Raw genomic sequence first — 144179 nt, forward strand, 5'->3', positions numbered from 1 at the left:
TGAATCGTTGGCATTGTATCAATGTGAACTCTCATCCATCAAAAACTCAAACTCAAATGAGCTCTGAGACAAGAGACAACTTCCAAAGTTGGCAACTTGCAGTGACAACTACACTGCAGGGCACTGGAAAACAAACATATACATGTGTAGTTTGTGCCTGATTTATTTGGGACGAGAATAGATACTATACAGACTTCAAAACTTATAAGCATCAAGCAAAAGGGGGGTTGTTGTAGGGAAAAAATGTAAAGGAGACTGATCACCTCCAAATATGGTCAAATGTAGTAAAACTCTAATAAAATGGGTAAAGATAATTAAGGGACATCTGCATGGAGGCTGTGGGCAATAGATTATGATGTAAAACATTGTAAAAAAGGGCCTTTTCAGGGTGAAAAAAACTGATGACCTAATTAGAGAATTTTCCATTAAGTGTGATAAATGTAATGAAAAAGAAAAGAGAGAGATGTGGAAGGTTTGATAGCCTGTATGATGTAGACAGTAACTAAACTGAATGAAAGATATGCTAACACTAAAAAGCAGAACTCTGAACAAACTAACCAGAACCAAACCCTTCAGACAAAGACAGAAAGTTTGAAGAATGAATTGGGAACTATATTGGAAGAACAGAAATTAGCAGCTTGTCAACAATTAGATATCTGCCAGGAAATACTCACTTGTGCACCCATGTAGCTATTGGGAATTATGAAACTTCGTGATTACCACCAGTTAAATAAGCCACTCAATTAATCACCAGTCGTCCTGATATGATATCCAAGTTACAGGGCACAGCTACCATCTATTCAACCTTGGACAGCTCAAATGGATTCTGAAGCAATCCAGTGCTTCCAGACAGCACAAATTTGTAGTTACCTTTAGGGAACAACAGGTTACTGGCGTAGTGCTACCCCAGAGATTTCACAACTCACTTACTTTGCTCATCAGTGTTTGTCATTGCGGTTATGTTCATGACCTGATGGTGTGAGTCAGTACATTACTGACATATCACTGCAGTCAGAGTCAATGGAGGAACATTACTTCCTTCTAGAGGAAATTCTAAGCTGCTTAGAAGGGGCTGTGTTTAAGATCAATGCAAAATTCTAACATTTTGGGGAGTCAACAGGGAGGAAAAGCCTTGGATCCAGCCACATTATTGGCAGAACTCCCAAGGTCTCATACGGTTATGGTTTTTCTCTGTATTGTGGGATTTTGCGGAAAATTTGAGGATTTCAGTGAAATAGCAGCCCCTTTGTATCAGGACAACCTGGTAAATACAATGCTCTTGAGAAATGGGACTCTGAATTCCTTTGAGTATTTGAAAGTCTTTTAAAAAAACACTCATACAGGTTCCAGCCTTGAAGCCAGGTCGCTCAAACCCTTTCATTATGAAACTGGCAGTGTCAGAACATTCTATATCTACTGCAGTCATGCAAGAAGTAAAGGTATTCCTCAGATACTCCTCGCGCACACCCGACCTGCTGTGCACGTGCTTGTGCACTGGAGTCATCGGCCACGTGGTCAGCAGATGGCTCTTGGTCACCCGGTAACCAACTATTAGTTTGCCATGGTGATTCAAATGCAACAAGCACTGCGGACTGCCACAGAATGAAGGCATCATGACTGCTGGGTATCTTGGCAGCAGTGATCTGCATGACTCCTCGCCTATGGTCACATAGCAGCTGGACATTGAGGGAGTGGAATCCCTCTCAGTTGCAATATGGGGTAGGGTTGGCATGCAGCCCTCAGAAAACGATATGTGTGCAATCAATGGCAACCTACAGCTTGGGGAAGCCTGCAATCCTAACAAAGCCAGGTTTTTATTCCATCTGCTTCTCTCTGGCAAGCTCTGTGAATGCAACAGTAGACAGCAAACTGCAAGGTGTTGCAAGAAAATATCTCTAGCTCTAGTCTGGAAGGAAGCAGACACACTGGTCCTTGTTCTGTTCTGAGGTCGCCGTTGTGGCTGAAGCAGGTGGAAGATTTCAGTGAGGACATCCTTACTGAAGTGCAGACATTTCACACATTGCTCCTCACTGTGGTTCAGGTAAGGAGAATTGTTCCCTGAACATCTTGGGCAGATATGGCCTTCTGCTGAGAACCCTGCTTCCTCCTTCCTCTTCCAGCAGTTTGTCCTGCTCTGCTTGACCTCTCTTATGTTCCCCATGCTGTTTTGCAAAGGGAATGGTTATCAGCATACCCATGTCTGGGAGGAACTGGTTTGTGCAGAAGCCTTGAAGTCAGAAAACTCTCCCTGAGCACCATTTCCTGTATATATTTAAACAAGAATAGAAAGCACCAAACTCCAAAACCAAAGAATGGAAGTAAAAGCCAGGAAAAATAAACCAGAAACTAACCTTTAAATAATTGATAACCTTCTAAACACCATTGATCCTTCCTGCTGCAGACTGTGCATCATGATCTGCCTGCTCTACATACTTCTGATAGTTGTTCACTGCGCTCTGCCCCATATGGTATCCTGCATGATTCACCCCAAAAGTGGGCGCATGCATTTTGGGTATCAAACATCACCTGTAGCTCAAGCGCTACTGACCACGATTTCACACCAACCAAGTTCAATTCCTGGTTCACGCTGAACAAGTTGATCTTAGCAAGTACAGCAGTTGGGGTCCTACAATTGCATCAACGTCCTGGGTTAGGGAGAGGAATAATCATTCAGTGACAGCTATTAGAAAGTGCGTATAGGTGACATGGGTTGAAAATATGCCAAGGCCCAGATGTCTTGCACTCCATAGTCAAATAGTTTGCCACCACTCACTGTTAAAGCTCATAGATGAAGAGTATCTGCTGCAGTGAGATACCAGAGGGACCAATGGAACAGCCAATTGAGCAACTTCAGGGAAAAAGATGAGAGCTGGAAAAGTTGTTACCTTTTCGATGCACCAAGATTTTTTACAAATGTCCTTAGCTAAAAATTGTTACGACTCTTATCAAGAAGCCCTTCAATAAAGTCACAGAGATGATTCATTTGAAAAGACTAGGAAACTCAATTATACAGACAAGCAGTAGATTCCAATTCCACCAAGCCAGTTCTTACCACAGACCCAGAGAGATGACAGAATATCAGTAAGTTTAATACACTGTAACAAACTATCTCATATTTCAGCTCTTTCCTGTGAAATTGAACTCATGAATAATTCATTCCTTGTGTATCGAAATTGTACAAAGTAGGGAGCTGTCATATAGATTTTTGGTTTTGGCGGCATTTGAAAGTTATCTGTTGCCATGTATTACATTGCATTGAAAACCAATAATAGAGGAAGTTAGAATAATATTTTCAAGGTTTACATTTGATGAGTGAGTGCTAAGAGTTTCGATAAGTAAAACAAAAGTCACTGGGATATTAAGTGACCAAAATGTAACTTAAAATGATCATACTTTCAAATCTTTCAAATACCTCTTTTCCTGAAAAACAATAAGTTGATACATTGAATAACAATAACTGCCATAAAGAACTCAGTACTCAAAGTTAACACTCAGAATGAGGCACAAATGCTTTTCATTTCACCTTGATTTTATATCAAATCTGGATTTTTGCTATATTTTCACCTACAATGCTATGCATTTTACTATGGTAATCTTGATGCCCTAGTCAGAATGTCGAGTTCAAATGAACACACATCTACGTCTTAATAAAAACCTATGGCCACATACACTACCTACCCACAAAACCTTATATCTGTTGTCTGTTTTTTTGCCGCACTTTAATGTAGAATTTTTCCGTGGTAAATTTCTGCATCAACAATTATAATGGGAATCGCCTATGTAAACTCGTCAGCCTTTGAGTGTGCAATCAGCAGCAGAATTGTACTCAATCTGTAACCTCATGGGCCTGCATATCTCCCACCCTATTACCACCAAACCAGGGGATCAACCCTGGTTCAATGGAGAGTGCAGGAGGGCATGCCAGATGCAGCACCAGGCAAACCTAAAAATGAGGTGTCAACCTGGTGAAGCTACAACACAGGACAACTTGCATGCCAAACAGCATAAGCAGCAAGTGATAGACAGACTTAAGTGATTCCACAACCAACAGATCAGATCTAAACTCTGCAGTCCTGCCACATCCAGTCGTGAATGGTGGTGGACAATTAAACAACTCACTGGTGGAGGAGGCTCCACAGATATCCTCATCCTCAATTATGGGGGAGCTCAGCACATCAGTGCAAAAGATAAGGCTGAGGCATTTGCAACAATCTTCAGCCAAAAGTGCCAAGTGGATGATCCACTTTGGCCTCCTCTAGAGATCCCCAGCACCACAGATGCCAGTCTTCAGCCAATTTGATTCACTCCACATGATATCAAGAAACAGTCGAAGGCACTGGATACTGCATTATGGCTATAGTACTGAAGACTTGTGCTCCAGAACTTTCCGCGCCCCTAGCCAAGCTGTTCCAGAACAGCTACATTTACTGGCCTCTAGCCAGCAATGTGGAAATTTGCCCAGGTATGTCCTGTACACAAAAAGCAGGACAAATCCAACTCGGCCAATTACTGCCCCATCAGTCTACTCTCCATCACTAGTAAAGCGATGGAAGGGGTCATCAACAGGGCTATCAAGCGGCACTTGCTTAGCAATAACCTGCTCACTGACAATCTGCCAGGGCTACTCAGCGCCTGACCTCATTACAGTCTTGTTTCAAAATGGACAAAAGAGCTGAATTCCAGAGATGAGATGAGAGTGACTGCCCTAGATATCAAGGCAGCATTTGACCGAGTGTGACATCAAGGCACCCTAGCAAAACTGGAGTCAATGGGAATCAGGGAGAAAACTCTTCCGCTGGTTGGAATCATACCTAGCACAAAGGAAGATGGTTGTGGTTGTTGGAGGTCAATCATCTCAGCTCCAGGACATCACTGCAGGAATTCCTCAGGGTAGTGTCCTCGGCCCAACAATCTTCAGCTGCTTCATCAATAGCCTTCCTTCCATCATAAGGTCAGAAGTGGATATTTTCGTGAATGATTGCACAATGTTTGGCACTATTCACAACTCCTTAGACACAAATGCAGCAAGACCTGGACAATATCTAGGTTTGGGCTGACAAGTGGCAAGTAACATTCATGTCACACAAGTGCCAAACAATGACCATCTCCAACAAGAGGGAATCTAACCATCACCCCTTGATATTCAATGACATTGCCATCGCTGAATCCCCCACTATCAACATCCTGGAGGTTACCATTGACCAGAAATTGAACTGGACCAGCCATATAAATACTGTGGCTACAAGAACAGGTCAGAGGCTAGGAATCCTGTGGCGAGTAACTCACCTCCTGACTCCCCAAAGCCTGTCCACCATCTACAAGGCAGAAGTCAGAACTGTGATGGAATACTCTCCACTTGCCTGGATGAGTGCAGCTCCAACAACACTCAAGAAGCTTGACACCATCCAGGACAAAGCAGGCGGCTTGATTGGTACCACATCCACAAACATTCACTCTCTCCACCACCGACGCACAGTGGCAGCAGTGTGTACTATCTACAAGATGCACAGCAGGAACTCACTAAGCCTCCTTAGACAGCACATTCCAAACCCACAACTACTACCATGTAGAAGGAGAAGGGCAGCAGACAGACGGGAACACCACCACCTGGAAGTACCCTTCCAAGCTACTCACCATCCTGACTTGGAAATATATCACCGTTCCTTCACTGTCACTGGGTCAAAACCCTGGAAACCCTTCCCTAAGTGCACTGTAGGCATACCTACACCACATGGACCACAGCCGTTCAAGAAGGCAGCTCACCACCACCTTCTCAAGGACAATTAGGGATGGGCAATAAATGTTTGCCTCGCTAACGATGCCCACGTCCCACGAATGAATTAAAAAATTACTCACTAGGCAACAGTGTGTTACCTTTACTCCATAACTTGCTCAAGATCCTTCATTAAAATTTTTGATTTTTTTCTCACTGACTAAAATTTCTAATGTCCATTCTAATGAGTTTAACTAACTCAGCTGTTCTGACAACATATCTAATAGCTCAGTTGTTTTTGGCTTAATTGAACAACAACCACAGGGGGAAAAAAAATCGATAACTTGTTGAAGTAAAAGTTACAACGTCTTTTATATCAATAAGAGAGACTTGAGGGCTGATTTTAACATTCAGCAGTGGCTGTAATGGAGTAACTGTCCATCAGACACACTGCCTGACTTTTGTTTCCATTATATTCAATTAAGTTTAATCGCTCCACTGCATTTGCTTTCATCTGGAGTTCCGGTGTCATCATAGACTGTAGATTACTGGAAGGATTCCTAAGTAGAGAAGTGGCTTCTCTCAAAATTTTTATACAAAAAACATACCTCGTATAACTGGTCTAACACATAATGAATATCTAGAAATCATCCAAATGCTCTACTTCAGACTTCAGGAATTTTTTAATGACCTTTCTAGCACCTCAATTTTGGATGTTACAATAGTACATATCAGGGATTCTGGCAAAGTCTCATTGGTTCAAGGCCCCACTCTACCTTCTAAGATTTAGCTCCCTATATCTCTCGGAGAATTTGTACTTTCGCAGATATCTAGGTCAATTTCTAGTGTGTCCTTGGAGTGAATAAAGAACTGTCTTTGCTCATTTCAGTTATTGGTTTATCACATGGTTTAGCAGCAACAACATCCTACATTTTTATAGAGCCTTTAATGTATTCAAAGGTCCTAGGGAGATTTTCAGTCGGGTGAACAAACATTTAGTCATAGAGTTAGGTTTTAAGGAGCTCCTTAAAGGAGAGAGTGGCACCGAGGAGGAGAAGTTTAAGGAGGGAATCCCAGTGCTGAGAGCCCAGGCAGCTGAACATCTAGTTGCCAAAAGTGGACTGATGAAAATCGGGAATGCAAGAGGCCAAAATTGGAGGGGTGAAAAGAGCTTGGTGGGTTGTAGGGCTGGGGAGCTTAGGGAGGGGTGAAAAAAATTGGAGGGATTTGAAAACAAGGTTGAAGGTTTTAAAATCCAATCAATAATAGCACTAAACAACTTTGTTTTCCAGTGATTGTTAAGTTTCACAGTTATTATGCTGAATAATGATGCTGTGAATCTTTTCCTTTTCTCACCATATAAACAATCCGGACTGACTATCTCTTATCAAAGGTTTCAAACTGATTCTCCAATTTGGGAAATACAAGATAAAATAAACCTTCCGAAAATGACAGATTAAAAGTACACTTAAGTAACTGTCTGTTCATTTAAAAATTGCTGTCAATCAAACAGATATCTGAACAAATTGCAAAATTGCTTGAATTTGACTTGAATGGCTTGGGTTCTTCAGACCTTTCTCAAACAAATCGACCAATTGTTATGAATAATTGTATTGAGTTAAGCTGGGTTAGATTTTCTCTGAAGCTTATTTTTAACCCCTTATGTATCATGATGGAATTAACAAAGCCAGTACCAAGCTCAAATCTTAGACAAAAATGCTAAGCATTAAACATTTTATTAGATTAAATCTTAGTCACAACCGATGATTAAAATTTACAACAAAAAGCATTATTAAACATTTTTTCTAAAAGTGGAAGATATAGCCTGTCCATATATGTATTAAATCAATATTTGTCAACTTCAGTGATGTTTCATTTTCCACTTAATTGTAAATATTTAGATCCTTTAGTTTTTGAACACATTGTTCCATGTGTAGGAGCGTCCAGCGCAACATTGGGCTGAAAGTGTGAGGCTGTACTGCTGCTTATAACAATATAACCTTCATTCCTTGAACCAACCTCATAGTTAGCAAAGTTCCATGCTAGCACTAAAGCCTCTCAATTTCAGCATTTTGTATACATAATCCAGTATACAGATAACAGGAAGTAAAGTAATTTAGCTTTGAATGATCTCAGGATGGTATTCTGTCAGTATTTCTTTCATATAGTGGACTGGTTACAGCTACTTGAAGGGAAATCAGTGGCAGAGCAATGGGAGGCATTCAAAAGCGAGAATCTAAATGTACAATGTAGACATGTCCCCACAAAGAAAAAGAGTGGTACTGCTAAATCAAGCGCCCCCTGGTTATCTAGAAGCATACAAGGTAAGATAAAGTGAAAAGAAAGCTAATGAGAGTCACAAGATAAAATAGGTTAGAAAGCTTAGTGGAGTATAGAAAATACAGGGGTGAAGTAAAAAATGAAATCAGGAAAGCAAAGAGAGGGTAAGAAAATATATTGGGAGGTAAAATCAATGAAAACCCAAAGATGTTTTATCAGTACATTAAGAGCAAGAGGATATGTAAGGAAAGGGTATGGCAAGTCAGGGATGTACCAGGTAACTTATGTGTTGATGCAGAAGATGTGGGCAGGGCTCTTAATGAGTACTTTGTCTCTGTCTTCACTAAGGAGAGGGATGATGCAGACATTCTAGTTAATGAGGAGGAGTGTGAAGTATTAGATACAATAAGCATAGTAAGTGAGGAAGTACTGGAGGGACTGATGTTCTTGAAGGTGAAAAAGTCACCAGGACTGGATGGTTTGTATCCCAGGATGTTGAAGGAAGCCAGGGAGGAAGTAACGGATGCCCTGAGGATCAATTTTCAGTCCTCATCAGATACAGGCGAGAGGTCTGCAAGTGTTGTACCATTGTTTAAAAAGGGTGCAACGGATAAGCCAAATAATTATGGGCCGGTCAGTCTGACTTCAGTGATGGGAAAATTATTAGAATCAATTCTGAGAGCCAGGATAAACTGTCACTTATTCCGGGATAGTCAACATGGTTTTGTTAAGTTAGCAAAACACGACTTTCTCTTAATGGAATTTTTTGAGGAAGTACCAAGGAGGATTGATGAGGATAGTGCAGTGGATGTTGTCTACATGGATTTTAGTAAGGCATTGGACAAGATCCCACATGGCAGACTGGCCAGAAAAGTAAAAGCCCATGGGATACAGGGACATGTGACGAGTTGGATCCAAAATCGGCTCAGTGACAAGAAACAAAGTGTAATGGTCGATGGATGTTTTAGCGAATGGAAGTGGTTTCCAGTGGCAGTTCACAGGGTCCCTTGCTGTTTGTTGTATATATTAATGATTTGGACTTAAATGTAGGAAGCATGATTGGGAAATTTGCAGATGATACAAAAATCAGCCATGTAGTTGATGGTGAAGAGGATAACTGTGGACTCCAGAATGATATCAATGGTTTGGTTAAGAAGGCAGAAAAGTGGCAAATGGAACTCAAACCGGAGAAGTGTGAGGTTATGCATTTTTGGAGGGCGAACAAAGCAAGGGAATACTCAATAAATAGGAGGATATTTGAGAGAGGTAGAGGAAGTGAGGGATCTTGAAGTGCATGTCCACAGATCCCTGAAGGCGGTAGGACAGGTAGATAAGGTGGTCAATATAATCATTATGGTCAATAAGGGTCTATACTCGATGGAGTTTAGAAGGATGAGGGGGGGATCTGATTGAAACTTACAGAATACTGAAAGGCCTAGATAGAGTGGACGTGGGGAAGATGTTTCCATTAGTAGGAGAGACTAGGACCTGAGGGCACAGCCTCAGAGTAAAGGGAAGACCTTTTAGAACAGAGATGAGGAGAAACTTCTTTAGCTAAAGAGTGATGAATCTATGGAATTCATTGCCACAGAGGGCTGTCATTGAGTGTATTTAAGACCGAGATAGATAGGTTCTTGATTGGTAAGGGGATCAAAGGTTACGGGGAGAAGGCGGGAGAATGGGGTTGAGAAACTTATCAGCCATGATTGAATGGCGGAGCAGACTCCATGGGCCAAATAGCCTAATTTCTGCTCTTATGTCTTATGGTCTTATGGTCAAGAAGGCACATGGAATGCTTTCCTTTATTGCATGAGGTATAGCAGCAGGGATGTAATGCTGGAACTGTATAAAATGCTGATTAGGCCACAGGTGGAATTTTGTGTACAGTTCTAGTCACCACATTACAGGAAGGACATAATTGCCCTGGAGAGAGTACAGAAAAGATTTACAAGAGGATTGCCAGGGCAGGAAAATTGCAGCTATGAGGAAAGATTAGGTAGGCCAGGGTTGTTTTCCTTAGAACAGAGGAGGTTGAGAAGTAACTTGATTGAGGTGTACAAAATTATGAAGGCCCTAGATAGAGTAGGTGGGGAAGGTTAGTTTCCCCTAGCAGGGAGGCCAGTTACCAGGGGGCACAGATTTAAGGTGATTGGTAGAAGGATTAGAGGGAATATGAGGAAAAACCTTTTCACCCAGAGGGTGGAAGGTGTCTGGAATTCGTTGCCTGAATTGGTGGTTAAGGCAGAAACCCTCAGCTCTTGTAAAAGGTACCTGGATTTGAACCTGAAGTGCTGTAACCTGCAAGGCTGGACCTGGTGCTGGAAGGTGGGATTAGAATGGGCAGCTATTTTTTTCAGCCAGTGCAGTAATAATGGGCTGAATGGCTCTTTTTGTGTCGTACCTTTCCTAAGAATCTATATAGAATAATGATTTTGCTATATTGCCACAGAGTGATGATTTTTTCAGTTCTATGGTACCTGGGGTACGTATTTAATAATAAAGTATTGAAGGTTTTTCTATCATGAAGAGTTAGTTAAAAACAAGAAAACACTGAATCCTACATTTCAGGAGGAGGAATAAGGAAGTCAAATATTCCTCGGAAAATAAGAATCTAAATGGGGTAGAGGGATCCAGGGATACAGATACACAAGCCATAATAAGTGGCAACACAGGTTAACACGGCCATTGAAAATGCAAAAAAAAAACCACTGGGCTTCATTTCGAAAAGCAAAGTTGTGCTAAAGTTGTGTAAAACTTTGGTTAAGTTACACTTGGAATACTGTGCACAGGTCTGGTTTCCAAATTACAAATAGGATATGGACGTACAAGAGGAGGTGCAAAAATGGTTTAAAAGGGTGATACCAGACTTGAGAGGTTATATCCATCAAGAGAGGTTGAACTGACTTGGGTGATTTTTTTTTTTAAAACCAGGGCTGAGAGATGACCTAATAGAGCTCTTTAAAGTTATGAAAGGACTTGATAGGGTAGATATCGGGAGGATGCTTCCACTTGTTGGGAGATGCCCAAAATTAGAGATCGCAAATGTAAGATGGCCACTAATAAGAAAATCAGGAGAAACCACTTTACCCAAACAGTAGTTGCAATGTAGAACTTGCAGCCATGTAGAGTGGTTGAAATGAATAGCATAGATGCTTTGAAGAGGAAGTGAGATAAGTACATGACGGAGAAAGGAATAGCAGAATATGCTGAACAGGTTAAATGAAGGCTTGAAGGAGATTCATGTGGAGCAAAAACATCAGAATAGGCCTGCTGTGCTGAATGACTTGTTTCTGTGCTGCAAGTTTTATGAAATTCTAAGTAAAATGGAAAAGATTATGAAAGATTATGTCTCAGATGGAACCCTCATCAATTGTGAAGAAAGTCCAACTCCAAAGCATTAACAGCTCTATTTTAAATTAAGGTTTTCAGTTTTGGTGATTTCTCTTTTATTCTCATGAATGGAAAGTAATCAGATATAAAATGCTGAACAATTCCAAACAACATGTTAACAACCAAAACATGAATACAGGAGATTTGACTTTTGTGGCATTGATTATTCAAAGTGCAAGGAAAATAGCTATTTCTGGTGAAGAATGATTTACATCAGAAGGAACAGTGGGAGGTGCTGCAGTACGGGTAATTCATTCCATCTGCGTTGTAATAGAATGAAAGGAGACCAGACACAAATCACCCTCAGGTTCTGTAACACTTCAGTTATCGCAAACAAAACAGTCAGACACAATCATTACATTTTAGAGAATGTGCGGAACATGTTGCCTTAATGTATCGCTTTTGAAAGTGCCCCAGAGCTCAGATTGATTTGAGATGGGATTTGGGACTCCTTTAACAACATTATGGGTGTGATATTAGTGTGAAGCCTATCTATTGTTGTTTGGGCTTTCTGTTCCCCTTGATCATGGGTTTACTCATGAAGACAGAGTTATTCCTCTTTATACTTTTAAAAATACATCACCCTCCATTAGAGAACGTAATAGCCCCTCTGTAACTTAAGAATTTGAGTGTATGTAACCCCCTTTTAATTTGAGTGGTTCAATTTAAAAATAACCCAGCAGAGAAGCTTTAGCCTTAGCCAAGATAAAGGTTAGTTTATTACAAAACTATTGCTGAAAGTTACTTAAGCAAAAATGATGAGTTAATGAGTTAAAATATAGATACAAAAATTAAAATGCGGATAAAGGAAAAAGATGCTTAAAGGTGAGATTTAAAATCATTCACTTTCAGATATCATTGTGGGCCTGTTGCTCGAATTCCTTCTTTCCGAAGTGATGGAGGTAAAACTCGAGGTTTGGTTTAGAAGCCGCAATGGCTTCTGCAGCCAAATGATTGGTGTTTATCTTCTTCAGGTGGAATCAGAAGGTTAAGCAGGTTTTGGGGGAGAGAGAGAGAGAGATGGGGGGTTTCTTTTTCCTCACTAGTTCTGCAGTTACGTCACTTGCATTTTGCCTGGGCTCTTTTGGCAGAACAGCAGTTGATTTCCTAATACTTTCCTCTTTACTCCCGGTGGCAGAAAGAATACCCCTCTGATGATGTCTCTCAGAGTTCTTCCTGAGGTTCTGCACAGAAAGTGTCTGTTCTCAGCCAGACTTTATATAGTTCAAAACTTAAAATGGCTGCTATGTTAATGTTCAGGGAGTCATTGTTTCACCAAGCAAAGAATCACAGAATCACAGTGCATCGGCCCATCGAGTCTGCACCGACATGTGAGAAACACCTGACCTACCTACCTAATCCCATTTACCAGCACTTGGCCCCATAGCCTTGAATGTTATGACGTGCCAAATGCTCATCCAGGTACTTTTTAAAGGATGTGTAGCAAACCGCCTCCACCACCCTCCCAGGCAGCGCATTCCAGACTGTCACCACCCTCTGGGTAAAAAAGTTTTTCCTTACATCCCCCCCTAAACCTCCTGCCCCTCACCTTGAACTTGTGTCCCCTCATGACTGACCCATCAACTAAGGGGAGCAGCTGCTCCCTATCCACCCTGTCCATGCCCCTCATAATCTTGTACACCTCGATCAGGTCGCCCCTCAGTCTTCTCTGCTCCAACAAAAACAACCCAAGTCCATCCAACCTCTCTTCATAACTTAAATGTTTCATCCCAGGCAACATCCTGGTGAATCTCCTCTGCACCCCCTCCAGTGCAATCACATCCTTCCTATAATGTGGTGACCAGAACTGGGCACAGTACTCCAGCTGTGGCTTCACCAAAGTCCTATACAACTCAACATGACCTCCCTACTTTTGTAATCTATGCCTCGATTGATAAAGGCAAGTGTCCCATATGCCTTTTTCACCACCCCACTAACATGCCCCTCCACCTTCAGAGATCTATGGACACACACGCCAAGGTCCCTTTGTTCCTCAGAACTTCCTAGTGTCATGCCGTTCATTGAATACTTCCTTGTCAAATTACTCCTTCCAAAGTGTACACCTCTCACTTTTCAGGGTTAAATTCCATCTGCCACTTATCTGCCCATTTGACCATTCCATCTATATCTTCCTGTAGCCCAAGACACTCAACCTCACTGTTAACCACCTGGCCAATCTTTGCATCAGCTGCAAACTTACTAATCCTACCCGTCACATAGTCATTCATGTTGTTTATATAAATGATGAATAATAGGGAACCCAGCTCAGATCCCTGTGGTACGCCATTGGACACAATCTTCCAGTCACTAAAGCATCCTTCTGTCATCACCCTCTGTCTCCTACAACTAAGCCAATTTTGAATCCACCTTATCAAATTACCCTGTATCCCATGTGCATTTGCATTCTTTATAAGTCTCCCATATGGGACCTTGTCAAAGGCTTTGCTAAAATCCATATAAACTACATCAATTACACTACCCTCATCTACACATCTGGTCACCTCCTCAAAAAATTCAATCAAATTTGTTAGGCATGACCTCCCTCTGACAAAGTCATGTTGACTATCCCTGATCAAACCTTGCCTCTCCAAGTGGAGATAGATACTCTCCTGCAGAATTTTCTCCAATAGTTTCCCTACCATCGATGTGAGACTCACTGGTCTGTAGTTCCCTTGCTTATCTCTACAACCCTTCTTAAATAGCAGAACCACATTAGCTGTTCTCCTGTCCTCTGGCACCTCCGCCGGAGCCGAGACCAGAGAGGAATTAAAAATTTGGGTCAGAGCCCCTGCGATCTCCTCCCTTGCCTCCCTCAGCAGTCTGGGACACAACTCATCCGGACCTGGAGATTTGTCCACTTTTAAACCTGCCAACACCTCCAATAACTTGTCACTCCCTTTATCAATTTGCTAAAGAACCTCGCAGTCTCTCTCCCCGAGTTCCATATCTTCATCCTCATTCTCTTGGGTGAAGACGGATGTGAAGTATTTATTCAACACTCTACCGATGTCCTCTGGCTCCACCCATAGATTGCTCCCTTGGTCCCTAATGGGCCCTACTCTTTCCCTGCTTATCCTCTTCCCATTGATATACTTAGAGAATATCTTGGGATTTTCCCTACTTTTACCAGCCAGAGCTTTCTCATATCCCCTCTTTGCTCTCCAAATTGCTTTCTTAAGCTCCACTCTGCACTTTCTGTACTCTACCAATGCCTCTGCTGATTTGCTCCCTTTGTACCTGCTAGAAGCCTCCCTTTTTCTTCTCATCGTACCCTGAATATCTCTGGTCATCCATGGTTCTCTGGGCGTGTTACTCCTTCCTATCACCCTAGAGGGAACATGTTGAGCCTGTACCCTCCCCATTTCCCTTTTGAACGCCCCCCGCTGTTCCTCTGCAGATTTCTCCACAAGTAGCTGTTCCCAGTCTACCTTGGCCAGATCCTGCCTTATTTTACTAAAATCCACTCTCCCCCAATCCAAAACATTTTTGTCTATTTCTTTGCCCATAACAAGCTTAAATTGTACCATGTTGTGGTCACTATCACTAAAATTAATCCAAATTAATTACACTGTGATCATTTGAAGTCCCTTCCTGTCTCCTGTTCCCTCAGAAGTAAAAGGATTTTTCACACATTTTAGAAGATTCAATGGACATCCCTGGATGAGTCTTTGCATTTTTAATGATTCTTCATAACCAGCTCTAGAGATTTGAGTCTGGCAAGGTTTGAATAAACACAGAAATGTGCCATGTTGTCTGTTCATAGTTCCATTTTGAAAAATGCTTTAAATTCTATGTAAAGGTTTGAACACAGAACTATGTCTTTAAAACAGTTGTCCTTAAAACCTGTAATATCATAATTATACATTTGTGATGTTTGACAATATGTCTCTCTTTTCAGCAATAAGATAATGCATAAACCTATGATAATAACAAATCTTGTGACAGAAATGTATAACATTCTGAGGTGGGAGCTCATTGATGCATTTTTTTCCCCATTAAATGGAGTCAACTTTTAGAGGTAAGATATCACATTTACTATCTGTATATGCTTGTGTGCTTCCTACATGACAGCAGTGACTGTATTTCAAAAGTACTTCATTAAATAGCTGTAAAGCACTTTGGGACGTACTGAGGTCATGAAAAGCACGATATAAATGCAAGTCTGTTTGTTTCTTTCCTTCCCTCCTTCCTGTCTGCTATCTTTCTTTTTATAAACAAGGGCTGCTATGTTGTGCAATGCACAATGTTATCAGGGCCACTGCTTTGCAGTGACCAAATGGTGAAATTCTGGGAAGAATTTTCCCCCCGTCAGGGGGGGAGTGCAGGAGCGGGCGCGGACAGGTGCACCTCCAATCGGCGCCCCCAATTGGGGGCATGCCGTCATTTTATGTGGGCGGGCTAATTAAGGCCCGCCCAGCGTGACGTCCGTCAGGAAGCGCTTTGCACTCCCTGTGCGGGGGATGGGGGGGAATCCCTCAGCCAAGAGTGCGCTCTTTCGCGCATGCGCACAAAAGAGCACACAGATCTCCCTGAGGCTAAGTGCTGCCTCAGGGAGATCGACTCCAAATTTTAAAATAGTAAAAGTACAAAAACAAGATTTCACTGACATGTCCCCACTCATGTGACACTGTCACATGAGTTGGGACATGTCCATCACTTTAAATCAAAGATTTATTACATTTTTTAAAATCCTCATGAAACCTCATCCTGCCTGTGGATGAGATTTCATGCTTTATCTGAAGCCCACCAGGGCTCCCGGCCTGCCTGCCAACTCTAAGGCTGGACGGGCAGGTCCATTATTGAGGCTAATGACTTTGTCAATGGCCTCAATAGGCCGTTGACAGGCCGGCGAGTGCACAGCTGATTCGTCGACCTGAAAATTGAAATGATGTGGGGTGACATCGGGAGTTCCGCCTGACATCATCGCCCATCATTTTACGGATCGGCCAGTGGGCCCTGCCCCCGCTCGCCGACCTAAAGATCCTGCCCTCTGTTTTATTACATGGTATTCTGACATCTTTATTTCTGCTTTGAGGATTAAATTCCTCCACAGTTCATATTTCAGGGAAGACCTGGACCCCTGAATGCCGCACCCCAGCAAATTATAGGCCAATATACGATGCTTAATATACAATTGCTTAAAAGAAAATATCTAAGGGTGTAATCAGAGTTCAGAATATACTTATAAATTGCCATTATTCTTACATCTTCCCAATTAGATTTGCTGCTTCATAACAATCTCAGGTATTCATCAATCTTAAAGTAATTCAGGACAATGACAAGTTGAGGTTCAAATGCAGACATCAAGGATATCTATGCAGAATCCAAATATGATTATATAGAAAGACTTCGGCCTACAAAATTTTCGCTCATTCACTATTGCACATTATTTTTGTTACATACCCTAAACACTGGAATTGAATTTATTTTTGAGATAGCCTTTCCTGCTGCACTGTGTGCAATTGAAGAGGTATTGAAGGAGTCCAGCTCCAACATGCATGCCGGGATGTCTCAAGCCTTTGAACTGATGTCCACTGAGGTCCATGGAAAGAGTGGCCACCTGCATGGAACCATAATATAGAATCTCTAGGTAAACTCTGTATTATCTAGGAAACCCAATGAAAAAGTAGACACATCCTAATATATGAATTTATTTGAAGGCCATTCATTTCACATTTAACTTTTATTCTTCAGTATAAAATGTCCAGGTTTAATATATCTTTTTGTACTTTAGTATTCTCTCATCTTTTACCTGTGAGGCTCTGTTGAAACTTATTGTATTAATTGCGTTTCAAATACACTGGAATGAATTGGTGTCTGAAAATAATGTCCCCTATAAATACATGCACATATGAAGCACATTTCCATTAATCTAAAAGCAATTGTTCTTTTTAACTTTTATTTCTCAAATATGCAATTACATTCAAAGTTAATGCATCACACAAATGTTTCCAGCAATAATACTATAGGTTATGACTTTCACAGTAATATGATCTTTTGGGGGGGATTTTAACATAATGGCACCCTGGAACTGGAGGTGGGGGTGGGCGGAGACGAGCAGGCTTCAGTAGTGCGCAGGATTCCGGAGGTTATCGTTGGCTTTTTAATCCAGCCACTGTACATGCATATATGACTTCTGAGTTTCCCTACCAATTACAGTGAGGGATGTGATGACAATCTGTATGAGTTAATTTCAGCTGTACTATTTAAACAGACACTGCAAAGATGACAATTGAGGGATTGTGGAGGTGGGTGGGGACAAAAGAAATAAGTGTAATAATGGAGTCCTAATGTGCCAAGTCTGCACCTCATTTCACTGATGTCTTGCTGGATTTAATGCTGCAGTCTGTAAGGGTCCCCAGTAAGATACTCGTCCCCACTGGCAGATGGAAGAAGACGGTCCCCAGTAAGATACTCGTCCCCACTGGCAGATGGAAGAAGACTGCCACTGAAAGTAAGTAGGTCTGGAGGGAGATTGCTCAGGAGGTCAGTAGCAGGAGTGTATTGCCACAATCGTGGGCTGCAGGCAATGTGGTGGCGTAGTGGTATTGTCATTGGACTGGTAATCCAGGGTCTCAAGGTAATACTCTGGGAATCCAGCTTCGAATCCCACCACAGCAGATGGTGAAATTTGAATTCAATAAAAATCTGGCATTAATGTCTAAGCCGTTGCCCTTGAGGGACATCACAACAATTGACTCTTAAATGGCCTCAGAAATGGATACACTTAGTTGTATCAAACTGCTAGAAAGCCTAAAAGGAATGGGGACGGATTAGGGCACCAGCCCTGTCGACCCTGCAAAGTCCACCTCCCTAACATCTGGGACTAGAGCTAAAATTAGGAGAGCTGTCTCACAGACTAGTCAAGAACAGCCTGACACAGGCATACTCAGAATCATGCCTGACAATGTACCAGACACCAACATCACCATTTCTGGGTATGCCCAGTCCCAACGGCAGGACAGACCCAGCAGAGGTGATAAACAGAGCTAAGTGATTCCACAACCAACAGATCAGACCTAAGCTCTGCACATCCAGCCATGAATGGTGGTGGATAATTAAACAACTCACTGGAGGAGGAGGCTCCACAAATATCCCCATCCTCAATGATGGAGGAGCCCAGCACATCAGTGTAAAAGATAAGGCTGAAGCATTCGCAACAATTTTCAGCCAGAAGTGCTGAGTGGATGATCCATTTCGGCCACCTCCTAAGGTCCCTAGCGTCACAGATGCCAGTCTTCTATGGGCCCTGACAATATTCCGCAATAGTACTGAAGACTTCTGCTGCAGAGCTTGCTGCACCCCTAGCCAAGCTTTTCCAGTACAGCTACAACACTGGCATCTACTCGGCAATGTGGGAAATTGCCCAGATATGTCCTATAAACAAAAAGCAGGACATATCCAACCTGGCCAACTACCACCCCATTAGTCTACTCTCCATCATCAGTAAAGTGATGGAAGGGGTCATCAACAGGGCTATCAAGTGGCACTTGCTTACCAATAAGCTGCTTACTGACACTCAGTTTGGGTTCCACCAAGGCCACTCCTGAACTCATTACAGCTTTGGTTCAAACGTGGACAAAAGAGCTGAACTCCCAAGGTGAGTTGAGAGTGACTGCCCTTGACATCAAGGCTGCATTTGACCGAGTGTGGCATCAAGGAGCTCGAGCAGAACTGGAATCAATGGGAATCGGGGGAAAACTCTCCACTGGTTGGATTCATACCTAGCACAAAAGAAGATGATTGTAGTTGTTGGAGGTCAGTCATATCAGCTCCAGGACATCACTGCAGGAGTTCCTTAGGGTAGTGTCCTAGGTCCAACCATCTTCAGCTGCTTCATCAATGACCTTCCTTCCATCATAAGGTCAGAAGTGGGGATGTTCACTGATGGTTGCATAATGTTTAGCACCATTCGCGACTCCTCAGATACTGAAGCAGCCCATGTCCAAATGCAGCAATATCCAGGCTTGGGCAAGTAACATTTGTGCCACACAAGTGCCAGGCAATGACCGTCTCCAACAAGAGAGAATCTAGCCATGTCCTTTGACATTCAATGGAATTACCATCGCTGAATCCCCCACTATCAACATCTTGGGGTTTTCCATTGACCAGAAACTGAACTGGACTAACCATATAAATACTGTGTCTACAAGAGCGGGTGAGAGACTAGGAATCCTGTGGCGAATAACTCACCTCCTAACTCGCCAAAGTGTGTCCACCATCTACAGGGCACAAATCAGGAGTGTGATGGAATACTCTCCACTTGCCTTGATGAGTGCAGTTCCAACAACACTCAAGAAGCTTGACACATCCAGGACAAAGCAGTCTGCTTGATTGGCACCATATCCACAAACATTCACTCCATCCACCACTGATGCACAGTAGCAGCAGTGTATACCATCTACAAGATGCACTGCCGGAACTCACCAAGACTCCTTAGACAGCAGCTTCCCAACCACAGCCGCTGCCATCTAAAAGGACAAGGGCAGCAGACACATGGGGACACCACCACCTGGAAAATCCCCTCCAAGCCACTCACCATTCTGACTTGGAAATATATGCCGCTCCTTCAATGTCGCTGGGTCAAAATCCTGGAACTCCCTTCCTAACAGTACCTACACCACATGGACTGTAGCAGTTCAGGAAGCTAGCTCACCATCAACTTCTCAAGGGCAATTATGGATGGGTAATAAATGCTGGCCTAGCCAGTGACGCCCATATCTACGAATGAATAAAAAAGTGCCGGAAGTGGTTTAATGACCTAAGCAGGACAGGACTGGTAAGTATACTGTCACATTCAACTACATCCTGTGTTTCTGTGTTTAACACCCCAATCCCATTTTTCTGCCTTCTCAAATCTACTGCAGCACATCACTCCTCATACCAACTTACCCTACTGATGCAGCAATTCCTCTCTGTCCACGTACTTACTCACATCACCATCAGACTATTCACCACTGACACTCAGCCTCATCTTTATGCAATGTCACACCTATCCCTCACAGCGACACTCAACAAATGCTCTCCATTCATCCGTTCAATACATACCACTACTCTCACTCATAGGTTTCTTCCTTCCCTCTTTGCAGGAGAAAAGACAACAGAACATCAGGGAGAGGCAGTGACCCAAGGGTGGTCCTCCAACAATCTTGCCACTAGCATTTGCCGAGAAGGAGCCATTGAACATCAGTTGAATCTCAGCGTGCCTGACCATCAGAGATGGGAGCCTTCCGCCTACCTGGTAACAGAATTAAGTATCAGACAGCCAAATGGCGTACAACACTCACTCATGCTGACTTGATGTCATCAGTGAGTGAAATATGATTAGGTGCATAACAGTCACTTCAAACACTCTTACCTTGACAGTTCTAATTCATGCCTTTAATCCACTGCAGGTACTCAAGTGTCCCAGGAGCTAGTGCAGGAGGGCGATGATGATTCCTTAGACCAGGTCACTCATTCTGAGGGTGCACCGTCACAGACTCATGCAGACCATATGCACCAACTCAGATACTCACACTTCAGTAGAACCAGTAAGGCTGATAGTTGTCTTTCCACTGGTGTCTCACACGAGTGAACAAGAGCTGATAGGGGCAGGCACAGCAGTGGAGTGTGTGCATCAGGGGCTCTGCTTTGCTCAGCCAGTCATGGATTCTGAACCTCAGCGACTGTTGATGAAGGGGTCACTTCTGGAGCAGCTGCAAAGAATAAGCGATGAAACCCTGGCCTTGGCCATTCTTCACCCAACTGCTCTGGAACAAAGTGCTCTCCAATGCATTACTAGCAAGGAGTGTGCATGAGAGGTAAGATGGTGAAAGGAGGATGAAAGCGGAGACTCTGCTCACAGTGCTTCCACTTCTCACCCGTTGCCCATCCATCAGCCAGTACGCTGCATGATACCTTGAGTCTTGGTCGTCGAGTCGGCCCTTGTAAAGATGCATGTGGAGCAGTCACAGTCCCTCAGAGACCCCAAAACCCAAGAGCACCTCAGCAGTCAGAGGAGGGATTTGAACAACCTACCTCTAGCTCTCCTGAAGCCACTGGCATCATGTCAATGTGCTCTAAGAGGAAGAAAAAAATTAGTAATTGCTCAAGGGTATGCACATGGATGTGTTAAATAATGTCACACTCTTAAGTTTCTGTTTTATTTTTGAGTCACATAAATATTATTTGTTTGCATCACTTTCCTGCCTTGCCCATTTTTGCCTGCTACCTGGCAAGTGATCTTTTCACTTGAAATGAATGGTAAGATCAAAATTGATGCTGAGCAATGGGGGCTGTGAAAGGGTTACTTGGTTGATTGCAAAACTGCTTTGTGTTGGGGGAAGAGACAGGCAGGGCAAGAAGTGGGTTTAGCCTGTGGCATCCAGATGGGTCGACTGGCATAACCTCACTGAGCCTTGGCAATGTGAGGGCATCATGGGCAGCAATGTGCACCACTGGTGGTGCACTGGCTGCAAAATGCTTCTCCTCCTCATAAGAACATAAGAAATAAGAGCAGGAGTAGTCCATTCAGCCCCTCAAGCCTGCCCCGCCATTCAATAAGATCATGGCTGATCTGCCCCAGGCCTCAACTCCTCTTCTGTGCCAGCTCCTCATAGCCCTCATCTCCCCAATATTTCAAAAATCTATCTACCTCCTCTTTAAATACTTTCAGTAATCTAGCCTCTCTGGGGTAGAGAATTCTAGACATCCACTACCCTCTGAGAGAAGAAATTCCTTCGCATCTCAGTTTTAAATGTGTTCCCTATTCTGTAACAATGTCCCCTACTTTGAGATTCCCCCACTAGTGGAAACATCTTCTCCTCTCAAGCCTCCTCAGAATCTTGTACATTTCAATAAGATCACCCCTCATTCTTCTAAACTCTAATGATTAAAGGCCTAACCTGTTTAGCCGTTCTTGATAAGTTAACCCTTTCATCCCTAGAATCAGCCCAGTGAATCTCTTCTGCCTCCAGTGCCAATGTATCCTTTCTTAAATACGGGGACCAAAAGTGTACACAGTGCTCCAGGCACTCCACCAATACTCTGTACAGTTGTAACAAGACTTCCCTATTTTTAAACTCCATTAGTCCCATTAGCTTTTGCCACTTTGTATGCCTTAGTTTTTGATTGGATGCTCTCCTTGATTACCTTTGTTAACCACGAGTGGTTCATCCTTCTCACAAAGTCCTTTTTTTGACCGGGATAAATTTTTGCTGAGCTTTATGAAATATCTGCTTAAATGTCTGCTACTGCTCATCCACTGACCTTCCCCTTACTCTATTTTCCCAGCCCACTTTACACAACTCTTTCTTCATACCTCTGTAATTGCCCTTATTTAAGTTGAGGACACTGGTTTGAGATCCCAGTTGTTCATCCTCAAACTGAATTTGAAATTCTACCATGTTGTGATCGCTATCCCCTAGAGGATCCTTAACTACGAGTTCTCTTATTAATTCTACCTTATTACACATAACTAGATCTAAAATAGCCTGTTCCCAAGTAGGTTCTGCAATGTACTGCTCTAAGAAACAATCCCTGATGCACTCTACAAATTCGTCTTCCATGTTACCCCTGCCAATCTGATTTGTCCAGTCAATATGAAGATTAAAATCACCAATGACAATTGTAGCGCCCTTCTTACGTGCCTCCATTATTTCCCAATTTATATTTTATCCTACAGTGAGGCAACTCTTTGGGGTCTCTAGATGACACCCACCCTTGACTTCTTTCCCTTGCTAATCCTTATTTCCACCCAAACTGATCTACTGCATCTGTCACTGCTCACCATCGCACCAATACCTTCCTTTACGAACAAAGCTGCTCCACCTCCTTTTCCTTTTTTGCCAACACTTGCTGCAGATGTAGTCACCGTGGATCGCACTGGGGTCTGCCTGCCCAGCCATCTCTATTCTATTTAATTAGCTAGTATGGATTAAAGCAGAGACACAGGATAAAAGAGCTCTCCTCGTGCTCTTTTATCCTGATTTCTCATCTTCATCCCCCCATCTCCTCTGCATCTGTCTCTGCCTGAAGGTCCAAACCTTACTGCTGTACAATGTTGTGCAGGTTGCAGCATACCGTGATCACTGAAGAGACCCCTGGCTAGTGAATATTGAAAGCAGCTTCCAGGTCAGTCAAAGCACCTGCAGTACATCTTCAGCATGCTGACTGCTTGCTGAATGATGCATTGGATTGTCATATGGCTTTCATTTAGCACTCCCAGGCCTGATTGGTTAGATTCATCACAGTTGTCATCAGTCATGTTTTAAGAGTTCCCCTTGAATCCACGCAGCCAGCCAGTAAGTCTGCTTTGAGATTGGAGTAGGCCATGGAGGCTAGACAGCCATAGGATGAATGAATTATGGCAGCTGCCTGAGAATCTTACACATTCCTTTTTATAGTTGTATACCAGCTGTACATTGCCTGAATAGAAGCTCCTGCGGTTCGTGAAAATTCCTGAGTGATCTGGGGTGCCTTGATTTGTCAATGATGACTACTCTTTGTTTCTAATAATACACTACAGAAGGAGGCCATTCAGTCCATCATGGCTCTGTTGGTTCTGTCAAAAAGCAATCTAGTTAGTGTCACTCACCAGCTCTCTGTACTATTTGCCTCAAACGCTCTCTAATAGCGAATTCCATATTCTCATCGCTCTCCCGGGTGAAGAAGTTTCTTCTGAATTTCCTGTTTGATTTCTTGGTGACTATCTTATATTGATGGCCTCTAGTTTTGCTCTTCCCCACATCCTCTCTGTGTTTACTTATCAAAACTTTTCATTATTTTTAAGACATTTATTAGGTCACCCTCACCCCCACCCCCTAAAACCCACCCCAACGCTTTCTGTTAATCAATATTTATTGCGGTTCCTAAAAAAAACCCGGAGCAGTTGAGTGCGATAGAATTCACATTATCAGTCTGAGTCATGTTACTAAAATCCTTCTTCGAGTACTAATGAATACGGCCAGGAGCAAGATAAAGCCAGAAATTTCAGCTCTTCAATGTGGTTTGTAGAAGATAGAGGAACAAGAAATGCTATGTCTATGGTACGTATGTTATCAGAAAGAGCCATAGAGATGAAAAAAGATATATTCATGTGTTTTATTGATTATAGTAAGGCATCTGATAAGGTTAAACACAAAGAACTAATGAGTATATTAGAGTCTCTTGACCTTGATGGCAAGATCTTGGAACAATAAGAAACCTTTATTGGGAACAAACTGCAGCCGTAGAAGTTGAGAATGACCTAAGCAGTTTTGTGAAGATTAAAAAAGGGGGTTAGACAGGGGCATGTTTTCTCCCAAGATTTACTTAATTTGTATAGTGAAACTATTCTTAGAGAGATTGAAGACCTTCCTGAATTATTAGTTAGAGGTTAGAACTTTAACAATATGAGATATGCCAATGCTATCCTTCTTATTGCTGACTCTGAGGAGAAACTGCAAAATATTTGGATAGAGTAGTGAGTAAAGGTGAGAATAAAGGACTGAGCATAGATTGTGAGAAAACAAAATGTCTAGTAGTGCCCAAAAAGAAAATCTTAGTGGAATGTAAGAGCATAGTGAAGAATGAAAATATCACACAAGTAGATACATTTTGTTACGTAGGAAGTTAGCATCGGATAGAAAGTGCAGCCAAAAAATAAGAAAAAGAATTGGAATGGCCAAAGATGTATTTGAAAAAATTAAAAAGATTATGATTAACTCAAAATTAGCCATGAAAACAAGGCTGAGAATCCTGGAATGATACGTCATACCAATTTTGACACACGGAAGAGAGTGTTGGATGATCAGTGAAGCACTGCAGGGAAGAATTGAGGCTGCAGCGTTGTGGTTTTTGAGGTGAATAATGAAGATATCTTGGACAAAGCACACCACCAATGAAGAGGTGTGAGTAAAATCTGAGACCAAAAGAACTCTGCTGGCCAAGATCAGGAAGAGACAGTTGGAATTTCTTGGGCATATAATAACAAATCATGATTTAGAAAATCTGATGCTGATGGGAAAGATCAATGGTAAAAGAGATCAGGGTAGACAAAGAACAATCTTTCTAAAAAGCCTCGCAAACTGGATGAATGTACCACCAACGAAGATGATCCACGTCTCCAGAGCAACATTAACATGGAGGACCATGGTCACCGATGCCCTCTTAGGGCATGGTACCAAAAGAGAGAAAATACCCTGTATGACAACTAGACCCTCACAAAGGTGCAAGAGATTGGAGAAGTCCGTCTCGAACATGACTGGTGTGATGTCACAGACATTTAAGGTCTTGTCTTTGTCCATGAATAGAGTGGCCACTTTCACTATTATATTTTCAGTTTCTAGGTGTTTTTCGATGTTCTCCTTGAGTAGGATTCTATTATTTTTTCTACCGCTGATGTTAACCTGACTGGTCTAAAGTTTCCTAGATATGTTTTATCTATCTATCTTAAATATATATAAAATATTAGCTATCTGCCAGTTCTTCGGCACTACACTTTTTTCTGATGAATTATTAACCATGTGTAATAGTGTTTCTGTTACCCGTTTCCTTAGATTCTTTTAAAATATGTAGATGCAATCTGTCTGGACAAGGGGTTTAACCCTTTGAGTTTGATTGGTTTATTTAATATTTCTCCTCTTTAAATGCAGTTTTACAATTTCTAATCTCATCTTTCGATGTCTTGTCCACCCCATCCATCTTCCTGGTAAAACCGAAAGCAAAGTAATTATTTAATGTTTCTGCATTTAACTCTAACTATCTGTGATTTTATCCTGTCTATCCCTTAGAGGCCCTATTCCCATCCTGACTCTCCTTTTTTTATTTATGTGCTTGTAGAAATATTTTACTTTTTTTAATTTTCTGTCCCTTGATGATTTAATCTAAACTCTGCAATCTATTAAATCTCCTGTTATCTTTCTCTGCTCTAAGAAGAAGACCGCAGCTTTTCCAACCTATACATGTAACTGTAATCTCTCTACACTCCAAGCATTCTAGTAAACCTCTTTTGTACACTCTCTTCACTCCCTGCCAAAAATAGGAGCATGGATACATAATTGACTAAGTTGCACAGAATTGGACATAGCAGTTCAGCTGCAGCCAAACTAGTGCTTTATGTAGGTTTAGCATAATTTCTTGTCTATTGTACTCTATGTCCCTATTGGTAAAACCCAGGTTCCCATATGCTTCATTAACTGCTTTGTAAACCTGACGTGCCACCTTCAAAGATTTGTGCACAAACACCCTCAGGTTCTTACACGCCATTTAAAATTGTACCAATTAGCTTGTATTGTCTCTCTTCATTCTTCCTGCCAAAATGTATCAGCTCACACTATTCTGCATTGAATTTCTTCTGCCATGTGTCCACCTATAGCCAGCCTATGGTCAGGATTTTCCGGTTCCGCCCATGGCAGGAACAGCAAGGATGGGAATGAAAAATTTGGAAAGGCAGCCAAAAGTCCATTGACTTTAGGCGGGACCAGAAAATCCTGCTGTACGTCTTTTTGAACTCTAATACTATCTTCCTCACTGCTTGCTACACTTCTAAGTTTTGTGTCATCTGTAAATTTCAAAATTACCTCTCGTATCCCCATGTCCAAGTCAATGATGCATATCAAAAGCAGCAATGGTCGTTGTACTGAAGCCTAGGGAATGCCACTCTATATCTCATTCCAGTCCACAAAGCAGCCATTCAGCCCAACTCTCTTCTTTCTATCCCTTAGCCAATTTTATATCCACGCTGCTACAGTCCCTTTTATCCCATTGGCTTCAAGCCTATCACATGGTACTTTATCAAATGCCTTTTGAAACACCATCAACTTCACCTACACAACATCAACTTCACTGCCCTAATCCATCCTCTTTGCTGCCTCATCAAAAACCTCAATCCAGTTAGTCAATCATGATTTGCCCTTAACAAACCTATGCTGACTCTCCTTTAATTGTCCATACTTGTCCAAGTGGTTGTTAATTTTCTCACAGATTATTGTTTTTATAAGCTTCCCCGCCTCTGAAATTAAACTGACTAGCCTGCAACTGCCAAGTTTATCCTTCTTTTTTTGAACAATAGCATAATACTTGCAAACCTCCAGCCCTCTGGCACCACCCATGTGCCTAAGGAGGATTGGAAGAGTGCAGCCAGCACCCCCGCAATTTCTGCCTTTACTTCTCTCAACAATATTGATGCATTCCATCCAGACCAGGCAATGTATCCACTTTAAGTACTGCCAGCCTTTCTAGTACCTCCTTTTTATCTATTTTTATTTAATCCAGTATTCTGACAACCTCATTTACCTAAACTTTGGCCAAGTCCTCTTCCTTGGGAAACCAGTGATGCAAAATACCCATTTAGTACCTCAGTCGTGCTGCCTTCCACCAACAAAATCTCCGTAGTGGTCCCTAGTCAGTCCCTCCACTCCTCTTGCAACTATTTTACTGTTAATATGTAAAACAGAAGAACGTTGGATTATCTTTTATATTAGCTGCCAACCTATTCTTGTACTGTATCTTTGGCTCTTTGATTTCCTTTTTCACTTTTGCTCTGCACTTCTTATATTCAATCCTGATTCTCCATTGTTTTATCTAGCTGAGATCTGTCATACACCACCTTTTCCTGCTTCACCTTCTCTAACTCCTTCGCCATCCTGGGAGCTTGACTTTGGTTGACTTCCCCTGTGGGAATGTACCAAGATTGTCCCTGAACCATCTCCTCTTTTAAAGGCTGCCCATTGCTCCTTTACATTTCTGCCTGTCTGTCTTTGATTTCAATTTACCCAAGTTAGATCCCTCCTCAATTCGCTGAAATTAGCCCTCCTTTGGTTGATTGTTGTTATTCTAGATTGCTCTTTGTTCTTTCCAAACCTTCTAATTCTATGCTACCCCACTGTGACATTCTCCACTTGACTCATTTCATATGCCAGGACTACATCCAGCAATGCCTCCTTCCTCAATGGGCAGAAAACATTGACCAAGGAAATTGTCCTGAACACACTTCAGAAAATCTTCCCCCTCTCTGCCATTAACACCATCGCTGCTCCATTCAATAGTGGTTCCATTAAAGTCTCCCATTATCACTACTCTATAGTTCATACATTAGATTAGTTTGTTGTGATTTAAATGCACCATAATTGACATACATATTAGTTTATTCATGAGTTTAACAATTTGTTCTGAGGGTGAGATGTCCTGATTCCATAGACACAACCCATGTTGGATACATTTGCAGTGTACCCCAAATCAACATCTATTATTCATAAATGCATTATTCATCCTGTGATAAATAATGGAATAGTGAAATAATATGACCTATTTGTTGGGCTGCAGTGAAAACCTACCATATGCTTCTGACGTTGCAGCCTAAAAACATTAAGGGCAGAATTTTCCGTTGAGCGGGCAGGTGTGCGCCCAACACGCTCGAACATAAAATGACGCGCAATGACGTCGGGCAAACGTCCTGACATCATCGCGCACTCGCGCGGTATTTCGCTCAGCAGACGCGAGCGGGAGTCGGAGCCGTGCCCGCCATTAATTAACAGGCCAGTTAAGTCCCTTGACAACCCAACTGATGGTGATTTAACATTGCCCGTGTGATTTTTCGCTCATTGCACGGGCAATGTGGGCAAGCAGGCAGGCCACAATTTGCAAAACCTCATCCACGGGCAGGATAAGAGGGGTCAGCAACATTGCCAGTGTGAGTAGTGAGGAGTTTTAGAGGTAACTTGCTGCTAGTGGCTTATTGGTGCTTGTCAGCTTAATCTCTGTTCGGGTCTTCATTCTTAGCATTTCCAGGCTTCATTTCTGGACGTATTGGTGTCTTCCAGGCCCCCTGAGGATTCAGACCATGTGGACCCTTCCGGGTATCAGACAGCCTTCCCTTACCCTGGTAATGGGGATTGTGGTCTCCGCTGGAGGCACCTCCTCTGAGGAGAAAGAGAGGGGCAGAAGGGGGAGGAGGCTAGGTGTCCCAATGCAGCTCCCAGGGGAGGGACCTGTGGGAGGGGAGGCGCAGGCACAAGGGGCGCAGGGCCAGCAGGTAGTCCAAGATGGAAGGGGCTGCAGAAGATGCCAATATCCTGCTGCCAGGGTTTACAGATGGCGATGCAGTTACCTCAACATGCCCGAGGTGCAATGCCGAAGGATGCTCCATCTCTCAAGACTGCTGTGGCCAGTGAAGCCTGTGCTGGCCCCGCCTGGGAGGGAGCGACCAGTGGCACGGCTCCCCAGTCGCTGCAACCTCATCGGTTGCCACGGCCACTGGCAGAGGGGCGGAGGATCTGCTGCCGGCATCCAGTGCACCCTGAGGGAAGCCAGCAGAAACATCAAGAGGGTCATACACCAAGGTGAGGTCGCTCTGGACCTCCCTGTTCACCATTGATGGACAGGTACCTAGTTGGGATACCGGGTGCCCCATCCATCTCACACATGGACACTGACCATCTGAGGGCTTGCAGGTCCGAGCGCAACCCCAGGAACCCCTGATTCTGTCCCTGGAGCTGCCTGTCCATGAGAGTCGCCGCTTTCTCCATGGAGGAGGCAGTGCGCTCGGCCATGAGGGTCAACACAGTGCTCACGCTCCGCAGGGACTCCTCCACAATGGAGAACATGGCACACATACCCTTGTGGATCTCCGCCAGATCCTCCCACACATCCCGCTGGGCATCCAGCATCTGCTGCCGAATGGACGACTGCAGAGGTCCATCATCAGCCTTTGACTGAGCATCGTCCTGGTCTCCAGCAGTCCTCTGACTGCCAGCGCCCTGGGCACTCTCTGCCTCCACCTGCACCTCAAGCGAGTGTGAAGTGCCTTCAATGTGCACCAAGATACTAGCCGCTAAACTAATGCCCTCCAAGGTGCTGGCATCTACTCTGGTACCTGCTTCAGAGAGTGGGAGTGACGCAGGTTCTTGGGGAGCATGGTGGTCCTCCGATGTCAGTGGTGGCCCTTCAGGGTCTGGAGAGTAAATGCCTGGTGAACCTAAAAGGGAGAAGAAGGACATGTCATTAAGTTAAAGTTATCATACTGTCACCATGCATGCCAGGCACCCTGGTGAGACAACGGAGACCTGCATCATGGTGCCCTCATCTTTCAATGATCAATTGGGACTCCGGGTTCGAGGCTCCCATCATACACTAGAATAGTTGTAATAGCCAACCTCAGTGCACTGCACTCTTACCTTCATCTGACCTCACCGCGGCTGCTTAACCGAGGCCCAAGGCCTCCTGCTCATAGTGTGAGAGGATGAGGAGGTGTGGCGGTCCTCTATCAGTCCTCGACCTCTCAATATTGTTCTGGAATGCTTTGTCCTGAAAGGACAGAGGAGCATTGATTAGTCCACTTTGTACCTGCAGCGCCATTGCAGCCTGGCCAACCCCACCTGGGGAGCACCTTGCAGAGCAGATCTGAGTCATGGCCCTCGAGCCACAAGGCACTCAGTCAAAGCAGCCGGGGCTCAGCCCCTTGGCCAGTGCTGGCGTAATTAACAGTTGGCACTCAGACTCTTACACCCCTGAGCTCCATAGGGGGATGACCAGCCCAAAACAATTGAACACATTGACCCATGCCAACATAGTACTCAACCTTCCTGAGTGCAGCAGGTCATTGTAGTGCTTCTGGCACTGCACCCAGGTGTGCCGCACCACATCATGGCTGCTCACCTGGGCTGCCCCTCCTCCCATGCCCTCTTTGGGAGGTGCAGTCGCCTCCTCCTCCCATCTCTGGGAACAAGGATGTCCCTTCTGGCAGCCACCCCCTCCAGGAGGGCAGCGATGCACTCGTCGGAAAAATGGGGGCTGAGTGCTCCCCCCCCTCCATCGGCCTGCCCTCCTGCCTGGCATTTGCTGATACACTGGACTCCATCCTTGCAACAGCGGACAGACGTCCTTCCCTGGAAGCCTTTCTGGGGCTGCCTGGGCTGTTTTTAAACAGGCCCCCACCCCTACTCGGCCCTTCCCGGCCAGTGATGAGCCATGTTTCATGCTGGGCAAGCCTTAATTGGCCCACCAGCGTGAAATTGCAGTCGGGCCCCGATCACGGTCAGAGGTCGGATTTCCAAACACCCTCACCGAGCCCGCCCGATGAGGGCAAAATTCTGCCCTAAGGCAAATGGAGGATAAAGAGTGGCATATATGCCTGAGTCCCTCTCTTACACATTTGGACAGAATCTCTAAAATGTTACCAACACAGCCACATCACAACAGCTGCTTACAATTAGTTTCTTTATACCAAGAAAATCAAAGCAGCTGTAACCCCACTTCAACATTATTTCAATTCAAAACACATTCCCAGAATTTCAGATGGCAAAAACTTTACTTGTCTTTGGAATGGTCAGAATCAACTGGAATTCTGCTTGTTGTATGAATCCAAATATAAATTTATCCATTGCTCACTGCAGCATACAGTCCATGGATTTATACAGTACCAATCCAACATAAACCCTGCCAATTTACTTTGCAATCTCAACAATCCCCAGGGTCAATTTCATGAGATATCTGACCTCACTACAGTTGCTTCAGCTGTTATATGGCCTAATATATAACACAAAAACAAAGCTGAAGACTCTCTACTTTAGGTTATTTTATGTTCATTCATATTATTTGACTCACAATCGTAAACATTTAAACAAAATTGCTCCATTCTGCATAAAACTTGTAAAGGATATAGGAAGAATTGGTCACAAATTTCTAGTTGGATTTTCTGATTTATCCTTTCATCAGAGTAACAACTGTAAAGATAAAGTTAGCAGCTTACCTTTTTCTAGTTTTATTCTTCAAATTGAAGGAACTCACTTAGAATTAAATCACCAGGTCTATAGTTAACAAATTCAATCAGGATGTTTTACAATGAAGAAAGCATCTCTAACGGAAGTTACAATTCTTAAGCAAGAATATACATAAATGCTGCTGCAAGGCTTGATTTCTACTTGGAAACATAGGTCAGCGAGCACTGGAATGATGGACAAATGGGACTTGGTGTGTGTTAGGATCTCAGCAGCAGAGATTAGGATAAGCTGAAGTTTATGGAAGGTGGAAGATGGGAGGACAGCCAGGAGAGCATTGGAATAGTCAAGTCTGGTGGTAAAAATGCGTGGATGAGGGTTTCAGCAGCAAATGACCTGAGACAGAGTCAAGAGTCAGGCAATGATACAAAGGTGGAATTAGGCGATCTTGGTGATGCCGTTGTGGCCGGAGGCACATTTCAGGGTCAAATACAACACCAAGGTTGCGAGTAATCTGGTTTAGCCTCAGAAGGTTGCCACATGGAGTAATGGACTAGGTGGGTAGGGCTCTTTTTGATATATATTAAAGACTTGGACTTGGACATGGGTATACAGGAAATAATTTCAAAGGTTTGCAGATGACACCAAATTCGGAAATGTAGTAAACAAAGAGAAGGATAGTAACAAATTTCACATGTGCAGACTCATGAAATGGGCAAATCCATGGCAGATTACATCTATTTCAGTGAAATATGAAGTCATACATTTTCATAGTAAGAGAAGAGAGTTATAAGCATAAATATAAACTAATGAGTACAATTTTAAAGTGTGTGCAGGAACAGAGAGACCTGGCGGCATATGTATGCAAACCTTTGAATGTGGCAGAACAACTTGAGAAGTTTGTTTAAAAAAGCAAATGAAATCCATTGCTTCATTAATAGAGGCATGGAGTACAAAAGCAAGAAAGTTATGATAAACATTTATGAAACAATGGTTAGGTCTCATCTGGAGTATTGTGTTCAATTCTGGGCAATGCACTTGAGGAAGGATGTCAAGTCTTAGAAAGGGTATGGGAGAAATTTACTAAACTGGAATTAGGGATGAGGAATTTCAGTTATGTGGAGAAAAGGGGAGATTTGATAGAGGTTTTCAAAATCATGAACAATTTTGATAGAATAAATAAGGAGAAACTTTCCAATGACCGATAGGTGGGTAACTGGAGGACACTGAATTAAGGTGCTTGACAAAAGGAATAGAGGCACCTTGGGATTCTTTTTATGCAGAGTTTTTGTGATCTGGAATTCATTACCTGAAAAGGTGGTGAAAGCAGATTCATTGGCAAAAAAGGAATGTAAAAATACTTGCAAGGGAAAAAACACTACAGGCCTATAGGGAAAGAGTAGGGGAGTGTGAATAATTGGGTAGCTCTTTTAAAACAGCAGGCACAAACACAGTGGGCTGAATAGCCTCCTTTTGTACTGGATCATTCTATGGTTCTATGATTTTATGATTCTGCTCCATCGCCATGGCCTTGACATTATTCCTAAGGTAGGACACCCAAAACTGGGCATAATATTCTCACTGTGACTTAACCAATGGTGTGTATATGTTTAGCATCACCACTTTGCTTTTGTGCTTGATGCCCATTTTATTAAACCTATCAGCCCATAGGGTTTTCTTAAATAACTTTACCAATTTGTCCCCTCAATTTGAGAGGCTTTGTATTTGAATCCCTATGTCTCTTTATTCTCTACTCCTTTTATCGTTTTGCCATCCTAATTCTTAAACAAGTGAATATTGTGATACCTGTGACAACCTTGACAGTTATCACTTAAAAATAATTCAATCAAATAATGATAAGAAGCAAACTTTCCTATTAATTTTAATTGTCAAATACTAAAAGTAGTCTGAAAAATGACTCAAAATTTTGTTGAGAATCTACCCACAATCAGTACAATTTGACGATTGAGGTGTAATTTGAAGTTGAGTTGGTAACTAATTTATTTTTCGTGATCATGGCTCAATATCCTATTATTTAATTTTAAATTCCTACTATTGTCTTCATTCTTTTTCAGTCCAGCATCTCTGGGTTAAGTTAACTTCATGCTACCCTGTTTGTAGAGGACATTGTGTTCTTTGATTTATGTTTATTCTTCTTGTGATTTTTTTCCCCTTTCTAATAGAGGTGTTTAAAAATAAAACATACTGGTAACTATGGTCCTTCCACAACACATCAATGCTAAAGAATCGCCAGCATACATTGACAGATCAGCCTCTAAGCTGTTCATTACAACACTTGAGATAACCTAATTTAGTTGTAGAAGTATCGCAGTCCCATTAAATCGTGTGAATCAAGTATTATTATTCCTGCTAAATAGCTGGCTCATATTTTAGAGATGACCATCTAAATAGGCCCTTTTGACTGGTCTGTGTCATCAAGCGTTATATATCTCAGTGCTCATTTTAACTCTTCTTCAAACCTATATCAATTCCTGGTCATTCTGAAGCTTTGGTTTATTTCCTTATTACCGTCTGATTTTCCATAACAGTGACTTCCATTTTAAGAGCAAGTGGGCATTCCCATCCCTAATTAGTATTTAATGCACTAAGAATTAAAGGCGACTTTATCTTTAAACTATTACTTCTTATTTTTAGCAAAATTGAATTGATCCTGGTTGCAATCTCTTCCTAACCTGACCACAAGTAATGCTGAGGGTTCAGATAAAGTTTAAAACTTAGCTGAAAACATTGGGATGCACCACAAGTTTTGAGTAGGATATGAGCTGTTTCCTAGTTGGCTTGCACATTCCAATTCCACTTTGTCTTGATTTGAAAAGTGTGCTTAGTACCATGTGTTACTTCCAAACACCATGCAATTGAAACCGAGTACTATACCAGAGTAGGGATTAGGTGATTTTTCATCGGACGAACCATAATCGCTAACTGAAAACATAAAGGCAGGCCACCTCTAAAAGTGTGCCAAACAACACAGTGATGATGGAATTTGGAGGTGATCATTCAAAGCTCTGAGGACTATTGCAAATCAGAGGTTTTAAAGGATTGTTATGTTTTGGAACTGTGCCTTCAATTTAGGGTAAAACAGAAGTTTCACTATCAGCAGCTCCCCCCCTCTCCACTCTTCATATCAATACCCCAGGTTTTCCAAAACGTGAATGATTAATTTTCAAGCCCAATTTATTTCTTATCAAATTCACAACAATCAGATCTTATGTAGGCACCAATTCACTGGATGCAATTAAATGACGACGGCTGATAAATATAAACCCCTTTCAATGTCCATTTTAGGCACAAATCTTATGCTAGTTCCAGGAAGGCTGGTAAAGGAGCCCAGTCTCTAGAGCGGGGAAAAGACATGTCACAGGAACTACAGCAGGACCATTTGAATGCAAGGGTCATGTGACCTGTTCTGAATTCTGCTGACAGCATGCCTGGGTGGCTTTATTGTTAAAACCCAGCTTGTTTTACCGGGAAAAAGCTGCAACATATGTACACCTATAAACAAGAACCAGGGCAGCTGTGCTGAGGGTAAATAGACAGTTAGTCTCCAAGTCCCAGGGAGGTATTAGGAATGTCTGGTTTTGTAAACAGTTATACTTTAAACTGAGTTTTTTATTACTCAGTTCTGTTGAAGGGTCATGAGGACTCGAAACATCAACTCTTTTCTTCTCCACCGATGCTGCCAGACCTGCTGAGTTTTTCCGGGTAATTCTGTTTTTATTTTGGATTTCCAGCATCCGTAGATTTTTGTTTTTATACTTTAAACAGTCTATTTAATTTCAAGATAGAATGGAGTTGGGGGTTTAAAGGATAGCTAATTAGCATTTCAACCTAGATACAAGGCCCATGTGACTCACATTGCCATGGAGATGGGCTTTGAGAGGGAAGGAGTCCATAAGAAGCCACTGTAGGATTGGGTTACAGGTTTCCTAAAAATATTACTGAACTTCATACACAGGTTCAGCCTACAAGAATCTGAGAGAGTGAGAGAGCAGAGAGATAGAAGCCACAAATCTTTATTGTTTACACAAGAATGTGGGTGAAAACTCATGGTTGGATTAAAGAGACTGAGTTTGTGAGGATTTAAATGAGACTGGAAGATTTACCTAGCCTTGGCTAGAGGGCGGGACCTCCAGGGTGACCCTCATTGTGAAAGCTAGTTTGGGGATTAGAAGTTATCCGGCTGGAAAAGGAAGTAAGCAAGCCGCCAGGAGCTGAGAATCACTTTGGACTGGTTCTGGGAGAATGGAGTGTCTACTTAAGGGACAGGGTAAAGCAGAACTGTGGAGTGAGATTTTTGGTTGTGTTAAAGCATTAATAACAGTTTTCTGTAGTTTAAAGTATAAATTGCCTATGAAATAGTGTTTAGACATGTTGCCTTTAGTTTGTTACAGTAAAAGTCTTAAAACTTGAAATTTTGTGCAACTCGTTTAAATTGGTCACTGGAAATTCAAATTTCTTTTGAAAAGTTATAGGTCTCTAAGGGGGTCATAACAGGAGCGGAGCATTTAAGGATTACAGCAGAGAAAGATTCATGGATCCTCATTTATTGAGTGCAGAGTGTTGTGTTAAATAAAAGTCAATGTTGTGTATGAATTTGAAACGAAAATCATCTGAAAGTATGGGTTTCTTCGGTTTCACTTTGCTGCTGGCTTCTCACATTTACAATCCAACTGGAAGCAACTTCTCCCTTGGTTCCTGACTTGCCACTTCAATATATCTGTGCCCAATTGAATTGGGGAGAATCAATTGTCCCTTCTAGTTTTGCCTGATTGGGGTCCATGAGGTGGGGGTTAAATGTCTGTACCTTTACTTGATGTTATCCTGCCTCCACCTCAGCTGAAATAACATTTCAAATGGTCCTGCTGTAGTTCCTGTGACATGTCTCTTCCCCGCTCTAGAGACTGGGCTCCTTTACCAGCCTTCCTGGAATTAGAATAAGATTTGTGCTAAAACGGACATTGAAAGGGGTTTATATTTATCAGTCGTCATTTAATTGCATCCAGTGAATTGGTGCTTACGTAAGATCCGATTGTTGTGAATTTGATAAGAAATAAATTGGGCTTGAAAATTAATCAGTCACATTTTGGAAAGCCTGGGGTATTGATATGAAGAGGGGAACGGGCGGGGGAGGGGGTGTTGCTGTTGATAATGAAACCTCAGAGTAAGGTTCACAATTCGGGAACCTAACTACAGATCCACTAAGTCTTGACGCTGAAGCAGAGCTGCCCACTGTGACCTGATTGATTTCCAAGCCGCTCTCCCGGTTCCTTTTCAGTGTCAGATAGAATTTGTCTGAGTGAAGCCACGTGTCAGAGACCGGGGTGGGTGGGGGGAGGTGTGGGGGAAAGCCAGACAGGGGGTGCACGGAGCTCGGATCTCCTTTAATCGCAGGGAAATGATTGCAGCGGATTCCTTCGCAGAAATTAATGCCACACCATCATGTCTTTCGCTTGGCTCCCGTGTGCTGATTCACTGGAAGTGACAGAAAGGGAAGGTTCCTTCAAACTCGCCGCATGAAGATAAGGGTGAAGAGTCTTTGTGATCTGGAGATTAAAAATGCCAATGCACCCGGTGACTGCGACTTTAATGTACAGGGGTATTTATACGATCCCTGATATCCTCAGCAATCAAGACCCCATTGACATACCTGAGGATGAACTGGAAGGTTAGTGTTATCCATCTGTCTTATTGCACATCGTGGTCGTGTTACCTACGAGGACTGTGACATGTTTGTTTCATGCTACACCAGCAACCCTCCTTTAACGGCGTTGTCACATCCTTAAAAACTGTTGCTGAGAGGGAGCCCTTATCTCTTCTCTGTAGTTAAGGGAGAGGATTCTGACTGTGGAAATGTTTGAGAGAGAAAGAGAGGGAGGGAGAGATAGAAGCATTTAGAGACAGTTAAGTCATAGAGCGAGTGCATTAGATAGGGAAAGATAAACAGGGGCCTCCCCCCCACCCCCACCCCCACCCCCCTCCCGTAAATATTGCCACAAAAACAGATGGAATGAGTGAAAGGAAAAGCAAAGCTTTTGGGGAAAGGGGGCGAGTGTTTGGTTGGGTTACAGAGCATTGGCATTCAGCGCGCGTCTGCTGGTCTAGTTTTCACTAGCCAATGGTGGGAGAAAGACCAGGACCCATTTTCCCTTGTCCATGTCAATTTAATAGTTTTTATTATTGGGGACAATCTGCTGTTTTACCTTGGGGCTGAGGTAGACAGTTTGCACTAAAGCCAAAGGATCTGTCCAGCCTTAGACATCAATCACTCTCCCAAGTAATCTACAGAGATTGGAGGCAATTCCCTGGGCGCATGAACAGGTCTTGTGCCAACGTGCGAACGTGTTGCTGGGTTTCTGATTCATCCGCTTCCGCACGCTGGGTAACTTTAAACAGCAATGGAAAATTGCCATGGGTTTAAAGAGGTCTAAATGGTGCGGTGCCACACTTCAGCAGCCCCTTTAATAGTCTGCTGCTAACTAATATACACGAATATTTGTAGATATTCACAAGATCGCGTGCTTCTTTGAGAATTTTGTCACGAATTAGTTGCACAGGGAGAGCCACAGATTTGACCACGAATCTTTTAAAAGTGTCCCAAATCAACCTGAGACCATTGAATGACATCCAAAAGGAGGCGCGCTATTTGACTCCTCTCTGTATTTTCCAGTTGTTGCAACTTCCAGAGAACCAGAATGTTATAAATGAATGAGCACGTCTTGCAGATTATTCCATAACCTCCGTGTGAGTGCCATTAAACCTGGCTTCTCCCAACAGAGATCCGCGAGGCTTTTAAAGTCTTTGACCGCGATGGGAATGGGTTTATCTCGAAGCAGGAACTGGGGATGGCAATGCGATCGCTGGGCTACATGCCTAATGAGGTGGAACTGGAGGTGATCATCCAGAGACTGGATATGGACGGTAGGAGGCAGAATACAACTTCTCCCATCAGGTGTCAGAATGATAACAATAGCGGGGCGGCGGTAGCTCAGGACTAAACCTATTTGAATCGGCGCGATGATTTAAACATCAAGAATTCGCGTAGGGCGTTGATCAACAGTTAGCTTCAGCAGAAATAGTTTGCCCTGGATCTGGCTCCAGTTACATTCGGTTCTTGGAAAAACGTTTGCTGAATTGGTCCTTCGTTTATTCTCTCTTAAACGCTGGTTTTCTGCAGCACCAGAAGCCGGTTCCATCTAAATCAGATTCGATAACATGGAGCCAAGTGGGTTATGCAAAGGTTCATGTCCACAGGTGTGTGTATAAAAGGGCTTGGGAAAGCAACAGGTTTCACATCAAAATGATACAGCTCTATCAACTAAATAAAAACGAAATTTGAAGTGCTGCAGCAGACGCTGGTGTTTAGCAAAGTAAATAAACGACACTGTAATTATGGTGGAACATAAGGTACTGTCACTTTAAATCCAAGATGTTATCTGGCAACGGCAGATTCCAATATGATTGGCTGTTTTTTTTAATGGAAGCAGTGGCTGTCGACAATTCCAAATGCCAATGACTAATTCCTGAGCCCACCGTGTTGAGCTGGTGTCAAGGAAATAGTCCCCAGCTCAGCGACCGGACTACTGCAGCAAAGTGCAATCTTGCAGAGGCAAAGTGTGGGCATGTTTGAGGTGTAATAGCCTCGAGCAGTTTGAATTGTCCCGATGCCAATCTCGTCATTGTCCAACCTCGCTGCACATTGAGTTTATTCGGATCCCACCAAAGCTTGACAGGAATTTAATGTCAAGAGGATAACCTTAGTGAGGAAGAGGTGTCTTTGGCTATCGGAAAGTGAGTCAATCTCGGAGCACAGTTATATCCCACTGATCAAGGGAAAGGGAGCCTTAATTTGCGCCATTATTTAATAAACTCTTTTGCTATCCTCACTTCTTCATCAGAAATGGGCAATTCGTCTCTTACACGCGTCACTAAATATTTGTTCAGTCTATTTTTTTTTTCATGTGTTGTCTTTTTCAGGTACTGGTGTATTTATTTATAATGTTATTTTTAAAAGGTTATTATAGCCTGTACACGAGCTGTGGATAATCTGTTATGTCAAACTGATTGTCAGGATAACATCGGACTGCTGTGTATTCCGCAAGGCCCATTACTGCTAACACGGGCCATTGTTAATCTGGGGAGGGGGCACACGGCACTGGAGATATGAGATGAGATTTGTTGAGGGGAAACTCCATTATCGTTCAAAACGAAACTTGAAATCGGGATAACTGGTGGCTGCGGGGTAGGAAAATGTCACTCACAGGTTCCACCGGTTCTTTAAAGTTGAAATTGGGCCAGAATAGGAATGCCCCTCCCAAAAAAAAGGGGACAACTTGAAGTGCACAAGTCACAACAGTGAGGTGGAAATGAAATGCAATATTTGGAGGTAATGGGAACATACAAACTGAAGGGAAAAGGAAATAGAGATGGACTGGGAAGGGCAATGCCAGGACATGGTGGTGCCAAGAGTAGAGGAAGCAACACCAACAAAAATCTAACATGAAGAATTTTCCCAACCACAATGAGGGGGAAAATCCACAGCCTCTTCTCAATTTGGAAGAGATAATTGTAGCTACAAATCAGGTAAGTGTGACCTGGTAGACTCAGCCCATCACCTTGTACACCAGAGATTGACCAAATCTAAGCACCTTCCAAATTTGAATAATATCAATGGTTTCTTCAGAAGATTTGAACTGTTAATGGGATAACTCATCGCAGGCAGATGTATGAAAGAGTGAGCTGTAGCATCAAAGGCCTTTTCACATCCACAGCATGTTCCAAAGTGATGCACAGCCAGTCAATTACTCTTGAAGTATGGTTACTGTTACTTAGGCAAATCTAAAGACCAATTTGTACACCACAAATTCCTACAAATTGAAAGAGATAAATAATTAGTTAACCCACTTTTGCTGGCATTGGCTCAGGGATGAATGCAGGCCTGCATACTGGGAGAGCTCCTTTTCACTCTCAATAATGTCGTCGGATCTTTTACTCCCACCCGAATAGGCAGACAGGGCCCTTGGTTTAACAATATATCCAAAATACATCTTATCTGACAGTGCAGCACTCTCTCAGTGCTACACTAAAGAATGCTCCAGTCCTGGCCTGGGGACTGAACATTTGTAACTCAGATGCAAGGTGCTGGCACCAAGCCAAGCTGATAGTGTCATTGTGAGAATGCATCCACTCTATATTGCCATGTAGAAGCTCGTTCGTGTATCATGATAATTCAGTGAATTGCACAATCCCAAATTATTTTAACCTCATTCTAGGAATTTGATGGCATAAATTTAAAATGCTACTTACATATCATGCAAACTTCCTAGAACATACATTTATCATGAAACAGTTAAATGAAAATAGCTTCAGCTTCAGAAAGCTGTGAGGCTCACATCTCTGAATGACTAAACAATAATCTACTTACTGCAGCAAGCAACCAATGATATTAGGAGCATTTAGTCAGGTGCTAATAACTCCTCCATATTCCCAGCCCCTCTCAACTTTGTAAAGGAAAGGCATGGAAACAGAATAGATTTTGCATCTTCAGGCACTTATGTCTCCTTTTATTATTGGCTCCTATTCCACTGCAGCAAGTGCCCTGGAGAGGTTCGCCAAATTTCTTAACTATGCCACAGTGAAGTTCAGGCGGCAACAGTTTCAGCCCAACCACCTCCAGCAGTGATGCCGCATGATTTATTAAGTGGTTGAAGTTAATTGCATGCACAACACCTGTTCCTAACAATTGGTTGAAAGATGTACTGCTGAGTTAAGCCTTCCTTGAAATTTGTTCAATGATCTTAATGCTGCTCAAAGTAGTCTTAACATCTGGACTGCTATTGGTAAGTCAGTGTAAAAATTACAAAATTTTACCCATAGCACTTTTCTTTTAGGTGGTTCTAGATCTATAATGAAAAGTACAGAGAGCAATCGGTCCCTCTGGAAGATAACTTACCATGAGAAAAGTTACGGTGCAGAAAGAGGCCATTCAGCCCATCATGTCTGCACCGGCCATAAAAGAGGAAAAAAAAAACTAGCCCCTCATTTTAATCCCACTTTCCAGCATCTCATCCATAGCCTTGCAGGTCACAGCACTTCAAGTGCAGATCCAGGTACCTTTTAAAAGAACTGAGCATTTAATTCTCAACCACCAATTCAGGCAGTGAATTCCAGTTACCCACCACCCTCTGGGTGTAAAGGTTTTTCTCATGACCCCTCTAATCCTTCTACCAATCACCTTAAATCTATGCCCCCTGGTAATTGGCTCCTCAGTTAGGGGAAACAAGTCTTTCCTGTCTACCCTATCTAGGCCCCTCATAATTTTGTACACCTCAATCAAGTCACCCCTCAGCCTCCTCTGTTCTAAGGAAAACAACCCTAGCCTATCCTCATAGCTTCAATTTTAAAGCCTTGGCAACATTTTTGTAAATCTGCTCTGTACTGTCTCAGAGCAAATATGTCCTTCCTGTAATGTGGTGACCAGAACTGTACAGAAAGCTCCAGCTGTGGACTAACCGGCGTTTTATATAGTTCCAGTGGTTCCCCCCACTCCCCCCCCCCCACCTGAATCGCTGGATCATCCGTCCATGTCAGCGGGAACACACGCCGACGTGTTTCACAACAGCACAGAAGTGACGTGCATTTGGCAGGCTGCACTTCGCTCTGGACTTCAAGGTTTGTTTGCCTACCTTGCTTTGGGCAGCACTCAGTCATCAGTGCCAGGCTTCACAGGTAGCGCTACATCACTTTTAGGGGGGCTCACGGATAGGTCTCTACTACTAGATCAGCCGTATGTGGGTGGCTTTTCAATGGCTGCAGGGCAAGGTCTTGCTTGGGGAAAGGGGAGAAGTGGCCTCAGGTAAGGGAAGAGGCTGCAGGATGAGGGCTGTACTAGGGAAGGAGGGTATCCCAGGGTGTGTGTGGGGACACATGCTGATCTGTGCAAGTGGCCTCAAGATGGTGAGGGCTGAGGAAGCAGTCTCCAGAGGAGATGAGGCCAGGTGGACATGTGACGGTGTGTGTGAGAGAATGGGTGGTGATGTCCCTTGAGCTGGCAGTGAGTGAAATGCCAGTGAATATGTGATGGGCTTGAGTGTGTGAGTTTAGAGTGGTGAGATGGTTGCCTTACCCTGGCAGCACGTTTGAGATCATTCATCCTTTATCTGCATTGGATGGCCAACCTCTTCTGTGCAGCATTGGCACTGGTCACCACTGCCATCGCCTACCAAGCCGGAGTGGTAATGTTGCTTCCCCTCCTGCGGCTAGAGAGGCGATAGAAGACATCACAGCGGGCCTCCACGGCATTTAAAGGGCGCTCAAGGGCTGCAGTCTTATTGTCTTTTGCTGCTGTCCTGGGCTGGAAGCGCTGAGCGCGGCTGTACTTTAAATGTGGTGCCTGGCGTGATGGAGCAGTGAGGTGACAACGTGGCAGACGAATGAGAGCACGCCCATCATGGAAACAGCGTGTTTTCTGGGAATGCATAAATAATGTTTGGGACGATACAGTGTGAAAACCTGCCATCGCGGCAGACGGGTAAGATGTTGTTTTACCCGCCGACTATCACACTTGCAAATCTGGCATGATTCCACCCAATAGCTGTATCCAATCCACTTTCACCAGTTCACCTCTCAGCTTTGTAAAATTTGTCTTCCCCCCCAGTTTAGAACTCTTACTCCTGTTCTATCTTTCTCCTTTTCCATAATGATGCTAAATCTAACTATATTATGGTCACTAACTCCAAAGTGGTCCCTCACTGCTACTTCATTCACTTACCCAGCTTTGTTTCCTAAGACTAAATCTAGAATTGCACCCCCTCTCATTGGGCTTGTTACATGCTGGCTAAAAAAGTTCTCTTGAATGCAATTCAAGAATTTTGTGCCCTCTGTGTACATATCCCAATTGATATTAGGGTAGTTGAAGTTTCCAACTATTATTACCCTATTATTTTTGCACTCAGAAATTTACTCTCCTAACTCCCTTCCACTCTTTGGGAGTCTATAGTACACTCCTAGCAGTGTGGCTGCCCCTTTTTATTTGAGCTCAACCAATATGGCCTCATTTGATGCTTCATTTAGTATATCATCCCTCCTCACAGCTGTAATTGATTCTCTAACCAATAATGCTACACCCCCAGCCTTTTTTGTCCACCCCTCAATCCTGTCTGAAAACTTTCCAGGGATGTTGACCTGCCATTTTTGCCCCCTTTTAAGCCAAGTTTCCATTATAGTGATGATATGCTGCCATGTATCTATGTGTGCCCTCAGCTCATTGGCTTTATTTGCTATACTCCTTGCATTTACATATACACCTTTTAACACTGCCAAATTCCTGCACTGTGTTCTTTTTAACCTGTGCTTCTTCTGTCTTTCAAAGTCACTAATTTTCTATCTCCCATTCCCTGCTCTGAATTTGGCCTCAGGTTCCCACCCCCCCTGCCAATCTAGTGTAAACCACACCCCCAACAGCACTAGCAAACCTCCCTGCGAGGATATTTGTCCCAGTCCTGTTCAGGTGTAGACTGCCTGGCTTGTATGGATACCACTTTCCCCAGAACTGGTTCCAATGCCTCAGAAACCTGATGCCCTCCCTCCTATACCAGCTTTCCAGCCACGTGTTCAATCGCTCTATTCTCCTATTTCTATACTCACTTGCATGTGGGACTGGGACTAATCCTGAGATTACTGCTTTAGAAGTGCTACTTTTCAATCTCCTCCCTAGCTCCCTTTTAGGACCTCACCCCCTTTCCTATCTAAGTCATTGGTACCAACATGGACCATGACCTCTGGCTGATCACCCTCCCACCAGAAGAATGTGCTGCTGACATCCTGAACCCTGGCAGCAGGGAGATGACATGCTATCCTGGAATCATGTCTATGGCCACAGATACATCTGTCTCTTTCTATAACTAATGAATTCCCTATCATTACAGCTCTTCCTTTTTCCTTCCTCCCCTCCTGTACAGCACTGTACAGTGCCACAAACTTGGCTTTGACAGTACTCCTCCAAGGAACCAACGCCCTCGCCAGTATCCAAACGGAAAACCGATTGACAAGCAGGACCCCAGAGGATTCCTATACTAGTACCCTTGGACTACCTGGTGGTCCCATTCCTTTTCTGCCTCCAGGCTCCAAAGCTGCGCTGTGACCACCTCTCTGAGCGTGCAATCCACAGATGCACCACAGTGACTCCAGCCGCCGCTTGAGCTCTGAAACCCAGAGCTCGAGTTCTGCAGCTGGCTACGCTTCCTGCACATGTGGCCAATTAGGATACCCGTAATGTCCATGACTTCCCACATATTACAGGATATGCATTCCACGACCAAGCTGTCCTGCCATGGCTTCAGTTTACTTCCCTTATGTTAACTTAATTTTGTACTACTTTATTTTATCTGTCCTTGCCTTAACCTTCCTTCCCTATTACTTGTGTTTCTTACTTAAATCTAAGTAGCCATTTCTTTTAAAATAATGCATTTTTCTAATTTTCAGCTACTTAAAGAACCTCCCTAACAGCAGTTTCTCACCAACTAATGACCTTATGTCTCTCCTGTGATATCACTCTTGGATTTTTTTAAACTCGGCCCTCTCGTGCAGCTTTTTAACTCCTGGCCTCCTGGAGGCTGAAAAAGATAGAGCAAGAAAAGAGCACCTCCATCCCTTCCTCAGCAAACTCCCTTACTCACCAAACTCATTGTAATTACACTCAGAACCAGCTGCACTCCCAGCATGAGCAAGATTTGAACATAATGCCAGACATCTATCAACTTTGTGACCTTTTGAAAATCCAGCATTGTTTCGATTTCAATTGATGAAGAAAGTTAGTATTAGGGGGTATTGTTCATCCCTACAAGTAAATGTGCATTGTTCTTTTTGCCCCACTCACATACATGCATTATGAATGAACCTGTGGGCATATCATATAAAATGCAAGTTTTTTTTCTTACAATTCCTCATCTCACTGGTATTGTTTCCTTATTGAAGTTCACGGTGTAGGCAAGTCATTTATGGGATGGCATTCTTGACTTTACTAATTTTAGGAAAATTATGGACATGAATGTAGATAGAAAGTGCTAAGAGGAAATGCTACGGTAAAATAAAAGCAAGGGTCCATATTCTATTTAGTTAAGGTATGTCTGGGGAGCTCAGTGTGGTGATTTGCACATCCTGCGGTATGTGGGAAATCCTAGACACTCCTGGTGGTTTGGATGACCATGTGTGCAGGAGGTGCATCCAACTGGAGCAACTCGAGCTCTGGGTTTTGCAGCTTGAGCAGCAGCTGGGGGCACTATGGTGCATTCACGGGGCTGAGAGGTTCGTGGATAGCATGTTTCAGGACGTGGTCACCCCGCAGCTTAAGGAAGTGCAAGCAGAGAGGGAATGGGTGAAGAGGAGGGGGGTTGCAATATTGATCAAGGAATCAGTTATAGCAGTGAGGAGGGACGATATCTTGGCAGGATCATCAAATGAAGCCAAATGGGTAGAAGTAAAAAACACAAAAGGGGCAAACACTCTGTTGGGTGTGTACTATAGGCCCACAAACAGTCAGGGAGAGATAGAGGATCAAATATAAAATCAAATTTCAGAGAAGTGTAAGAATAATAAGGCAGTAATAGTAGGGGATTTTAACTACACAAATATTAACTAGGATGGTTTTAGTGTGCAAGGTAGGGAGGGAGCAAAATTATTAAGTTGCTTCTAGGAGAACATTTTTAGACAGTACATAGAAAGCCTAACAAGGGAGGGGGCAGTTCTGGACCTAATATTTGGAAATGAGCCCGGGCAGGTGGAAGGCATATCAGTAGGGGAGCGTTTTGGAGATAGTGACCATAACTCAGTTAGATTTAGAATAGTTATGGAAAAGGATAAGGTTGGGCTGGGAATAAAAGTTCTAAACTGGGAAAAGGCTAATTTTACTAAGATGAAATACGATTAGGCTCAAGTGGACTGGGAGCAGCTACTTGCAGATAAAACTGTGTCAGAGCAGTGGGAGGCATTCAAGGAGGAAATAGCGAGAGTACAGGGCAAATATGCTCCCATAAAGACAAAGGGGGGGGACCATGACCGGAGAACCCTGGATGTCAAGGGACATAAAGGTTAGGATTAAGAAAAGAAGAGAAGCTTATGACAGATACCGAGGGCTCAATACAGCAGCGTCCTTAGAGGAATATAAAAAATGCAGAGGGGAACTTAAAAAGGAAATTAAGAAAGCTAAGAGAGTGCATGAAAAAGCATTGGTGGGCAGAGTAAAGGAAAACCCAAAGGGTTTTTTAAAATATATAAAGAGCAAGAGAATAACTAGGGAAAGAGTAGGGCCAATTAGGGACCATAGTGGTAATCTGTGTGTGGACCCGGAAGACATGGGTTCAGTCCTCAATGAATACTTTGCGTTGATCTTCACAATGGAAAAGGTCGATGCAGATATAGACATCAGGGTGGAGGACTGTGAAATATTAGAGAAAATTAACATAGAGAGAGGGGGTACTAGCGGGTTTAGCAGCCTTACATGTGGATAAATCCGGAGGCTCAGATGAGACATAATCCAGGCTGTTGAGGGAGGCAAGGGAAGAGATATCAGGGGCCCTGGCAGTAATTTTCAAATCCTGTCTGGCCACAGGTGAGGTTCCAGAGGACTGGAGGACTGCGAACGTTGTCCTATTATTAAAAAAGAGAGGAAGGGATAGACCAAGAAATTGCAAGTCAGTCATTCTAACCTCAGTGATGGGGAAGTTACTGGAAAGAATTCTGAGGGACAGCATATATCTGCACTTGGAGAGACACAGATTAATCAGGGATAGTCAGCATGGATTTGTTAAGGAAGGTTGTGTTTGACAAACTTGATTGAATTTTTTGAGGAGGTAACCATGAGTGTTGATGAGGGTAATGCATTAGATGCAGTCTACATGACTTTAGCAAGGCTTTTGATAAGAGGCCTCATGGCAGACTGGTCAAGAAAGTAAGAGCCCATGGGATTCAAGGCAAAGTGGCACGTTGGATCAAAAATTGGCTGAGGGGCAGGAAGCGGAGGGTGATGGTGGAGGGATGTTTCTGTGACTGGAAGTCTGTTTCCAATGGAGTTCCACAGGGCTCGGTGCTGGGGCCCTTGCTATTTGTGGTGTACATAAATTATTTGGACTTAAGTGTAGGGAGTATGATCAAGAAGTTTGTGGATGACCCAAAAATCAGTAGGGTGGTAAATAGTGAGGAGGATAGCCATAAACTGCAGGAGAATATCAATGGACTGGTCAGGTGGGCAGAACAGTGGCAAATAGAATTCAACCTGGAAAAGTGTGAAGTAATGCACTTGGGGAGGGCTAACAAGGCAAGGGATTACACTATGAATGGTAGGACCAGAAAGTACTGAAGATCAGAGGGACTTTGGTGTACATATCCACAGATCCCTGAAGGTAGCAGAGCAGATAGATAATGTGGTTAAGAAGGCATATGGGATACTTGCCTTTATTAGTCGAGGCATAGAATACAAGATCAGGGAGGTTATGCTGGATCTGTATAAAACATTGATTAGGCCACAATTGGAGCACTGCATGCAGTTCTGGTCACCACATTATAGGAAGGATGTGAATGCACTGGAGAGGGTGCAGAGGAGATTTACCAGGATGCTGCCTGGGCTGGAGGGTCTGAGCTATGAGGAAAGATTGGATAGGCTGGGGTAGTTTTCCTTGGAGCAACAAAGGTTGAGAGGGGACCTGATAGAGGTGTATAAGATTATGAGGGGCATAGATAGGGTGGACAGGAAGGCACTTTTTCCATTAGTAGAGGGCTCAATAACCAAGGGGCATAGATTTAAGGTAAGAGGTAGAAGGCTAAGAGGGGAGTTGAGGAGAAATTTCTTCATCCAGAGGGTGGTTGGAGTCTGGAACTCACTACCTAAAAGGATGGTTGAGTCAGAAACTCTTGTAACATTTAAGAAATATTCAGATATTCGCTTGCGTTGCCATAGCCTCCAGGGCTGTGGGCCAAGCGCTGGAAAATGGGATTAGTGTAGTCAGATCTTTGTTGACCAGCGCAGACACGATGGGCCAAATGGCCTCCTTCTGTAGTCGACGGCTATGAGTTTAAGAGGACATTTGTCTGTGTTTGCTGCTGCATTGAGGATTCCTGCTTCTCCAAAATTGAATTAACAAACATCAGCCTATTTTTTTAGTTTTGCTTGGTATAGACTTGTCAAAGGTCATTGATGAGGAGCCCATAGAGAATTCTTAGTTGCATAATTAAATCAAATAGAAGACATTTTAATCAGTCAGACCTGGCATTAATAAGCTTAACAATAGGAATATGTTGAAATATCACCAAGTTTATGGCATAAATAATTAGCCCACAAGAGATTTTTATCAGCAAACAGAAGGATTGCAGCTATTGATTGGTGTATTGCAGTGGATGAGACAGTAGCCAAGAAATATCGGGGGCAATTTTAACCTAACCCACCCAGTGGAAAAGAGAAACTTGCATTTATATTGTACTTTTCAGAACCTCAGGATGACCCAAAGCACTTTACACTTTTGAAGTGTAGTCACTGTTGTAATGTAGGAAACACAGCAGCCAATTTACACGCAGCAAGCTCCCACAACAGCAATGTGATAATGACCAGATAGTCTGTTTTATTTTGTGACGTTGATTTAAAGGATAAATATTGGCCAGGACACCATGGATAACTCCCCTGCTCTTCTGCGAAATGCTATGGGATTTTTTACATTCACCTCAGAGGGCAGACTTGGTTTAACATCTCATCCAAAAGACGGCAGCTCCAACAGTATAACACTCCCTCAGTTTCGCACTGGCTGTCAACCTTGATTTCTGTGCTCAAGTTTCTGGAACTGACACGATCAAGTCAGCTGCCTGTGTTACACCTCACCTGATTCATAATAATAGGCTGTGACATCAGGTGGGATTTAAAACAGACATCCTACCCCATCCTGTCAATTTTCCACTCGGCAACTTAGGTTAAAATTGGCCCCAAAGAGAGTCGATAAACGAAGCAATGCTTGCAGCAGATATTAGCTAAGGCAGTTACAGATACCACAGATGAGTAATTTACTGGGACATAGAGGTGCAATGTATCAGGAGTTTCATATTCTTCAGGGAGGCTGGGACTCAGAAATGTACACAATGATCAGGAGAGGTAGTCAGCTATCTGCAATAGATTATCAGTGTCAGTGAAAGGTACTATTGCCCTCAACTGTGATGCTCTGAGTAATTAGGACAACCGATATTTTTGTTTCAGTGCAACACAAAAACTTCAGACTGAATTAGTGTTACTGAGTTGCGCCTTGGTTGTGCTGTATGAGTGCAATGTGTCTTTCTGAAGTATTTACAGAGAATTACATAGACGTGGAAGCAGGCCATTCAACCTGACAGGCCCGTGTTGGTGTTTATCCTTCACATGAACAGTCCTAATCCCATGTGTCCATCTTGTTCCCATATTCCATTATTCCATTTTCTTCAGCCATTTATCTAAACTAATCCCAAATGATCTCAGCTTTAATCATTACCTCCAGCCAAGCATTTAACGGACTCAGAAAACCCTGTGTAAAAAAAAAAATTTTCTCCTGGTCTCAGATTTAATCTTATACCTATGTCCTTCTACTTTAGACCCTGAGATTACTGAAAATAATCTGGATATATTTATTCTTCTTGAGTTCTTTGTTCAAAGGCAGGTCTGACCCAGAGTGTTGCAATCTCCACCACAGGTAGGGCGAGAGTGCAAATCCCAAATGCAACCGAGCTGGAACAGGGATCAAACTCCATGTTGTTGGCATCAATTTGATCCACACTGGTTGTCCAGCCAACTAAGCCAACCAGCCAATCCCCCACAGTTCAAGTTGCTATTGCAGCATACACTTTTACATGTATGTTGTAGCCTGGAGTTTTGGATAGTGATGGTAGAGAATCCAATTTCTTTCCATCACATGGCTGACTAGGAATCTCCCCCACTCTTACTGGCTGTCATTAGCGTATGTTGGAAGGATTTACAAGTTAATACTCAACCTATTTGGCCTCATGACAAAAGCATCTTCCTTGGCCATCTAGTCCTGGAGTGGGACTTGAACCCAGAGCTTCTGGCTCAGAGACAGCAGCATTATGTAGAAAAAAATTATGTAGGGATATATTTATTTTATCCCTACATAATTTAAAACAATTCTATCAAATCACCCCTTCATCTCCTCTGTTCCCACAAAATCCATTCATATTTTTCACACCTGTGTCATGTTCTGCCCCAGCTAGAGTAATGTTTCCAATCCTGGACAGCAATCTTTTAGGAAGGATGTGAATGGTTGCGAGAGGGTACAGAAGAAATTTACTAGAATGGTTCCAGGGACAAGGGATTACAGTTACATGGATAGACTGGAGAAAATGAGTTGTTCTCCTTAGAACAGAAAAAGCTAAGAGGATATTTGATAGAGATAGTTAAAATCATGAAGGGTTTCGAGGGAGTAAATAAAGAGCAATTTTTTTCCAATGGTTGAAGGCTTTATAACCACAGGGCACAGATTAAGGGAATTTGCAAAAGAACCAGCAATGACATGAAAAACATGTATTGCAATGCGTGGTTTAGATTTGGAATGCATTGTCTGTCAGGGTATTGGTTAAATGTTCAATTGTAGCCTTTGAAAGGGAATTGGATAAATACACGAAGGAGAAAAATTGCAGGGATATCGGAAAGAGCTAGAGTGTGGGACTAACTGGATTGTACATCTGTACAAATCTATGATTCTATGGTTTGGATTTTCTCATACCAGACCCACTGTTTAATAAATGAAGGAAAGTGAAAGCAGGGAACTCTGGGCCATTTGGTAACTTAGTCATCAGTAGGGAAAATGCTAGAATCCGTTATTACAGAAGTGGCAACAGGGCACTTGGAAAATCACAATATGATTAGGCAGAATCAATGTGGTTTTATGAAAGGGAAATGTTTGACAAACCTGTTTGAGATTTTGAGGGTATAACTAATAGGGTAAATAAGGGAGAGCCAGTACATGCAGCATATTTAGATTTCCAGAAAGCATTCAATAAGGTGCCATGCTAAAGGATGTTAGACAAGATTAGGGCTCGTGGGATTGAGGGTAATATATTAGTATGTATTGATGATTATTTAATGAACAGAAAACAGAGTAGAAATAAATAGATCATTTTCAAAATGGTAGGGTTTAACCAGTGAAGTGCTACATGGACTAATGCTTGGACCGAAGCTGTTTACAATCTATATCAATGACTTCAATGAAGGAACCAAGTGTAGTATTTCGAAGTTTGCTGATGATGCAGAGCTAGGTGGGAAAGTAAGCTGTGAGGGATATACAAAGAGGCTGCATAGCTATATAGACTGGTTAGGTGATTTGAGCAAGAAGGTGACAGTTGGATTAAAGAGAGATGTGAAATTATCTATTTCAGTAGGAAGAATAGAAAAAAAGAATATTTTTTTAAAAGTGAGAGATTACTAAATGTAGGTATCCAGAGGGAGCTTGGTGTCCTTCTATATGAATCACTGAAAGCTATAGCAACAGCAAGCAATTAGGAAGGCAAATGGAATATAGTCTTTATTGCAAGGGAGACAGAGTATAAGAGTAAGGAAGTCTTGCTGCAACTGCAAAGGGCTTTGGTGAGGCCACATTTGGGATACTGTGCACAAATTTGTCTCCTTGCCTAAGAAAGGATATACTTAACTTAGAGGGTGTGCAACTAAATTAATTCCTGAGATGAGAGGGCTGACCTGTGAGGAGATTTTGTGTAGAATGGGTCTATATTCTCTGGAGTTTAGAAGAATGAGAGATGATCTAATTGAAATGTATAATATTCTTAGAGGGCTTGGCAGGGTAAATGCTACAAAACTATTTCCCCTTGCAGGACAGTCTAGAACATGGGGCTGATTTATGCCAGGCACCGAATTCACCATTGCCTTCCCCAGTAGGGAAAATAAAATCCAGCCCATGGGGTCATTATATCAGGATGGGGGGGTTGACCATTTAGGACCGAGATGAGGAGAAATTTCTTCAATCGGTGCGGTTGTGAATCTTTTGAATTCTCTGTCTCAGAGGGCTGTGAATGCTCTGAATATATTCAAAACATATATTGATAGATTTTGGGAATCAGGGAATATGGGGATATGTTGGGAAAATGATGTTGATGTAAAGTTCAGCAATGATCTTATAGATGGTGGGGCAGGTTCAAGGAGGTCATTGGTGTACTCCTGTTCCTGTTTCTTACATTCTTATGTTCAGACAGCATTCTAGTTAATCTGTGCTCTGTTCTCTTTATGCTGTCGGCATCCTTCCTGTAGTGTGGAGCCCAGTACTGCACATGCTATCGTCTTAAGGTTTTATTTAGACCATTACAACTTGATGATTACATTCCATAGCTCTTGCCATAAAACCCAGTATTCTATTAGCTATTTTACAGCCTTACTGGCTGTACTGGATTACTGGATGTAATTCTTTAGTGTCTAGTGAAGTTTAACCACCAAAGGATGTACTAGCTCTGGAGAGAGTGCAGAGGAGGTTTACAAGAATGTTGCCAGGGTTAGAAAAGTGTAGCTACGAGGAGAGATTGGATAGGTTGGGGTTATTTTCCTTAGAACAAAGAAGGCTGAGAGGTGGCTTGATTGAGGTGTAAAAAATTAAGAGGGGAATAGATAGAGTGGACAGGATAAAATAGATTCCCTTGGTGGAGAATTCTAGAACCAGGGGACATAGATTCAAGATAAGTGGCAGAAGGTGTAGGGGGGACAAGAGGAAGAACTTTTTTACGCAGAGGGTAGTGGGTGTCTGGAATTCGCTGCCCAAGTTGGTGGTAGAGGCAGAAACTCTAAACTCTTTTAAAAAGTACCTGGATCTGCACCTTAAGTGCTGTAAGCTGCAGGTCTATGGGCCGGGTGCAGGAAGGTGGGATTAGAAAGGGCACCTGGGTGTCCTCGGGCTGGCATGGACAAGATAGGCCAAATGGCCTCCTTCTGTGCTGTAACTTTTCTATGGTTCTATGGTTCTAAATCTCTCTGCACTTCCATATCGCCTAGCTTTCCCATATTCAAAGTATAATTATTTTTTTTTTAGCAAAAATATACATTTATTGACATTAAATTCAGTCTGCCATTTTTTGCCCCTTTTCACCAATTTATCAATTACCTTTTCAGCTTTCTTTGGTCCTCAGAATTTATTACTGTGCCTTCAAATTTAGGCACCATTCCCTCTAGCCTGGTATCAAAATTATTGACTACACAGTGCCATCCCAGAGCTAAACCCTGTGAGACAACTGCAACTATTCTGAGAAATGGCCAGTAACTCCTTCTCTGTTTCCTCCTTTCTGACCAGATTTTAATCCAATTTGCTACTCTTTCCCCCATTTGTAACTAACCCGGATGCACCTATATCTGTACTGGGGATTTCCTGTGCTGGAGTTGTGAGTTTGCTGTTTACACCATCTACTATTATCGTTTCAGGCTTACCTGATGGCACAGAACTGTTGCTAACACAAAGCAGAAGTTGGTCTTTGTAACTTTGCATGTGCTATAGCCGGAAAACCTTTCTTCGCTACCTGAGCATTGAACAGCAGGCATCCATGAGAGCTTAGAATCCCTCTTTCATGAGACCCTTTAACCATTTCCCAAGCAAATTGAAGCTGGCCATAACAGTATCATCAGGCATGATTTTGAGCACCCACTGAGACCAAAAATAGTTCCACTGGCCGGTTGTAATTTATAAACAACTGGTTTTGAGCAACAATCTACAATGGCCAGTGTGCCTGTTCGCTGCCTCCATCCCATCCCTGGACCATTTTGCTGAGGCGGGATAAGGGAGGGTGCAGCAGGGCTACCTACAGGGTAGCCTATCCGGTTCGTCAAGGGCCAATTAAAGGAGGCAGACATGGGTTTTCAATTCAGCCTCCAGGTACCACGGGTGGCAGGGCCTGATTAGGTGCCTGGAAGCGGCCTCCCAGTACCGGGGGAGGAGACCAGTGCTCCAGGCAGATCTAGGGGCCCTCCCTACCTGTATGGTGCAGCAACAGCAGCAGACTGCCCGATAGTAGGGCTCCCCCTCAACAGTGGTGGCCAGTGCAAAAGCCATTTTTTTTTAGTTGTTTAAAAAAAGGGTTGGTGAGAGGGCGTCTCCATTTTGAAGCGTCTTCTCCCTCACTTTCCAGTATATCTGCCTGCACCTTTTAAGCTGGAAGTTCTCTGGCCCTCTAGCTTTGAGAGCCTGCCCACCATGCTTAATTGGATGGCGAGTCCACCCTCTGGCTTTAATTAGCTGCCCCCAGGAAAATCACAATGAGTCATTGTTTCTCACCCATTGTGGGCTTCTGACCCACACTTGAACCTGACAGTGATGTTCAGAAGCTCACAGAGCTTGGGAGCATTTATGGAAAACGTTTCTATTATGCCAATGGTTGAGTGTCTTGGGTCTCCACTGCAGATGCAGATAACCATTGCTCCATGATGTTGCTCGTGGGAGCTGGCAGTGCCTATCTGCATGTTTAACTCCATGCTGTCCAGACTACCTTCATGTACAAGGAACAAGTGATTCCTCCATATGCTCTCATGGTCTTGCAACAGCCTTTATTCCCAAGCTATTCACAAAGGTCTATTCATATAACACAGGAGGGACATTAAGCATGCTGGACCTCTGCCCTGCACTAGATGGCTCAGTAACAATCAGCGCCATTCCTCACAACTGCTTGGTGACTCACCCTATGCTTCTTCATAGCTACTTCTGAAGGTTGTGTTGGTAATGGCTTCAAGTTTGGATGGTGGCTGGTATTTTATGGTGAATACTACGATTCAGATTTAGCTGAGCAGTGACTGTAAGTGATGCATTATGAGTTAATAAGCACACTTGTCTCTGATGCTCTATCACATGTTTCAGCATAATTACTTCTTTGGGAAAGGCTGGTGAGATATTACTAATAATTCAGTAGCTGAACAATTATCTACCATGAGTTTTGTGCTGTCTTCCAATATTCACAGACTCTGTTATAAAAACAAAATACTGCGGATGCTGGAAATCTGAAACAAAAGCAGAAAACGCTGGAAAAACTCAGCAGGTCTAACAGCATCTGTGGAGAGAAAAACAGTTAACGTTTCGAGTCCATATGACTCTTTTTTTAACTCTGAAGAAGACTCAAAATGTTAACTGTTTTTCTCTCCGCAGATGTTGTTAGACCTGCTGAGTTTTTCCAGCATTTTCTGCTCACAGAGTCTGTGCCTTCAAGGCTGTCCAGCCAAAGTGATCAACAGTGGCTCACTCAAAAAGCTTCATTGTCCAGGATTCCAACAATCGTTTCATGTTGCGCCCTATGATTGTTTTAATATTTCGCAATGGCACTGCCGCAACTTTTGCATACCTTTAACAACTTCAGCTTTCCACTGTGTGTATAGATGTCCTGTGCTGCTACTCAACCATAATGTTCATGCATTACCTTTTGTGCTGTAATTTAAGACTTGCAACTTCTATCTCATGTTCATGGGTCCTCCTGACAATTGACACAGGCTGCACCATGTCTATTATATGTTCTCGTGCATGTCACCTCATTTTCATACTTGGAAGTCAACCTCCCTCATACCAAAGGTCCATACTAGAATTCTCAGAGCTTAATCTGTAAAATATGATTTTCTCTGCGGCCATGTTCTACTACCGTTGCATTCTCCACAGCTGCATTACTAAACCTTGCACCACTCTTACTGCTAGGCTATTGTTTTCAATTGTACCTGCCCATGCTCACTTGTGCTGAGTAAATCATCCTGTGAAGCTCCCATTAACTCTCAATTTATACCATGTAGGGATGCCAATCCATGCATAGGAGTTCAGGAAGGAACAATCGAGGGAGAGTGCATCTTCAGAAGTGAGATTCCCCTTTCTTCAACTGAGCAGTTGCAGACACCAAATCATCAGAGGACCTAGAAAAAGGATAGAGCAACTACAGTTAGGACATGTTGGCATTGTTGAGCACCAGCAGTTGAGTAGAGCTCAATAAAGCTCAGTGATGCCAAGCTATGTGGGTGCATGTGTATGTGTGTAAAGGAAGGAAAAACAGTCAAATGCACTGCTATGCTGGCCTTTAGCCTTGCCATCTCCCAATCTGTGTGCTCAACCCAGTGGGGTTGATAGTGGTGTCCTCCATTGGAGTTAGAATTTGTAACATGACAGGGACAAAGTTGTTCTTGTTACTCTACTATGCAAGCTAGTCCTGCAGAAACAGTGGGAATGGAATAGTTTATGACTGTGAAAAGGTTGTGAATCTATGTGAGGCAGCTTAGCATAGTGTGTATGCAGAGAGGAAGAAGCAGGAAGTGTATGAAAAATATAATATTGTGTACATTATGAACAGCAACCTGGCATAGATGGTCAATCCATAATTGTGCAATGGTGCAACTCCAGTATACTTTTTATGGAACTCAATATAATCAAAAGTCTCAGAAAATCTTTAAAGTCCCTATTGCTTGATGCCAATGTCTTCTTCGTATTAGAGATCTTTTTATATAGAATTGTTCAGTTAATACAATAATTTATTTTTGAAAAATGGAGCTAAGATATCCAAATCTGTTGTACAAAATTTACTGCTGGTGCCAATGAAGTAACTTGAAAATGTTGTTAGGTTGATCTTTAAAACTATTAATCTGTACCAGTTTGCAAGATGGGTTTGGATGAAAAATCCGTTGAACTCATTTGACCTCATCTTTCCACAATATCAAGCCTATCAGCGATCACATTTACCGATCAGAAGCACAGACAGTGTAAGTCTCAATGCAGGTGGAGTTCTGAAGACTGTGACCTGACTGATTTCCAGATTAGTTTCCCAGACTCTGTTCAAGTGATTTAATTAGTTTGATGTGTACTTTGAGATATAAACCCCTACTTCTAATCCTAACAGTTCATTATATATTTAACATCTTGTCTTGTGCTACAGTGTTTTCAATGTGTACCTTTTTAGGATATGCCAGCCATATCACTTTATTACAGAAAGCCAAATTAATTCTTTACATTAATTTTCACTTATTTAATATTAAAAATAAATTACAAAGTTATAAAGGACTCTCTTGGTCCATCTGTTAATTTTACTGTAAAAAAAACTTCAAAAGTTAACACATTTTTATGCTAGGTTGCAGGGACTTAATACAATGTCAATCAAAGAGTGGATGGCAAAATATTTGACATTTATAGTTTGATGAAAAAATGCTTCAGAGGTTAATGATGAATCATCCATAGTTTGGTAAGATTGTACAGTATTATCCCAACTTAACTAAGCTCACAATTCAATTAATTTAGATCAAATGACCATATTTTCATCCAGTGAGCTAGTTTTTTTTTAAACAGAAAAAATAGATTTGATTAAAAATAAATCCACATGGTGAACAGGGTTAAGCAATAATAACCATTTCTTTTAATTTTACCATTACCCTGAATCTTCCTCTCATGTGAAAATGTGTTCAGAAAATTATTGGTTGGAATGTTTACTTGTTCAGGACTATTAAAGCTTTACAGATGATTTTGATGCATTGAGAAATGTCAGGTCATGATCTTTAGCCATGCTGGAATACTTCATAAACATAAATAACAACGATTTAAATGAGTTCAAATATATCCATTAATACTGTAGTTTGCACTTTATTACCTGTTCATGGTAAATTAGTTTGCAAGGACCTTCTACGTAAATCAGTTGAGGTCTGTCGATTGAAATGATCTGTGTGAATATGAACATACGAACATCAGCAAGCTTTTTGTTTAAAAAACAGCATAGAATATTAATGGAACAAGTATTAGTTTTCTTTCTGTTTTAATTGATTCTTTCCTAACTCCATTTCTGGTTGTGAAAACAATCAATGTTTTACATTATTTTCTCCAATTTTGAACTAATGAACCATAACCCTTCCAGCTCAGTTATTGAATGCTGAAGTCTCATTTCCTAGCATTGTATTTCTGTTGATGCTATTTTTCTTCAAATATATATATATTATGTTTCTGGCATATCCTCAACTGGCCTTTACCCAAAATATGATGTTGTTTGTACTCATGCTGATATTTTCAGTAAAATTATTACCCCTCAATTTCATATTTGTGTATTGTATCCCAAAAAAAATAACACAAGAAATAGGAGCAGGAGTAGATCATATGGCCCATCGAGTCTGCTCCACCATTCAGTACAATCATGGCTGATCTTGGGCTTCAACTCCATTTTCCCACCCGCTCCCCATGCCCCTTAATTCCCTGCGAAACTAAAAATCTGTCCATCCCAGCCTTAAATGTATTCAATGATGGAGCATCCACAACTTTCAGAGTTAGACACTTCCAAAGATTCACAACCCTTTGAGTGAACTCATCTCAGTCCTAAATGATCGGCCCCTTATACTAAGACTGTGCCCACGTGTTTTAGATTCCCCAACCGATGGAAACAATCTCTGAGTGTCTACCTGATCAAACCCCTTCAGAATTTTGTAGGTTTCAATGAGATCGACTCTCATTCTTCTAAACGCCAGAGAATATAAGCTTAATTTACTTAGTCTTTCATCATAGGACAACCCCCTTATCTCAGGGACCAATCTAGTGAACCTTTGCTGTACAGCCTCCAATGCAAATATATATCCTTTCTTAAATTTGGAGACCAAAACTGCATACAATAGTCCAGATGTGGCCTCACCCAAACAGCTAAAGATAAAATTCAAAGAGTGTTGTTTGACTTTAGGGAGTAAACATTTCTATTATCTGGTGGCATGTTTCATTCATTCTCACTTTGGAACAACTGTTTATTACATCTCCTTATTCCTGGAATGCACAAACAGTGCTCCTTAATGTCACAGAACTTCAAGGTGTGAAATTGAAGGGCTTCCTTGATCCCATGGATCAAACATGTTGCGAGGCAGATTTGAGGCAAAAAGGGGACGTGGCAACCAGGAGAGAGGCCTCCAGTTTCCAATGGGAGGGGAGTTAGTCTCAAGGCAAGTGTGTCCCCTTGCTAAAGCCCATCAAAAAGGGTCCAGGTTAAGTTTTTGGTGATGAGTAAACATCGTTCTCTATTGCAATTTGCCATTTTGGACACCCAAGTGTTTGGCTTTTTGTATGTCCTACAAGCACTTTGAAATAAGTGAGGGAACTCTGAGTATTGAGAAAAAAGCTGCTGAAAGTTGTTACCTGGAGACGGGCTATGAGAGCACATTCGCCTGTTCTGCGCTCAGTACATATCGTGATCTCGTTGCAGAGAGTCAGGCAGATGCTCCTGCAGTTCACCACGTAATAGAAGAATTTTCTCATAAGATGTGGCATGTACCCAAACTGTTTTCAGAAGGATGATGGTTATGCATTCATAGATATTATGCTGAATTGTGCTGCTTGCATGCTGTCTGTGAGGAGCTTCTGGTACCTGCTGTCCATCTAGCAAGAGGTAAAATCTGCACTTGTCAGTTGTCTGATGGGAAATAAACACAGTTTCTTTGGAAGCAAAATCAAAATGGCTCCAAGAATACATGCCTACCGATGGAAGCTTATACCCAGTTCATCTTCTTGGGTAAACACAATATTGGGCTGTAACTTCTGAGCTCCCAGGTATCGGATTTGGGGTGGGGGGGCATCCCAAAATGTGCTGGGGAGCTCCTCTTGGAACTTCAAAGGTAAGGATTTACATGCAATTACCCAGAAGTGAGAACTTCCTCTGGGCAGTTGCCCTGCTCTGTGAATCATCCGAAAATGCAATTTAAATTGTAAACTTTGGATGGTTCGGCTGTGTTACACAAATAGTTACCCAGAAAACATTAGAAGAATTAAAATCTCTTCTAACTCCTGTGTCACTGTTGTAAAGGCACAAACTGGTCCCCCACAGGATTCCCCCCAAAGCCCCCAATCCCCCAGGGTCTCCACCACACCCCCACCCCCACCAACTACCCCCCCCAACACGATATTCCTCACTACCCCCCCGATTCCCCATGGAATTCCCCTCCAACCCAACCCGACCTGACTCAACCCTCACCCCCCCGACCCGAACCCCTCCCCTGCAGTACCAATGCCCCGCCCCCGCCGTCCCCACCCGACCGGACACCCACCGCCACCACCCCTCACCATCAGCAAGTCCTACCGCTTCCCAACGTGACCGGATCTCCCCCGCCCCTCCCCCAACCTCCGACACCCCCCGCACCCCACCTCCAATGCCTGACCCCCCCTCCCAATGTCTAACACCCCCTCCACTCCCACCCCTCATATCCTATCCACTTACCTTAGAGACTTACCTTCTCCCTTGCCTGTCAATTTCTATGGGGCCTTTAAAATTACCTGGTTTAGAGCAGTTAGTGCCGTAAAAAAGGGGGCGTGTTCTCCTTCAATATGACTCTGCTGGACTGCGATGCTGGGCTTCAAAGATAACTGCGCTGCCTGGATTTCAGCCAGCCTGAGTCGGAAGGTTGGGCGAGACAGGCACGGAAGAAATTTCCAGCAAGTAATTGGGCACAGGGTGGCAATCCGACACTGATTGCCAATCCAAGGAAGTTATGGCCCAATAATCTAATAATTGTATGGCAATACGCTGCTAGTGATTGATCAGCCTTTCTGGCTCACTAATTGAACCTGGAGAGGTAGGTCTATTGTTGGGGACCTGATTAGGCTCCAGATAATCCTGAAAACTAAGTCCCAAAAGGTAGGATGGCAAAGCCATAAGAAATATAATGCTTTGCACAGGTACACCGTGCAGTTTTAGTTGGCTAAACACTAGCTCCACCATCGCTTACAGTTGGGTTTCTTAAGCTTTGGGTCTGCCAACCTGTACTTAAAATTGTTGGATTTGGTTAAGTAAACTGTGCCTTGGGATGTTTTTACTATGTTTAAGTCCACTATATAATTAAAAGTTGTTATTGGAGGTATTCCTAACAGAAGAAAGTGTGCACCGCAGATTAATGCAAACAGAACTCTGCAAGACGATGTAAAATTCTAAGTAACTTGAATTAGAAAATACTAAATATGAAATCTGACTGGCTAAACTTTTCAAAAAATGTCATTTCCATAGTAGAAAAATGAGCACAGGTAAAAGCTAAGTTCTTAATTTTTATTTTAAAGGTTAACAAATTTAGTACATATTTAATTGTCTACAAAGATAGTACTCCAAATAAAATACTTCTGTACCATATAGTTGTAATGTAATTATTTGTTCAATTGTAAATGTACTATAATTTCTTCTATGGTATATTTGCTAAAGTCTTCTTCAGCCAAGAAATTCAATGACACTGCTCCCATTTTCAGGAAGCTAAACAGGCAGCTAAGCTTCCACCATGGCGAGTAGGAAATGCATGTTCTTTATGAGCTGGCAGGATCCAGCCACCTTCTTGGTTTAGGTAAAACAAAAAGGCATCTGGAGCCAGTGCCTGAAACAGACATTAGGCCATTTGCATATGTGTAAAGGAAATTTCATTTTTTTTCCTAATGTTACTTTGGGATGCTGTGAAACAGGTTTGTGGGGGGTGTGTTTGTGTGTGACTAATTTAATTAAACTGAAGACAGTCAGGCTGCAAGGTTTAAATCATCAAAGGAATTAGGCGTAAAAACAAACATTTTAAGATGGTGATGGGTGAGCTAAGATGAGGTCCCAGTATGTACAGTGTGAATGGGAGTTTGCATTAGGAGATGAGTGAGAAGTGAATTGTTAGCTGTTTGAATTTCAGAGGGACATGACTGGATGTTTTACAACTGGCAAAATCATATGTAAATAAAGCAAAGTTATTACGTTTATTTTTCCCAAAAGCACTGACTATAGAGACAACATGAAAGATTTTTATGTTCTGGGAAAAGTAACTTCCAAAGCAAGGTTGAAACAATGGGATTTAGAGATCAAAGGGGAGAAATTATATAAGGAAAGATTGAAAGCTGTATGTGAGTAGCCATGTGAGATCTTGAAATGTGGACTGTGTGAAGACAGACATGTGAAGAAGCAGCCTCTAGCCACCCCAAAGAAGTATTTGCTAGTTTTAGAAAGCAAGGTTTTGGTAAAAGCCTTGGGTTTCCAGTGTTGAGTGAGAGGGAGAGAGAAACTGTGAAATACCTCCCTTATAACAATAGTGGGTGTCTTGTGGTAATATTACTGGATGTTTTATAGATTAAGAATCTATTTGGACTGTTGCCTAGAAAAGGCTATTTATTTGGGAGTCTAGTTAAGTAGAAATCTGTTGGGAACTGTTGTAAGACTAAATTTGACTGTGAAACTGTAATCTTGTGTGTTTAAGTTTTCTTTTCTCTTGTTAATAAATGTTTTAATTTCATCCTTAAAATCTCCAAAAGATGGTAGTGGATGCTTTACTTCTGATTTTAGTGCACATATCTTCTTTTAATAAAAATACAAACTGCAAATCATTGCGATAGCTTGGCCAAGTTCTCCTTTGGGATTTGATCAGACTGGCAATTTCCAGCTGCCATGTCCTAACATATGCAAATCAATCTTGTTTGAGGCTTACTGTGTAAAATTGGGTTTCATATATAAACATACACACACATAATTGTTGGGTGAGGAGGAATAGGAGTGCTTCTCCTGAACCCACATTGAAGCTGTGGGCTGCTTCTAGCCACCACTTATGCTCCACCTCCCTATTGGATTGAATCCTGCCCCTCCAAATTGCCAATGAACCAATCACAAACCTCTAGGCCTTTAGCCTATAGAATTGAATTTCATAGCTCATTCCCAGTAAGCGGGGATGCTTACAAATTCTTATTCTCATTAAGGGAATATCAACAGGATATAGAGTTTTTAAAAAATGATTTCACAGTCTAAAACCTTGCCCAGTCGCATATGAAAGATTAGCAAGTTTTTCAAACTACACTGTACTGGTGTTAACATGTGCTGGCATTAAATCTGCAACTCCCCATTTATCAATGTGTTCATGATTAACTTCTACCACATTCCATTTTATCCTATGCATAGTCATTTTCAAATTCCATCTCTTTCAACTATTAGATGGTTTGGACTACTTACTACTATATATCTACATTAAGCTGCAAGGAATTCTCCACAAATCAATGCTGCTTCATGATTAGCTGTCAGGAGGCAGTGTTTAAGTAGGGCAGCTGCATGATTTTCTCATTCCCCTCAAGGTGTGAAATTTTATTATCACATTATGTTCTATCTTATAATCTAGCTGGGAATGCACAAAGCTCGCCTGGCTGATATACCTTGTGTGCTGCAGTCAAACAAGTAGATTTTTACCTGAGAATAGTCCAGAATGAAAGATAGAGGGCTGAATTTTACGAGTCGGCGAGCGGGGGCGGGGCCCACTCACCGACATGTAAAATGACGCGAGGTGACATCGGGGGGAACTCCCAACGTCATTGCGTCTGATTTAAATTTTCAGGAAAGCGGGAGCGCAGCAAAATCAGCTGCGCGCCCGCCGACCTGTCAATGGCTCATTGAGGCCATTGACAGGATCAATTAAGCAATTAAAGGACCTGCCTGTCCAACCTTAAGTTTGGTGGGCAGGCCAGGAGCCCCGGTGGGAATTAGAATAAACATGAAACCTCATCCATGGGCGGGATGAGTTTCATGTAGGCTTTAAAAAATTTTAATAAAGATTTTGTAAAAATTATGGACATGTCCCAACTCATGTGACATTGTCACATGAGGGGACATGTAAGGGAAATTTTATTTTTCTACTTTTATCTTTTTTACATGTAGAGCCGATCTCCTTGAGGCTGCACTTAGCCTCAGGGAGATGAGTGCGCTCTTTTGCGCACATGCGCAAAAGAGCACACTCTTAATTTTAGGAATCCCCTTCCGCCCACACAGGGAGCGCATAGCGCTTCCCTGCAGACGTCACACTGGGCGAGCCTTAATTGGCCCACCCACGTAAAATGGCGCCGCGCCTTCAATTGGGGGTGCTGATCTGAAGTACGCCCATACGTGCCCACCCATCAACTTCCCCCCAGGTGGGGGGGTGGGGGGGGAGGAATTCAGCCCAGAGAGATAGAAGAAACAAATCCTGCAAAACTTCATTACAAAGAAATCTTTATATATTGGACCAGAATTTGCTGCCAATTTAACGGCAAGTTTAATATTCGCGCCAATATTATTGAGGAAAAGAGAGCCTGTGAGCTGTGAAGCGTCACAAATTGCCAGGCAATTTGTGCCCCTCCACCTTTAGATTCACAGAAAACAGCAGTTTACCTCAACCTTCCTATGAATTTCGAGAAATTGCTATATTATTTTATTTATTCATGCATGGAATGTGGGTGTCGCTGGCTAGGCCAGTGTTTATTTCCCATCCCTAACTTGCCCTGGGAAGGTGGTGGTGAGCCACCCTCTTGGACCGCTGAACTGCATGTGGTGTAATTACACTTGCAGTGCTGTTAGGAAGGGAGTTCCAGGATTTTGACCCAGTGACAAACTGAGTATCAGTCAGCAGGTTATTGCTGAGTAAGTGCCGCTTGATGGGATTGTCAACCATCCCTTCCATCACTTTGCTGATGATCAAGAGTAGACTGTTGGGGGCGGTAATTGGCCGAGTAGGAGTTGTTTTGCTTTTTGTGGACAAAACATACTAGGGGTTGCACATTAATTGCCAATTAAACTCGACACTAAATATAGGGCTGGTGACTAAAAAATGTAGATACTTTGAATGACGAGATTTATGTTCCTGCAATGTTACTAAATGTAAAGATTCATTCCTGCAGGTAGCAAATAGTTCTCAGATTTTTTTAAATTTAAAATATTTCAATTTTTTCTTTTTCCTTGTCTCCTTTTTTTCTCTCTCTTTTCTTAATCTAATTTTTCTTTCCTTCTCTTTGGCTGTAATTTTCCACCCCCCCCCCCACCCCCCACAAACCCCCCACCTCCCGCCCCACCCCCCGCCCCACCACCTCCCTCCCCCGCCCCAAGCAGGATCCCACACGGCAGGGCCAGCAAGCCATCGGAATCTCCATTCACATCAGCGGGACTGAAAGATCCACCAATGTGAGGGGCTGGAAAATTCCAGTCTTTATTTCTCTAACGGATTTGACTCTAATCCACCTTCCTCCATTTAAATGTCATTGATTAAGGGGATAAACTGTTGATCCTGTTGTTCACTGAGAGTCCAGATGCCCTATTGCTGTCACTGCACCATTACCAGCTCTCAATTCCAGCAATTTGCAACGCAAGCTGAAGGATGAGGGATAAAGTGTAACTAACGGAGTATACCACGCGATGTTCCGCTTCAGCAAATTCTGGGCCATTTTCAGTACATATTAATTCTTTGTGTTCCACTAACGTTTACACTTACTAATTATTCTATACTACAGGGTAAGACTATAGATTGCACAATCATTTTTTTTTCAATTTATTTCACTCTGTGGTTTCAACATTAGAACATGTAAGAGCCCCTGCTAACTGGAAATGAGCTATGATGGTTCAATGCAGTAAGGCAAAAAGTATATCAAATATATTTGTTACAAACCCCATGGAGACCACTAACGTCAAAGGACCAAACTTCTCAAACGACCCCAGTGGAAAAACCCAATGAAGATTTCACTTTTTAAAACTTTCACTGCAACAAACAAACCAAAACCAGCATAAATTAAGCATGAACTAATAGGTAAATTGTATTCAATGGAAACCATAAATTACCTTTGTTCTTTCAGCTATTTAAATTGTAAGTCGCACAGATATACTAGGCAGTCCACTCAGCGTATGTGGCACTATTTTCAGCCAAAAAGCCCTTCAAAGCTCTGAACCTTCTCCAGTAGAATTCCAGCTCCTTTTCTTTGAGGAGTTAGCCTGATCCCCTGCCAACAACACCGCCCAGCCGGCCCCAAATCCATGGGCCCAGTCTCCAACAAAATGGCACACATCTGCAGAACCTCCTCAACTCTGGTCACAATGGTCCTGATGGTGTACATCCACCAATGTTATCTTCAAGTAACAGGAGCAGCTGCAGCAACTGTGGCCAGAATTTTCCAGCACCTGTGCGGCCGGTTCCCCCACAGCGGGGCCAGCGAGCCATTGAAATCTCCATTCACATCAGTGGGACCCCAGAAGATCCCACCAGCGTGAGAGGCTAGAATATGATATTTACATATTCTCAGCTCCTGGGTCCAGCCTCCAACTTCTTCCACCCACCTATACCACCTCGAATAGCCATGTATCTTTTTATTTGGCTTCAACCAGAGTCAGTTTCTGTTTCTGTTTCAGTTTTAACTTTCCCACAAAACTCAAGGTTCAATTTCCCTTTCAGTGAGCTGAAGTTTCCATTTCAGTTCCAACTCTGTCTCAAAACACTATCAATACAGACAACAGCTTGCAAACTATGAATTTTATCACATACTGGAGAAGCAATTAAAGTTTATTTGCAGTTGAACAGATAACTGGATTACATATACATGGTACAAAACCCTTTGAAGTATTTGGTTATATTATAATTAAGTGTTAAGTATTGAGTTGATTTATTTTTAACATAGAACCCAGCAGAAAACTGAGCCCAGAGAAAAGACATGAAATGGACAATAGTTGTCTTACTAACTTAACTGGCAACTGTTGTCATAAGGACATAAGAAGTAGGAACAGGAGTGGACCATTCGGCCCCTCGAGCCTGCCCCATTATTCAATAAGATCATGGCTGATCTTCTTGTGTTTCCATTTCCAGATTCCCATCTAACCCCGATAACCTTTGATTCCCTTGCCTAACAAGAATCTATCTACCTCTGCGCTAAAAATATCCAATGTCCCCACCTCCACCACCTTTTGAGGCAGAGTATTCCAAAGTCGCACAACCATCTGAGAGAAAAAATTCCTCCTCATCTCTATCCAAAGGACGACGCCTAATTTTAAAACAGTGCCCCCTAGTTCTGGACTCACCCACAAGAGGAAACATCCTTTCGACGTCCACCTTGTCAAGGCTGTTCAGGATCTTATATACTTCAATCAAATCACCCTTCACTCTTCTAAACTCCAGAGGAAGCAAGCCCAGTCTGTCCAACCTTTCCTCATGAGACAACACACTCATTCCAGGTATCAATCTAGTAAACCTCCTTTGAACCGCCTCCAATGCATTTACTTCCTTCCTTAAGTAAGGAGACCAAAACTGCACACGATATTGGAGGTGCAGTCTCACCAATGCCCTGTATAACTGAAGCATAACATCCTTACTTTTATGTTCAATCCCTCTCATAATAAAGGATAGCATTCCATTAGCCTTCTTAATTACTTGCTCTACCTGCATACTAACTTTTTGTGACCCATGTACGAGAACACCCAGATTCCTCTGCACCTCAGAATTATGCAGCCGTTCTCCATTTTAGTAATACTTTGCTTTTTTGTTCTTCCTGCCAAAGTGAACAACTTCACATTTTCCCACATTAAACCCCATTTGCCAGACCTTTGCCCACTCACTCAAGCTAACTATATCTGTCTGCAACCTCCTCATGTCCTCTTCACAACATACTTTCCTACCTATCTTTGTGTCATCTGCAAATTTAGCTACGATGTCTTCAGTCCCCTCATTTAAGTCATTGATGTAAATCATAAAAAGTTGAGGCCCCAGCACAGACCCCTGTGGGATGCCACTCGTCACATCCTGCCAATCCGATAAGACCCATTAATGCAATTTCTCTGCTTTCTGCCAGCCAGCCAATCTTCTATCCATACTAATATATTACACACTTCACCATGAGCTTTTATTTTCCATAATAATCTTTGATGTGGCACCTTATCAAATGCCTTCTGGAAATCCAAGTACAGTACACCTACAGGCTCCCCTTTATCCACTGCGCCTGCTACTCCTTCAAAAAACTCCAATACATTGGCTAAACATGATTTTCACAAAACCATGCTGACTCTTCCCAATTGCCTTGAGCTCTTCTAAGTGCCCAGCTATAACCTCCTTAATGATCGATTCTAATAATTTCCCCACAACAAACATCAAGCTAACTGGCCTATAGTTTCCTATTTTCTGCCTCCCTCCCACCTTGAATAGAGGGGTTATATTTGCTACTTTCTAATCTGATGGAACCTTTCCAGAATCTCGCAAAGTTTGGAAAATTAACACCAGCGCATCAACTACCTCATTAGCCACCTCTTTTAAGACCCTAGGATGTAGTCTATCAGGACCAGGACACTTGCCAGCCCGCAGCTCCATCTATTTGCCCAGTACCATTTCCTTAGTGATTTCAATTTCACCAAGTTCCTTTCTCCCATTCACCTCCTGATTTGCAGCTATTACTAGAATGTTTTTTGTATCCTCTATTGTGAACACAGAAGCAAAATATTTGTTCATTTCTTCTGCTATTTCCTTATTATCTACTATTGTCACTCTCTAGAGGTCCAACACTCACTTTATTTACTCCTTTTCCTTTTTAATTACCTGTAAAAACTCTTGCTATCCATTTTTACATTTCTAGCTAGCTTCCTCTCACACTGTAATTTCTTTCTCCTGATTAACCTTTTAGTCATTCTCTGCCATTCTTTATATTCTGTCCAATCATCTGTCCTGCCACTCATCTTTACGGAGTTGTATGCTTTTTCCTTAAGTTTGATGCTTTCCTTAACAGCTCTAGATAGCCACGGATGGTGGGTCCTCCCCTTAGAATTTTTTTTTATAGTAAGGCCAGAAATTCCCATTCATCAGGCGGGCTCAGCGGGGATGGTTGGGAAGCTGACTGCCGCCTGCGATCGGCTCCACCCACCCTGCGTGGATCGCAAGCGGTAGCGCTAAGCACTACCTGTGCGAGTGGGGGGAGAAGGGAGAGTCGGCTCCAGTGTGCAGTTACATGCGCGAAAGAGCACTTCAATCTCCCTGATGCACGGAGCTGCCTCAGGGAGATTGAAGCGCTTTTTAAAAAAATAAATAAGGACATTAAAAATTTAATGAAACATGTCCTCACATGTGACTGTGTCACATGAGATGGGACATGCTTTTATTTTCAAAATAAAGTTTTTATTTCATTAGTATTAGCTTTAGGAAACTTCATCCCGCTCGTGGATGAGGTTTCCTAGAAAACGTAAAGGCCGCTTGGCCTTTTCGCCTGCCCACCCACCATAAGGTTTGATGAGCAGCGTAAGATTCACCTTAATTACCTAGTTAATGGCCTTAAAAGGCCTTTCAATTATCGGCGGGCATGCCGCCAATTCCAGCACGCGCCCACTGATTGAAATATCGCGCGTCATTTTACATTCCGGTGTGTCGGGCGCGCGCCCGCACGCCAAATGCAAAATTCTGCCCTAGGAATGTATTTATAATGAATACTCTGAATACTTGTCATTGGACTTCATTAACCCTTCCAATTCTAATGAGAGCCAATCTAAATTCATGTTTGCTTAATGAGAAAACAGACTTCCTCTTAAAAATCAAAACATCACTATCAATAGGAAAAGTTAATGATGTCAATAAGGCTATCATTGGTCTAACTTAAGAAGATAACCAACAATAACTTAATACATAGTATTGCTGTTTAGCAAGGAAGAGGACTTTGCCAAAGCTATGGTAAACAAAGAGGCTGTCGGGGTGCTGGGTGTGATAAAAATAGATAAATAGTAGGTACTAGAAAGGCTGGCAGTACTTAAAAGTAGATGTCACTCGTTCCAGATGGGATGCATCTTAGATCTTCCAATCCTCCTTAAGTGCAGGGTTGGTACCAGAGTTTGGAGGATTGCAAATGTTGCACACTTTTCAAAAAAGGGAAGGAGGATAAAGCCAGCAACTATGGGCCAGTCAGTTCAACATCAGGCATGGGAAACTTTTAGAATTAATTTTCTGGGAAAAAATTATCAGCCACTTGGATAAGAATGGGCAATTAAAGAAGAGGCAGCACAATTTTTTAAGGGCCAATCCTGTTTGATTAATTTGAGTTTTTTTGGCGAGGTAACAAGCAGGATGAATGGGAGCAGTAAAGTTGATGTTGTGTATATATTCAAAATGCATTTGATGAAGTAACCACATAATAGGCTTGTTAACAAAATTGAAACTGTATGGGATTTAAGAGACAGTAGCAGTGTGGGTATCAAATTGGCTAAGGGATAGGACAAAGTTGGGTGAACAGCTGTTTTTTTTTGTGTGTGTGTATGTGTTCCCCTGGTTTCAGTTCTAGGCCACTGCTATTATTGATCCAAATTGGGCTTGTGAGTACAGGGCACAAATTCAAAATTTGCAGATGATGTACAACTTGGAAGTGTAGAAAGCAGTGGGGACGTTAATAATAGAGTTCAGGCTGGCGGAATGGGCAAACATGTGGCAGATGAAATTCAAAGCAGAAAAGTGTGCGATGATGCAGTTTGGTTGGAAGAATGAGGAAAGACAATACAAGCTGAATGGTTCAATTTTAAAGAGCTGTAAGGTCAGAGACACATGCAGTGCTTGTGCACAAATCTCTGAAGGTAGCAGGCAGGTTAATAAAGCATATGGAATCCTGGGCTTTATAAAGAAGAGCATAGAATACAAAAGTCAGGAAGATATGTTAAACATATATGAAATGCTGGTGAGGACCCAGCTGGAGTGTTGTGTCCAATTTTGGGCAGCACATTTTAGGAAAAATATGAAAACTTTGGAGAGAATACAAAGGGGTTTATTAGAATGGTTCCAGGGATGAGGAATACAGTTATCTGGATAGACAGGAGAAGGTTAAGAGGAGATTTGATTGTGATGTTTAAAATAATGAAAAATTTAGATAGAGTAGGTGGAGAAAAACTGATTCCAACGGCTGACAATTCATTACAGGACACAGATTTAAGGAAAAGCTTTCACAATGCACTGCCAATAGGGTGGTGGAATCAGATTTGAATAGTAGCTTTCAAAAGGCAATTAGATAAATACTTGAAAGAGAAAAAATTGCAATACCAGGGCGAAAAGGCCAGGGAGTGGGACTAATTGGATTGGGCTTTGAAAGAGCCAGAGCAGACTTGATGGTTTGAAAACCTCTTTCAGTGCTTTACTATTCAAGATTCCATATTGCAATGCAATTTTCAAAGCTTACTGTCATTTGTTTCCAGTTTATAGAACAGATTCATGGGGCCTGAATCTTCTGGTCGGCATGTGGGGGTGGGCCCCACACACCGACGGGTAAAATGACACGCGGTGACGTCGGGTGTGCGTCCCGACGTCACCACGCGTCATTCCGATCTTCAGTTCGGCGGGCGTGCACCAGAGTAGGCTGCCCGCCCACCGAAATGTCAAAGGCCTGTTAAGGCCATTGATCACCTAATTAAACTGATTGATTGTCTGGGCTGCCCGCCCAACCTTAAGGTTGGCGGGCAAGCGAAGAGCCCAGGCGGCCTTCGTATTTCTCATGAAACCTCATCTATGGGCGGGATGAGTTTCATGAAGGGTTTATTAATTAAATAAAAGTTTTTATTAAAATACATAAACATGTCCCAGATCATGTGACACTGTCACATGCGGGAACATGTCTGAGTATTTTTTTTCTCTCTTTTTTACAATGTTTGATCCTTAAATTAATCTCCCTGCGGCACGGAGCTGCCTTAGGGAGATTTCTGCGCTCTTTCACGCGCATGCACAAAAGAGCGCAGGCCTGACTCTCCCTCCTCCCACCCCCCCCCCCGCCTGCACAGGTAGCGCTGAGCGCTTCCAGGTGCACGTCACACTGGGCAGGCTGTAATTGGCCTGCCCACGCAAAATGGCAGCGCGCAGCCACAGCGATCGGCTCCGCACCCGCCCTCACCCGCTCCCGAACCGCCCGCCCGACGGGGAGAAAATTCTCCCCATAGTAGTTTATTGCAAAAAAGGCCATTTAGCCCAACATGCCAATCCAACTCTCTTAAAGAGCTATCCACCTATTACTACTTCACTGTGCTTTCCTCATACCCGTTTGAATTTTCCTTTTCCAAATATTTATCAATTTCCCTATTGAAAGCTATCATGGTTTATTGGATATAACAATTATTGCTATTTAAGCAAGATGTTTTGGAGAGAGCAAATCCATTTTTTAAAAACTTTATTCCCAGAAATTCCTCCCCTTTTTAAACTGCTATAGTCTCACAAAGATTAAATGCTTTACTTTGCTCTATTTTATAGATTGCGTTATACCTTCCTCATAAATGTTTCTGCTTTGGGTGCAACTGGTGATCCAGGTGCAAGTTACACCTTAAATTGCACTGGTTTTCAGAAGTTTTTTTTACACCAGTTTCTGCTCAAACCCATTTGCATATCACCAAATGCAAAAGCTGCCATAAACCAGCACAGTGTTTTATAACATAATTAATTTTAAAGAAAATTTTTGCTATAAAAAGTATTCTTTGATATAGTATACACAGTTGTAACTTGGTGCAGTTTTATTAATACCTGTGAATGGGTTTATCACAAAAAATAAGCATTTTTAACCAGTGTCTAGTCCACCACATGTGAATAACCCAATTTTAAATAATTGAATATGTTTTTTTTTAAATCTATACAGAGCAATTGCTAATTATATAGGTGTACAATAGTCAGTTTCTTGGAGAAAAAGTACAGATTCTGAAACTCATCTATTAGCATCCTTTCATCTAAAAGAACCAGCTTCATTTTAAGAGATCCCTCAAAGGTGTGCAAAAGGGCACAGTTGGCGGAAGGTCACAATGCTGATTAATTTACTCATGACATATGACCAGTTTTGTAGGTGGGGTCAGCTTCTAGTGCAATATTTTTTGAACTAGCACAAAAGGTCACAGAAACTCACTCTGTGCTTAATTCTGTGTTCTTTTGCACTGGTTCAGCCAATTTCCAGGAACATGCACTGAAAACTAGCAGAAACTCAAAAGCCCAAATGTTTAAAACAATGGATATTTATAATGGCTTTTAGTTATTGTTTACCATGGTTATGTAAAACAAAGAGCTCCATTTATATGGCATCTTTAATGCATATTTAAAAACAGCACTTGGAGCTTCACAATTGAGATATTTGGGGATTGAAGCACTTTGGGGTGCCCTGTGGTCAAGAAAGATGCTGTATAAATACAAGTCTCTTTTAAAGTGAGCAATCATGGTTATGAATCTGTTTACTTAGCCAGTAATATTTAAAATAAATGAATGGTGACTTTGAATATGGTTATTGGGTAACAAAGGAATAGAAAGATTGGAGTGATCAATCTTGGCCTCTGAAGTTGTATTATATAGTCTGAATCCAGTCTGAGGTAAAGACTGAATGCTGCAACCTTTGCGCCTACTATTCCTTGGTTGTTTAACAGCCAATAATAGCTAATAATCATACATTACTACTAGTATGGTGTTTTACAATGGAATGAAAGTTTTAGCTTTGTTTGCAGTCCAGTGATACTTGTGGAAAACGAACTTTTTCTTCTTTTTCATGTAATATTATTGGTCAGGAGACTGAACAGGAATACTACCATTAAAAATGACTTGTATTTATATAGCAACTTTCATGACCACAGGGCATGCCAAAGTGCTTCATAGCGAATGAAATACTTCGAAGTGTAGTCGCTGTTGTAACATAGGAAATGTGACAGCCTATTTGAGTATAGAAAGCTCCCACAAGGAGCAATGTGATAATGATCAGATAATCTGTTTCTGTGATGTTGATTGAGGAATAAATACTGGTCAGCACACCAGGAATAACTCCCTTGTTATTCTTCAAAATAGTGCCATAGAGTCTTTTACCTTGACCCGAGATGGTAGATGGGGCCTCAGTTTGACATCTCATCTGAAAGATAGCACCTCCAACATTGCAGCACTCCCTCAGTATTGTGCTGGAATGTCAGCTTTGACTTTTGCGCCCAAGCCCTGGAGTAAAATCCATAAACTCCAGCGTTTTTGTATTCATTCACAGGATGTGGGCTTCACTGGCTGGGCCAGCATTCCTGTTCAGTCTCCTGACCAATAATTGCCTGCCCCTAGTTTCCCTTGAGAAGGTGGTGGTGAGCTGCATTGTTGTCCAAAATGTAGCTGCCTGTGTCCTGTCCTGCATTAAATTTGCTTGGCTATGCTCATCATCCTTGCTGATACACAATGACTCCCCAATGCAGTTAAAGTTTTCTGTTTTTGCCTCGACTAACACCTGAAATGGGGGGGTTGTCTTATGAGAAAAGGTTGGGACAGGCTAGGCTTGTGTCTGCTGGAGAACTAGCCTAAAATCCAACCCACTTTCATGTCATGAAAATTTCCACAGTTTGCCACATTTAAGGACCCTGCCTGAGGTGAGTCCAACCATTTGAACCCAGCTTTGGATCAAGTGCCTAGAGCTTGGTTAAAAAAAAAGTATTTGAATTAGTCATCTCACTGGGAGGAATTAGAAGAATAGTTGATGCTGAAAATGCAAACATTTCCAGTGGTACTGTAACCCCTCAAGCTGATGTTAAGACACATTTGGGGGTGGGAGCAAAATCGTAAACCTGTTCTTTAAGAATGCAGAAACGAGTTTACTGGGAGTAAGGACCAGAGGAAATCTCGATGAATATATTTATGTCACTAAACATAGTAACCAGAGCAATTCTTCCCCAATTGTTGACTTAGGTTAGAAGATCTTTACTCTGTTTCTTGTTTCACTATGTCTGAACAGAGACTATTTGTTTTCTGATGCTAACCGCCTAAAGTATAATAAACGTTCCATTTCCAGCACAAAAATCCACCAAACAGGGAATGCATATACGAAATAGAAAAATCTACTGTTAAGGTAGAGTTTTCATTGTTATTTTCTTCTCCCAGCAACAAAAAGACCGCAGTGTCAGTGTGAATTATGGCAAAGAACATTTTTGCTGCTCACATCTGTTCTTGCTTCCCATTAATTGCATTATACATTAGGGATCCAGGTTCAGGTACATTCTGAATCCTTCCCAATGATAATCTGAAGTTTTAATAATGCACTGCAGCTAGTCGACGGAGAAAAGAATACATGAGTGGCACGCGTCTATCACCAGACCGTCAAGGACTTCAACATATAACTACAACATGTATCTTATGCCCAAAGTCAAGTACCTGCCATTTTTGAAGGTGAAACACGCATGAAGGGTCATTTTGTCCTCAGTGCGTTCATTTCACCATCTTTGAAGAGGAGAACAAAATAGGCAAAATTCAGATTATCCAAAGAAGCCAATTTTAGACTATTTTGGATGATCATTTTTGACTCGTGTTCATTCTTAATGCATGCAGTTATGTCACTCCTTCCTAATGATATAAATTATTCAAAGATTGCCAGATATATTTACCAAGAATTCATTAAAATCATCATAATTCAGCTGGTAGAGATTTGATCACCTTCAGGATAACCCCTTCGGCTTGAACCTGTACCTTCTGAGGAGTGAAGGCATGGGCTCTGTTGCTGTTATTTTAATGGGTTACTAATAATTGTGTCCAGTAATTACTTGTGTTGTCACTCACTTCTGCAAATTGCTCATTAGTCAGTTACTGTAGCTCTATACTGATATTTACTGGCTATATGATTACGTTCTACAATTTTCATCGAAAATAAAATGTATAACTTAAACAGGGCAGAAACACAGCAGAACTAAGATCCACCCCAAATCTGTCACCACTTGGGGGCAGAAATTCTGCCCCCCCTCACCCCCCCGCCCCCACCCAACCCCCACCCCAACCCAGGGGTTGTGGTCATTTTTATCTTGTTACAAGGATGTGTTTTTCTAAAAAAAAAGAGATACAATTTCTATTTCTTCTTTTTCTAACTTGATTTTTTTTTAAATCAACTGTAATCCTATTAAGACACTGGAGGACCACCAGCCAGCCACAATATACAAACTTGCATTCCACTAAGTGGAATGAAAAAGGAACAGCCACTCAAATCCCTCCAGAGCGTGAAAGACCCCATCTCCAGTTCGCTTTTAGACTGTCCTGAAACTTTTCAAAAGTTTCTGAGATCAGACATCAAAATGCAATTACCTGTTCTAAAAACAATGCTGGCAGCGGACACGGATTCATCGAATTCCTCTGGAATATACAGACAGCAGGACTTTAAGAACTGTCCACCAAGCCAGAGAGATAAAAGATCAAAATGCTGTACTGAAATACTGCAAAGAATCTTTAATCTAAACTTACAAGATTATGGACAAAAAGCAAGGATGCATTTTTTTTTCTTATTCCCAGACTTTTTTCTCAACATAGAAAATTACAGCATAAGAGGGGATCATTTGGCCTGTTGTATCCATTTTGGCTCCTTGAAGAGCAGTTGTGTTCAGTCCTATATCTTCGCTTTTTTGTGCTTAACCTTGTAAGCTCCTCACCCTCAAGTGTCTGTCTGATTCCCTTATGGAATTGGCTTCCACCAAATTTTAAGGTAGTGTTCCAGATACTGACAGCTGTCTGAGTTTTTTAAAAAGTAAGTCTCCTCTTCCCCCTTCTAAATCTTTTGCCAGCGATTTTGAACATATGGTTATTGGCCCATTTGCCAGAGAGAATAGTTTTTCTCTCTCTACTCTATCAAAATCCCTCATCAACTTGAAATCATCTATGAGATCATCTCTTAACCATCTCTGTTCCTAGGAGAACAGTTCTAACCTTTTCATAAACATTTTCCTAACTTCCTCTTTGTAACTGAAATTCCTCATCCCTGGGAATGTTTTAGACAACTCCTCTGCACCCTTTCTATAGTCTTTATACCTTTCCAGAAGCGTGATACCCAAAATTGCCCACAACAGTCCAGCTGAGGCCTAACTTGTGATTTAAAGTTCTAGAATGACTCCTCTGCTTTTATGCCCTATGCCTCTAATTACAAACTCCAGTAACCTATATGACTTTTTAACCACCTTATTAACTTGCTGTGCTACCATTATATGGACACCAAGGTGTCTCTGCTAATCTACACTTTTCAAAATCATGTTAGTTTATAGTGTACTAGCTGCCTTTCTATTTCAGTTGTCCCAAAATGTATCCCTTCACACTTCTCCACTTTGAATTCCATCTGCCATGCATCTGTCCATTTTAACATCCGGTCGGTCAACCTGAAGCCTATAACTATCCTCATCACTATCTACCACCTTAAGCTTCGTATCATCCGTGAACTTTATAATGCCGCTCCCTACACTCAAGTCTAGGTTGTTAATAAAAATTGAAAAGAGTAATGAACCCAAAGTTGACCTTTGGAGAACGCCACTGGAAACCACCTCTCAATCTGAGTACCCATCCACCACCACTCTTCTGTCACACTCCTGTCACGAAGCAAATCTTTTATCTGTACCATAACTTTTCTCTTAATTCCTTGAGCTTCTGTCTTCTTAATTAACCTCAGGTGTTTATTGAATACCTTCCAAAAGTCCATATATACAATACTTACTTCACTACCTTGATCAACCTTTTTTACCTTATCAAAGAATTGAATCAAGTTTGTCAGGCACAATTTGCTTTTAACAACTCCAAGCTTCTCTCCTTGATTAACCCATGTGTTTCCAAATGAAAGTTCACTTTGTCCCTGGTAATGGTTTCTGCTAAGTTCCCACTACTGTTGTTCAGTTAACTGGTCTGTAGTTTCCTGATTTATCCCTCGTCCCTTTCCTAAATAATCATATAACATTACCAACCCTCTGGTTCTGCAGCACTACTCTGGTATCTAATGAGGGTTGAAAGATTGGAACTATTGCCCCTGCTATTTCTATCTTTGCTTCTTTCAACAACCAAGGGCAAAGTTTAATGCCCTCCCCCATGGCAAGTTTGGTGCCAGAGGCCCAAGGATGGCCTTCCTACCCAGCTGCCAATTGAGGCCTTAAGGGCCTCATTCCCTTAAGGGCCTCATCCCGCCATGTCTCTACTAATCTAATTCTACCATAATTTTGTGTAGCAATTTGTTTCTGCAGCTCACCTTATTACACAACAGATATTGGCACAAGTAAAACTTAAAATCTCCTTTGTCACTTCTGTTATTTTCCTCAATCTGGTCCTTGCAATTTTTGTATATTTCTAATATTACTGTTACTTATATCTCTTGTAGGAGGTCTTGTGGTGCAGTGGTAGCGTCCCTACCTCTGGGCCAGAAGCTCCGGTTTCAAGTCCATCTTGACACGCCGTCAGCAGGATCAAGGTTGTTAGCTGATCTGTGATGCTTTGTAGGGCTCCTTCCTTCTCTGCTGTATCACTTAAGATTCCAGAGTTCAAAAGCTCAAGTACTGAGATGCTCCTTGTATCCTTTATTGAACTTCCCTTAAAGTCAAGCTTGAATGGGCAATGATCAGACTGCACAGATACTGGGCAACAGGTGCATCACCAGCATGAGTGTCGGGTGCAAAGCATTCATCTGCACTGCAGTGTTACACATTGGCCTAGGTGTAGGCATTACAGCTCGAGTGGCCCTGTATTGTCCAGGTAATACTAGTCATCTGCTGTGCCCATTACTTTGGCTGTGTTTGCATTCCAAGTGTCACAGGGTGTGCTTTGTGCGGTAAGCAGAGGAATATGGAAGCCAGGAATGTTGAATATGGTGCCCTTGTCAGTAACTGGATCATTCGCTGGAATGGATGGTGTGCAAGTTCTTTCAAAGAGCTGTTGTTGTAAAGTTATGGGCTCCACATGCACGAGGTGCTTTATCTGCATGTATGCTATAATGTACAATCCTATCTGCATGTGTAGGGTTTGAATTCTGACGCGTGTCACTCTCCACATTGTGGGCATGGTAAGATTATGCACAATATGGCGGCATTGGCCCCTCATTTACTGTCATTGGCGTCCACGTGAGGGGGCCAAGTTGTGAATGACTTACTACCAAGTGTGTTTGCAACAAGATGAGGCCTATGGTTATGATGGTGAGGGTTTCAGCAATACAAATATGAGTGAGTCCAACTCATTAATGGCTATTCTCTCCCTTGGGGATGAGCAGTTTCTTGCATAATTGTGGAGTCAATGTACAAGGTTCTTTAGTTGGAAGTATGTCACCGCGGACTGGTGCTGGCAATTGTGATATCGGAGGCCTTTATGGGAATTGCACACCATCTGGCGATGATCCCCCCCCTGCACAGAGTCAGCCCTGGCTACATGGTCATGCCTCCCAGCTGCTCTGCCATTGGCGGCCTCCTCATCTTCATCCGTTTCAGAATTTCCAAATGGACAGGGGCTTCCTCCTCATCATCCTCCTCCCCAGAGGTTGGAACTCTGCCCATGGCATCATCATCATTGATTTGTAGGCCCTTTTGCAGTAAGAGAAGGGAATTGGGGGTTTCAGTTTATCTCTCCTTCCTGTCCGTAACAATTGTAACTGTGTTTGTTTTACTAGCATACATGGAGGGTACAATTGTCTGCCTGTTCCACACTGGAAGTGTGGCTGCAGTACCATGTTGGATTGGGTGAGTCTAGGTGCACACCAAATGTATTAAAAAACGTCAGTGGAATAAGAGGTCCCTGAGCTTGTTTTATGATCCTTTTAGGAAGATTTCCCCAGAGACGCTAACAGATAGCAAGAGCACTGTAATGGTGTTGTTTAAAGGGGTCATCCACTTGATAGTTAGTTGCTGGTTTGTCCTCTTCTGTTCCAAGTTAACACCTGGGTCTATGTTATAGTGTCCAGGAAGCCATACCTACAATGGGTTCTCTGGCAGCACTTCTCATAAGTAAACTTCATCTACGCGCAATGTGCGAAGTGCATGCATACCACCAAGAATGATCCCACCGAGCTATGTGACCTGTTGCAGCCATATGGAGACTCAAAGCAGGACATGGCCTGTTGCTGCAAGGTCACTATGACTCTCAACTTATGTGCCACAGAGTCATTGCACACTGCAGTAGGTGACATTAGCAGCATCTCCAAGTTTGCTGCACACCATTGCATCAGGGAGGTGGCAAACTTGATTTATATATGACTGCATGTCCGATTTAAAAGGTGTTGCTTACCCTTTAAAGGGTCTTAGAGATGCCCTATTTCCCAACCATTCCCATCGCCAATAAATAGGCACACAGCCAATAAGCAGCATGGGTAATGCTGGCTGCACACCTGACACAATTGCACATTATCCCCATTCCTGTCTAAGCGGAATATGCAGAAAGCATTACCCCCACCTACCGCAACTCACTATGTGCATCCATTTCCAGACATGAACACATCTCTAGGGCAACATATCACCTTGTTCAACAGAGGCAGGTGAGCACAGGTGACAGACAACCCTGGAACTCAAAGCCAAGCCATTGTTATCGGGGTACAGGCACTGTGCTTGTTTGGGTTTTGGAAAATGCAATGCTGTGCTGACTAATTGGCTTGCCGTAGTCATGTGGCTCTGCCATGAGGCACTCTGCCTCTGGGGGCCGACATCTTGAGATCAGTTCAATAAAGACCTCTCACAGACACACGCTGAAGAAGTACAGCTGTCTTTGTACATGAAACATGTTGTACAGAAGCTAAGAGAAAATAGATTTTTGAACCCTGCAAGAGGAGCGGAGAAGACACTGAGAACCCAGGAACACAGGTTTTGAAATCTGCAAAAAAGCTGCTGAAATGAACAAAGGAAAACAGACAAGGGCTACAAGTGAGGCAGCTCAGAAAGGCACACAGAAAAGTACAAATCTGCCAGAAAAGTGACTGCAAAAAAAGGACAAATGAAAAGTACACTCAAGCTGCAAGTGAAATTACTGACTGCAGAGAAAGAGGACAAAAGAAATACACAGAGGCTGCAAGTAAATTACAAAGTGAATAAAAATGGCTGCAGTAAATTCTCCAGTCCAATTGAAAAATGATGTATGGCAAAATTAGCAGTTTTTCCACTTACAATGGCCAAACTACGAGATTGCAACAGACTTAGTTAATAAGCCTGAACCGATAAGCATAGCCACACTTCTAACACTGCTGGGGTGGGACTGCTACAAAGCATATACCGTCCTAAATCTTAACAGACGAGCAAAGAAAAAAGGCGACAGGTTTTAAAAGCCTTGAATGCACATTTTGAATCCTGGGTGAATGTTACATATGAACAATATGTATTCAACACTAGAGTTCAGAGTGAAAACAAGACCATTGAAAGGTACATCACAACAGTAATGCAGCTAGCAGAATCATGTAAATTTGGACAGCAAAAAGATGATCTGATTGAAGATTGGCCTTAGGCGTGAGAGCAAGTCTGCTGAAAGATGAGAAACTGATGCTAAGGAAAGCGATAGACGTGTTGAAATGAGGAAGTTATGAAATGTCAGCTAGAGCATATGCATGGCAGCACAGATCAGGTGATACATTATGCTGAGAGACAGTCCAAGCCAAAAGAGCTGAGCAATCGCAGATGAAGGGCAGGATGCAAATACTGCAGAGGACAGCATTGCACAGGAAAAGAAGGATTGCCCAACATGGGGAAAGCAGTGTTTTAACTGCAAGAAGCGAAGTAATTTCGCACACAAGTGTTTGACCAGAAAAACAAGCCTATACAGATGGCCACTGGAGAGATATCAGCAGACAAATCTGATGAGGAACTATACACGACACAAGAAGTTGGTTCAGTCAACTCAATAGGCGACAAATGGTTTGTGACTGTTACGATGATGATAGCAGAGGGAGAGTATCAAGCAAAGAAGAAATGTCAGATAGACACTGGTGCATCATGCAGCATAATAAACTTCACAGAGCTGTGCGAAGTAGCTCAACATGGCAGTCCGAAAATGAAACTCTCAAAAGTAAGTTTGAAGCTATATGATGGGGCGATACTCATACCGAGAGGCAAAATTAGTCTGAGAGCCCAATGCAAAGGCAAGAAGGAAGATCTAGATTTCCAGATCATAGGTGGGACACAACAGCCACTCATCTCAGCAGAGGCCAGTCTAAAGCTTGGACTGGTAACCCTGAATGTGCCAACAGAGGTTCAGAACGTGTCAAAGCACACAAAACCAGTGACGGCAGGACAGATCCTAGAGGAGTACAGGGTTGGGTTGTGTTTACAGGGTTGGGATGTGTACCAGGACAATATCATGTCGAAGTAGATGAGAGTGTAAGACCAATTTAGCATCTGCCAAGGAGGGTTCCAGCTGCCCTCAAGTCAAGCCTAAAAGACAAGATAGAAGAACTGGAAAAGGGGAGTAATCAAAAGAGTGATAACTCCTACAGTCTGGATAAGTAGCATGATAGCAGTTAAACAACCTGGAAAGCTGCAAGTATGGTTAAACCCAAAGGATCTAAATAAATAACTGAAGCGATCTCACTACCCATGCCAACCATCGAAGGAATTTTGCTGCAACTTGCCAACGCAAAGATATTCACTACCCCAGATGCAAAGGATGGTCACTGGCAAGTGAAGTTGGATGAGAGCAGCAGCTTTCTAACTATATACTGGACCCCATTTGGCATTTCCACGGCTCCAGAAGAGTATCAACACAGACAGCATGAGGTAGCCAGTGAGCTTCCCAGAGTAGAAGCCATAGTGGATGATCTGTTAGTCTACGGATGTGAAGATACAATGAAAGAAGCCACAGCTGACCATGATCAGAATTTAATACGACTGCTAGAGCGAGCTCACCAGATTGCCCACAGCAATGTGGTTGACTCTTAAATGCCCTCTGAAATGGCCTAGCAAGCTACTCAGTTGTAACAAACCGCTACAAAGATTCAAAAAAGGAATGAAACCAGAAGGACCACCCGGCATTGACCTAGGCACCGGAAAGGACAATGGCAATTGCAGCCTTGTCGACCCTGCAAATTCCTTACTAACATCTGGGGATTAGTGCTAAAATTGGGAGAGCTGTCTCGCAGACTAGTCAAGCACAGCCTGACATAGTCATCCTCACGGAATCATGCCTCACAGATAATGTCCCAGGCTCCACCATCACCGTTCCTGGGTATGTTCTGTTCCACCAGCAAGACAGGCCCAGCAGAAGTGGGGGCACAGTGGTATACAGTCGGGAGGGAGTTGCTCTGAGAGTCCTCAACATCGACTCCGGACCCCATGAAGTCCCATGGTATTAGGTCAAACATGGGCAAGGAAGCCTCCTGCTGATTACCACGTACCGCACTCCCTCAGCTGATGAATCAGTGCTCCTCCATGTTGAACACCACTTGGAGGAAGCACTGAGGGTGGCAAGGGTGCAGAATGTACTCTGGGTGGGGGACTTCAATGTCCATCACTGAGAGTGGCTCGGTAGCACCACTACTGACCGAGCTGGTCGAGTCCTAAATGACATAGCTGCTAGACTGGGTCTGCAGCAGCTAGTGAGGGAACCAACAAGAGGGAAAAACATACTTGACTTCAATCTCACCAACCTTTCTGCCACAGATGCACCTGTCCGTGACACTATTGGTAGGAGTGACCACTGCACAGTCATTATGGAAATGAAGTCCCACCTTCACATTGAGGATACCCTCCATTGTGTTGTGTGGCATTACCACCATGCTAAATGGGATAGATTTCAAACAGATCTAGCAACTCACAGCTGAGCATCCATGAGGTGCTGTGGGCCATCAGCAGCAGCAGAATTGTACTCGAACACAATTTGTAACCTCATGGCCCAACATATCCCCCACTCTACTATTACCATCAAGCCAGGGGATCAAACCTGGATCAATGAACAGTGCAGAAGGGCATGCCAGGAGTAGCTCCAGGCGTACCTAAAAATGAGGTGTCAACCTGGTGAAGCTATAAAACAGGACAACTTGCATGCCAAACAGAATATGCAGCAAGTGATAGACAGAACTAAGCGATCCCACAACCAACGGATCAGATCTAAGCTCTGCAGTCCTGCCACATCCAGTTGTGAATGGTGGTGGACAATTAAACAACTCACTTGAGGAGGTGGCTCCAGAAATATCCCCATCCTCAATGATGGAGGAGCCCAGCACAACAGTGCAAAAGATAAGGCTGAAGCATTCACAACAATCTTCAGCCAGAAGTGCCGAGTTGATGATCCATCTCAGCCTCCTCCAGAGGTCCCCAGCATCACAGATGCCAGTCTTCAGCCAATTCAATTCACTTCACATGATATCAAGAAACGGCTGAAGGCACTGGATACTGCAAAGGCTATGGACCCTGGCAAAATTCCGGCAATTGTACTGAAGACTTGTGCTCCAGAACTTACCACGCCCCTAGCCAAGCTGTTCCAGTACAGCTACAACTCTGGCATTTACCCAGTTACGTGGAAAATTGCCCAGGTATGTCCTGTACACACAAAGCAGGACAAATCCAACCCATCAAATTACCACCCCATCAGTCTACTCTCAATCATCAGTAAAGTAATGGAAGGGGTCATCAACAATGCTATCAAGTGTCACTTGCTTAGCAATAACCTGCTCACTGATGCCCAGTTTGGGTTCTGCCAGGGCCAATCAGCTCCTGACCTCATTACAGCCTTGGTTCAAACATGGACAAAGAGCTGAATTCCTGAGGTGAGGTGAGAGTGACTGCCCTTGACATCAAGGCAGCATTTGACCAAGTATGGCATCAAGGAGCCCGAACAAAGCTGGAGTCAATGGGAATTGGGGAAAACTTTCCACTGGTTGGAGTCATACCTAGCACAAAGGAAGATGGTTGTGGTTGTTGGAGGTCAGTCATCTTAGCTCCAGGACATCACTGTAGGAGTTCCTCAGGGTAGTGTCCTCGGCCCAACCACCTTCAGCTGCTTCATCAATGACCTTCCTTCCATCATAAGGTCAGAAGTGGGGATGTTCGCTGATGATTGCACAATGTTCAGCACCATTCGCAACTCCTCAGATACTGAAGCAGTCCATGTGCAAATGCAACAAGACCTGGACAATATCCAGGCTTGAGCTGACAAGCGGCAAGTAACATTCGTGCCACACAAGTGTCGGGCAATGACCATCTCCAACAAGAGAGAATCCAACCATCGCCCCTTGATGTTCAATGGCATTACCATCACTGAATCCCCTGCTATCAACACCCTGGGGGTTACCATTGACCAGAGACTAGCCATATAAATACCGTGGCTACAAGAGCAGGTCAGAGGCTAGGAATCGAGTAACTTGCCTCCTGACTCCGCAAAGCCTGTCCACCATCTACAAGGCACAATTCAGGAATGTGATGGAATACTCTCCACTTGCCTGGATGAGTGCAGCTCCTGCAACACTGAAGAAGCTGGACACCGTCCCGCTTGATTGGCACCACATCCACAAACATTCACTCCCTCCACCACCGATGCACAGTAACAGCAGTGTGTACCATCTACAAGATGCACTGCAAGAATTCACCAAGGCTCCTTAGACAGCATCTTCCAAACCCACGACCACTACCACTTAGAAGGACAAGGGCAGCAGAAAGATGGGAACACCACCACCTGGCAGTTCCCCTTCAAGTCACTCACCATCCTGACTTGGAAATATATCACCGTTCCTTCATTGTTGCTGGGTCAAAATCCTGGAACTCCCTTCCTAACAGCACTGTGGGTGTACCTACACCACATGGACTGCAGCAGTTCAAGAAGGCAGCTCTCCACCACCTTCTCAAGGGCAACTAGGGATGGGCCCAGCCAGCGAAGCCCACATCCCGTGAATGAATTTTTAAAAAATGAATCTGAAGCTGAACAAGACAAAATTGTAACTGAAAATGCCTGAAGCCAAGTTCATATTGACAGCAAAAGGTCTTCACGCGGATCCTGACAAGGTGAGAGCTGTAGCAGCAATGCAGTGACTGACAGACGTGAAAGCAGTGCAACGATTTGTTGGATTTGTGAAATACCTAGCAAAATTTTTGTCTAATTTGTCAGCAGAGTGTGAACCAATAAGCAAGCTCATGGCCAAGGAGGTGCTGTGGTATTAGGCACAGCATTCACTAAAATCAAGCAACTAGTGTCGACAGTGCCAGTGTTGAAGTACTATGATGGCAATGATGAAGTCACCTTACAGTGTGATGCCAGCGTGTTAGGTCTGGGATCAACTCTGATGCAGCAAGGACAACCAGTCGCATTTGCATTCAAGGCACTAATGCAAACAGAACGACGCTACGCTCAGATTGAGAAAGAATGCCTGGCTATTGTTCTTGCCTGTGCGCATTTTTATCAATACATGCTTGGGAGAGACAGAGTAACTGTTGAATCTGACAGCAAGCCCCTTCAAAGCATTTTTCGCAAACCACTACTTTCTGTTCCAGAGTGAATGCAAAGAATGTTACTTCGCTTACAAAGATATCATCTGGATATGACATACAAGCAGGGAAAACAAATGTACATTGCAGACAGAGCAGCGCTCCCCATGAAGAAAGTTGAGGAGACTACAACAGAATGCGAAATCTTCCAGATTCAACATGAAGCAGCAATGAGACATAATCTGGAAGCCATCAATCCAGCAGAGACATTGACTCTGACAGACAAGCGTCTTGCTCAAATCAAGCAAACTACCCAACAAGATGCATCATTACAAGTGCTACAGGAAATGGTGAGGAAAGGATGTCCTGGGAGCATCACTTGTGGTCACGAGCATATTGGGCATACCAAGATAAATTGACAGCCCAATTAGAATATGAGAGAAAACTAGCTAGAAATATAAAAACTGATGGTAAGAGTTTCTAAAGGTTTTCAAAAAGGACAAGAGTAGATAAGGTGAATGTCAGCCCTTTAGAGAGAGAGTCTGGGGAATTAATAATGGAAAATAAGGCAACGGCGGGTGAATGGAACAGATATTTTGCATCTGTCTTCATTGTGGAGGGCACAAATAACATCCCAGAAATAATTGTAATCAGGAGGTGAAAGGGAGGGAGGAGCTTAAAACAATTACAATCACCAGGGAAAGTATACTAAGAAAATTATTAAAACTAAAAGCTGACAAGCCCCAGGTCCTGATGGGCTTTATCCTAGAGTGTTAAAAGAAGTGGCTGCTTAGATAGTTGATGTCTTGGTTTTAATTTTCCAAACTTCCCTAGATTCTGGAAAAGTCCCATCAGATTGGAAAATAGCAAATGTGACTCCTCTATTCGAGAAAAGAGGGAGACAGAGAACTGGAAACTACAGGCCGGTTAGCTTAACATCTGTCATAGGGAAACTGTTGGAATCTATCATTTAGGAGGTTATAGTGGGGCACTTAGAAAATCTCAATGTAATCAGGCAGAGTCAACATGGTTCTGTGAAAGGGAAATTATGTTTGACTAATTTATTGGAGTTCTTTGCGAAGTAACAAGCAACATAGATATAGCAGAACCAGTGGACATGCTGTACTTACCTTTCCAGAAGGCATTTGACAAGGTGCCACATCAAAGGTTACTGCGCAACATCAGAACGCATAATGTAGGAAGTACATATTAGCATGGATAGAGGATTGATTAGCTAACAGGAAATGGAGAGTAGGCATAAATGGGCCATTTTTAGGTTGGCAAGATGTGACAAGTGGAGTGCCACAGTGATCAGTGCTAGGACCTCAATCATTTACAATCTATATCAATGACTTGGATGAAGGGACCAAATGTATGGTTGCTAAATTTGCTGATAACACAAAGTTAGGTAGGAAAGTAAATTGTGAAGAGGACATAAGGAGTCTACAAAGGGAGACAGGTTAAGCGAGTGGGCAAAAATATGGCAGATAGGGTATAATGTGGGAAAACATGAACTTGTCCACTTTGGCAGGAAGAATAGAAAAGCATTATAGTATTTAAATGGAGAGAGGTTGCAGAACACAGGTACAGAGGGACATTGGTGTACTGATACATGAATCACGACAAGTTAGTATGCAGGTACAGCAAGTGATTAGGAAGGCAAGTGGAATGTGGTCATTTATTGCAAGGGGAATGGAATATAAAAGTAGGAATGTTTTGCTACAGTTGTACAGGGCGTTGGTGAGACCACATCTGGAATATGGTCTACAGTTTTGGTGTCCTTATTTAAGAAAGAATATAATTGTGTTAGAAGCAGTTTAGAGGAGATTCACTTGACTGATACCTGGAATGGGGGTGGGTGGATTATCTTACGAGGAAAGGTTGGACTGGCTGGGCCTGAATACATTGGAGTTTAGAAAATTGAGAGGTGATCTTACTGAAACATAAGATCCTGAGAGGACTTGACAGGGTAGATGCTGAAAGGATGTTTCCCCTGGTGGGAGAGACTAGAACTAGGGGACATAGTTTTAAAATAAGAGGTCTCCCATTTAAGACAGAGATGAGGAGAATTTTTTTCTCAGGGTTGTGATTCTTTGGAACTCTCTTCCCTGGAGAAGGGGGAGGGCAGAGCCATTGAATATTTTTAATGCAGAGGTAGATAGATTCTTAACTAACAAGGGAGTCAAAGGGTATTGGGGGGTAGGCAGAATGTGGAGTTAAGGCTGCAATCAGATCAGCCATGATCTTATTGAATGGCGGAGCAGGCTGGAGTGCCCGAATGGCCAAATACTGCTCCTGATTCATATGTGCGTATGTATATAATGAGTTTCAAGTTATGTTATCTGCTTTCATGACAAATTTAGAATATTCAAAACTAACTATGTATTATAACTTCAGGTGATGGACAGGTGGACTTTGAAGAGTTTGTGACGTTGCTAGGACCCAAACTGTCGTCAGCTGCTATTCCAGAAAAGTTCCATGGGACCGAATTTGATAATGTTTTTTGGAAGGTAAGGCATTAGGGGAACAACATCAACATAAATACCAGCAACATTGTGCAACTGAGAAAAATGCCCAAGCATTTAATTTGTTCTTATAGCCATGAGTTGGGATACTTTTTTTTTCCCCACGCTTGGCCTGAAATTACACTCTTGTACAAAATTCATATTTTAGCACAGGCATTTGTGGCAATAAAACAACTTTTGTCTGAAAAATATTTGCTCATTTCTACCTTCTTAGAAAGCACTATGCCAAAGCCTCAGGTGAAACAATCATTAAAGCGTGGCTATTGCATCAATGTCACTTCAGGCACTAGCTGATGTGCCACAGAGCTTTCATGTTTCCTTCAACCCCTTCTCTAGGACTGCTTTGTGGCCACTTCTTTTTCCTGAGTACATGAACACCTCAGTCAATGGCAATGTCATGCACCATGCAAGATTCTGCAGTTGTTCTGCCAACTTGCTCTGGGTCAAGTTGCAAGACCCCACCCCTATCCCGACCCCACTCCAATCTAGAAACTGCAACTACTGCTTTAGGAAACTAAGGGTATGTTATGTTATATTTCTGCTTCATTATTGTGCATCATTACATGATTTTTCTTGGTGTATTCAAGCATTTCCACAGAGGTGTCATGAACATGTTTGGAACAAGCGACCCATGGTTGGAATTTTTTGTGGAGGTGGTAGCCCCAGCCCCTGGTGTGGCGACAAGCCCACCTGCGCCAGGCTGGGAAGCGACAACCAGATTTTACGGTCATCAGGCTGTTCACTCCCTGAGTTCAAGGCTTCTGCCCACACATGGGAGGGTATCCTGCCTCCAAGAGCTACTGGTCAATCAGATGGCCGACAACACTCCAATCTCAGCAGCACCACTGGGAGTGGTGGTTACCGCTGGGACTGCAGCCAGTCCCCTCACAAAGAACTGTGATGGAGGCTGGATCCCAACGTAAGTTAGGGCAGCTTTGCCTGGCGAAGGGGTGGGGGGTCCATGATTAGGATGATGGAGGGTGACAAGGATGATAGTGATTACTATTGAGGTGCCTCTGTTGGGCACAGGATACCCGAAGAGGAGGGTCCCCACCTGAGCCTGGAGACAAGCCGACACAATTTACCATGTGACGTGGCAGTGAGAGGAGGTCCTTAAGCATACTCAATTGGCCCAAGGACAGGTAAGCCACCAAAATTCCAATGAAGATGGGTAGCCAACAGGCATAATGCCCCTCGCCATGCCACTCAATTTTATGTCCCCTGCCCCTGCCTGCCAGCCCGGTCCCAGGGGAAACATAAAATTTTGGCCCCTTTCTCCCAAGGTCCAACTTTGTGCTCTATCTTTCCCCACCTTTTCCCCACCTCCCTCCACACCCACAACCCAAAGTCTTTGATTCCTTCAAGAAAATAAGCCTATTAGCTGAACATTAAGCAAACAATAACCCTTTCTGTTGACAGAAGAAATGGCAATGCCTACAGATGTACGAAAGCAATATTGGCGCAATCAATGCCACATTGTACTGAGGGAGTATCTTGTGTCTAGTAAAATCAAGGCTGCGTGTCACTGTTGATCTCGATCTATGATGACACACAGTGAAGAGGATATCTGTTGTCTCAGTAAAGCAGTGGTGAATTATATATTTGCTGCTCTAAGTGATATCCCCTGTTGGTGCTCTGAAACCTCAGTAGTGTGGACGCTGAAGTAGCTCCATGCTGTGACAGCTCTCAGATCACATATCTGTCACACTGTAGCTACTTTTCATGCTGTTCTTTACTAGGTGGTACTGTGCATTGGGTAGTATCAATCTGCATAATCTCCTATCGTCTCAAAGGTCTTTGAGCTATTTCTGTTCCCCTTCCTCTTTCATCATGTTCAGCACGGAGAGATTTGCTCCTTTGCCTACCTGTAGTTACCTGAAAAAAAAAATTCACTGTAGGTAACACAGTTCTGCACACCCTAGCGCCTCTGCTGCTCCGACTCCAGCCTTAATTGGGAGAAATGAAATTAATATACTGTGAGAATAAAATAAATCATGAGTAACTTTACACATTCCACATTTACTGCTCAACAAACAGTAAGTAACTAGAAAAGGCATTGATGTTAGAAAAATGCATTCCCAGGAGTAATGTCGGATGCATGGAAAGAAGTTAACACACTTTACATTAAAGTCAATGGACAAAATTATGAGAGCACGATGCACATTTAGCACTTGCACCAGATACAGAAAATTAAATCCCTTGACAACGAATCCTGAACCCAAACTTGGTGCAGTTCGGGTTTAGTTGCTGAATGCTCAGATTTGACCTTGTTTAACGTGACCTAGACACTGAGGGCACATGTCATCCTCTGCTTTTAAATATGTTTGCTCTCTGCTTAGAGGTAGAAAAAAAATGCACCTGTGAGTTTATGCTGCAACGTTGCTTACATCTGGTAGCTTTCAGGTGAGCAACTGCATCACAACAAAACACTGAACGACTTTTTATTTCTGAAATGCAAAGAAAATGGTAGAAAATTATTTGCCAGGTGTCTGTCTGGTATGTATCTTTGGGGAGTGCAGAGGAGAGAGAGCTGCATCCAATTTCCAACTGAGTATGCAGTCTGGTAGCCTAATAGGTATTTATATTCAGCAATTTCTTCCAGTTTTGCAACATGGTGGTGAGAGGCACCCTCAAGATACTAATGACTGGTCATTGAATGGAAGCAGGGATGATAATTCCTGTCGAGATGCAGCAGGCAATTTGAGCATGACAACGTCTGCCATCATTAATGAGACAACCATGTTCTAATAATGTTGGTTGAGCAATAATTATTGGCTGGAACACCGAGGCGAACTCCTCTGCTCTTGTTTAATACAGTGCCAAGGAATCTGGGCCAAATTTCACTGGATTGTCAGTCTAGATTTTTGTGCTCTGGTATCTAGAGTCACAGCTGTCTGACAGAGCTACCCATTGTGACACTTTAAAGAACACCATGGTTGGTAAGCCCACAAGACACATTACCTAAAGTAAATCCTTAACCCATTTATTTTAACTCCTCATCAAGGAATCAGCTGAAGATTTACCCAGCTACATCCAGGAGATTTTTGGGTGCCAAAATTCAGCTCACTTGGACCAGCAGGTTAATGATACTTTTCACACAATCAACAACCCTCCAAAGGGCTAGCGCACCATTTAACCTCTTGTCAGATCATTGAAGAATTTAGGCAACTAAATCATGAACTAACATTTCTTTATTAACACTAATGAAAACTAATTAAATCTGAAAATATGGCAGCTATTTACAACAACTTGCATTTATAATACACACACCAACCAGGAGGTGCAAGGCTTGCCTGAACTCAGTCCTTGGTCTTCATTTGAATAATAAATGGAACAATGAAGAATGTTAAGTTTGTCCAATCATAGGCTAACAGTGGCCCACAAATGAAACTAGGCAATAACCTAAACTGAAACTGAAAGCTTGAGTAATCACTGCCAAAGCAACTGAGAGAAATAAGCACCCAGGGATAATTACAATACTTAGATAGGACAAAGGATAAACAACAAGCACATTCCAGTTACATTGCAATGCTATAGTCAATGTGCCACTTGAGAATGAGTACTCTTGATGATCCAAGTGGTAGAGTGCTTCAAGGTTCGTTACAATTTACACAAATTAAACAAACATCAATGAAGCCACTGGGGAAAAGAAAAGTCTATGTTAGAAAACCCAATAACAAGAAGTACAGCATTTTGTTTCAAATGGAAGCAGGTCTGTTCTGGATGCTAGAGTTAGTCAACATGTGACAATAAATATCACGAACATTATGATGATGGATGGTTCATCAGAACTCTCAAAAGAGATTTAGTGATCAATGTAAGCGGAAGAATGTTGTAGTCAGTAAACCCATAAACTTGACGAGTGATATTACCTAAACTAACATAGAAACTAGGAGCAGGAGTAGGCCATTCGGCCCTTCGAGCCTGCTCCACCATTCAATATGATCATGGCTGATCCTCTATCTCAACGCCGTACTCCTATGCTCTCCCCGCACCCCTTGATGCCTTCAGAGTCCAGAAATCTATCTATTTCCTTCTTAAATATATTCAGTGACTTGGACTCCACAGCCTTCTGTGATAGAGAATTCCACAGGTTTACCACTCTCTGAGTGAAGAAGTTTCTCTTCATCTCAGTCCTAAATGGTCTACCCCATATCCTGAGACTGTGACCCCTTGTTCTAGACCCCCCAGTCAGAGGAAACATCATCCCTGCATCGTCTGTCCAACACTGTCAGAATTTTATAAGTTTCAATGAGATTTCCTCTCATTCTTCTAAACTCCAGTGAATACAAACCTAGTTGGCCTAATATCTCCTCATACGACAATCCTGCCATCCCAGGAATCAGCCTGGTGAACCTTCGCTGCACTCCCTCTATGGCAAATATATCCTTTCTTAGATAAGAAAACCAAAACTGCACACAATACTCCAGGTGCGGTCTCAGCAAGGCCCTGTACAGCTGCAGTAAGATATCCTTGCTCCTGTATCAAGTCCTCTCGCAATGAAGGCCAACATACCACTTGCCTTCTTAACTGCTTGCTGTACCAGCATGCTTGCTTTCAGTGATGGATGTACAAGGACACCCAGGTCCCTTTGCACATCGACATTTCCCAGTCTATCACCATTTAAATAGTACTCTGCCATTCTGTTCGTCCTCCCAAAGTGGATAACTTCACACTCATCCACATTATACTGCATCTGCCATATATTTACCCACTCACTCAACCTGTCAATCACCTTGAAGCCTCTTAACACCCTCCTCATCGCTCACATTCCCACCACGTTTCGTGTCATCAGCAAATTTGGAAGTATATTTGGTTCCTTCATCCAAATCATTGATATATATATATTGTGAATAGCTGGGGCCCAAGCACTGATCCCTGCGGTACCCCACTAGTCACTGTCTGCCATCCCAAAAAGACACATTTATTCCTACTCTCTGTTTCCTGTCTGCTAACCAATTCTCAATTCACGCCAATATATTACCCCCAATACCATGTGCTTTAATTTTACACACTAACCTCTTATGTGGGACTTTATCAAAAGCTTTCTGAAAATCCAAATACACCACATCTACTGGTTCTCCCTTAACTAGGACCAGATCAATTGTTAATCCCTTCACCCTGGCTTCTTCTCAAAGATCCTTCTGGGGATTTGCCATTCACATCTAGCAGATTATTGAATACCTGAATTTGGCATACTTGTACTACATTACCCAGTCTACATTATATTCTTTACACAGCCAACCACCCTTCAGATGGCCAGTGCACCAGTGAATGAATGAATTAACAAAAGAAAATGCTGGAAAAACTCAGCAGGTCTAACAGCATCTGTGGAGAGACAAACAGAGTTAACGTTTCGAGTCCGTATGACTTCTTCGGAGCTAATCAGCGTGCTTAGTTTTGGTTAAATTTTAATTTATAGCTGGCAAGTCAACAGCTTGGGTAACATTCAGATACATTAAAACTCTAATGTATTCAGGTTGTTGTTCATAAATTCCAGATCCAGCATTGATTCCTGCATCTTACACAACCTTATTCCTTGAGTTGATGATGTTGTCTCCCTCTAGGATGCTTGTATTTTCCTCCAGAACGTCAATATGAAGGATCTCTATCTGTTGTCATTGTGTTTGTTCCTTCTTCCAATGTTGTTCTTTCTATGTACATGTAATCTTGCTGCTGTTCTCAGAACCTAACTGTGACATACAAGTGATACACTGGTACTAAACTTCACACCTTGGAAATCCAATTTCACAAATTATTTCTTACTCCATTTTTGGAATTTTCTCCAGATTTATCCAAGTGCCTCTGAACTAATGTGTTTCTATCTCCCTCTCTTCAAAGCCTTCTCTCTGACTTTCTGAAACTGTATGACTATTTTAAAATACTGGAAAAGAAAAATTATGCAATGATCCTATTGCACTGGTCAGGGAAATTTCTTCAAATTGTGCTCCTTATTTTAGGCACAAGCAGGGATGTTTTAAAATGTTTTCAAACAAAGCTTTTAATTTATTAAAGAACTGACCAGTGTACACCAATGAAACTATTAAATGGTTCAATGTAACTTTTCACAGTCATTTCCGGTGTAGTAACTGAAGGTATAGCCTTTCCTACTGCCTATCAGGGGGTCACGTGATTGTTCTTAGCGGCCCCAATCAATGAGCCCTAGGCACAGGTAATCCAGCGGTGGCCGGGCCTTCTTGTAGAGGACCTGGTTCAAGCATGTAGCACCTGAAAAGCTCTCTATAATAAAGTTATCTGTTTCTAATTGAAACCTGTCCAGTACATCAAGCCATTACATTTGGCGACAAGGATGGAATAGCTCTGATCCTGCACCTCACCTTGTGAACATGAGTACATCAAATCTTAAGAAAAAAGAAAAGAATACTCACCAGTCATGCCACTCTTTGGCAGAATCGATCCTGACGACACGACTATGGAAGACTGGAGCCAGTATGTAGATCGCCTTGGTTTTTATTTCCTAGCAAATGAAATTACCGTGGAGGAGAAGCAGAAAGCAATCCTTTTGAGCGTATGTGGTGGCAAGACATACAATCTCATCCAAGGTCTGATGGCCCTGAAAACGCACAATTCTAAGCCCTTTAATGAATTAGTTGACCATGTGAAAACGCATTTTCAGCCATAATAATGCAGAGGTTTAAGTTTAATTCCAGAGTTAGGGCCCTGGGAGAGTCCATCACAACTTGTACAGCAAAGCTGAAGCAGCTGACTGAGCACTGCGCATTCAGAGACACAATGATATGCTGCGGGACCGATTAGTTTGTTAGGTAGATACGGGAACCTCAACCACAGTGGTGGGAGAGCACACATTTAAATACCTAAATAAAGGTACCCAGCTACTGAAACTGGCTCAATTGAAAACAAACACTGGAGAATCCATACAGTTAAAGAGTGTTGCCACAGTACCTGTGTCCTATAGGCTACAGACAGCCCAACTTCCAGTCATCATAGTGACAGGCGAAGGACCTAATCTTCTGGACCGAGACTGGGTACAAAAAATCAAGCTTGACTGGCCTGAAATATTTCACATGAGAACAAGAGGAGTTCCTCAACAGCTAAGGAAATACGACGGTGTATTTCGTGACGAATTAGGGAAGTTAAAAGGCTTGCAAGCAAAAATATATATGGATTCTCAGGCGACACCCCATCTAAGGCCAGACCTATGCCTTGTTCCTTAAAGGAGAAGGTGGATGCAGAACTGTGCCAGTTAGAAAAGCTGGGCATCATCCAATCAGTCCAATTTTCAGAATGAGCAGCACCATAGTCCCAGTGAAAAGCTGCATCAATGTTTTGATCATGGCTGCCCCCAATTTTTTGACAATGAAAGTCGAAGGTTTGGGGAAGAATTTCCATGCACGATCTCCCCCACCCCGTCCACGAAGATATGTGGCAAACTGACTCGAAACAACGTCCGAGAGGCTAAAGTGCCTGTCTAAAGACAGCAGGAGACATCGCTGCAGAAACAGTATTCCTACTTCCGGGTTGCAATTGGCAGAAATTATTTCCACATTTCCATTGATGCTAATCAGGGGTTTAATGCCTGTTTTAGGACCCAGTGCTAATTTCAGCAAAAATTGGGCAGACAATGCCGAAGAATGGATTAAGATTTTGTTTTATTATTTACCTTTATGTGCAACAGTGGGTCACCTACACCACCCTCACAAGCTGCTCCCTGTTATATTTATAATGATTTTTACATGCATTCCTCTTTTGTGTTATTCAACAATGGGAAGTGCGACCTAATGACTGGGAGCAGAATCTTACCAACCTAGTCCTGGGCACAACTCTGTGGCCATTTTTAGGATTGTTAGCCAACTCCCTGCACAGCAGCACAGCACACCCAACAGTTGCTCTTTACCAGAGCAAACCTATTAACAACCCGCTTTCAGGCTCTCCGACCAGGGAGGGAGGGTGGATGGCGTGTCCATTCTGTTAAAGCGAGGATTTCTGTTTAAAGGGACTACCGCATGGTTCAGAAAAGCTCACCAGCACTTGGATTTTTGAGGCTGCAGCAGCCACAGGAATGGAAAGGGGACCTGGGAAGGACCCCAGGTCTATCACTCTTACCTGGAAGTCCTGCTGCGGGATTTGATGGACTGCAGTGAGATGAGCTCTCCGAAGGACAGGAGGAAGATCCTCCAACTGGAGAATGTGCACCAAGATGATCCAGAACCTCAGGAGGGCATGACAGGTGAGTGCCATACCAATTTCAGGTACAACAATTTCACTACACTCTGACTTGCCCAGCATGGCACTTTTCAACTGAACTAACCATGCAGCTGCACTCATTCCTCTCTCTCCAGGTGCCTCACAACCCCATCTGAAGAGTCAATACTCACAGTCACCCTCAGCCTCAAGGTGTCTCACACCCATATATCACAGTCACCCTCCAAAAGTGGTGCCCTTCCTTCCTCTCCACCAAGCCCTTACTCATTCCTCACTGCTTTCTCTCTTTGCAGGGGGGGGAAAAAACACACAACTTGGCGAGAGGCAGACAACCAGGCCACGTTGGGGGTGTGGCCTTCCAGTGACAGGCATCTTGGTGGCCCCTTGTGATGCATGTCCAGCTTCTCCATTGGGAAGGAAGTCTTGTTCTAGGAGGCTGCAGATGTCAACAATGACCTGCAGTGAAAGCCTGAGGTGCTGGTGCTCAGACATGTTGAGAGAGCTGATCCTTTGAGTGTCTCGCCACCTTCCAGCTGGATTTTGTTGTCCTGTGGAGTGGCATGTGGCTGAGGAGAAGGCAGCTGATGCTGCTGTTTGTGTTGTTCCTGCTGCTGCTGGAACAGTTGGTGGTGGCATGGCCTCTCTTCTTGCCCCCCGGTAGAGGTGAACGGGGGAGCTGCATAAGCTGCTTCTATGCCGTGCTGAAGGCTGGTAGCAGGGCAGTGCAGCTTAAGGTGTTTGCCTATTCCCTTACCCGTGTTAAAGCTTTTTTACACCGCGTCGGCCATTGTGTGAGCAGTTGTTTGCTTATCGGCACTTTCTTTCCCCTCTCTTTCCCCCCAAGGAGATGTCAGCCATGACAGAACAGAGACCTCAACACGTTTTAACAGGGAGATGGCACCCAAGTCTCTGGAAGTGGATTCCTTTCATTTGTCCTGGCCATGGACATTTCATTTTCTTTCTTTAAGCACCTTTCTGACAGGTGTGAGAAGTGATGCCAGGAGTGGTTGCTGAAGCACAGCCCGAACAGAGAGATTATCCTGGAAATGTCCGAATCTCGCTCCAGAGCTGCAATAACCGCTCTGTTCAATTTTGAAATGTTCACCGATTTTGTCTGCCAGTTTTGAGTTGATTCCTTTTTCTCTTAAATGAGGATTGTCTCTTTTTAAAATTTTCAATACATGTCTTGTTTTGCTCAGAGGCTCCCCCTGTCGGTCATGTACAGGTATCACAATTTGCTGCGCAGTAACTGCACAAACCAATACTGCCCTCGTATTACTGGAACCTATCTAATTGACTTCCATGGAAAAGCATGTTCATTGTTCACGATCTTGCCGTTTGTGAGGTTTCGCGGGAACATAACCCTCATGAATGGCGGCACTTTACTGTAATTTGTTTCCCGTGAGGGAGGGGGTGGAGAACTTATCTGATCTTTATCTTCATTCTCTGCCTGCCACTAACCCCTCAACTGACATCAGGCCACCATCATATAAGGAGTTATGGAACACAATCACATCCTATTATTCCATGGTACCATATTTAGACACATTATTTGTCTGTGGTGCTATAGTAGCACTTCTAAGTAAGCAGCACAACGATATGGTGTTCAAGAATAACATTAATCCAATCATTGTTACTGTTTTTGTCCAGATGTAGAGTATAAACCTTGCCTTGGTTTAGGGTTATTATGATCCCTATTATAATGGTCTTTGGCACAATAAAGCACTTTCTGTAATGAAAATATGAATTCAGTTTAAGTGCCAGAAATTATTCATTAGTATAGAAATGTTGCAGTGGCCAAAATGTCCAGACAAACAGAAAAAGGCAAGAGACTCAACAAAGGTTCCAATTCATGTTACACTTAAGTAACTATCAGCTAATCACAGAGTGCCATTGGAAGAGACAAGTTATAATTGTTGTTGCTACCATAATGGATGTAATTATATTACGATGACACTACTCCTGGGATTATCAACTTTACATATTTGGTTTGTCCCGCAGTGCGATATGCAGAGAATGACGGTAGAAGAGCTGAAGAGACTCCTTTATGAGGCATTCTGTGAACATTTGTCAATGAAGGACATAGAAAATATAATCATGACAGAAGAAGCAGGCCACGTTGTAAACCCAGATGAATGTCCTGTTGACATTGACAGTAAGTCCAGTATGATACTGCACAATCTGTTTCTGGCTTCCAGTAAATCGCTGCCACAGTCACAAATCCACCAAGTGCAACTGAATGAATGTCACACTCTCTGATAAGATGTGATAAATGGATGAATATCTTTCCAAGTATTTTCTCTTTTTGAAATGCTCAGCAGGTCTGGAAGCATCTGTAGAGAGTGAAACAGGGTTCATGGTCTGGATTTTAACAGCTGACCCACCAGGAATGGGGGCTCAGTAAGGCTTGGGGAGCCTGGCATTGGGGTTGCCCACACACTGTGAAGTTTTAACTCCACCATGTGCATGTGATGCTACCAACTGGTTCCCTGCCCAGAAGCCAGCCTGACTGACAGGCTTCCAGTTCTGACGAAAGGTCAGCAACCTGAAACAGTGGCCAAAATTTTCCGTTAGGTGAGCGGACAGAGCTGAAGCTGACGTGGGCCGCGCCGCCATTTTGCGTGGGCAGGCCAATTAAGACCCACCCAGTGCATTTCCCACTCCCATGGAGAGCGGGAGTCTTAAATTTGCAGCTGGCGTGTACAGACCGCCGGGTCCAATGACGACCCAGCAGTCTGTATATAAAAAAAGGCCAGGCAGCCTCCTTTAGGCTGTTCACAATAGCCAACTACAGGTGGCACTGCAGGGGGTCTGCACAGCAGACCAATGTAGAGGGAAGGCCAGAGGAGGAGGGCAGGCTGCAGGGTGTGGGCCAGGAGAAGGGCAGGCTGCAGGGTAGGCCATCGGGGGAGCCAATGTGCCCCTCGCTTTTCCAATGACTGCCTTGCCGCCTTTGTGGAGGAGGTGGCAGCACGGCGGGAGGTGCTGTTTCCCCAGGATGGGAGGAGGAGATCCCCCCACATGACGAAGTGTGCCTGGGAGTTGGTGGCGGAGATGGTGAGCTCCCGTAACGTGGTGCGGCGCACCTGGATCCAGTGTCAGAAGTGCTACAACAATTTGTTGCGCTCTGGAAGGGTGAGTACCATGTTGGCCTTGGGCATTTAATCCAGCAGGTAGCCTTAGCATTTGAGGGCCTCCCCCCTCCCCCCCGCCAAGTCTTAGTGTCGTGACTGCGTTGACTCATGTTGGGCATTTGTCTCACGCTGGGTGGGCAAGCAGATAGTGACCATGCCTTAGTGGTTCATGAGAAGATGGGTTCTCCCCGCACCATGTGTTGGTTTTAGTCACGCATGACTAGTCTGGGGGCAACCTGCAGGAGATGCAGCTAGGCGCATACTTAGAACTCCAACACATGTTCTATTCACGGTGATGAGATGGTGGAAGGGGAGCCTCAACGTCTTGTGGCCAAGAGCCATCTGGTGCCCTCGGCACCGCACCTAGAGCCTCCTTGCCATGGGAGCTAAGACCGTGTGTTTCTCAAAGTGATGGACGCAGAATGTGTCCAAGGTGGCCGTTGGGGTTTGGTGGGGGGTTGGGTTGGGAGCAGCCGTTCTATATTTTTATGACCAGTCACCAGTAGCGTGGACAAGAGGCACTGGAGGCCTCAGATGGGCCACTGTGGTTGGGGTACGGCGTATGCGTGCAGAGTACATGAGCGATCAGCCCCAATAAATGGTCTTCTCTGTTTTGCAGGAGAAAAATGCGTATAATGCACACGAACGTTCGCGCACTGGAGGCAGCCAGGTCCAGCTCGTCATCTTGACCCGTTTTGAACAGGAGGCCCTGGAGCTAGAAATGCGCCATGCACCCAGATCCACAGGTGTCAGTGAGGCTGGGGTGGAGCAGCCAGGTATTTGAGGCCCACAGTCCCATCTGCTCTGTCTTCCCACCATCCAAAGCACTGATGATTGTTGGAATCGTTAATGCAGCAACACTGCTCATTCACAGACTGATAGAGTGATAGATGTGTGGGTCATAGAAAAAGGTCCCTCAGCCCTTCAAAGATGCGTGTCTCTAGCACCTTCCAAAGTCACCTTGTCCCGTTTCTGACAACTATCCCCATGGCCTTGTATGCCATGGTATCGCAACTGCACATCCAAATACTTATTACATCTTAGAAGGGTTTCTGCCTCCACCACCCTTTCAGCCAGTGCGTCCCACATTACTCTGTGCAAAAGTTCCTCATCACCTCACCTGTCAACCTCATGCCCCTTACCTTAAATAAATACCACCAGGTTAGTCATCCCTCCGCCAAGGGGAAATGTTGCTTTCTGTCCACCCGATCTCTGCCCCTCATAATGTTATAAAGCTCAATAATGTGACCCATCGATCTCCTGTGCTCCACGGCAAATATCCCCAGTCTATGCTGTTTCCTCATAACTCAAACTCTCCAGGCCAGCATGCATCCTGGTCACGAAGCTCTGCACTCTCTCCACTCCAATCACATCCATCCCATGAAGCGCTGATCACAACTGAACGCAGAAGTGTAGCTGTGACCTCGACAGCGTTTTCTGCACTTGCAACATGACCTCCTGTTCCTATGTTCTATTCCTCGGCTAATAAAGGCAAGTATCGCTTTTACCTTCTTAAACGTCTTATTTTCCTGTTCCACTACCTTAACGGGCCTGTCAACATGCCCAGCAAGGTCCCTCTAGTCTTCCTTACTTTCCACGGTCCTACCATTCCTCATGTATTCCCGTACCTTGTTTGTCCTGCCCAAGTGCATCACCTCACACTTATCCACATAACGTTCCATTTGGCATTCATTAGGCCATCTGACCAGCCCGTCTGCATCAGCCTGTAATGTTTGGGCCTCCTCCTGACTATTAGCCACCCCACCAATGTTCGTCTCCTTAGGTTCTGGAAGGCTGAGCGCATTATGAGCATTGTGTGCACGCTAACTGATCCACTGTCCTTGTTGTTAATTTCAGCATCATCAGAGCATGGCCGCCAGGAGCAATTTCAGATGTCCCCTCTCACAGCTGAGGGGCCTGAACTGTCACCTGCGTCACACCATTTCAGTGAGGCAGGCACCAGCGCAGAGACTAGCACATCGGTGGGAATTTTTACATTGGCTAGTGTCCCGGGGCACATTGGAGAGGGCACTTCACAATCGCTGGAGGAGCTGGCAGAGACAGAGAGTGCCGATGGCACCAGCAGCTGGAGGACTGCAGGGGACCGGGCACATGCTGAGTCGGGCCGTGATGATGAGTCTCTGGAGTCGTCTGCCACGCAGGAAATGCGGCCAGGTGTGTGGGAGCATCTGGCAGGATTGCATGAGAGTATGCTTCGCTTGGTCTCCGTGTTGGAGAAATCCACATGGAGCGTCAGTGATGCCATGAGCCTCATGTCAGAACGTCATGCTTCCTCCATGGAGAGATTGGTGACTCTCCTGGAGAGGGGCTTCCAGCAGAATAACCAGCTTCTCCTGGGGATATGTTTGGACCTGCAAGCCCTCACAGCGCCAGTGGTCACAGCTGGTCATTGGCAATGTGGGAGATGGTCTGGGCACTAAGTGTCCCAGCTCGGTGCCCATCCATCTACAGTGAGCAGGGAGGTCCGAAGCGACCTCACGACAGTGTAGCAGCTGCCTGTTGCTTCTATGGGCTTCTCCCAGGGCGCTCCGGATGAGGGCGGCAGCTCCTCTGCTGCTCTGCCAGTGACCATTTCATCCGGTGAGGCTGCAGCGACTGGGGAGATGCCAGCTGTGGAACAGGCGGGGCCAGCACAGGCTCCACGGGCCAGAGGATGTCTGCCAAGGTCATTGAGGCCAACAGGACAGCAGAGTCAGCAGGCTGTCTGAGAAGCCACTCCCAGCGATGGGACAGCACCAAGACGTAGCACCCGGAAATGTAAGCATAAGGCACCTTAGGCACACCACAGGGTTTCTCACTGGTACTTTTGTGTTGGCCCTAGGTTAGGGAATTTTTATTTTTTGACGTTGTAACAACGTTTGGAATTAATTTTGTTAGATCATATGATGGATCAAAATAAAATCCACGTGTTACCATGGCTGAGGGTAGCTTCTTTGTGCTGCATCTGTATGTTTCACGGACATACCATGAGTGTTTGAGTGGACATTGAGGTTTATGTACTAAGTCCTTAGTTGCAGCTGATGAAGTGGCAGATGTAGCACTTAAGTGCCATGTATGTTAGTGCCAGGCAATGCTGGTCCTCCAGATCCATTTGTGTGGAGCTAGCTGAAGGTTCATTGGATTAAAGTCTGCCGAGTGTCCCTGCCTCCTTGGTGTAGTTCCGGGTCAGCGTTCAGCCCCTCATCATTTCCCTGTGCTTCCTCATCCTCCGATGGACTCATGATGTGCAGCTGCATCCACTACATCAAGGTCTTCATCGTCCACAGCGTCCCCCCTTTCCAGCGCAAGATTGTGGAGAGCGCAGCATGCTACCACTATCACGGAGACACGATCTGGGGGGTATTGGAGTGCGCCACCTGAGCGGTCCAGGCATCGAAAGCGCATCTTGAGAAGACCGATGGCTCTCTCCACCACAGTCCTTGTGGAGACGTGGCTCCTATTGTACCACTGCTCAGCTTCTGTTCTTGGATGGCAGAGAGGCGTCATGAGCCACCTTTTGAGGGGATAGCCCTTGTCACCCAGCAGCCATCATCCAGCCGGGCTGGAGCACTGAAGAGCCCTGGCACCTGGGAGTGTCTGAGGATGTAGGCATCGTGGGAGCTGCCTGGGTACCTTGCACAGACTTGTAGAATCAGCATCCTGTGATCACATACTATCTGCACGTTGATGGAGTGGAAGCCCTTCCTGTTGACGAAGGCACCGGGCTCACCTGCTGATGCCTTGGTGGCCACATGTGTACAGTCTATAGCACCCTGGACGCAGGAGAAGCCAGCAATGGCCGCGAAGCTTCTGGCTCGCTCTGTCTGGCTGGCCTCGTCCCAGCGGAAGCGGATGAAGGTCAATGCATGCCTGAACAGAGCGTCTGTGGACAGCTGATTGGGAGACACCGCAAAGATCACCCATCGAGCCCTGGAAGGAGCCAGAGGCATAGAAGCTGAGGGCAACTGTGACCTTCAGAGCCGCTGACTTGGGGTGTCCGCCCACACAGTTAGGGGAGATCTCAGGGCCAGTCATCTGACAGATATAGTTGACTGTCTCCCTTGATAGTCGGAGCCTCCTTCGGCACTGCACCTCAGTCATATCGAGATAGCTGCTTCTCCGCGTGTATACCCTGGCAGCAGGACAGTGGTGTCTTCTGCGGCCCCTTCCACCTTGGACAACCTCTTGGCCCTGCGCCCTTGTGCCTGCGCCTGTATTCCCAAAGGTGGCTCCCCTGGAGGCTGATTGTGCATTCCCGGCCTCCTCCTTATTCTAGCCCTCCTTTCCTCCACAGAGGAGCTGCCTCCAGTGGACATGTCAGAACCCATACCCAGGCTAAAGGGAGGCCTCCGGAAAGCTGCAGGCCTGATAAAGATTACTAATTGCAGACTGGTGAGCTGAAGGTTCAAAATACACAGAAAGCTGCTGGAATTCGTTCTGAGCTGCTGCAGATCACACAGGCACGTTTAAAACACTTTCTGCAATAAATACTTCATAGACCAGATTGACAACCCCACTGAGCCCCCTTATCCCGCCCGTGGATGAGTTTTGTTAAAAAGTCGCTTACCCGCCTGCCCTTTTTGCCCGTGAGCCGAGCTGAAGATCGCACGGGCACCTGAAAATCGGCGTTGATTACCGAGTTAAGGGCCTTAACTAGCCCTTTGATTAATGGCGAACGCGCGTCGCACTTCATCGCGCGCCCAACGAAATATCGCAATGGCGTACGGTGACGTCGGAACGCTCGCCTGACGTCACCTCGCTTCATTTTACGCGCTGACATGCGGGGCCCGCCCCCGACACGTCTCCCTGAAAATTCTGCCCAGTAATTCTATTTCTCTGTCCATAGATTCTGCCAGATCTGCTGAGTATTTCTAGCGTTTTCTGCTTTTATTTCAGATTTACCAGCGTTTGCAATGTTTTGCTTTGGAATATTTTCCAAATGATTTTGAGTCCCACGTAAAACAACTGGATTGGGTAATTGCTCAATAAAGAATGGAAAATAATAAACCAAAAGTCTTCCCTTGTCACATCTTAAAATTGTGTTTCCTTAGTTCTTCTAGGTATTTTCCAAACCCTGTGGCATGTGGGGAGTAATTGGCTGTCTAGGCTTCTCCTCCTGCCATAGCTGAGCTAGAAACTATACAGTTTCTAATGTAGACTGTATTCTAATTCAGACTGTAATGACTCCCACTCTGATTTGTCACCCCTCAATATGGTGAACCACATTCTGCTTGTCAGTTCACCCTCAGGCATGATTTGAGGTCAGCATGTGAAGTATTACAAGGCTATGCCCGCTCCTTACCAGCCTGTATTGAGATGTTGCGCCACCACATCACTCTGAATAAGTAGGCTTTAAGGTAAAATATCATTTCAAGAACAGTCTACTGTTACTGCATGCTTGTCCTAACAGTAGGAGACATCATTGTAGGAAGGAAAACAAAAAATGCTGGAAAAATTCAGCAGGACCGGCAGCATCTGTGGAGAAGGAAACAGAGTCAACGCCTCAAGTCCAAGTGACTCTTCTTCAGAGCTGCTGATGCTGTGAAGAAGAGTCATACGGACTTGAGGCATTGACTCTGTTTCTCTCTCCACAGATGCTGCCAGACCTGCTGAGTTTTTCCAGCATTTTCCGTTTTTATTTCAGATTTCCAGCATCTGCAGCATTTTGCTTTTATCATTGTAGAAATTCTTACTTGTGGGCTGGAATTGGTCTAAATTTTTTCCACATTTTCCACTGATGCTGAATAGACAGTAGAAATTTCTTATGAACCCCCAAGAACAAAGTGAGTGAAATTAACAGAATGCTCGACATCTCCTTTACAACATCAAGGAAAATTAGAGCATTTGATGGAAGAATTGAGTTACATTCTGCTCTCACTCAATTTTAAATCCAATTGTGCTTGAAAACTTCTTAACTTTGAAGAGTCGGTTAGTAAATAACTTTCTGAAATGATTACAAACTTATTAGGTATCATAATTAGATGTAATTTTCTACTTTCATCAAAATAAATGGTCATTAATATTCAGAGGAGTGGAAACAAAGGCCACTAGAACACCAAAAAAAAAACTGAAAATGATCCTTAGGCAGTCTTTAATGATGCAAATCCTCAACATCTGTGAGATCAACTCTTCACTGTCTTAGACTTTACATGTAATACATATTTACAAGGTTACAATGAATGTTTTTAATTAAGCACTATCTTTTCTTCTTGTGGAGTTTGTGGTATGGAATGGACATTTATTGCTCCCAGAGCAAGTGATCATCCCTCTGGCGACAGGGTAGTATTGACTCTGGAATTACCCCATCATTTGAAATTTAAAACATTCTGAGTACATTTGAATTTTTTAACATATGAATTGCTAATATATGTGTGCCATTATATATTAGTTAACAAATATGCATAGTTGTCCTTGTATGCAATAGACATTTAAAACATACTTGAGTTCCAAGTGGAAAGACACAATTTTTAACTGGCATTTGAACTTATTTGCTCTCACTGGACAGGTTTCCTCACTTCCCAACTGGGCCACTAGATATAGCCCTGAGCAAAATGAAGTGGTGTTGTTTTCAAGTGAATTCAGAGATCAACAATTTTTGTTTTTTATCTGCAGCATGCTCAACACAGCAGATCAAACAGACGTGTGTAAGAAAGAGTCTCATCTGTGCGTTCGCTGTAGCTTTCATCATCAGTGTAATGCTCATAGCAGCAAATCAGGTGCTGAGAAGTGGGATGAAATAAGAGCACAACAGCCTCAAATCAGCCTACACCTGGACAATTCTGAGAAACTGATAGCAGCCCAATTGCATAGTAGTCCTATTGATTTTGGAGTCCCCGAAGGAACATCCAGCCTATACAGGAATACAGGAAATTAGATGCATGATAATGCATGGATTTTCAAATGCACGGTGATGTGACAACTTTTATTTTGTGAAACATTTACAATGTTGATGAACAGCACCCAAAAGGATATCACCAAGTGCACTACTGGCAGATGAAATCTACAGTATGCATGACACTATTGAGTAGGCATAAACCTATAGTGAAGACTGGAGGAGCTCCTATCTTGGCAGAGTGAATCCAAACATGTTTGTGTAAAGAGAGAGAAAAAAAAAACAGACTGGTGAGTGAAAGGGTTCTGGATATTGTATGCTCATTTCCTCCTTAGAAAAACAGTTATCTTGCCAGTTGATTTTTGGTCAGAATCTGAATTTTCCATAGACATCAAACAAATGCACATCCTGCCTATTCTGTGACTGTTTTTCAACAAAAAATCAACAGTCACTATCTTGTTAGTTCAAAAATGAATTTCCACACTTTAATTTGCATTACACAACTTAACGTATTACAATTTGATACCATATACAAACCATTAAAGTACATGGTTAATATCTTAGTATTGCACAAATATCATTTTTAAAATGTAAATAGCTAATGTAGGGTAATACGGCCAGTTACAGGTAGAAACTAAACCTGTACAGATTTGAGTTTTAAATAGAATCAGTGTAACCCTTTGTAATTATCTTATATTTACTCACAATTTCAGAAAGTGTATAAAGAACTCTTGCACCAACTACTGGATATCAGCATGAAATATAATGGTTTTTAAAGCAATATAACAGATATACTTCCTAGAATGGAAAGGAGCAAAAATACAGGTTTATCCAAATCTATCTGGTTTGATGGAAAAAAAATTGACCTTTTCCTATTCAAGCCTTGTGCTTAGTTTTCTAATGACAAGTATGAAAACACCTGAAGCCAAGTTTTCACTCTGTCGTCACGTTTAAGGAGGAAATTAATGGCAATGTTAGAGGTTTGGATTCATTCTCAATTTGTCAGAATGCTGTTTTCATGTCCCTAGTCAACAGTTTTAAAGCACTTTTACTTTTTTAGCAAAATACATTGAGGAAATCTAGCTTGTTGTTTTATTAAAATTGCACAGATATATTTTTGCATAGTTTACTATAGTAACTTTTATTCATTTATGGAGGATAGAAAAACATGTTTATGAGGTACAGGGCAATGACATTTCCAGCACTGGATTTTATTGCCACTGTTGATGGTGTTTGCTATGTGAACATGAGAAAACGTTAGAGGAAACCAAACCAAATTGTTGGAGGTTTCAGGGTCCTAACGACTTCTAAGAAGAGAAAGGATTCTTTTTCTTATTAAATTTAATACACTTGATAGGAAAATATAGCCTGCATTGGAAGATGGTTGACAGCCAGCCAGTGTCAGTTCTTTGGGATGTATTCAATCACATTCTGTGGTATTATTATAAGCTTTCTTACAATGATATGATATGAGTTAAGCGTGAGATATTAACCTTTACTTCCTCCAACACAATGAACCATGAACAATCGATTGTCACCCAAGTGGGTAGAAATTACAGAGATGGCGGGGTAAGAAAGGGTTTTAGGACAGAACAGACAAAATTTATATTTACAAAATGCTTTTTTATTTTCTATCTCAACAAGACATCAAATATTTATTAAATTTGAAAGCAAAACATAAACACTTTAATTCTATTCTTAATATTTTAACTTATTTACTGTAGTCCTGACAATCTTCATATTTCATAGAAAATCTGAAGGTACACAGAGGCTAATGAAATAGTACATTGAGCTGTAGCAAACAACTCAGGTTACCATCACAGTTAATGCTGTGGTTTAGGTTTAAGTATGAGAATCTAGCATTGTCAATGATTTAGTGTAGTTGAACTGTCAATAATCACTCTATAAACTATAGTTTTAATTATACATAAAAAGCATTAACACATTTTTGCTTAGGGATGTAATATTAATCGCATCTACTAAAACCAATTATGGGAGCAAAAAGTGCACTTAAAAATTAAACAAGATATCCCAGTACATGCCAAAAGACAACAGAGTAGATTTAAATCTTCCTTTAAAGTCCCAAATTAATTTAATGCTTTAAATAACAATGATTTCTTGTTAAAATTAAAAAGCCTATTATTTGATATTCTATGAGAAGCAAAATTCAAGACATTGTTAAAAATGTCTTAAATTCCAAATATTTCCCTTTAGTTTACAGCAATATTATGATACATCCGATTCTTAATCAGTTCCATGATGTGTGTTGAATTGCAGCCATGACCATTAAATTAACTGCTCAATGTTTAGTATCATCCAATGGAATAGCTTATATTAAAGGAAGCAAATGTCAACCTGACAGAAAATAAGAACTTCATGCTTATGAGTACTGCGGTTTAATCCTTAGGCTCTGAAAATATGCCATATGATACGCATTCATATGTGATCCCTTCCTCTGCTATTTTAGTGGAAGCATTAACCAATATATTTTGAAGAGATTAATGCCCCTGCTAAAATAGCAAAGAGAGAAAGCTCAGACATACATGCTAAGCATTAGTATCCCAAGGTGTAAATTCAGGTACTGCGAAATTCGAGGCTCCCTGTGATGCTTCAAACAGCAGTTCAAATACAGCTGGAAGAAGTTGTTCCGAAGATGACTTTGTGTGTCTATTCCACAAACAAGCTAATCTTTCATACAATCGGATAGAGAAACCTTTGCTTGGAAAGTTATCTCATCAGCAGCCCAGCTAATCCGATTTATATGCTGCTGAGAGAATGGGATTGATTTCCCTCCGAGAGTGGACCACAGCTGAATGACAGGCAGTGTGCACATAGCTGCCTAATCATTCCGGTAGGAGGCCTGTTCCATTTTCAGTTCAGGGCCTGATTAACATTGGGCCAGCAGGCTGCAAATGGAAAAACGAAGTTCCCCAAGACAACCTGCAATATCAGGCAGTGCATGACAGCCTCCAGGCTGCTAGAAGGTACATCCATGGAAGATGGGCTCCAATCTGGGCGGGGTGGGGGAATAGAGGGAAGTGATTTGAAGTGGCAGGCTGGTTTTGTGCAGCCCTGTGGAGCACTCCTGTTCCCCCTGGCCTCGTAAATATAAAGTGAAAGTTACTCATCGGTTTCTCTTCAGCCCCGCTGCTAGCTATTATTGGGCAGAGCATGTACGTTACATGTTTAGTCCAAAAATAATGTAAAGCATTATTGGCATTGTAGGGGCCTAATTTACAAACAATATCTCGATAGCTGGTCACCTGGGTTGCTTATTCAGAGGACCCTGGCAAAATGGAAATGACCATAGTGATGGCAGTAATGAGGCACCATGTTCTTCCATGCCATTGTAAGGGTAATACCACCTATTTGTGCTGGGCAGTAGATCTCAAAATTCAGCCCAATACACTGACATCACAGATAGGGTTATTAAGGGAGACATAAGTAGTCAGAAATAAAAATTGAACTGTTGGTTTGGTAATTTACCTTATAGATGTTTTATTTATTGCAGCAATAGCATCTACACTGTGTGCAATATTAACACAGCAAACTGAAACAATGCGAATTCATCTACTAAAGGCACTTGTAGCTACAATACTTTAAAGCATTTATCATTTCTTTTTGTTACTAATTTGTTAGCTTTAGATAATGAAAAAGATCATGTGTACATATTTTGTAAGGAAAATATAGAAAGAAAATTCAGAATTAGGGTAATACCCTAAAGTTCGTTCATTCTTCCCGTGCATTAACTGGAAGGTTCAGTGACATCCATCACCTAAGGATGTGTTCCGTAACTCCAATGGCATCTACAGTGGGCTTACTTACTCTGCCAAGCCACTCTAAATATTGAGTAGGGATATCACAATACACAAAACACAACAGAGAAAGCCCAATGTTTGAACCGTAAACCGCCAAGGTGTTTTCTGTGCAATATATTTATTTCTCTGCATGAATAGATATAAAATACGTATTCGGGAAGTGTATGTTTTATTTGATAGAATGTTTTAAGTTTACATTTGTGTAGAAAATATTACTTTAACTGTATCACCAATGTTTCTTCATCCTAGCGTAGTCTATGACATCATTTATGAATGCCTTTAATTTTGTACCTTGTCTGTTCTTGTCAATGCATAATGAATAGGAGAACTGTAACACAGCAAATTATGTTGAAGTTGTTCATAGGTGTGATGTATGAGTTACAATGTCAGTAGATAGTTGAACCCAACAGAAGTTCAGGAAACGATCACCCCACAACAGAAGATATGCTGTCTGTGAGTGAGCCATTTCACTGCCCTATAATTCATGAAGTGTGAATTTAAATTTATATTTATGGAGTTGTTGAAAATGTAAAACATGCTATTATCCCCTTTTTGTAATTCCTATCTAAATAATAATCTACTTATATCTATGTCGCTTATGCACATCCAAAGTTCAACTTAATAGGAGTGTTGTTATTGTTGTAATAGTATATATAATCTACATTGTGTCCTGTTGTGTTTGTGTGTAGTGAACTGTGTCTGGTTGAATTAGTGCTGAATTTAGAATTCAGGCCATTTTCTCAATCCAGCAAAATCCCATTGAGCAGTGAGAATAGAAGTAATCTAAAGGGTGGTACGAGCAGCAGACAAGGTCACATGCTTGGCATATGAACTGGAAGTAAATATTCATGTACAGGAAAGTATATCAGATATACCATGTCCACTAGTTTAAATCTGTTCCCAAGCTGCGTGATGTTTACAAGACTTGGCAAAAACCTGCATATCAAACCAAATCTCAGAAGACTTTGCGTTTCATATGTGAGAAATACTGCCGCTGACATTTATTTCGTATCACTGTATGGTTGATCTTGGGATTTTCTAAAAACATTTTTTCTTTTAATTTAGCAGTCTGTTTTGCTCTTAGTTCATCAAAACCAAAATAACTGATAAACACACCGAATAGAAAAAGGAACTGTCTTCATTGAGGGCTCATACATTTATGCCCACTGAGGTTTCTTCAATTATCATTATGATTTTGAAGTCTGTAAGAAGAGGCAACTTCTGAGCTTTCCATTCCCGCTGCACTGCCTGAATTCCACCAGAGACACCAACAAAGATTTTGATGGTCTCATCAGTGTTGGCTGCATATTAAACAGATAAAGGCTTCAGGCAGAGGTTAACTAGGACTTCAATAACGGTGATTCATCGTTGTAGTAAAAGAGGCCATATGTCAACACGTAATGGAGTATGGATTCCAAGTCATGTACAAGGAGTGTTTCATATGACCTTTTACTATGCAAGTTGCTGCTATAGATGGTATATTCTAAAATGAACAATATGTTGAAAGGGCTCTTCATTATTACTTCCCTGAATAAATAAAGGGGCAGGTGTATTAGAAGTTTTTTTTAAATGTTGCTAACTAATGGGTAATAAAATACTTAAAGCAAAATGTAATTTTCAAATATGTAAAGTTATATTTTTAAAGCAACAGTAATCTTTTTGTTGGTCTTTGAGGTGGGCTTGATTGTAGAAGTAAACATCAGCAACACAACTTTTCTTCATACAAGTCTTTGTTCCATGCAGTTTTTAGTCAGAGCAAATGGAAATTGTTCACTTGTACTCTCTTTGAGGGGAGAGTTCTGCATTTGCACGCTCAAAAGTATGTGAGTGTGATTCAACAGCTTCCTGTACCAATACAGTTTTTTTTCTACAGGACAGCCAAATCTTTTTATCAGCGGGTAATAGGTAGCTGCTCTCCTATACCACCAAAAATTTTCAATAAAAGTCAGACATTGAACACTGTGAAGTCAAACTTTCCAATTTATCCTCATTGTAAGAGGATGAGAAGATAAAATAGAAGATGGTAAACAAGTCAAACCTCTGTGGCTGGCTCAGTAATTCAACATAAAAAGAGAAAATGCTGGAAATTTTCAATGAGAAACAGAGTTAATGGGCAGGAGTTTGCCTTTTGGGTCAGGACTCCAATGCCAGGGTCAAGTGGACGTCACAAGCCTGCACTATGTGGGGAAACAGACACCTGGCAGTGATTTTCCCTGAATTGACCAGATAGTGGCCAGAGGGTGGACTTTCCATCTAAATAAGTATGGAGGGCAGACTCTCGAAGCTGGAGGGTCCTCCAGTTTAGAAGAAGCAGCAGCCTGTCCCTCAGGTTAGAGAAAGAGGGCACTGCCATCTTGGCACCCACTCTGCAACTTGTAAAAGTTTTAAAATAAAAAATGGCTACAACAGCCAGGTCGCCATCATGGACAGTAAGGCCCTCCACAGAGGGCCTATGGCCACAGCTCTGGGTGGGGAGAGCCTCTAAGTCTGCCTGGAGCACAGGCCTCACTTTAACGCCGGGAGACCAGTCGGCCTCTGTTAATTGGCCTCAAGCAGCTATTCACTTACCCAAAAGCCAATCCGGCCCCCGAGAAAACAACCCAAGAATTGGATGGTGCCAACAAACTGACACGCCAGCTGACAGTGTGAATTTTTGCGGCCACCTGGCTCCACCCCCTAAGGCGGTGAAAATCCTGCCTAAAATTTCAGATTGCTGAGCTTTTGTCAAGTTGCGATTTGTTAACTCCGTTGCCACATATGCTGCCTGATCTGCTAAATATCTCCAGCATTTGCTGTTTTTATTTCAGTTTTCCAGTATCTGCAGCTTTGTATAAGTAATTCAAAACCTGCACTTGCAGGTCCACAGTCTTCCAGGGGACGACTGAGTAGCCAGTCAGGCTTGTTAATGGTTAATGGAGGGTTAAATCTGTCACTCAGGGCTGGGTTTCTTTTTCTCTTTCCATTTTGGATAGCTCTGTGAACAATGCAACTGGTAGAGCGGCCCTAGCTTGGCGAACAGTGGGATGCAGCTTCAGAAAGCTGTGCAGTTAGAACTGGTTAAATTCCTGTACACACATGTGAATCACTGAGCTCTGGTTTGGGCAAGTGTCATGTGTCTGTACTGGAATGGAGTTTCAGCTCCATAATAGACAACCCAAAACTCTTCAGACTGTGGTAGATTTCTTGGCGACTTGATTTGGATATTCTTGATTGTAGATTTTCATGCATGTCATGACCAATAACAAATCCTCATTTTGAAGGTAATCGCCTCATTTCTGAACAATCAACTGGGTCTTTATATAACAATCGAAAGCTTCTGAGGCCCTGCAACCCCAGCAAATTTGGCTACTCTTGTAAGTTCAGTATTTGGCTAAGAATTTACCTTCATAATATTTTCCTTCAAGTTGGAAGGTCTGTAGGACAAAATCAATGGAAGGCACCTTCTTGGATCAGTGTCACTGGCACCAATAAATTAAAGGATTTTGCTGCCATTAGTTAAATTATACTATGTTTTTAGCACCAGTGTGAAACTCTGTGTGACTTATGCTAGTAGTACAGTGTAGTGGGAGCCTAAGGTAATTTGTTGGATAATTTCATATGAATGCTGAATGTAATCATCTGAAATTCCACTCTCTGCTTTTTGAATGAATGGCTTTTTGAATTGGGCTGTTGATGAAAATGGATTCATGCCATTGCTAGTTTAGTGAGGAATTTCAGACAAATACTTTACTGTAATTGCTTATTAGCACCTAAAGTCCCGCTGCTCACATCTTCCTCTTTCATGAATTTGCCTATCCGCACAAAAGTCCTTGTACATCAGTTCACCCATTGCGGGCCCAAATGTTCACTTTTCCGTGGTTTTAAAAATAAAAAATAGAAGCCATATTTAAAATGCTGAAGAAAAGAAAAACACCCAAATGTAATTGTTTTAAAAGAAAGGTGTCCTGGACGTATTTCCTGCAGCTAGCCTCCTCCCCCCGACCACCCCCACCCCCTTACCCAGAAGGAACAAACAGTAAAAACTGGGAAGTAAGAACACTGGCCTGAACTGGTCTTGTATACCTTAAAATAGAACACCAGCAAAACTGGGAAATAAGAGTACTGGTCCGAACTGCTTTTTCCTTCTGGACAGCCCTATGACCCTGACAACAAGAACTCCCCATGACCCCGGCAACAAGACTCCCCATGACCCCGGCAACAAGAACTCCCCGTGACCCCGGCAACAAGAACTCCCCATGACCCCGACAACAAGAACTCCCCGTGACCCTGACAACAAGGACTCCCCGTGACCCCAACAACAAGAACTCCCCGTGACCCCAGCAACAAGAACTCCCCGTGACCCTGACAACAAGAACTCCCCGTGACCCCGACAACAAGAACTCCCTGTGACCCCGGCAACAAGGACTCCCCGTGACCCCGGCAACAAGGATTCCCCATGACCCCGACAACAAGAACACCCCGTGACCCCGACAACAAGAACTCCCCGTGACCCCGACAACAAGAACTCCCCGTGACCCCGGCAACAAGGACTCCCCGTGACCCCGACAACAAGGACTCCCCATGACCCCGACAACAAGAACTCCCCATGACCCCGACAACAAAAACTCCCCGTGACCCCGACAACAAGAACTCCCCGTGACCCCAGCAACAAGGACTCCCCGTGACCCCAGCAACAAGAACTCCCCATGATCCCAGCAACAAGAACTCCTTGTGGCGCCAATGACAGTCCACCTCCAATCTCAAGTAAAGCACTGCCAAAAAAAATTTTTACATTTTTCTTGTTTTATTAAATAATTCTCCAGTAAATTTCTCTTTAAATTTATCAGAAAGATAGTTTTTATTGTCTTTGATCCTTTATACATGTAAAATTTTAGGATGGCTGGAACCTAACTAATTGACTCCCATTGCAAAGTATATTCGTCATTTGCGATTTTGATGTTTGCGAGGTTTCACGTGAACGTAACCCCCACAAACGACGAGACTACTGACCTGCATGGTGCAATGTCAAGGCCACTATATTTTCATTGAACAGAATCATAGCAAATGAAACAAACATCATGAACTTGGACACTACTTTTGACATGCAATGTGGATGAATTTTAAACACTGAAACATTGGATGAATTTTAAACACTGAAACATATATTAAAAGGAAATGTTGGGTAATTTGACTTGTAACAAAGACCAAAAAAAATACACTAACTTGTTACGCATGTATTTTAAAAGTCTGGATTTTAAATTTTATTTTAATATATGCAGAACTGATTTGTGAGTTGCTTTTAGTGCATGAACTAACTTATTTTTAAATTGTTTGCAATACTGAATAAATCTGTTTAATTTTTTATTAAAATGTTATACGTTTCAAAATTTGGTATAAGAAAATTGTTTAATAAAAGGGTAATTACTTCCTGAAAAGTTGTTTCTTTTTATTTCTTTCAACAGATGCTGACAAAAATATTACAAAAAAAGTTATGTTGGCATCGTGGATCACGAGTCACTGAGCTATCAATGCTGTGTAAGGGTAAATTAGCCAGCTAGAAGTTTTAAACCACCCTTTCCCTGTGAACTTAATAATTAGGGAATATCTCAGTTGTGATGCATAAGCCTGTATGGGATAGGCTAGATGAACCAGTTGGCCTTTCCCTGTTGTAGGTATGTTTGCATAAAAGCACATTACCGGGAGGAATAATGGGAGGTTTACCCTTTAGCTAATCCATGTTATGCCAATTTGGGAAGAGCCTAGAGAATGGATCCAAAAAGTTATACAAAAAAATTATTTTCTTAGGTCTAGTTTATGCCTAAAAAAGTATCTACCATCTAACACTGTGGCACAATCAAATTCCTTTACAATTCCTTGCTTCGAGGAACAGTAAAATGTTCGAGGAACATGCAGCTGTGTCAAATGGATTTTCATTCAAGTATCGACCTGAGGGGAGAGTCCTTATTGTCAGATGAACTTCAACTAAAAGTGCTGTGAAGTTTGAAAATATGTTGGCCTCTGCTTAGACAGAGAGATGATTATTGTGAGCGAGCAGACACGAATTTGGTTATTGTTGAGACTTTCAGTCAGATTCTATGGGCAGCTGGTCTTAAAGATAAGATTCACTGCCATTTTATTTTTCAAATCTAATTACTGAGGCACGGTTTAGAGAAACAAGGCACTAAATTTATCATTTCACGGTGCATATTTTGTGAAAACTCTCCGCAGATGATTTGGTTTGTAAGAATAATTGGAACAGATGAAAAAAGAGATGATGGATTACCTCATCAATAATTTTTCCAACTCGAAGATTTTTCTCCAGCGCAATTTTCAGCCTTTATCTCCTCTCCATAAGGTTTAACATTAGTTATGGTCCCATCATCCACTCACTTTTTTCCAAAAGGAAATATAAGCCCAGAAGGCATAGTCAGTAATGTCATTTAAATGGGTTAAGCATTCATACCATAGTATAGTTCACTGCAATGTTCAGACTTTAATGAAAATTCAATGTTGAAGTTTCAAACATTTTTGAGTATTTGAAAGGAGCAATTTGTATCTACCCCTTTCTTTGTCTCCCTTTTCTCATTCATCACTGCGCTTTGTTCTCCTTTGAACTGGGGAGTTGAACAATTCAGCACACCAACTTCTGAGTTCTACACTGACACAAGTTCTCCTTGATTTGTATTTTCCTGCTCTCCTCTTCATAACTCTCCCACACAACAAAATTTGGCTGAGATCACATCTGCGTGACCAAGGCCCTTGCAATTCCAGCTCTCTGACTACCGATTAAGAGGTGTGACCACATAAACAGGACAAGCCCCTTGCTGATTATCCTTTCCTCCTTATAGGAAAGCATCTGCCTTCATTGAGGCTCATTATTTGATGACATGCTAGGAGGTGTCAAAACGTGTGATCAGTTTCAGCTGATGAGTGAGGTAGATACACAGGAGACAATATTGCATACTAGGTGAAGTACCGGGACCTAGTGATGGGGTGCATAGCATAGTGGTTATGTTTCTGGACTGGTAATCCAGAGGCCTAGACTAACGCCCTGGAAACAGGCATTCATATTTCACCACAGCAGCTGGGGAATTTAAATTCAGTTAATTTAAATAAACCTGGAACAAAAACCTCATATCAGTAATGGTGGCCACAAAGCTGCTGGACCGATATAAAAACCCAACTGGTTCTCTGTGGAAGGAAATCTGCCTTAGCTCATCCGGCCTGTGACTCCAGATCCATAGTAATGTGGTTGACTCTTAACTGCCCTCTGAACTCCACTCAGTTGTATAGGGATAGGCCTTGCTCGTGACATTTACACCCTGTGAATGAATTTTAAAAAGTTGGTTGAATGACAGACAGTATACCAAGGTTGTACAATGTCAGATTCCGTCTAAATGAGCCCCTGAAGTGGGAATTTGGATACAGTAGTATAAGGGTTTGGTATGTATGGGTTAATGTGGGACTGAGTACAGTACCGCCCACTCATGATGTAAGAAGGTGACCCAGATCTAGGATCAGTGTGATGTTGAGCAGAGATGTGTTAAGACTTAGACATGGAGACAGCTCTTTGTCTGTACCCTCTACTGTATATATGTATAAAGTTACAAGTAGTTAATACAGTACAGAATACTATGAAGATGTCCTTAACAGACACATTCTGTTACCAACACCATCCCAATAGATACTAGGATATAGAGCTTTTGACAGAGTAGTTTTAGAAAACCATGAATCTTTGACTTTGTTGAAAAGCCTGGAATTGTCTCACACTCTATCTTGTTCTCTAATAATTTGCGCACTTTTGAGATTGAAATATGTTAGTTTGGTATGGATAACCCACACATGGAGAAAATTGAGACTTAAACAGCAACTAGTGCATTTCACTACAATGGTCATTTCTCCACTGCATCACATCACAAGGAGACGGAAACCATAAAAAATACAAAGGGCAGGATTTTCTCCCCCGTCGGGGGCGAAGTTGAATGCTGGGTGCGCAGAGGCGCACTTCCGATCGGCTCCCCCGATTGGGGGCACGGCACCATTTTACGTGGGTGGGCCAATTAAGGCCAGTCCAGCGCGACATCCACACGGAAGCGCTATGCACTCCCTGTGCGGGCGGGGGGAAATCCCAAAATCGAGAGTGCGCTCTTTCGCGCATGCACACGAAGGAGCGCACTCATCTCCCTAAGGCTAAGTGCTGCCTCAGGGAGATCGGCTGTTCTGTGACAGAAATTAAAAATAGAAAAATTAAAAATAAAAAAATTCCTGACATGTCCCCTGATGTGACATGTCCATAATTTTAACAAAAACTTTATTAAAAATTTTTAAAACCTACATGAAACTTCATCCCGCCCGTGGATGAGGTTACATGCTTTTTCTAATTCCTGCTGGGGCTCCTGGCCTGCCCACCAACCATTAATTAGTTAAATGACTTTGTCAATAGCCTCAATTGGCCATTGACAGGTCGGCGGGCGCGCAGCTGATTTTGCTGAGCCCCCGCCTACCAGAAAATTTAAATGAGGCGCGGTGACATTGGGAGTTCTGCCGACGTCACCGCGCGTCATTTTACGCGTCGGCGAGTGGGCCCTGCCCCCCGCTCGCCGACGGGAAAATCCTGGCCAAAGGGTGACAGGAGCTAATTCGAGCATTTAGGGTATTTCATACATTGCACTGTGACTTAACTTTAGAAATATTTAATTGGCTGCAAAATACTTTACAACATCCTAAGTCGTGAAAGACACATGTAAATTCAAGATTTTTTATTTGTCCTCAAATCATTTTGAAGTTAAGTGGAAATTAAAACTCACAAAAATAAATCACCAACCTAGTTACAATTGAAAGTAGTGAAGGCACTGTGTAAGGGATGTGGCAGACAACTTGCACACAGCAGGATTCCGCAAACCACCAGATAATCTGTTTAATGGTGTTGGGTTGAGGGATGAATGTTAGTCAGGGAACAGGGAAAAATCCCCCCGCTCTTCTGTAAGATAGTGTCATGAGATAATTTATGTCTACCTGAGAGGAGAGATAAGGCCTCAGCTAAATGTCTCATCTGAAAAGCAGCATGTCCGACAGTGCGCGCAATGCTGCTCTGGAGTGTCAGGCTAGGTTCTGTGCTTATGCCTCTAGAGTGGGACTTTAACCCACAACCTTCTGACTCAGAGGTTAGATTGTTCCCAGTGAACCATAGCTGACACATCTGTGGGAGGATGAATGGGGGCTAAGTTGGGCCAAGTGGCATCTGTTTTTTAAGGTGCAATGTTGCCAAATAAGGCCGGGATTTTTCGCACCCATTCACAGCGGGCATCATGGTGGGCGGGAGCAGAAAAGATCACAAGAAAGCCAAAAATCAGTTCTACGGCGTCGTCATTTCAATATATTTGCATCTCATTATAAGGGCCCCTCGCCAGAATCATCCTCTCCCCCCATGCTGGATGATCAGGGCATGTTAACATGCAGTTAGCATGTTTCACAACAGTATATAGGCGGCGTGCACCTGGCGACCTGCACTTCACTCGTGACTTCGAGGTTCATTCGTCTACCTTGCATCGTGCAGCACTGGCAATAATCAGCACCAGGCTTCACAGGCAACGCCACATCGCTTTCAGGGGGTTGTCACAGGCAAGTCTCTACCAAGCAGACCAGCAGTAAGGTGGGGGTGGCTTTTAATGGGCTGCAGTGTTAGGGCTCCACTGGGGAAGAGGGGACCTGGCCTCAGTCATGGGAAGGGGCTGTAGGGCAAAGGCTACACTGGCAAAGTGGCTGGGTGGAGGGGGGGGAAACTGGCCTGCAGGGCTAGAGCTGTTTTTGGAGGTGCGTTTGGAGATGCGACTGGGAATGGTTACACTCAGAACACCTGAGGGCGGGGGGGGAGGTGGGGGGGGGGGGTGGAGGTAGGGTGCAGGGGGTTAACATCCTCAGTGCCAGGATGGGGAGAGAGTATGTTACAGAATAACATAAGCTACTTGGGGCCAGAATGGGGAGAGCGCTGAGTGAAGGAGCGCTTTAGTTTACATTGCTGAGCTTGCAAAGACTGTCCTTGTCCCAGTCCAGGGAGGGGGAGGCCATGTCAGTCCAGTCTCAGTCATGCCCAGCATGTTGTGCGCAGGGCAATGTCGGAATATCACGCGCCTCGGTCCATGGGGTTTCTGGCATCATACTGGGCCGCAGATGGCACACTCAGTCAGGAGAGGCATCTGAAGCCTATAGATGGGGAAAAGGCATTGTGGGGGCATCTGATGGTGTGTGGCGATGTAACTGTGCAAGTGGCCTCAAGATGGGGATGGGTGAGGTCCACACAGGGCATAGGGACATCTACCTCAAAATGTTCAGGGGCTAACAAACCAATATCCACCACAAACATGTTGGGATCAAGGAATACAGGAGGAGGGTTGAGAGGTGTTGAAGGAAGGGAAACCTGGATATTAAGCTTCCCCAGGACAATGGGAGGGGTTTCCACACTCACACAGGGAGGGTCCAAGCTGGTCTGGCAGTGAGAGCTCAGCACCACCATCTTCCGATCTGCAGCAATGGCACAGAACAAAATGAAAATGAGGAGATACTCTGTTGGTGAGGGCTCTGTGGGCGGATTGGAGGGCAGCTACAGGCACTGGGGGTGGGGTGAGGGGGGTTGTGATTAAAGGGGCTCCCAACTGAACTAGTGCATTACCATTAGGAGCCTTTGTGAATTGTGGCACCGGGCAGTTCACAGAAAAGAAGCCTTAGGCACCCCCTCAAATAATCTCATTTCCTTACTAAACATTTTCCCTCATGGGGAGAATTTTCTCTCCGCCGGGGGGATTGGATGGGAGCGGGCGCAGGCGGGTGCGTAGCCGATTGCCACCCGCGATCGTCTTTGCGCCGCCATTTTACATGGGCGGGCCAATTAAGGCCTGCTCAGCGTGACGCGCACCCGGAAGCGCTGAGCGCTCCCTGTGCGGGCGGGGGGAGTAGGCTGAGTCGGGGCCTGCATAAGCGCAGAAATCTCCTTGAGGCACAGAGCTGCCTCAAGGAGATTAGTTTGATTTTTGAAAATTTTAATAAAGAAAAAAAAAATTTTGAAGACATGTCCCCTCATGTGACAGTGTCACATGAGCTGGGACATGTCAATGAATTTTATTATAAATTTTTATTAAACTTTAAAAACCTTCATTAAACCCCATCCCGCCCGTGGATGAGGTTTCATGATAAATGCGAAGGCCGCCTGGGCTCTTCACCTGCCACCAACCTTAAGGTTGGGCGGGCAGCTCAGTTAATTAGCTTAATTACTATTTAATTGGCCTTAATGGGACTTTGACAGTTCGGCGGCCGTGCAGCCGACTCCGATACGCGCCCGCCGAACTCAAGATCTGAATGACGCGCGGTGACGTCGGGACGCACGCCAAGTGAGCCCCACCCCTGCTCGCCGACCCGAAGATTCTGCCCCATGTTTATTCCAGAGTGTAGTGAATGAGAATCCAAGCGCCTGGGCTGAAAGCAGCACATCCAAGCGCCTGGCCAAAACAGTGTCATAGCAGACGGTCATGTAAAGGGTTGAGTGGGGGGGTGAACCTTGAAGCGCACCCCACACTGGCCGTCATTTTAGGGGCAAGTAGATGCTGACACGAGAGCAAAGCCCTTGAACCCACATTCGCTGATGAGTCATTGTCAGAAAGAAGACCTTTGGAGGCTAATGTTGACTCTTGTTTGTTTTTCATTGATACTGCAGAGGGAAAACCAACAAGAAGATGTAGCCTGCATTTATTGCTGCCTGCATAATCACATCTGGGCAGGAGAGAAGGAGAAGATTGCGACAGAGGTGCCTGGCTCGTCAAAGCGGGGAGCAAAACCCTCAAGACCAAGGGCCAGCAGGGCCACCTCCGCACACAGAGGAGGAGGCTCCCAGAGACGTCGTGCATAGGCGGCTCACAAGGCTGAGGGTGTACAGGACTCACGTGTCTCATCTGCAGATGAGTGAGAACCAATGTTGCCGATGCCTCCGCATGTCCAGGGATCTGGTGACTCACATTTGCCACATTCTCCAGGAATTGGCGCCACGGGAACTGGGAGGACATCCAGTGATGAAAGTGACAGCTGTACTCAACTTCTATGCCACTGGCTCCTTCCAGGGCTTGTCTGGGGACCTCTGCGGGATCTCTCAAACCTCCACGCACAAATGCAGACATGAGGTCACTGACGCCTTTTTTTTAACCAAGGCTCACAATTATGTCAACTTCAACAGAAATCAAGCAAGCCAGATCATTGGGCCTTGCTGAGGTTTCCAGATTCCCACAGGTGCAGGGTGACATCGACTGCACTCATGTGGCTATAAAAGCTCCCTGGCAACAGGCACTCGAATACAGAAACAGGAAAGGCTATCACTCGCTCAATGTATAGCTGGTCTGCGACCACAAAAAACGTATCATGCAGGTTTGCGCCAGATATCAGGAAGCATCCATGACTCATAGATCTTGAGTAGATCGCAGATCCTAGACATCTTTGAGGGACCACACAGGATCCAGGACTGGCTCCTCAGTAACAAAGGGTACCCACATAGGACGTGGCTGATGATGCCATCCGGTGGCTTCAGACTCCTGCATAGAGAAGGTACAACGAGGCTGGTGGCACTGTCTGAATATTTGTGGAGCACACCATCGGGATCTTAAAGATGTGATTCCGATGCCTGGGCAGATCCAGCGGAGCACTCCAGTACACTCCCCAGAGGGTCTCATAGAGCATCATGGTTTGCTGAGCACTGCACAACTTGGCACTGCAAAGAGGGGAGGACTTGCCAGATGCCACATGGAGGAGCTGCACATCTCCTCCGACGAGGAAGACATCGAAGGGGACGAGGACGTTGAGTTGGAGGAAGCAAAGGCTGCAGGGGAAGAGGCCAGACGAGGCAGGTGTGAGGCCTTCCTTGTCACCAGATTCCACAAGGAGAATGACGAATTGCAGTGAGTACCCTCCTGGACAAGTGCCCTCCATCATGGGCCATTAACACCAGTGTTGCTATTCCTCTCATTTCGCCCATGCATTTCAATATGAGAGTGAATTTTTACACATCAGACTCACATTGTCCTGATCTTGTGAAGGATGATGAAGCCTCAGCAGTATGTGTCCTTGTTGAGATGAGGTGCTAATTGGAGGAGGGAGTCCTGGCATCAGGAGTCAGAAGGTACTCCAACATCCCAGTCACAGTAGCAGCCTACAAGAGCCAGGAGCTGTTCCACTATCCTCAGTGAGCTCGTAGCTGTAGGCCTTCAATGTGACAAAACTTCTCAAGGAGATCTATCTCCAGCAATAGGACAACACATTCTGTGTAACCTCGATGGTGAAACTGATAGGTGACACTTGGGTCAAGGCAGCCTAAGATGTTCCGCAGGCATGCATCTCAATCCTCTGTGTCACCTTCTTCCCCATCACATTAACATCCGGCTCTCTCAGTTAGGGATGCTGGCCCACTTTTATCCTCACCTTACAATGCATGTCGACAACCTGACGATGACAACGTTCAGCCACTTGCGTGCCAGACCTTAAAATGCCTCCTCTTTAAGACACACATTGTGCCCTCATGGCCAGCCCTGGCCATGGTGAACTCCAAAATTTCTCAGACACCATGAAGCCTTCAAGGTTACAAGTTGTTGCTAATAAAGAGCACACTGCAGCTTCAGTACACCCTTGCCCCTATCCCACTGCTCACCTCAACATTGTCTAAAGCTACAATGTGCATTTCTAGAGCATGTTCAAAGGCCCTGTTGATCACCAAATATCAACACCTTTTGCAATTAGCATCACTCGTCTTGGCAAGTGTTTAAGTGATGGGACGCACAGCGCTGCATCCCAACATTGTGACGAGGGCTTGGTGGCTGCATGGATGAGATCATTCACCCTCTTTCTGCAGTGGGTGGGTGACCTCTTCAGTGCTGTGTTGGCATTGATCACCACTGCTACCACCTGCCAAGCAGGAGTGGTGAGGTTGGTGGACCTCCGCCAGCCATCCTGGGGGTAGAGGACATCACAGCAGGCCTCAGCTGCATCCAGCAGGTATTCCAGGGAGGCGTCACTGAATTTGGGTGCAGCTGCCTTCTTCCCTTTTGGGACCATCTTTCTCACTTGTGGCAGTCCTGGGCTGCAGACGTTGACAAAGCTGTGCACAGGTGCCGTTTAAATATCGGGCCCAGAGTGAGGAAGCGATGAGCTCACGGAGGGGCAGGTGAATCAGAGGCCTCCCGACCATGATCCAGAATGCTTCCTGTGCGTGCATAATTAATACACCGGGAAGCGGACAATACGGCACAAAAACCCACCATTGCGGCCAGCAGGTAGAATGCCGTTTTTCACGCCTGTTGCCGCACTTAGTGCAATGAGTGGAAAATTGTAACCTAAGGCTCAAAAATGAGGTCCAGGATGTCTGCGCACAGATCCAGTGGGAAATACACAGGCCGCCGTGTTGGTAAAGGGATTTATGTGATATATATAATAAATTGTTATGGCACAGCAGATGGTAAATGCTGAGCTGCTCAAAACCCAGAGGGAAACTTGAAACAGCTGCCACAACTGTTTTTGCAATTTGCATTTTTATTTCGAGATGCATGCCTTGAATTCAATAGTAATAAGTCCACTGAGTCTTAGAGGTTTTTTACGAAACTAAAGTAAACATATATTAATAGAATAAAAGATACATAGGTCTACAAATTACTACCGTGATAACCCCTAGCTCCCCGAATTAATCTGACTCCCAGTTACAACTCCTTTAAGGCAGCAGTAAAACAAAAACAGATTTTAACAGACCCAGGCAAAGCACACAACACCCTGGACAGTGATATTCACAGTGGGCAGGATTTTGCCCATGGTGGGGATGCTCGGCAGTGCCGATCGTGGGCAGTCGGGAAGCTGACTGCCGCCCGCGATCGGCACCGCACTGCGATTTCATACTGGCAGGCCAATTAAGGCCTGCCCAGCATGAAATGCGAGCGGCAGTGCTGAGCGCTGCCTATGCAGGCGGGGGGAGGAGTGCGAGCCGGCCGAATGCAAACTTCATGCATGCACGCGAGTAGTGAATGCTGCATAATCTCCCTGATTTTAACAAAAATGTAATAAAACATGTCCCCTCATTAACTCTGTCACATTAGCAGAGACATGCTATTAATTAAAAGTTAAAGTTTTTGTTTTATTTTTATTTGCTTTTGGAAGCCTCACCCCGTCCGTGATTTCCAAAAAAATGCAAAGGTCGCTTGGCCTTTTCGCCTGCCCACCGACTGTTAGATTGGATGGGCAGCAAAAGCTTTATGTTAATTGATAACTTAATGGCCTTAATAGGCCTTTTAATTGTCAGCGGGCGCACTGCCGGCTCCGGTGCACACCCGCCGACCGAACTATCACGTGAGTGCATGTTGATGTCGTCACACTCGGCCGATGTCAACGTGCATCATTTCGTGCTCGAGCAGGTCGGGCGCACCCTCGCCCCCCAGTCGAAAATTTCTGCCCAGTGAGTTTTCATAGCTTCGGTTCCTGTAGACAGCAACTTGATACTTAGAGGCTGGAGGCTTTTCACACTTGTGTTAGATCTTAGAATCCCTTCTCCTTACACATAATCTCATCTCCTTTATACATGTTTCTCCCTTTTTAATGTAAATTCCATTGGTCCAATAAGTCTTTGCAACTTTACTTTTTCCATAATATAAATCTCCCATAGTACTCATATTATCAATAGCCTTTGGGAAGAACAAACACACTGTTTGGCTTAGCCTCTTATGGCTAGGTGTAACACTTTACCATCTCTTTGAAATTCACTACTCTGGTTTATCTAAAAATGCAAATTTTCCTCACACCTCACATTCTAAAACGTCAACCATGTTTACGTATTTAGCATTTCAAACCTAGCTTCCCTTTTGATCTAGCTGTCTTCAATTCAATTAATTCCCCACAAACACACATACACACAGAGAAACGAATTCAAACCTCACTATTAACCTACCTTTGCATAAATCACAATAATATTATGAACATTATTATATTTTCATGACATATATGACTTGGATATTGGAATACTGAGGAAATTTTCAAAATTAGCCGATGATACCAAGCTTGGAGGAATGGCAAACAGTGAGGATTATACCAATTCACTGCGGCAGGACATAGGCTAGCAGATGGGTAGATAAGTGGCAGACGGAATTTAATACAGAGAAGTGTGAGGTGATACATTTTTGGAAAGGGGATAGGGAGAGACAATATATATTTAATGACAGTTCTAAAGAATGTAAGGGACAGAGAACCTGGTTGTTCATGTGCACAAATCTTTGAAGGTGGCAGGGCATATAGAGAGAATGGTTAGCAAAGCATGTGGGATCTTGAGTTTCATAAATAGAGGAATTGAGTACAAAAACGAGGAAGTTATGCTGAATCTTTGTAAAGTCTGAATAAGCACCAAACAGAGTATTGCAGTCAGTTCTGTCCATCACACTTCAGGAAGGGTGTAAGGTTCCTTGAGAGCGTGCAGAGGAGATTTACCAGGCTGGTCCCAAGGATGAGGGAATTTAGAAACAAGGTTTGTTGGAAAGGCTGGGGTTGTTCTCCTTGGAGCAAAGGAGGTTGATGGGAGATATGATAGAGGTATATAAGATTACGACAGGTAGATGAAAAAAACCTGTTTCCATTAGCTCTTAGGATAAGGACTAGGGTACAGAGATTTAAGGTTTTGGGCAAGTTATACATAGGAGATGTAAGGAAGAACTTTTTTATGCAGCAAGTGGCAATAACCTGGAACTCACTGACTATGATGATGGTGAAAGTGGAGACGATTAAATGATTTCAAAAGGAAATGGTCTAGGCACTTAAGGGAAATCAACTTGCAGGGCTACGGGGATAGAGCAGAGGAATGGGACTGACTGGATTCCTGTACAGACAGCCAGCATGGACTCAATGGATGAATGGCCTCCTTCTATACTGGAATGACACTAGGACTCTGTGTACCTGGTTGAATTCAAAAGCCAAAGTGTAAAAATGAACAGCAGTTCTTGGTTGGATTGATCTTTTTGTTCCGTGATAATAGAATCATTACTATTTCGATTTTCTATTTGTCGGCAGCTAATCTTACACTGATTACACCTTGGGTGGCCCCTCGAGCACTAAAAATTACAGCTTTTTAAAACTTCTCTGATTATGGCATATTTCGCAGGTTTTTTTTTACAATAGGCACTTTAATGACTGTTTAGCATATTAAATTACATCCAAGTTTCAGGGCTCGTCCTGAAGTTAGCGTCAGATCAGATTCAATTCCGTAAACAAGGTCGTTGTTGACACCTTTGTTTTCTCACTTCTTTCTCTGGAAATCCAGAAGACTTGCCAAATTCCTTTAGTCAAAAATCAGGTCGCAAATTGAATACATGGCAGTGTGGTGGTAATGTCACTGCGCTAGTAATCCAGAGGCCCAGGCTATGCTCTGGGGATATGGGTGCAAATGGCCGCTGGTGGAATTTAAATTTACTTAATTAAAATCTGGAATTGAAAGCTAGTCAGTAGTAATGATGACCATGAAGTGATTATTGATTGTTGTAAAAATCCATCTGGTTTACTAATGTCCTTTAGGGAAGTCTATCTGCTTACCTGGTCTGGCCTAGCCTATATGTAACTCCAGAGCCACAGCAATGTGGCTGACTCTTAACGACCCTCTGAAATGGCCCACTCAGTTCAAGGGCAATTAGGGATGGGCAACAAATGCTGGCTATGCCAGCAATGCCCACATCCTGTGAAAGAATAAATAAAAAAATTCTCCTTCCACTATAAAATCTTGTAATTTTCTTGCTAAATCAAAAGGTTCAACATATAAGAAATGTGTTGTTTGTTTGTTGATTTATTTCTTTTTGACACAAGTCATGTTAGTCATTCCACCACAGAATAAATAGTCACTGCTACTCTCTGCTCTAATGTTTACTTGCGCTGGTTGGCATGAAGAAAATGTACTGCGACTTCAATCCCAAGCAGGTAACCATCACACAAAGAGCTGTCATCTCATGACACGTTTCATACTGAAACCTGAAAACATCCCAATGAAGTTGCTCTGAGGAAGGAAGGAGTTTTTCTTCCTTTGTTTTTATTAATATTACATGAGTATATTGGTGGATTTTCTGTTTTCTTTGAAGGTTTAGTCCCTGGTCCCTAAACTGTTCACAACATCTGTCATGATGTTCAAAATTTAATAGAAAACTTATTGCATGAGTGAATGAAGAATTTCAATTCATGTATTGCTGACAAGTAAAGGTACAGCATCAGACCTTGCATTTAATGACCTCGGGAATTCTAAAATGCTTCACAGCCCAGGAAGTACTTCATGAAGTGTAGTCACTGTTATAATGCAGGAAACCCAGCAGCCAATTTGTGCACGGCAAAGCCACACAAACAGCAATGAGGTAACCACCAGATTATTTTTCAATTGATGTTGATTTAAGGTATAAACGTTGGCCAGGGCGCCTGGAGAACATCCCTGCTCCTTCAAATGGAACTAAGGGATCTTTTATACCCACCCGAGATGGCTGTTTAACATCTCACTCAAAAGAAAACAAGAAAAAGCTGCAAATGCTGCAATTTTCAAGGCTAATCCCAAATAAATTATGAGAAATGGTTAAGGGGGCGGGAGGGGGTCGATGTGGAACGAATGGGTTCTTTGGTCTTGAAAGGAGGTAAATTAGAGGTACACATGATACAAGGTGGAATAAGAGGTTAATCACGAGCATTGCTTCAAGTTAAACCACAAACCAAGATATGAAAAATAGGTATGTATGTATCTAGCCATAGTCCCAAAGGACCATAGGCATCTCTCTCTCCATTTTGGCTACTCATAGCTTGAGGGGCAAGGCAAGGAGGCAGGGCCTCCATGAATTACCATAGCCAGTGCAGGGATTGAACTGACACTGCGACTGTCATTCTGTGTTACACTCTAGCCAGCTGAGCTAACCGGCCCCCTATGAAAAATAGGTACAAACTAGAAAAATGTAAGTTCAGCACTGATGTTTGACGTGCTCCTTTCCTCAAAGTGGTTAATACAAGGAACAGTATTCTGATTAGGGTAGTGGTGAAAAAGGTTCTGGAACCTTTAAAGAGGCAGTTTAAAGCTTGAAAGGAGAAATTTAAGGTTTCATTGGAAAGAAGAGCTTGTTGGACTGAATGGCTTCCCTCAGTACACATACCTTTGTGATTACAAGGATCTTCGCACAAACATTTGGAATCTCCCAAAGTTTGCTTACAGTCAAATACTCCTGAGCCATCTTCAATCAGATTTAGTTCTAGCATAGGATTTTAGCATAAGAAACCATCAGAAGATGTACAATAAGAAAGGTCTTTAACAAGAACCTCCATCCCCTGTCTCTCAAGAAAGGTCTCAGACGCACCAGTCAATCAAATATATCAGCCCAGGCTAAGGTCTCATTCAAGGTCAAGATAGTTTGAGATCACTTCTGCAATTATACTCAAACAAAGGTAACTGATGACTGAATTTCTCATAAACACCTTTGATCAAACGGCTATTCATCAATATTGAATAGATTGCCAGCAGCAAGGATGTTTTTGATGAATGTTATGGCACTGCGTTGGTTAAACAAGTAACAGGCCAAATAATCTATTGCATCTGGCCCAGGAGCTCACACCTTATGGAACCCTTTCCAGCAAACTTATCTAGTCTGGGCGATACCTTTCTGTTGAAAAATGCTTTGTGTGACCCTGGATCTTATAGTTTGTAACAGAACAAAATACAAGTTAAAAATTCAACCCTAACCAAAAATATATTTTTGTCACAACTGAAAGAACTTGAAAATATTCCTCAAATGTAGCTAACCCAAATTAAAGTTCTTGTATTTATTTTTTAACACTGAATTTACACCACAGAAACAGGCCATTCAACCTAATTGGTTCAAGTCAGTGTTTATACCCTACAAGAAACTTTTCCTACCCTACTTTATCTCGCACTATCTGCATAACCTTATATTCCTTTCTCCCCCCTATACTTACGTAGCTTCTTCTTAAATGCATTTATGAACTTTGCCTCAAATTTCAGTTGTTCATAAATACTAACCTTGAAACAAGCAGGGCAGGGTCACATCATGGGCAATTGCAGTCTGGGGTTTTAAATGCATACCTGAGTCACTATACGTCAGAACTTGCAGTAGGAGAAATAGTGGGACCAGGTGAGGTTACATTGCTTATCATTGTGGTCTCCTTAAGGACGAGATCCCACTGTTAGAAAATTAATAATATTCAGCCAAGCTACATTCCTTGCACCCATATAAGAATGGACAAATTAATTAGCTTGCTGTAACTGGAGTCTTAAAATTACTTATCCATTCTGAACGTATGTTAGAATTTGGTGTAAACACATACTGAGTTACATTTTGCTCCTTACACTAAGTTATTTTTAAGGGACAGATGCCATTTTACATTTCCCTTTACAACCCTTTCTTACTGTATGCTGATCGCTGACCTTTGTTCCCAGAACTGATTTCCAGGCCCAAATGACTTACCAAAATTAGTCGGAGCAGGTTTTGGAGGTCAAATCCATGTATTTAATTTAGGGTAAGTAGGTTTTGATTCTATGTAATATGTTGCAGTGGCAGCAACATGAACAACAATTTTCATTTGTTTAGCACCTTTAATGTAATTCTGAGTTGTCTCACAGAAGAGAAATGGAGTTTGAGAAACAGTGGAAGAGTTAAGGGAGAGCACTGCCAAACAAGTTTGAGAAGGCTTTATAGATTGTAAAAGTAGCATCAAGGTGGGAGGTTTATGAAGGGAGTTCCAAAGTGAAGGACGAAAATGGCTGAAGACTCTGCTACCAGTGGTGTAATAGAAGGTGGTGGCTGTGCACAGCAGACCAGAGTCAAAAGACTCGATGACTAGAAAAAGGATTTTAAGTTTGATTCATGGGAGGATAGCGAGTTAATGGAGGTCTGCAAAGATTGGGGGCTTGGTGTGGTACAGGATGTGGACAATAGTGAATGAATTGAAGTTTGTCTAAATTGAATCTTTGGAGATCTGCTGAAGGGTGTTGAAGAAGTCAAATCTGGAGGCAACAAAAGCATGAATAAGATTTCAGTGATGATGTGGATTAGGTAAAAGCAGATGCAGGTAGTATGAGAGAGGGTACAACTGGAGGAGACTCCGTTAAAGATGAAACTTTATTGTAAGTAATGTTGTATAATGTTGTATGTGCCTGCATACCATTGTAATGTAAAGGTGCTCGGCAGGGCAAGGGTTAACATGGGACTTGAGAATAGCACCACCAACGGTATGATGTATAAAGTCACATGGTCATAGATTTCGAGAACAGGCTCGAGAGGACATTCTGGAACCAGCCTGCATGGAGGTAACAGCACCATGCATGACAGTAACCTGGCATCTGTAAATAGTTAAAGATTAACAATAAACGGTTTATGTTTAAATATAAAAGTCTCAAGGTCTTATCATTGAGACAGACATCTGAAGAACCCATAATACAATATGGTTGACAGCGTTGTGATATCAGCGCTATCAGTATGGTACAACACAGTTGGCAGCGGTGGTCGCTTCTATAAGATATCACATCAGAGATAGTACCATAATCCGACATGGTGATGCACAGTGATGTGAAAGGTGGCAGCTAAATGCATGAACCCAGAACAGTATCCCAAGATATGAAACACTAAAAGCAGTTGATGCCTAACTAGAGAGATGTGCTCCTAAGAAGAAAATGTGAAGAAAAAGTTGAAGAAGCTTCACGTCAGATTTGGAATGAGGAATCCACCAGAGTGGGTGTAAGTCCATTGCAGAAAATTGCAAGAACCTGAGTGATACAGTTTACAAGATGATGAGTGAAAATATAAATAAAGTAGCTGTACTTACATTTTAGAATAAGTGGTGGTCCCAAGGGTTCAGCATCCAGAGGGCAGCTGAAAGACAGCTGCAAGTAAAAAGCAAAGGTTAAAAAAAAACAAACCTGTAAAAATCAGCTGGCAGGGTCAAAAGTTTAAGCAGAACCTGCAAAGTTTTAAAAAAAGGCCTGCAGATTTTAAGAACAAAATGCTGTTGCTTTAAGTTTAAAAAAAGGACCCCGATCAGACCACGAGCCAGCCAAATCTCCCAAGCCATTTGGGAGGATAAAAAGGCTCACAATTGTCGGGGAGTCTGCAGAAATCAGGAAAAGCATGGGAAACGTACTGCAGAGAAACCGACAGCTGCAGACTCAATCTGAGACGGAAAAAAAAGTTACTGCACTGACAGCACTGACAGCCCTTAAAAAGGTAACGACATTTAAAGCAGTAACTACAAAAGGAAAAAAACAGCCATGGTTGGAAAATTAGAAGAGCCAGATTGATTTGAAAGGACTAAATCAGACCAAAGAATGGGAGTCTTGGAGAAGAGAATTTTTACTGTACAGGAGAAGTACAGGATTAAATAAGGAATCAGAAGAAGCACAAGTTGATAAGTTTTTATTCATCTTTGTGAAGTACTCCACAGCCAACGTATAGATCAATACTCGGCAACATCTGGTGAGATATTAAGAAGCTTTGACAGATATTTTAAACTCCAAGTTGTGGAGAGTGCATGTGATTGTTTCAGGATATTCATTTTGGGTCAAATGTCTATTAAGGTTACATTTAATCACTAACACGGAGCTTCTTATTCAACAACTTGGCATTTCTTGGGTGCACTATGGTAAAGCTCAACTTAATAATTAAATTAATAAGATCACTGCTCTAATCTTTGTGTTACTTCCTTTCTTGAATTAACTTAATTGGAAATCCAGAAGTAGTCAACTTATTTCATTGTAGGGAATGTGATTCTCTCATCTTTGCTGTATGGTGTAAATGTAATTAATTAATTCAAAGTCTTGTCCCTTGTCCTGTGCTTAACATACTTAAAGCACTCTTTACAAGGACATTTATTTCCTTGGAGTGACAAACTTCTTTTAATTTCCCCTGAGAACTGTTTTCTTGTTCATTTTAATGCCTTCAACTGAGATTCACGATCTCAACTGAGACCAAATCTAGGAATCATTCCAGTCTCATGGGTCAGTGCCATACTGCAGTTATCCATACTCACTGAGCCATCACTCAACATAATGTTATTTTAATGACTCTTTAGAATGATAGGTTGGTGACATTGTTTTCTATCTGAAACAACTAACATCCTTTAAATGGAAGAACCCATTAAGATAAACTGCTACAAGTGTTAATTAATCTGGATGTGACTGATATTTCAATTTTGGTTATGTGCCTTCATATTATTGATTACTAACCATTACATTCTAGGAATTTTTGAAAGAAAAGCAGGATTGAGCTGATTAGAGAAAGCCAACATGGATTTGTAAAGGGTAAGTCATGTCTAACGAATCTGTTTGAATTTTTTTGAGGAAGTACCTAAAGTAGTATGGAGTGGAATATCTATGGATGTAGTTTATATGGACTTCTAAAAGGCACTCAATAAGCTTCTATACAAGAGACTGTTAGTTGAAATAAAATCTTATGGAATTGAAGGCAAATTATTGGCCTGATTGGGAGATTGGTTAATAGAGGCAATAGGGATAATGGGTATTTTTAACTTTTTGCTATGTGTAATATTTCAGATATTAAAATAGAGAGAGATGCAAGTTTGCCAATGATACAGAGATTGGTGACATAAGTAATGTTGACAGCAACATTAAATTACAATGAAACATTGATGATTTAAATGATTGGGTAAATGCGTGGCAGATGGATTTCAACATAGGTAAGTGTGAGATCATCCACTTTGGATACAAACATTTTTTAAAGTGATGTTATAATTATTAGGTTTATAAGATTGTTATGTTTTGGGACTATGTCTTTAGTTTAAGATAAAATGAAAGGAGTCATGTTACCCATTCTGAAGTCTACCTGAGAGCAAACATGGGTAGTTTGATTGTTAGAGATTAAAGGGGGCCCAGGTTTTTTTACTGGGAAGAAGGTGCAAGGTGTTTACATTTAGAGACAATGGCAGCAGCCTATGTGTTAGTAGAGAGGACAGACTGTGGTCTCCAAAGTCCCAGGAAAGTGTTGAGAATGTCAGGTTGTAAACAGTTGTGCTTTAAACTGCCCATTTACTTCCAAGGTAAAAGAGAGTTGAGGGGGTCTCAGCATTTCTACCTGGGTCCAAGGCCCATGTGGTTCACGTTCCCATGGAGATGGGTTTTGAGAGGAGAAGGAATTCTAAGATATCTCTGAAACTCTCAGATACTGCCAGAATCTGGGAGAGGGAGAGCAGCTATAGGCAACAAGGGATGTGCTCAGATTGAAAAGACCGAATTTGTGGTGTTAAAAAAAGGCTGCAAGATTCACCTAGTTTGTGCTAGATGAAGAATCTCCAGAGAAAAAACTTCACTGGGAAAGACAGTTCTGAGATTATAAATTCCCTGACTGAGAAAGGAAAAGAACAGAAGTAAATGCTCAGGAGCTAAGAATCACCATGGACTGCTTCCAGTGAATTGAATGTCTGCTCAAAGGACTGTGTAAGTATATCAGCAAAATGTGTTTTTGGTTGTGCCATAAGTAAAAATGGGGGAAAGTTCTGTTCTGTGGTTTAAAGTATAAGTTGCCTACAAAGATAAAGTTTGGTCAAAATTGCTTTTAACTTTTGTTACAGTAAAAGGCTTAAAACATGAAATCTTGTGTTATTCTTTCAGCTATTAACTTAGAAATTTGAACTTCCAGTTATCAGTCTCTACTGGGATAGTAACAATGGTGAAAAACTAGGAACAGTGGAAATCCAAAGAGATTTAGGGTTCCACGTACGCAGGTTGCTGAAATGTAGTAATCAGGCACAAAAAATAATCAAAACGGCTAATGGAATGTTAGCATTTATAACTAAAGGACTACAATATAAAAGGGAAATTTTGTTACAACAATTTGTATTAATATAATGCCTTTATCATAGTAAAACAATCCAAGGCGCTTCACAAGAGCGTCTTCAAACAAAATTTCACACGCAGCCACAAGAAGATATTAGAACAGGTGTGTTAAAGGAGAAAAAAGAGATAGAAAAAGTTTAAGGAAGGAATTCCAAAACTTAGGAAGCTAAAGGCACAGTCGCCTATGGCAGAGCGATTAAAATAGGGGAAGTTCAAGAGGACAGAATTGGAGGAAAACAGATATCTTGGAAGGTTGTAGGGCTTGAGGGGCTACATAGTTGAGAGGGATGAGGCCATGGAGGGATTTGAATACCAGCATAAGAATTTTAAAATTGACGCATTGTTCAACCAGGAGCCAATGTAGGTCAGCCATCGCAGGGGTGATGGGTGGAAGTGACTTGGTGTGAATTAAGCTGCCTGCAGCAGAGCTTTGGGTGAGCTTAAGTTTATGGACAGTGAAGGATGGGTGGTTGGCCATGAGAGAATTGAAATAGTCAAGTTTAGAGGTCATACAGGCATGGATGAGGGCTTTCACAGCAAATGAGCTGAGGCACGGGCAGAGGTGGGCAATGTTACAAAGGTGAAAGTAGGTTGCTTAATGGTGCAGTTATGTGAGCAAGCTCATCTCAGGGTCAAATGCAGCACCAAGGTTTCAAACAGACCGATTCAGCCTCGGAATTTGCCAAGGAGAGGAATGGGTGTCAGTGTATAGGGAATAGAATTTGTGGCAGGGATCGAAGACAAGGGCTTTGATCTTCCCAATATTTAGCTAATCAAAGCCCTGGTTAGACCACATCTGCAGTATTATGTTCAATTCTAGGCACTGCATATTGGAATGGATTTATTAGCCTTGGAAGGAGTACAGTACAGATTCACCAGAATGTTACCAAGATTCCAATGGTTAGATTAAGGGGTGAGATTACATAAACTGGACTTGTATTCTCTGGAAGAGAGGGGTTCAAGGGGTGATTTGATTGAGGTTTTTAGGATTTTTGGAGGGAACTGACACAGCAGATTAAGAGAATTTTTTTTCATTGGCAGGGGAGTTTAGGACAAGGGAACATAACCTTTAAATCAGAGCCAGGCCATTTAGAAGAGAAGTTTGGAAATACTTCTTCATGCAAAAGTGGGTAGAAGTGCGGAACACTCTCCTGCAAAAAGCTAGATTAATTAGTAATTTTAAATTTGAGATAACAGATTTTTGCTACCCCAGGGTATCCAGGGATATGGAGACAAAGCACGTGGATAGAGTCAAGATACAGATCAACCTTGATTTCACCAAATGGTGGAACAGGCTGAATGGCTCCTGTTCCTATGCTCTGGTCAGAAGAAATTGCAGGAGGGTTTTCTAAAGCACTTACCATCAATAGTGAGCCACATTATTGGAAGTGTGAAAAATTGGAGAACTATCAATTCATCTTATTTAATTTAACTTGAGAAAATTGTATATGGAATTGATATTTTGATAATGTTAAATTTATAGTGATGCAAAATGCAAACTTGCAAATATGTTATGTACTCGTCTGTACAAAATAATTGATCTTTATACATCTTATTCATAAAAGTATCTAAAACTTAATATTGAGTCATTTTGGCTTTGGATGCTACAGTAAAATGGGTGATATTGGATCAGCCATCCGTTATACATCTCTCCTGATTATCATTTCTGGCTCCTGGTGTTTTTGCTGTTAAATCTGGTTTCCATTAATTGGTTGAAAATTTAGAGACTCAGGCACTGGGTGTACAAGTCTGCTACCTGACTACATGCATTATGGCTGGAGCATAATCTTTTAAAACCAACTTATAACAATAAATTTTGTAGCTATCCTTTTGTAGGCAATGTAACAAAAATATGCTTACTTTGAAAATCATACAGGAAATTTAGTAAGAATTAGGTGAATTTGGCCAAAAGAACGTCATATTTCACTAATACATGGGTTACAAACATTATTGCCACAATTTTGTGCAAACAGCAAAATCAATAAAGTACAGGCCCAAACTTGGCAAATTCTTAAGGCAAACCCCTTAGCATCATTTCAATGTGCTTCTGGCATATGGCAAATATGCACAGGAAGCAAGGCCTGAGGCTCTCAAAATGGGACCAACAGCAGTTCTTGAAGTGCTATTGCTTATCACTAAAGTGAAGTTCTGTGCTAATTTCCTGCATTACTGTGGAGAAGTATCAGAGTTAGGATCAAGTATTGCTGGCAAAATCTGTGTAGAAATGGCAGTGCTTCATTCAGCAACACGTCTTTTGAGATTCTGCTGCAGGAGATACAACAAAGGAGGAGGAGCTGAACAAAACCCATCTGTCAAAGTAGAGGTCCAAGCAACACAGATGGCAGCAGCTTAAAATTCAGGCCAAATAAGTAAGATCTTCAGCTGCATTAAGAGAAGCACCAACATAAAGATTCCTTAGTATGGATGTTTACTCTTCATACATGGAACATAGGACCAGGAGTAGGGCACTCAGCTTCTTGAACCTGTTCCATCATTGAAATAGACAATGATAGTTCTGTACCTCAACTCCAACTTTCCCTATAATTTTTTTTCAAGTCCACGGATGATTTCTTTAAGCACGTGGCCCCTTTAAATTTTTTGCACAGCTGCACATGTCCAATAATTCAAAGAGGCTGGCTTGCACAAGGACTTTTGGCTTGTTGCCACTCAGCTTAGAGAGAATGGCCTGAATTTCACGCTTGACGTGTGCACTAAGTCGGCAGGAGCAGAAGCGAATGCGGAATCCGCTCCCGGCTGCAGTGGCGTTGCAAACGCGATTTCTGGCTGGATGGTCAACTAAGGTCCTCCAGCATGAAACACGTCATCTGAATGGTCAGGAAGGGCTGGTAGGGGCGGGGGCCTATTGGGCACTGGTCCCAACGGTAACCGGACAGGCACTTTAAAATCGGCAAAGGCAGCTCCATGATGGCTAACGGGGGAGAATCTTTGGAGTTGGTCCGGGGACTGAAACAATGGCCTCACCGGCGGCTGGAAACATCAGACGAGAGGACAAGTCGGGTGGGCACTCGGCCCCCCGTTTCTTGGGCGAGTGCCTCGTGGTCATCGTAGGGGAGGTCGGTGTCAGGTGGGACGTTCTTGCACCCAGGGATGGCAGGTGAAGTGTTAAGGGCTGGCCATCCCTCATGGAGCTCAGGGGTGTTAGAGTCTGAGTGCCAACTGTCAATGATGCTGGAGCTGGCCAAGGGGGTGAGCCCTGGCTGCTTGGCCTGAGCACCTTGCATGTCGAGGGCCATGATTCGGATGTGCTCTGCGAGGTGTCCCTCAAGTCGGGTTAGCCAGGCTGCAATAGCGCTGAAGGTAGAGAGTGGACTAATCAATGCTCCTCTGTCCTTTCAGAAGAAGAGGAACCATAACACCATTGAGGACAGGCGGAGGACCCCAAAACTTCTTAACCTTGACGAGGTATGAATGATGCATTGGAGCTGGAGAGCCACCACCCACCTCAATCAGCTAGTCGTGGAGACGCAGGCGTAAAATTCTGCTCAACATTTTTCAATTCAATTTACCTATGTTTTTATCATATGCCTTAATAGACCTTGCCTAAGAAAATCTATCTCAATTTTGAATCTTTCAATCGATTTAGCCTAAAAGATTGTGAGGAAGAAAGTTCCAGATCTCTGCTACCCTTATGGGCTGGACATCAAAAGCTTAAGTCTATTTTAGAGTTATGGCCTCTTGTTCTTAATTACCCAACCAGAAGAAAGTGTTTCTATCAACCCTATCAAATCCTTGAATCATCTTAAACTCCTCAATTAGTTCATTCATTAATATTCTATACTCAAGGGAAAACAAGCCTGGTCAATGCAATTTAAAGCTTTTAGCCCCGGTATCATTCTAATAATCTGCATTACACATCCTTCCAAAAAAATGTTTTTCATCGGATGCACTGTGTCCAGAACTGAGCATCATACACCAGATGCAATCGAAGCTGAGCTCTATACAACTTTTTTTTAGTGCATTCATGGGATGTGAGCACTGCTGGCTAGGCCTGCATTTATTGCCCATCCTTAATTGCCCTTGAGAAGGTGGTGGTGAGCTGCCTTCTTGAACCGCTGCAGTGCATGTGGTGTAGGTGGTGGAACAAATGGGTGAAAATTGCCTCACCGTGTCAGCTGTGACTCAATGGGTGACACCCTCACTTCTGAGTCCAATGGTGGTGGGTTTAACTCTCACTCCAGAGACTTGAGCATAAAAATCTAGGCTGACACTCCAATGCAACAGTGCTATTAGGGAGGGAGTTCCAGGATTTTGACCCAGTGACAGTGAAGGAATGATGGTATATTTCCAAGTCAGGATGGTGAGTGACTTGGAGGGGAACTTCCAGGTGGTGTTGTTCCCATCTGTCTGCTGCGCTTGTCCTTCTAGATGGTAGTGGGCATGTGTTTAGAAGGTGCTGTTTAAGGAGGCTTGGTGAATTCCTGCAGTGCATCTTGTAGATAGTACACGCTGCTGCCACTGTGCATCTGTGGTGGAGAGAGTGATTGATTGTGGATGGGGTGCCAATCAAACAGGCTGTGTTGCCTTGGATGGTGTCAAGTTTCTTGAGTGTTGTTGGAGCTGCACTCATCCAGGCAAGTGGAGAGTATTCCAACACACTCCTGACTTGTGCCTTGAAGATGGTGGACAGGCTTTGGGGAGTCAGGAGGTGAGTTACTCACCACAGGATTCCTAGCCTCTGACCTGCTCTTGTAGCTACAGTATTTATATGGCTAGTTCAGTTCAATTTCTGCTCAATGGTAACCCTCAGGATGTTGATAGTGGAAGATTCAGTGATGGTAAGGCCCTTGAATGTCAAGGGGCGATGATTAGATTCCTTCTTGTTGGAGATGGTCATTGCCTGGTGCTTGTGTGGCACGAATGTAACTTGTCACTTGTCAGCCCAAGCCTGGATATTGTCCAAGCTGCAATTGGACATGAACTGTTTCAGTATCTGAGGAGTCACAAATGGTGCTGAACATTGTGCAATCTTCAGCAAATATCCCCATTTCTGACCTTAAGATGGAAGGAAGGTCATTGATGAAGCAGCTGAAGATAGTTGGGCATAGGACACTACCCTGAGGAACTCCTGCAGTGATGTCCTGGAACTGAGACAATCGACAACCACAACCATCTTCCTTTGTGATAGGTATGATTCCAATCAGCGGGGACTTTTTCCCCTGATTTCTGTTGACTCAATTTTTCATAGGGCTCCTTGATGCCATATTGGGTCAAATGCTGCCGTGATGTCAAGGGCAGTCACTCTCACCTCACCGGAGTTCAGCTCTTTTGCCCATGTTTGAACCAAGGCTGTAATGAGGTCAGGAGCTGAATAACCCTAGCGGAACCCAAACTGAGTGTCAATGCATAGGTTACCGCTTGACAGCAATGTTGCTGACCCCTTCCATTACTTTACTGATGATCAAGAGTAGACTAATGGGGCGGTAATTGGCCGGGTTTGATTTGTCCTGCTTTTTGTGTACAGGACATACCCGGGCAATTTTCCACATTGTTGAGTAGATGCCAGTGTCGTAGCTGTACTGGAACAGCTTGGCCAGGGGCGTGGCAAGCTCTGGAGCACAAGTCTTCCGTATTATTGACAGAATATTGTCATGGCCCATAACCTTTGAAGTCTCCAGTGCCTTCAGCCATTTCTTGATATCACATGGGGTAAATCGAATTAGCTGAAGGTTGGCATCTGTGATGTTGGGACCTCTGGAGGAGGCCGAGATGGATCATCCACTCCGCCCTTCTAGTTGAAGATTGTCGCGAATGTTTCAGCCTTATCTTTTGCACTGATGTGCTAGGCTCCTCCATCATTGAGGATAGGGATATTTGTGGAGCCTCCTCCTCAAGTGGTTGTTTAATTGTCCACCACTATTCACGACTGGATGTGGCAGGGCTGCAGAGCTTAGACCTGATCCATTGGTTGTGGTATCGCTTAGCCCTGTCTATCACTTGCTGCTTTTGCTGTTTGGCATGCAAGTAGTCCTGAGTTGTAGCTTCATCAGGTTGACACCTCATTTTTAGGTATGCCTGGTGCTGCCCTTGGCATGAACTCCTGCACTCTTCATTGAACCAAAGGGGGTGTACTCATAGGCCAAATCTCCATATTCATTTCTCATTAGGGAATAGCATTTAAGTAAAATTTACACTTTATCACAACACTCTTTCATGTAACATATGTTGCAGGGCACTATTTCAATGCAGAAAAGTAATACCTTGAACATAGCAGCTTAAAGCTTAACTCTCAGAATTCTGCCAGCAGAAAGCAGCAAGTAAATTCCTTTTCCAAGGCCTAGTCAAGAATGGAGATGGACTGGACATAAGGTTGCTGCTTGGCAACATCTTCATCAATTCAATCTGCTTTCCAGCCAAGGCAGCACACAGGCAGTGGGCCAGGACAGTTAGGAAACACATTACACCAAAGTAGCTGTTGCAATATCAAATACCACAAACCTGGCCATGAATCTAGGGAGGTAATTGATGAAAGGAATACTGGAGATGTGCTAGAATCAACTAACAATCATGGGTCATTTATTGTTATTCTTCCTGCAATGACTCATTTTCAGCCAGAGCTAGTAGATGCCTGCCTTATGATATTCTCTTTCAAAGCTTTGTCTCAGGAAATGTAATTCATCTTTCTTTCCCTCTTCCAATAGAGAAGCCAAGTTGTACCTCTGAGCTTGCCACATCTCAGTAGATTGTGTCAAGCATTTGACCCATTCTCAAGGACCAGCAGGGGTCCTAGCAACCCATGGAATGTAGGTCATGAGTTTGAGGAGGATACAACTCAAAAGTGAGGAACAGCAATTCGTGGCGGCAAGAGAGGAATACCAAAGAGCAAATTAAGCAAAAGTTGTATCATAAATCTTTTTTGGAGCAAGGAATTGGTATCTATTGGTCTTTTAAAATGAGTTGATAAAGGACTAGAAGTCCTTTCTGATATCTTTTGAATCAGCTATGAGCATCCTGCAGAGAATGCGCACTTTTGAAATCATTGTAGTCATACATATCATGGATCACCTATATGGGACCGCGAAGCACAACAAGTGTTGTGACTGGTGCCATTGAAACTTTGGGTACCCACTTACGGGGTCTGCATGACTGAATTTGACATACTATGTGTTCGGCTGGAAGCAACAATGATGGTTGACTTAACCCAGCAAGGGGGTGGTAACTCTCAATGCGAGTCACTGGTTATTCAGGTGCTGGACTTTCATAGTGCTTGGGATAAAGCAAAAGAAAGGTTAGATGAGAAAGTTTCCTCTCAAAGTGTGTGCACTTCCTCCCATTTCACCTAGGCCCCTCAAAGGATTGCCTTTGTGCTAGGAGGGACTTCAGCCATTTCAAGATTCTGCACTCAGAGTCTTACACCTGAGCAATACCGCATAGTAGCCTGACACCAAATTTGCTCTTTCTACTTATAGACAGCAGTTCGGCATAACCTTAAATTGTGATAGTTGCATTCCTTACTTGACCAGCATGAGGCACCACTTACTGGCCTGCTGATTAACAGATTGCCAGCAGTTGCAGTACTTTGGTACACATTCCACCCCAATAATGCTCATTTCATGCCTCTAAAGTAGCTAAACAACATTTAGTTAGTCAACTGCCAGAGCTGTGAATTTAGCTGAGAGTGCAAAAAAACTAGGAGGCTGAGCAAAGCTGTAAATTTGCAAAGTTCAGTTTTTATTTAATCAGCATTTGGATAATCAGCTCAAGGGATAGCGTAGTTCATTCTTCTCATCTTAGTTCCATCTCTACAGACTTTCACGTATTACCATCATTCAAACCTTACTTACAAAGGGAATCATTTCAAGATGCATTTGTTAGTATTTCATTATTATCTGATGAAATTGTGTATTTGATTAAATATATTAATACATTTAGATAAGAATCAAAAGTCTGAAGCGAGAGTCGCTATTTATATATCATGGTGCTGGAGCAGAACACATTCCTTTC

General features: G+C 42.9%; 1 protein-coding gene across 1 annotated transcript; it reads left to right on the forward strand.

Annotated features, from left to right (window-relative positions):
- The first annotated feature begins 37634 nt into the window (after positions 1 to 37634).
- Positions 37635 to 107773, forward strand: cabp7a (calcium binding protein 7a). The gene is made up of 5 exons (XM_078554098.1): positions 37635 to 37747; positions 38857 to 39000; positions 89272 to 89384; positions 99585 to 99738; positions 107330 to 107773. The coding sequence occupies exons 1-5, from the start codon at positions 37639 to 37641 to the stop codon at positions 107455 to 107457; spliced, it is 648 nt and encodes a 215-aa protein (XP_078410224.1). The 5' UTR covers positions 37635 to 37638; the 3' UTR covers positions 107458 to 107773.
- The last annotated feature ends 36406 nt before the right edge of the window (positions 107774 to 144179 follow it).

The sequence above is a fragment of the Cetorhinus maximus genome, chromosome 12 (assembly GCF_964194155.1).
Source record: "Cetorhinus maximus chromosome 12, sCetMax3.hap1.1, whole genome shotgun sequence".
NCBI lineage: Eukaryota > Metazoa > Chordata > Chondrichthyes > Lamniformes > Cetorhinidae > Cetorhinus > Cetorhinus maximus.

Coding starts and splice junctions, on each gene's coding strand:
- cabp7a (XM_078554098.1), top strand. CDS start 37,639: ATGCCAATGCACCCGGTGACTGCGACTTTAATGTACAGGGGTATTTAT. Junction 89,385..99,584: donor TTGATAATGTTTTTTGGAAG/GTAAGGCATTAG, acceptor TTTGTCCCGCAG/TGCGATATGCAGAGAATGAC. Junction 99,739..107,329: donor ATGTCCTGTTGACATTGACA/GTAAGTCCAGTA, acceptor TTTTATCTGCAG/CATGCTCAACACAGCAGATC.